This window comes from Argiope bruennichi, chromosome 7, assembly GCF_947563725.1.
Source record: "Argiope bruennichi chromosome 7, qqArgBrue1.1, whole genome shotgun sequence".
In the NCBI taxonomy this organism is placed as follows: Eukaryota; Metazoa; Arthropoda; class Arachnida; order Araneae; family Araneidae; genus Argiope; species Argiope bruennichi.
In genome coordinates, this window is record NC_079157.1 from 48,220,105 (window position 1) to 48,364,283 (window position 144,179).

Consider the following 144,179-nt stretch of genomic DNA (forward strand, 5'->3'; position numbering starts at 1 on the left):
TATACTCGGATGCTGACTCTCACTCACCATTCAAGACGGTGCATCATTCTGACGTTCTATTTGTTTATTTTTTCAATTTTGATTGTTAAAAACGCCTACAGGTTAATGTAAAAAGATGTAGATTAATTTTCAAAGAAATTTGAATTAAAACAATTATGTATATTTATTTTTCAAAACAATAAACACATTTTTGTATTAGATGAATAATTATGCATCGAATTACTTCGCCGAGTACAAAAAATATCTGAATTTATCTCAAACAAAATTTCAGCCAAACATCATAAAAAGCCTCGGTAGCATAAAAAGAGCAACTAAGAAAATTGAAATTTATTGTTTAAAAATATATTTACAAATATCTTTAAAAATTATTGAAATTAGAGAAAAACAGCATTTAAATAAATTGATATACTAAAAAGCTAATTTATACAATTTTGAAATAATGATAGCTTATGAGATAATAAGTGGTAAAAATAATTTTGTGCAACAATACTATCATAAGTTATTGAAAAAAGTTAAAATTTAATTAATTTTTGTAGATTATTAATCTTTAATTAATAATCTACTATTCTGAAATACCTTCCGATAGTGAACATCTACTATTCTAAAAGTAATGATGTGCATATTTGGTATGTCTACGTCCAAAAATTTATCTCACAATATGTTTTGAAATTGTTTTTGAAACATATATTGCATAATTCATAGAAAGTGTGTCGGCCTATCGACATTATCATTTCATAATGGATGAAAAAGTATTTATGTAACGTTTAATATTTTATTTAAGAATGAAACAGAATAATAAGAATTTACCTAGAACGATGTATAATGTAGGCCATCAATATGCTTGCCAAAAGAAGATCAAATATTCTGTTAAAGAAATACATATATATATATATATATATATATATATATATATATATATATATATATATATATATATATATATATATATATATATATATATATATATATATATATATATATATATATATGAAAAGGAAGTCTATGAAGCAATTTCAAGAATAATTCGAACTATTTTTGGCGTACAACAGGAAATTGAGAATTCTCTTGTAAATAATTGCGGTTTCACGGAAAGGTAGTAGGTTATCGCAACAAAATTGCGAATATAGGATGCTATTGACAAACGTTTCTTGATTTTACTTGCATAAAAATATTGAAATTTTATCATTAATGACCTATACATTAATGACCTATTTATTAAAGTGACAATTCAATGAAAAAAAAAATTAGCAAACGGTAAAAACCGTCAGAATTGATTTTTCTGAATTTTTTGGCTTATTCTCTAATGAGGAATTACCTTGTCCTTCGTTCCCCTTCCCCCCCCCCCTACAAGTGGATCTTACGCAACTCTTTGAGGCCGCGGTTGCCTGGTGGTAAGGTCTCGGCTTCGGAACCGGAGAGCTTCAGGTTCGAGACCGGACTCCACCGAAGAACCGTCGTGTAAGGGGGTCTGTTGCACGTTAAATCCGTCCTGACCAAACGTCCTCCCGATGGTGTGGTGTGGAGAGGGGGGTGCCAGCTCAGGTGTCGTCCCCGTCATCTGACAGCGGTTCAAAATGACGAGGTCCGTCCCTAAATAGCCCAAGTGTTGCTTTAAACGGGACGTTAATATAACTAAACTAAACTAAACTAGGCAACTCTTTGAAGGGTAATAGTGCTCAGATTTTTATTTTCAGAGTCTACTATATGAAAGTTTCATGCTTAGTAGTATAGTGAACAAAATGAATTATGCATTTTATATGCCTTTTTTTGCAATGGATAGAAACAAAAATTTAACACAGAATTACAATTTTAGTAACAAGATGATATACTGAATTTCATTTATTAAAGTCGTTGAATTATTGCGTTTACATGAATGAAAAAGTCCAGACTGACAGACAGTCACCCTTTGATTGATGTCATTCGAAATTTGATAACTATTTGCAATTTAGATATTTAAACTGTGTACTACATTTCATTTACCAGTTTTATTTCAGTTATTGAATTATTGCGTTTACTTGCATACCAAAATACAGAGTGACAGAAAATCAATTCTTTAACAGATTTAAAATTAACATAATGATCTACAATAAATGCTTAATTTGTGCACCACACTTTATCCTTATAGCTCTTAATGTTTCACGGTTATGTATTTACTTGCACTCGGACAGCCAGGCTAACTTGCTGTGATTGGGTATCGTTCAGCAGTTGATAGAAATCTGCAGATTTATTATAATGATTATTCAGCAAATAGCATACGTCTAGCTCAAAGTGTCATTGACACTCAGAATACTTGATTTATTTACTTGTATTGATTTGTTCACAGACAAAGCAGTAGACAAACAAATAATATTTTTTAAAATGTGTTTTTTGAATTCTAGAAGCTTTAAAACATGGAGCGTCGTCAAAATTTCGATATCAGATTTTTTTTGACGATTATATTACTTTTTCTTTATACAGTAGACTCCCGATTATCTGCGGGCCGGTTATCCACGCCTGCCGCATTAAGTTTTTTTTTTTTTTTTTTTTTTTTTTTTTGCTTCTAAGCAAAGAGAAAATGCTTCCAAAGCAAGAAGCAAACACAAATGACTGATTTCTTCAAAAAAATGACTGTAAAACTGTAGTTTTACAGTTATGCTTTTGTTATTACATAATACATTACAGTATTAAAACAGCACATATGTATTCATTTTTCTGTGTATCCTTGACGCCTCTCGTAAGTACAAAGCATTTTTCTGTTTTCATTAACAAAATGCATTTTAGGTTAGTTTTGAGTGATATACTAAAATATTAAGCGTTAGTTAAACATTTCCTGCTGTTTATTTTACGTTTTATTGTACATAAAACGATTTTTCAAAGTTGGAATGACTGTTTTCTCTTTTGCTATACCCGTTTTTAGCTTTTTTCGGATTATCCGCGATTTTTGTTATCCGGGCGGCCGCGCCACCCAATTCCGCGGATAATCGGGAGTGTACTATATATGCTTCGTACACAAGAAAGTTATAAAAAAAATTATTGTTGCAAGTCAAGGTCGGATTAAGCGCCGCACAAGTTTCATCCTTTCTCTATATTTCTCTTTGCAAAATCAGAATTGTTTTATTGATTTTAATTTAATTGTTATATAAAATGTCTAACTTGCAAATTTTGACAAAGTGAAGGAATAAAATACACATTTGCGCATCACTGTAAAAAGAGCAGGTTTCATACTCATTAATAAAGAAGTAAAAATTTGAAGTATTTAAAAAAATGGTATAAACAAAAACAAAAGCTTACAAATTTTTTAAGCACATTCTAAATACTTAATATAAAACTTGCCAGAGATATTACCAGAAAAACAACTGTGAAAGTGAAATTAGACTACAATGTTTTTCAAGCGAATTCGAAACTGGAGAAAGAAATTTGTTAAAACTAATACGATGATTTTAATTTAAATACTTGATTTACGATACTTGACCAATTTGGATGTGTTCAAGTGCGTGACTTTATAAGTCAAATAAGACAGAAGAATAAATTATAAATAAAATGCTGCAAAAATATCTTAGAAATATTTCGATACTTGATTTTAATTTTGAATACCTGATTTATATTTGGTTTTAATTCCTACGTATTCAAGTGCATGAACTTTCTGAGAGAGTAAGAATATATTAGTTTAAAAATACTGGGAAAAAAATTTGATGCTTCATATCATCTTGGCAATTCTATTTTTTTTTTTTTTTTTTTTTGATGATTAGCAGTTACAATTAATTTTTTGCTTTGAACGTTCCATTCATATTGTTTCTGATAAATATTGTTTATATTGTTTGAATTTTTATTTTTTATTTTTTGCTTAAATACGAGTTATACAAAAGGGAAAAATCTGGTAAAATTTTCAGATCGATACCTATATTAGTTTTTGAAAAATTAATCTTCATCTAAAAAACAATATCTAGTTCTGAAAGTGTTGCTTAACGATTTCAAATAATTTTATAATGATTGATTTTTAGGAAAGAGTGGTGAGAATGAAATATGAAAAAGAAACAAAATTTTACCCTAAGGCAACTGATTCTCAAAAAATATTAATCGTAGAATTAGGTGCGTAACGGTGCGTGACACAAGTCATTGGAAAATGCGTCCATGCATAATGACTGGCATAAACTTAAAATTCTACAAAACATTCAGTGTATTTATTATAAGAAGAAAGGAATTTTCATGCTATAAGAACAATAAAATATTTTTATGCATATATCACAATAGGAAAAAGCAAAATAAAAAAAAATGGATGCATTTGAAATAAAAAATTCACCATTGCTTATTTGCAAAGTTAAAATTGTAAGCACAACAAAATTTCCAAAATACTTATTAAAAACACTCTTTAAACAAAAATATATTCAGTATGAGAAAAGTAAGCCATGTCTTTATCCCTTCATTATCAATAAGGAGAAAAAGGAATCCAGATTAAAATAATTATAACAATAAGAAGAGGATTTGAGTTTTATTACAACAAAAAATGTAGTAAAATAAAAAGAGGTGAAAATTTATTAAAAACATACAAATAAGTTTCGCAGCTACAATATCATTCAAAAGATAATTTTTTTTTTTTTAAATTTTAAGATGGTGTAAAATGTTTTGCGTTGTAATATTTTCAGCAATTATGATGAAAAAAATCAGTTAGTTTTTAATTAACTAAATTTCTAATTAAAATAAATCGCTTCGAGAAGCATATTTTCATTCTCCAAATTGCATCTGTTCCAAATTTAGTAGCTTTTTGTCTAATCATCTGTCCTATAAAGCGACAACAATACTCACAGATACATACGCATTCTCCTTAATTAACAAATAAACTGAAATTGAAAAATTGAATGATTTTGCATCAGTTCTTTTACTTAATTTATAATTTTACTTATTTTATTTCAAAATGAAAAATTTGATCTCAAAAATATTCTCAGAAGTTCGCTTTCTTTTAGATACTTTTTAAAGAACTTTTTTCAGAATATTGCAATGCTTTTTCTTTTATTATTTATGCACTATATATATTTTGCTTTCGATATAATCTTTTGAACAAAACAATAAGCATATTTCTGTGTACCTTGGATAACCTTCTATTCAGTGACAGCTTTTCCATTAGGGTTGCAAACTTACTAATCTTACTAATGGATCTCTTCGGGTACTTACTTTTGAACTTACTTTTAAAACTTAAATTTCCTTTTCTTATTGAATTTCCTTACTTTCCCATTTTGAGAATTCGAGACTTTTTGCTTAGTTTTAGATTCCGATGATCAAGGGAAATGGAGAAGAAAGGCATTAAAAATATAAACAAAGGATATAAACCAACATTTAAGATAAATGCAAGTCAGAGCTATTCGTTGTACAACCAGTGAGAGACTACTGCCAACAGAACTTACTGATTGATTGGAAGAGTAAAGTAACCTAATCCTCTCTTTGAGGCACTGGAGCTGCTAGTAGAGCAGACCCAACTAGGAGAGCTAATCATTTTTTAATTTCCATCCAAAGATGGCCTTCAGTCTCCCGTTTTTTTTCTTTCTGTTTCTTCCTATGTGAATTTTTATTTCGATTTTTTTTTTTTGGCGGAAATACATCTACTTTATTATATATTAAATTTCTTTCGTTAAAGCGAGAGTTAGAGTTGTCCTGCGAAAGCAAAATTATTTCAGTAATTTTCTAAAACCTTATTCAGCTGAAACATTTATGAGTGGTCAATTTTTATTAATTATTGCGTGTAAAAAACGATGAACATTGCGCAACAGTTACTGCACATCTTATTTGATTTTCGTTTCTAAACGAATGCTATCAAGCTGAGTGGGCGAAAATGGAAACGTGTGTGCTGAATCACTCGCTTAATTTCCTACTGTCAAAGCTACAAAGGATTTACTGGTAATTTAACCCTTTAATGGGCCATTTTTTTGTAGTCATATTATGTTAAAATATTTTTAGGCTTGAAATTAGAATAAGAAAAGGGATTCATTTAGCTTATTAGATTAATTAATTAATCAAATTAAATTTATTTGGTTAATTAATAATAAATAACAAATCAAGACACATCATTTTGTCTGAGATAAAGAACTGAAGCATCCAAGTTTCTGACTTACTAAAAAAATTTGGCAGAACCGATGCCAACCTGCATAATTTCATACAAAGATTGATAAATTTGGTGGGAAGCATACTTCCTACGGCCCTAGAAAGGGTTAATATGTATGGTAGGCACTAAACTCCATATGTAGATTTGAAGTTAAAAATGTTAGGTTGCTTATAGGTAAAGCACATATTTTTTTAAAAAGTTAATATATCTTTATAATGTGGATGATTCGTTGCTGCTTCAAACCACTGTTTGTTTAGAAACACCATTTTGCAATTCCAGAGAATTTTGTAATATCAAAATGCATCTTAAAATTTGAAAAAATATGTTAGATTTCCTACGGCGTAGTTAAAAAAAAAGCTACTCAGTGCATGAAATGATCTTGTAACATTCCCCGTTTTCCAGTACTGATAAAACATTTATAGCCAGCTGTGTCGTCGCTGTTACTTACTAAACTCCACGAGATAGCCAGATGGTGAATCTTTTCACCTGGGTGGTCTTCATTAGTGACTACAGTGAAAGACCACATGTGGAATTCCTCGTCCAAGAGGTATTGATAGTACCTTCAAAAAGAAAGGGGTGTCCAAACATCTGGAGGCTAGATGTTTCTCTTTGTGAAAGGACCTTCCCACAACCCACTGGCGCCGCTGAGAGAGCATATTGCTGAACCCCGGTTGGCCGAAAGAGGGCTCAAATGACCAATGTAAATTAAGATGCGGCGATTGTAGCCGAAATAAAGTGCGGAGATTTTTTTTAGGAGAAGAGAAAAAACGCATTGCAGGCGAACTGTTGGACTACGCCCAGGAGTTTGAAGTCCGAGAACCAACTGAGTTTCAAGAAAGCCTTCGACTTTGACTGTTGTATCTCCAACTACAGGTGTAAATAACTATTTATTTAACCAAGATTAGAACAAGTTATTCTTTGTATATATAGGGATGTAAAATAAAGAATTATCTGGAAATTCTGCTTCGTGATTTGATCAGTCTAGATCACGACATTACAATCTATAGGAAATGGCGCAATGCCCAACATTTATTCATATTATTCCACCTTTAGTGACCAGCTTGTTTCAACAGAATTTTGAATGATGATATTAATATGGAATAGATTTGTTTAAAAAAATTCTTCTTATTAATAATTATTTGATAATATTAAAAAATGTGGATTTAATGGGAATACCCTACTGCAAATTACTACGCTCGAAAATTAAGAAAGTATATATACTACAAAATAAAAAACGAAATTGAAAATCCTTCTTCAAAATTAACATCCAAAAAAGACAGTATTTCATTGTAGTTTTAACTTCTCAATGGCACATGATTGAATGGTACGATGAAGCAATAAAATTACTTACAATAAAAAAATATCACTACTTATTGTACATCAAATCGAGTATAAAATTATTAAAATTAGAGCAAAATAGTGTACGGATGTAAAAATGGTATCATTAATAAAAATAATTTTTAAGTTTTAAAATACTATAAAAAATTTTTTTTGAGTTAATATTTTCGGAAGATATGATGGAAAACACAGAAGACCATTAATTTTTAATTACATTTTAATTATTTTTAGGACAGCGAAAAGTTGACAGTGACCTGGCTCTTATCTTGACGAAAACAAGTGCCTATTTTCATCAAAATTAGATAAAAATTGCAGGTTTTAATATAAAGAAACAAAAATATCCATTTTTCTTATATATAGACACAGTAGATAAATTTCTAGTTCTGCAAGATTTCCAATATCACCCATTCAAACAGCGCACAACATTTTAGCATCGAATTAGTACAATACGGGAATCTAATTGCAAGCATTGAAAAAAAATGAAAACTTTTAAATCCAAGAAATTCTTTGTATATTCTTTTTAAAATGTTCAAAAATTATTCAAGAGGACTCTGTAATTACATAAAAAAGAAAAATTTTGTAAACGCAGCATCATCAATGATTACATCAATAAAGTAAACCATTTTAAATGCAATAGCTTGCTTTAAATGCAATAGTTTTTGGGCACAAGTATCCGTGTGTGGTTCTTACGAAGACCTTCAAGAATTTCCGCGCCAAAAAGCCCCAAACCTGTTCAGTTCAATAACCACATGCATTCTAAAACGCTCTTGAAAAGAGAGATGACCCACACGGAAGGAATGACCGACCTTCAATGCCACATAAAAACTTGTTCGTATAATTTAGTCTTTTATCCGTGCTTTTAGTATTTTATCTTTGGAATTCGTGCTTCTTTTATTGATGCAGTGGTTTTATAATGAACCACGGTAATTAGTGATTTACAATATTTTATAACTTAATTATTATTTAAAAGTTACATTACAAATGAAATTAAATTTTAGCAATTTGTGGCAAATAAATTCAGAAGTAGAATATAAAGTAAAATAAAAAGTAGAAACGTAGTATTTGAAAGAAAAATTACTTACAGTATGTGCAAGTCCAGAGGAAGTTCACTAGGGGCCCTTACGTAATGTTAGACAAAGGCTCCCATTCTTCCTCTGATATTCATTATCAAACATTTTCAATTGATTTCTATTTAATTTCTACGTAAGCAGTTTTAAGTAGTTAATCAGTTCAATTGTTGATAATCTGAAATAACAAAATATTAAATAATGGGTAAAACAGTTAATTAAAAATTTTGGGGGCATAAAAGTCGAAATTCAGATTTTTAAGTAGCCTTAAACAAGTTAATATATTGTTAAACAAGTAAATATTGTTTAAAAACAAGATCAGAAATTCTTTAAATTATAAAGCATATTTTCATAGAGTTGCAAAACCACATAATATAACACTTGAGAGAATATATTGTTTAGGAATGTTTTTAAATAATGCTCAAAAATTTAAACAATACCTGTTTTGATTTTAAATAATCTCGCTTTCATGTTTCTAATTAATTAAATGAAAGCATAAAATTAAATTATCCTGAACATATAATAAAAGCCAAGAAAACTCTAAAGTTGCAAATCCTTAGGAAGTTGCCTATTTTTCACATTTTAATAATCACATCTGTACATATGTTGTTGTTTATAATGGCACTTGCCATGGACAAGCTTGCTGACGAAGTCAGGGATTTTAAACCAAGGGAGCGTCTCTTGTTTTACTAAGGTCAAGAGTACGTTTTAGCTACTCACGCATCACATTCGATTGCATAACCCCTTTTTACAGGGGTGTACATTTACACATCTCACAAATAGAACAGATGAAGAACAACCCTGCCCAAACCGGGACTCAAATCCAGGACGCCCATATCACGGGGAAGACGCGTTACTCCTATGCCAGGTCGCCGGCCCGTACATATGTAAATTACAAAAGCCAAAAGTCGATAAAAAAAACTATACACACTGTTATAGATATATACGACTTTATATATATATATATATATATATATATATATATATATATATATATATATATATATATATATATATATATATATATATATATATATATATATATATATATATATATATAGTGAATTCAGAATTTTTTCATAATTTTTGTCACAGATCGAAGAAAAAAAAATGTAGGGGGATTTGAATCTCTGGTCGGAAACATTGTTGTATTAATTTTTTAAGCATGCCTCGTCTATTTTTATATTATTAAAAAAAAATTATTCTTATTTATGAGCCAGCGATAATGCGCGCGCACACACACACACACACACAAAAAAAAAATGCTGCTATGAATTCGTAATATTACTTCTCTGAAAAGCATCCTGTTAAGAAGATAATTTTACAGATAAGATAATGGCTGCTGAATGAATGCCAAGTCAATGACCTTGGTGGCAAGAATGTTGTATCCAAATTATTCCAGAATCTCGGGGATAGTTTCATTGGGGCTTAACTTCTGACGTTTGTTCTCGAACATTCGATATAAGAATTCAAGAGTCAGTTAGGAATGAGTAGGAGCAACAATTCGTTCAAGCGAAATCTCTCCATATTGAGCGAAATCTCTCTTAGAAATACTAATTTCCAACGAATTACCTTTCTCCGCGCTTAGCTATTGTTTAATTGCTATTGTTTAATAGCGATTTGCTGACTGTTTACTTCTGTTTACGGCAATTTTTGTTCTTGTGTAAACTTCGGCAGTATACTGCTACTGTAAATATTTATTTTCGCATGAAATAAAGTGTCGTTATTCTTATTGAGTCTGATGAACTTTTCCAACGTACACTCAACGGATTTTCCCGTAATATTATACAGTGAATAATTCTTTATGTGTCTTCCATGAGGCTGAAATGAAATGACATATATAAAGGAAAAACATACAATTAAAACTTTAATAAATATCTTTAATTATTACAAATTTAATATTGTTAATGAAAATAAAATGACATATATAAAGGAAAAACATACAATTAAAACTTTAATAAATATCTTTAATTATTACAAATTTAATATTGTTAATGAAAATACGTGCCAAAGTAATAATTTTAAAGTTATATTGATCTACTACTGCATGGCTTTGAAAACAAGTATTAATTATGACAATAAAAAAATGAAGAATCGTAATTTTATAACATTGACTAGACACTCGTTTCTCACAGACAGTACATTTTTTGCTTTCTATGATTTGTGCGCAAGCAGTTAAGCATTTAATAAATAAAAATTTTTAGCCCCCATCTGATATTCTGCTGAATTAAACACAAAATTGTATGGATTAAATATAACATTATTAATCGAATTAACTTCACTGAACGTTTAATATTTTGACAAATAACAATCAAATAGAAATTTTGCAAATGAGTACATTATATTTAAACCTTTAGACTATATATAAAAAACACATAGTCTTCCTATAGAAATTTACCTAAAATCACGTTTAGGAATTTATTTTACTCCGAAAATAAAGGGATTGATTTCCAAATGACACAAATTTATTGTCTTGGGTTTCTTCTCCTGTTGTTTTAAATTAGAGCTTGGGACCCATAACCAAAATATATTGTTACAACTTGTAATTTTGCTTCCCAGCATGAATAGTCTCATCATAAGAAAGGTCATTTTACAGTCATCTGTATTGGATGCTGTCGGATACCGAGCCAGTGATCCCAGAGCTTGGCGACCATTTGACAACTTCGCGATGAATTTGGCGACAAAATGGACAATGCTCGAAATTTCGAGAATTTTGTCGATCCGTTCATTAGGAGCCGAGATAAACCTGCTTGATCTAGAAGATTCTAGGCCTGCCTCCCGGGAACTATAAAAGGCCGGCAATCTCAAGCTTGGTGTGTCGTTGTGAATTGTAGTCGGAGTCGCCGACAAGTAACAAGTCTTCGAGAGGATAGCGAAGAAACAGCGGTGTGCCAGCGTTGTGTGGAGAGAGTACTGAACTGCTGTGGGCCGAATCCTGTTGTCTACTGTGGAAGCAGCGTCGTACCTTTTGTGTAGTAGCCAGTGGTGAGAAGTAGTAAGTCAGCAGCTAAAGCGAGGAGACAGTGGGAAGTTCAGCCGTCGGAGAGACAGTAGAGTGAAGCTCCGACGATCCCCTCTCCTGCTGGATTATGTCTAGCCACTTCGTATGCTGTGGACGATTATTACTTGTGGGTTACTGTCTGCTATAGTGTGGTACTGTGTGCTGTCGAGTGTTCATCTCTGCTGTAAATATTTGACGTCCGTGTACTTGTCGTCTTTGTATTAGCATCCTTGTGTAAATAAATGTGGATGTTTTCTACTGAGGCCTGCTGATGGTGTTCTCACACCATACACCCACTATCAAAAGAACTCGGTGGTGGAAGTAACAATATTTTTGGTTTTGATTCATTATTTGTTATAACACATAAAAGTACAAAAAAAATTTTAATGCAAAAAACTTGATTGTAATTAGTTATTATTAGTGTAATTAGTAATAATATATTTATTATATCTAATCAAAATTTATTGCAAAAAATGTGCAGTGTTAATTAATAGACCAAAATTAGCTAATCTATAGAACAGTAGGTACTAATTAAGATCTACATACGTAAAGCTCAAAACTGGATCACTTATAACTGGATGGCTTTTGATGAGAACATAAAATGTGAATAAATGTAAAAATATGTATATTTCACATGCATTACGCTGAGCTTTAATAAAAAATTTATCCCAGTAGTAATTTTAAAATATGTGTATGAAATATATATATATATATATCCCGTTAGCAGCTAAAGAGTCACACGAAGTTGAAATAATTTCTTGGTATTCTCCTGCGTCATCAATTAAATAAGCAGTAGACAATTTCTTCGCTATTAATTCGTTAACATAGTTGCAATTAAATCTTAAGTCGTGATATTGGTATTAATAGTTCACATTCACCCCGGAAGTAAATATCTTTGCTCCCAGGAAATTCAGTCTTCCCAATGCCGTATATGACGTATAACCGAAGCTTTGTATAATTTGCGATGCATAAATGTAGTAATTTACCATAAAAATGTTTATTTACGAATCGATTAATGACGTGAAAATGAAAAGAATATATATATATATATATATACAATGGTATTGTTACGAATCTGTAATGCTGCTTCCCAGCATAGTTGGTTCCATCATCAGAAAGACCGTTTTACAGTCATCTGTATTGGACAGAGTCCGGGTGTCGCGTCGGAGGCCCAGAGCTTGGCGACCATTTGGCGACTTTGGCGCCAAAATAGATTATACCCGAAACATCGAGAATTTTCCCGATCCGTCCATTAGGAACCGAGATACGCCTCGAACGTTCCTGATTAGTTGAGAGGCTTCTAGCCCCGCCTCCTGAGCCCTATAAAAGGAGGCAGCCTGCAGTTTCCAGAGTAGTAGGAGAGTAGTCGGAATCGACGGTCAAGAACTAGCCTTCCAGAGATTAGTAGAGCAGTGACGGAGTCCAGCTAATGCTGAACTAAGCTGTGCGCTACTGTCTGCAGTAGAGTCTTGTTGTATGCTGCCGTGTGCACGTCTCGGCTTGAAGATAATTGCCTTCTCTATGCTGTAAATAGTTGTCGTCTTTGTGCTGTCTTGTGTGTCTTAGTGTAAATAAACGTCGTTGTTTTATTTTCTACTGCCGCCTGCTGATTGAGCGTTCTCCACACCATATAACTTCCACTATCCAAACGAACCCGGGGAATTTCGTAACAGTTTCGTAAGATTTAATATTTTCACGTTGTTAAAATCCAGTATGTCCATCACATCCAGTATGAAAAGTATTATTGAAAAATTATTAAAAATAGCTTTTAAAATTTTTTTAAACTAAAGGAAAATTGCATGGAAATAAAGTTGGGCTCAATTTATTCTTCCTCGATGTGTACTTTCTCATAACGTCTGTGCAATAATTTAAATAAGTAAAATTTGATTTGTGATCTTGCGATTACAACCGTTGCTCTATGTCGAATTTCGTTTTCAACGGCCAGAAAATAAGGTGTCTAAAGTACATATTCGATTCTTTTGTGCGTGTGTTTTAAACGAATGCCAGTAATTAATCGCCATTAAAATGACCCCAAATTAAATGATAGGTTCAATAAAAATGTTAAATTCACATCAAAGATCTATATTTCGTAACTATTATTCGGCAATGCCGTATAAAGTGTTCGTGGCCTTACCCAAAATCCACAATTTTAATACGAGAGAAGTGAGTTGGCCCCTGTATTAGAGAGTATGCGAAAACGCTTTAAGTATTTTGTTGGCTGGGGGGGGGGAGCACTAAAGGAATGTGATTTTTTTTTTTCAATAACGTTTTTAAAAGTAACTGAAGATAAACTTTACAATTTCGGATTAATTTTAGCTAAAAAATCCGAATAATATTTTGAGAAACTCATAAAATTGTTAGAAAGAATTTTGGCATTATCCATGTCGCACGGTCCTATTTGCAGATGATGTCCAACCCCAATCACTAGTGTTAATTTTAAAGGTAGTTCTGTTGAAAAATTTGTCTTACCTCTGACAAAGTAGAATAGGATTACAATTATTCCAATGGAATTGAACAGGTGTTCATTTCGTCATAAATATATCCCAACCTAATGGCAAGTGTTTTAGTCTGTTGGCAGTTAAAATTAAATAGCAATTTTATAGAGAGGTTGTAAAATGTCGCCCGAAGTTGGGAAATTAATGTCGTATTGTTAGAAAAGAGGAATTGGAAATAAATGCAATTAGAACATCCTTTATTTGGCGTTTTCGTTTTCTTCCTATGGTGGATTTTGTGTTTAATTTCGTTGTACGCTAAAAATAACGGACTTCTTTCCTTTCCTTTCTATCCTTTGAGAGATTGAATCAATTATTTGATACTATTTCAATTATTATCTCAAAATCTCATATTAAATTTCAAATTACTTTGAATTTTGAGTTTTTCCTCTATTATATGTATTCATTAGTATGTTTTCACACACACACACACATACAAAGAGATAAAACAAAATATAGTAAATTTATCGACAAGTTTTGTACAAAAATTAATATATATCTACAATTATAATGATAGGACCATGTACCATATTTCATCCATGTAGTCCATTTTGTTTGTTTGTGTAATCGTGCTCACATTCTCCACGGGCGAACAAACAGTTTCCGATGAAATTTTCTCTTATATTAAATACAGACTTGCAATATACCAAATTCCATCCATGTAACTTCTATAATTTTTGAAATATCAATTTCGCAGGCCGACATATAATTGAAAAATAACTTTTGAAACTCGCAACAGGGAGGGGTCATAAAAATTTACAAGTCGAATCTTTTGTTAATTATAATACTTTCTTTTCTGATATTTCATATACTAAATAATAATTTAAAAAAGAATAAATAAAAAACTGCTTCATGTTATAATGTTCTAAGTTCTTAATCCAGAAATCTCAAAAATTTTCGTCACCTGAGAAATTTCAAATAAAATCAGAAAATGAATATAGCATACATAAATTAGTATCGATAATAACAATTGTTAAATATGCAATTATTTTAGTGCAAAAGACATACACCTCGGCTTGTTACTGAGCCAGTTTCCAAACATCTATATTCGCAAAAGTATTTCGTGAATGTGAAGTTCGAAATTTCAAAATCTAATCGTTATTTGAGGAGCTCCAAATACACTCAGAAAATCAATATAATGTACATAAATTAATATCCATAATTACTGTAAAATATGTAAATTTTTTACCATCGCAAAATCCGGTTTGTCTTAGATAAATTGTACTGAATCCAGGGATAAATATTTCCAATGGCATTCCTTAAAAGAAAAGTATAGAAATTGTTTTAAAAAAATTATTTATTAGATGATAATTCCATATAAAATAAAAACTGAACAGTGCATGTTTATATTAGTAAATATAATAATTAACCACTAAGCGTAGAACATTTTATCATTGTAAAAGACAAATTCCACGGTTTGTCAATGACTTAGTTTCCAGCAATATAACTTTCAAAAGTTTAGTGCAAAAAAAATTTCAAAATCTTTTAGCTAAGTTAGAAACGTTAAATAAAATCAGAAAATGAATAGTGCATGCCTAATTAATGTCTAATAATTATAATAATTAGACTTTGCATATGCAGTTACTATTACGTTTAGCAATTGGCATATTCCATGGCCTGTCCCTGATATATAGTTCCAAAAATATTCGGCAAAAGAAAATCGGAAAAATAGTAATAAAACACTAAAAGCATGTGAAAACCATTGATACCGGCATCCGGTTCCTTGAATACCTGTACAACAAAGCTATTAAGATAGACACAAACACCATCACAATTCGAAATATCGCTCAAGAAACGACCTTAAAAAAGACAGATTTCTGACCAAATAGAGAGTCGCCATAAATTTAATCTGAAAAATATTTATGACAGGTGTTCTGTGAGATGGTGGAAAAGATTAGTGAAATCATGTCCCCGCCGCTGTCAATTCAGCTGCCAAAACAGCATCAGCGATACTCTGGATGTTGTAGAGGACGCTAGTGTAGTAAAAAAGTTTTCGAAACACTTTAGGGCGAAGAGTAAGCACTTTCCCGAATTCACGTGCTATGCGCTTGTGTGAATCGCCTGTCGACACTTACGGCTCATTAATTCGATTGCATGCTTATTCGCAGACCGGAATTTAACACATTCTATAAAGAACAATGGTGAATGTTGTGTAAGTTTTTACTATTTCACTATTTCTATATTCTTATATGTCGCTAAAAAAAGGTATTTTTGGAAAATCTTAGAAAAGTAAAATTTGTTTGAAATTTTTAATATAAAAATTATCATCTACTTAAAAAAGTGAGAAATGATAGTAAATCAATTTTTAAAAATTTGTTTCGCTAAATCTAGAATTATCAGATCTTTTATTTCTTTCCAAAACTGCTGATTTCAGACTATTAATAAATAACAGATTTTGTGTGATAAAAAAAGAAAAGAAAAAAAAAACCTCTTTTTCATTTTAAAATGCGATTGTGCATTTTCTGTAGAATTTCTTCAAAAAAGTGTCTTGAAGAAATTTATTCTCTTTGTTGTTCATTGAATAATCGATTCTAATTCATTTATAGTTTATCCAAATAAAATTATTTCTGGCAAATTGTCATATTATCATACAAATAAAACGATACTCATGTGCTCTGAATTATTTTTAAAATTAATCACAAACTTGATTGTAAAGATGATTTATTGTACGAGTTTTTAAGCATGGCTTTTCACAATGTTTATTTAATTTTAAATTTACTTTTTGATTTATTATTATTAATATAATTTCTTTTACACTTTTTTTTATTAATGTCTTTCTGGATGAAGATATTATTAATTTATCAATGCTTTCTTTGCATTCTTAGCATAATTTTGAAGAATATTGTTTTACGAATAAAATTATAAAAACCGTGAATGCCATTCATAGTTAAATTCTGAAGTTTGCTAAAAATATGTATAATCGTTTGCTTTCTAATTATTTCATTTTTATTTACTTTATTGCAAATATTAACTGTAAATGAATTTACTTATTTAAAAATTATTCTTATGAAATATGAAAAATAAAAAAAAGAATTAGTAAAATATTATTTATGAAAATAATAAAAAAAATATGTGAATTCATTTTAATTCTTATTTCATTTATTCTATTGTTTACATCTGGCAACATCAAAAGAAAATTAAATTTCGTAATTCTTTTTTTTGAATCTTCTCTATTGCTTAAGAAAAGAAGCTAAGGTTCTGGATAATCTTTTTTAAGTAAATTTACTACTGTTTAAAATAACATCACTAAATTTATATTTCATCTGAATTTTCATTGAAGAAATAATATAATAAACCGATGAGTCTGTGATTATAGTAATAAGAAAAACAATTAGTATAGAGAAAGCTGTTTTAATCTTGGATTTATTCATTTTCTAATCATTAATGTTTACTTATTTTCTGTTATAAATATTTCCTTAAGGCAGTTTAAATAAGATTAATGATAGCTTTTGTGTATTTTAATAATTCTTCGTAATCTTATAATTCTTCGTAAGTTTTTATTTCGTTTGTTGAAGCATGTACATTTCGTAAAAAATGAACTTACTGATATGTAGCATTTTTGACTTAAATTTTTGAGAAATGGTTAAAATGCACAATGATAATCGATTTTAAACTTTAAATATGCTATTTGAAATTATTTAACGCCCTGAAATAAAATTGTTTTTAATCAATTTTAATGTCGATACAACTTATTCTTTAAGAATTATATTTTATCAATTTATAAACGAATAAATTTAATTCAGTAAAACCCTCATGTATTGAGCTTCTATTTATTGAGTATTTCTAGATATCAAAATATTCATGGAATTGCTTTATTTTTAAAAGAAAAAAAAATTTCTCTATATAGAATGAAATCTATATATTGAACTAAAAAGTTCGTATAAGAAATAATGAATACATATTGCAAAGAAAAGGCTAAAATGTATTCGTATGTAAGAAAGATTGCAAATTCAATAAGAAAAATACAATTATGAACGGAATGTTACTATGGTTAAAGTAATAGAAATTCTCGGAAAGCTGGAACGGTAAAACAACAAATGTTCAGTTCTTCGAATACTTTTCCTAACTTGTAGCAAGATTGCCGCTTTAATTTCCATTTAAGTATAAATTTTCTTATACTGAACATGGTTTTTAGATAGAAAATTGAACTTAGAAATTTTTTTTTGGCTTAATGAAGACTGAGAAAGAAAAATAAAGACAAAGCAAAATAAGTATAAAATTCTGATAAGTACGGTGTTAAATTCTGAATCATCGTTGTCCATACTTTTTATAAAACTGATTTATTAGATAATTTTAATCATGAAAATTAGATATACATAACTGTTTAGGAAAAATGATTAATATGCATTTATTTATATAGAAATATCTGTAAATCGTAATTTCTATGAATCAATTTTTTTCCAGGAAATTTCAAATTTCTAACATAAACTGGTTCGACTGTATATGCAAATTGGCAAATATTCTTGGTTTTTATGTCGTTAGGTGGTTAAATACGCCTAAATTTAAATAAAAACTCGGACATATATTTTAAAATGATTTCCATTTCCCTCATTTTAAATGAATAATAAAAGAGACGAGTGAATAAAGGATAAATCATTATATGTAAATTTTTACTTTAAATGAAACAAAGAATGAAGCTTGAAAATTATTTTACTGAAAACAAAAGCGCTTAAAATCGTATTAAACGGAATAAATTAATTTATATTTCTTAATAATGAATAATTATATTGATTGCCAAAAAACTTTCTTTTTATTAGAAATGTGCAGAATTCGTTTCTTTTATTGGATTATTAATAATCAGTATTTAATTTTATTTATTATTAAAAACTAAATGTTTGCTTATTTTTTAACTATATTATTTAACTAAACTTATATTTGCTTATTTTTTCTTTGGCTAGGTTATTATTTTCTCCATTTTTTTCCTAATAATTATTATTTAATTAAAAAGCTACAAATATGAAAGAATTTTTTTTATAATCATTAATTCATCGATAATTTTCACAGCAATAAATGGAACATATAGTTTGAAATATACGAAAGAAAAATTAAATAAAATTAGATTAAAATTTAGCCTTTGAAACTTTTTTCCTTACATTAAATTACAGTTGTTTTTAACCTTTAAATATAATATGCTTTCAGCATTGCGATGAAAACTATAAAATATAAACTATATATATAAACTATAATAGGATATTTTTATTGCTATTTCCTGTGGTTATCACACATTTAAGTGCTCTAATACGTGATGCTAATACGCATTAAAGTACTTAAGTGCGTGCGTATTAAATGCTCAAATACGTTAAGTTCCGATGATTAATGTGAAGAATACCAAATATTTTAAATGATGATTCATGATTATTTTGACTAACAGCAACCAAAATGTAACAGTAGAAAGCGTTAAGTCGGTGCCAATTCTAAAATAATTGTGTGTGTGTGTGTTTTTTTGTTCGTATAATGTTGTGAATTCAGAAAAGAACTATCTTTTTTATTCCAAAACTTTTACAGCGTATTTAATGTGGAGAAGTTTTGGTAGTGGAAATTACATAAAAAAAAATCAACAAGAGATTTTTCCTTCAACTCTCTATTATACGAACTTATATGAAAGACATTTTTGTTTAGCTTTATAATACTGAAGTGAAAATCGTATACAGTGGCTCAAAAAATTGAGAGTACACCTTACTTTTATTTGATAAATCCGACGTCCAACATAAATAACACATTAATGGGAAATGCAAACATGTTTTTCTTTTTACACATAACAAATGGTTTAATTTAGAGTAAAAATAAAGAAAAATCAACGAAAAACTTCTAAATTGAAAAGTTTCAGAAGCATTTTAAATAAACATATGTAGAATTTTGCCTCAAAAAATTGAGAATACACCAATAAAATTCTTGTAATATCTCGGATAGAAAGAACGTATTAGCATTTAGTTGCATATCTCGTGGCTTTTATAATGGCCTCTAAACGTTGTGGTACCGATTCGAAGAATTTTTGGTGGTACCTGTAGATATTTTACCCCATTGTTTTTGCCCCACTTGTTTTAACTGGGTTTTGTTTCTAATTTTGTGTTTTGGGACCACTGGTTCGAGTGTGGCCCACAGATATTCAATGGCATTGATGTCGGGATACTGTGGTGGTGTGTGTAACTGCTGTTTACAATGAAAAAGACACCATATTTTGAAGTCACGTGCATTCTGTTTTAGAGTGTTGTCCAACTAAAAAATGAAATTTCCATCTAAACTCAAATTTTTAGCTCATCAATGCCACTGAATATTCATGGACCATACTAAAAAGTGGTTCAAAAACACAAAATTAGTAACAAAACCCATTTAAAACAAATGTTGCAAGAAGAATGGGGTAAAATATCTTTAGATACCATCAAAAGTTGGTCGAATCGGTACCATGACATTTAGAGGCCATTATTAGAGCCAAAAGACATGCAACTAAATACTGACACGTTCTTTTTATGCGTGGTATTACAAAAATTTCATTGGTGTACTCTAATTTTTTGAGGCAAATTTCTGCTTGTGTTTATTTAAAATGCTTCTGAAACTTTTCAATTTAGAAGTTTTTCTTTGATTTTTCTGTATTTTTACTCTAAATTAAACCATTTGTTATGTGTAAAAATAAAAACATGTTTTGCACTTCCCTGTAATGTGTTATTTATATTAAAAGTTGGATTTATCACGTAAAAGTAAGGTGTACTCTTAATTTTTTGAGCCACTGTATATATTTGATGTGATGATTCAGATATGGATTTCAAGACCATGTACCTAATGTTATTCTTGAAACTTAATGTGTTTTTGAGTTATGGCGTGTATGTGTCCATATTTACACAGACAAATACCACATCTGAAACATGTCTATAATTCTACGTTAAAATTGTTTGCCATTGTTCATTTTTAATTCTCATATTCTTCTGAACAAGGTCGAATAGCCAGACTTCTGTTTAATAAACTTCTTTCACAATTTGATATATTATATTTTGGCGTAAAGGTGGAATTCTAAAATTTCCTATTCTTGCTCGTTGTGTTTATGAATTATCCTGCTCATGGGAAAACAAAAACAATTCCTAAAACGGTTTTTAGGGGGTTCAAGAAGATTTAAAACGTGACGATTTGTCAAAATGTCGAAGTCAAATTCCTTGATTGGAATACTTTCTATTAGAAAAGTATTTCTTTTGCTTACTTAGTAAGAAGATGTAAAGCAGGTGGGTAAATTTATTTTACATTAGAGAAAGATGCAGATCGCACTCATTTATTAAGATCACTAGTAACTTGTCGAATCTTGGGGGGGGGGGGAGATAATGCGTACACAATTGTAGTCTACTTCCGGTATTAGTACTAAAAACTGGCACAATTTGCTCAAGCTCAGGTGTATGTATCAGTTAACAAGTTATTGAGCAGCTGAACCTATCTGCGGTTTGTCGACGATTTCTTAAAATAACCTTTTATAGTACTACATTATTGGAAAAAAAGGAGCGCAAGATAAATCATTTAGATCTGAATTATAGTTACAGCATAAAATTAGGTAAACATTTTAAATTGATTTTTGGGATAAATATATGATATTTTATAGGGCAAAACATAAAATGAATGATTCATTTATCAAAACTAAGCTTATTCTGACCTGCATTCTTTTAAAAGAAATATTTAATACCAATGCAATTAGTGCATATATTCTCTTCTAATAACCAGCCACCTTTGGCGACCAGTTGGTGAGTCGAGATTAATGGTTTGTTAAAATGTTCAATTAAATATTTTGTGCGACTTGGTTTTAATGGTTTTCTTAGCAAAATGTTTTTAAACTTCAAAATTTGATAGACATATAAAAGAGAAAAATTTTATTTTACTTGGATCTCTACAGGTCCCACTGTTTTTCCCATAGCTACCAAATTTGGTAGCTATGGGCCAAATAGTGTATTTTTTTAAAAAATTTTATTAGAATTTTAATAAATAAAAAATAAAATTAGATATTTGCATTTTTTATATAATTCTCGAAAATCTTACAGCATAAACATATTATATAATATTTAAGTTCAAGAAATTTCAATGATGTCAATTGAAATATCTCATCATTTTTTTAATTGATCGTTTACAGTTATCTAAAAAATTACATAATATTCAACAACAATATTCATTACAGCATAAAATTAAAACCATTTCTAATGCAAGGCGATCAAATTGTCTATAAGATAGTTAATTAAAACTGAACTATAATTAATATTCCTGGTCAACCAGATGGTTGTCAACAGCGGCTAATGTAGAATATTAGCAGTTTCTATCCAATTTCATCGTACAGTTAAGAGAATCGAGAATGCACTTTGAAATTCTGCTCTTTGATATATTGATTCCAAAATTTGATACAAGTCTCCAATTATTCCGTTAAGACCACATACCAAATGTCTTTTGTCTGTGCTTTTTTTTGTGCATTTTTGTTTGTGCTTTTAATCATCTTATGTGTTTACTTTCTGTCGTGTTAGGATTCATTGAATTTTTGACCCGGATATACAGTTCTGATGTAAAAATTGTTTATTAAAATGAATCTCTCTAGCATGTTATGAGTTTGAATTATTGTGCTCACATTCAAGTAAATGAGCAGACGCACACTTCCCGCCGACAAATTTCACATAAAGATTGTCAAAAATCTATAGTGTTGGTATAAGACCAAATTTCAGTCCTCTAATTTGTTCTATTTTCAAGTTATCATTTTCACAGCAAGAGAAAAAAAAATTAAAAAAATGTTATTCTTTGTGGAGGAAGTAAACTAAAGAAATCATAGAAATTTCTCAAATCAAATTTTTTTTCGACAATTAGAGTGATTTCTCTTATTATACTTCATAAACAAAAAAAGCAAAAGGAAATCTGTACTTTTCTATTTAAATTGTTAAATTCTCTCAAATAGAGTTGTGCACATACACGTTACAAAAATCATCTGTTTAAATGGTTTTTAACACTTTTTTTTTGTAACATATCCCTTTCTTTTTCTGCCAATGAGATATTGAATAAATACCGAAATTAAATTAAAACTACGCATTTAAATTCTGTAATATTAAACATTGATTGATTTCCTTCAACAGCTATTGTAGTTCAAAGATTGACGCATCATGGACATATTTTCCTTGCACCATGAAACCTAAATCCAAACACCTATTTTCCCAATCAAAAGTTAATATACTTACTCAACATTTAATTTTCGTAATGAAGCAATAAAAAAAAACGCTGCGCATTAAAAATATAATTGTTTTTAATCGTCATAACATTGTTACAGAAAAACCAAACTCCATCCGATGGTTGTAAAGTGAAAAGCAGTTCAACGGGCTCAATATCAAATAAGACGCTCTATGTTCTTCAAGAAAATATAGGTAACAGAACACAAATAAGGCGTACACTCGACAGCACTTGCAGTGAACAGTAGCATACATGCAACAAATAGGTAATAAGAAACAAAGCGCTCAGAAATACCTTGCTATCTAATAAGTATTTCAATTAGTGACTTCGCTCAACTACTCATATCTCTCAACTCTTACTAACTGTCTCTATTTCTCGGGTTTTTATCATCTCCGTGACAAGTCATCGAGTGTTATAAAACAGACGTCAAAAATTAAATTCTAATAGAACTATACTATTGAATTTTATGGGTTCTTAATTTTTTTCGTCGAATGACCTCCAAATTTTTCGCCAAGGTCGAAGGCTATTAACTCAGTATTTATTCGGGAGCCATCACTATATCTGTAAAGTTATCTTCTTTAACAAAGTAATATTAGAAATTCGTAACAATACTGTATTTAATCGGTATCATAAACTGAATTTAATCAATAGCATAAATATTTAATACGTATTAATTGTAATAAGTATTTTATAAATGTTCTCAAAATAAATTATACCATATAAATATTATAAAATTATCATTGAGCAGTTTATAAATGTTATCAAATTTGCATTTCTACATACATAAAGCGATATATTCCGAAATACTTTCATTTGCAATAAATTATGAGTTATCGCTTACACAGAATAATATATTGAAGCAGAAAATATTACTATGTATCTCCATTGCTTTAAAGTATACCGAGTAAAATAGCGGATCTCAATATAACTGATGATCAACTACATCTGTTCACTGTTAAATCAAGTGATATAGCCGTATTTCTTAGATCATGAAAGTTTTGTTAATCACATACAAGTTGTTTAAGAAAAACTTTATCAGTAGAAGCATCCATAAAGGATATTTATTTTTCAAAATGACGTTGCTAATTTCTTTGATACTGCTTCTTTAATGCAAAATGACATGCACGTGTTTGACATCTCTATGAATTATTGTGATATAAAATGCCACTCGAATGGAACAAAAAAAAAAAAAAAATCACAGTATCATCAGATAGGCAGAGAGGATGATTTTAAATAGGATATTATTTATAGCATGCTTCCAAAAGTGATTGTGGCTGCTTTTTATGCATCAAAATGTATCAGAATGACATTTAATATTTGCCTTTATATTTTTATAGTTATTATTCTTTGATTTTTCATTTTTTTTTATCATTACAATATTTTCTTTTTCAAATTTTGTACTCAAAAAAGTAAGTCAGCTGATGCTTATTTATCTTTCATACAAGGCATTAATTAAATATCCTGCTTAATTCCATGAAATGTACAGTATCTATTGATTGGTATTGAAATACATAAGAACCACAAATATCTTTAACTACTTAAATGTCAATTAATTGAATTCTAAATGTTTAGCGTTCAGAAAAATACGAGAGAAAAATAAACAAGTTGAAATTACTTTCTGAGAATTTTGACTTCTCGTGATTTTGATATCAATATAAGAATACAATTCTGTTTTTGTTAAAAAAAACAATGAAAAAGAAACTTTCGGGAACAAATATTTCAAATATTTGAATAAAATAAATATTAAGAAAATTTTTTTCTATTAAAAGTTTTTTCCCCTTAAAGAATAAAGAATTTCTTAAGGAATAAAAAGTAAACGAGTTTTATTCGTAATTATCTTTTATAGAAAACGATTTCAAATTATGCATATTTCATTACGAATGTAAAAAAAAAAAAAAAAAAAGAAAACAAAAAAAATCTTTTGCTTCTCGAAAAAGCTGATTAAAAATAGTAAAAATAATGCTGATTAATTTATTGAAATTTAGAAGTATTTATAACGGTGCAATTTTAACATTGCGGTGTCATAGAATTGGTAGCAGATCGTAAAGAATTGATTACATCCAATGTTTAATCTATAAAAAAATGTCTCGCTTCAGTTACTTGAATAATAATACAATTTTGAGTACTTCTTCATTCTTAAACCGCAGTTGTTGAATAACAGTCATCCTTATTTCTTAACTAATATTGGATATTGAAATATTAATAAGCAGACGTGCTTGTGTAAACAGAAAAAAATAAACAATATTATTTTTTAAATGTATCTTACGAATTAATTTTTAAAAAATATATTACTCGAGAAAATACAAAAGGATGAAAAATGTCCTTTAATTGTTGAGAATCTTGCGTAAATATAAAAATAGTTATCTTTTATTTGTGAAATATATATTGTGTAACCACGCTTTAAATTAAAATATAATTACTTTTTTACATTTGTTAATGGTAGGTAGGTTTGTCAAAAACTCATATTTCTTTCATCAAGTCCGAATTCTAAGTAATTCTAATAAATAATTCATAAAGCAATTACAAACGTAGCGAAAAGAAAAATTACATATCAGAAATTTAGATAAGAAAGAATTTAATAAAAATCATTTTTAAAAGCACACTTTTATTGGTATACTAAAAGATTTTTTTTAACTATTTTCCACTTTTAAGACATTAATATGTAATTTATTTTTATAAATATTATGGAATTTTGTAATTAATTTTTTCTTCGAATTCTTTACTACTTGGCATTATACTCATTTGTAAAAATTTAATTAATTTATTTAGTTTATAGATCAATACATTCTGGAAATATTAAAAGATTCTGTTGTCGCCTTGAACATATTATTGACAAAATTTTACTAGTGACTGTAGACTCCACAAAACTTTCTCGCATACTTCTTAAAGCTATTCCCCATAAACACTTTCTAGCATCCCCCACCCTCCTCCCTCTGTATAAACTCGTTGACCTTGGAAGCTGCGAAATCCAAAAGTGTTCAGATCTATATCTTCCGCGACATTAGTGTTTTCCGCAAGAGAGTTTTTTTACGTTTCGTAGAGTAATAAACTACGCATTTTAAACACCTTTTATTCACAGATTAAAATTTATTTAGCAGAGAATTACAATTCCGGTTATAATGTTAAATTTCATTTTTTGAAGTCATTGGGTTCCACGTGCATGCGGAAGTGCAAATCAGCTAAACTAATGGTCAACCCCTTGATGTTTTTGTTTCAAAATTTGATAAGGATCAATCCCCTTGGGATCAAAAATAATGTACTAAATTTCATTTACCTAATTCGTTGCATCTTTAGGATTATCGCGTTTGCATGAATACGAAATTACAAAACTATTATCCGTCAACCCTTTAACTTTGTAATATCTTGATCTAGACTGATCAAATAACGAAGCAGAATTTCCAGACAATTCTTTCAGATGTTTGGACACCCCTTTCTCTTTGAAGGTACGATCAATACTTCTTGGACGAGGAATTCCACATTTGGTCTTTCACTGTAGTCGCTAATGAACAGATACGAGACCACCTAGGTGAAAAGATCCACCATCTGGCTATCTTGAGGAGTTTAGTATTTAACAGCGTCGACACAGCAAGTTGTAAATGTCTTATTAGTACTGGGAAACGGGGAATGTTACAACTTATTTAGCTCAAAATTTAATATAAATTACATCATACATGTTTATTAAATCTAGTTACCTTTTTTACTTTCTCGTATACGAAGTATTGTAATCGCCAAAAAACTCGATTAAAAAATTCGATGAATCCCCATGTTCCAGAACTTTCTGAGTTCGAAAAGCTCATTTTTGACATGATGCTTTGCTGTCTATCTGTTTGTGAATGTGATAGCTCAAAAACGCTTTGAGCTAGAATATTCAGTACGTGGAATTATGACCAAATGTGTAAATTTCTGTGAAATTTTGACCTAAATACATCCACAGGAATTCTGTCTATCTTGCAGTTCGAGTACAAGTGAACTCGATGGCTACAAACAGCAAAGAATGAAGAGCATAAAATTTGGTGCACAAGTTCAGCATCTAAATTAGTAGGTACTTACCAAATTTTGAACACTAAATCGATCAAATGGTTGACCGTTTGTTGGTCTGCACTTTCACATGTATGTAAATGCTTTGACTAAAATCAATGAAATTTAGTATGTCATCTTTTGACTACAATTGTAATTCTGTGTTAAATTGTAATAACAATTGACCGGCAAAAATGTGTCCAAACGACATGTTCTCGCAATAGATTCAGTGAAACTGTGGTGAAAGCTTATAAGCCAGTTAACAGTTATGCTACCTGAGCAATTGCTTTTTTATTGTGGTCATGTAACTGGGCTGCGAACCACAGGGTCCCAGGTTCAATCTTCGCCCAATTCAATCTGCTACAAAACTGTTGGATTCACTCTAAAGGTTTACATTTGTAAGTATCGTTTACCAGTGCCATGCAGATATTTGTGGCCTTATCCAAGATACACAATATTATGCGAAGGAAGAGGAATAAGACATTTTTTGGAAAAATTGCGAGAAAGCTTCAGGAAAACCACTCCTAATGGTTACGTTTTGTAGTCATCATTCTCCCTTGCATTGTAACAGACAGACAGACAAATTTTCTTTGAATGGATTTCATTCAAAATTTAAGAGAAATTTATGAATTTATCTTTAAAAATAATCAATACCAAACTTTATTTTTCTAGTTCAAAGTATTTTTGAGCTATCATGTTTACAGACAGAGTGACGGACAGACATAATTCCAAAAATCTGCTTATCGATTTGAGACAATATGATTCGTCTAAAACTTGAGTTCGAAGTTTTGTTGATTATAAAAATTTCTTTTCTTTTCCTTCTTTTCTTTTCTTTTTTTTTGCTTCATATACAAGAAAGGTAAAAATTAATACTTTAGAAAGTGAGTTAAAAAGCGATTATAAAATTCCATCTACAAGTGAAGTAAAAAAATATGAAAATGGCAAAAATTTGCAGACTTTTTGATTTTCTTTTCTAATTCATTTATAGCAACAGATGTATTTATCGGCCAGATTAGCTAGAAAAATATGAACTTCAAAAAATACCATAATAAATAGTACAGTATTGAACTTTTATTGGGTTCGAAGCAAAAACAGCTGAAAAAAATTATATAGGAAATAAAAATAAATTTTCTTTGAAAAATAAACTTAATTTTTTTTCCTTTATTACTTAATAATCCGTTCACAAATATCTTTTTAAGAAAAGCTGTTATAAAAAAATGGCCGACGTTTATTAGAAATAAAGCAATTGGAAGTCATATTGCACATCTCTGCATAATATTTGCATATTTTATTACTTATTTTATGCCATTATATATTTAATGGCATAAAATTTATATTTTTTGTTTTAAATTTTAAAATTACCTACCTGCAAACCTAACAGAAGTTGATATCTTCTGAAATTTGACATATGTGCACTTAAAGTATCAGCTTGTTATCGAAATGTTTGGCGAGGAAATTTATCTGGATGAATGATTAAAACATTTAAGAATTTTTATTATTTTGTTGTGGCTTAGGAATCGCCAAACGATATGAAAAAAAAATCCAGAGAATAAAATATGGATTCTGTAAAATAAGGCAGATTGTTGTATCTTTGATCGATTTCCAATATTATTATTTTTTCACTATAGCGAATGCTGAGCTTAATTCTGCTTAGTTCACCATTTATTATATATTTTTAAAAGCCAAAATTTTCAATTTTTAACATTTTTATTTCTTTATAAACTTTATACGACGATCAAAGTTACAATGTAATGTTATATGTTTGATCGGGAAGTGTTGCACTTTTGACTTGAGAGTGCTTTACTTTTTAAAAAAAAACATAAATGTGAAAACTAATTTTATTAACAAAATTAAACCACAGTTGGTTTTGATTGAATTTCAAATGTTTATGCATAAAAACAAATTCACAAAAGTTCGTAGTTTTAAAAAAGTTCGTTCTTTTTAAAATATATCCATTATGTTACTATTTATTGAATGAGAAAATCTTTACTGAACTTTATACTTTGAAAGACATATTTGTCACTATTTTCAGAATTCATTTTTTTTCTACATGACTACCCCTCTTTTTTTTTTTTTGTCTTCTTAAAACAACAGAGATTTTTTTGAGTCTTTTTTTGTTGTTGTTGTTTGTTTGTTTTTAGTTTTGGTGACCATCATTTGGTTTCAGTGCATAAGAAAGGCTTGTTTTTTTCATGATAATCTTTAAGTCTTAGGAAAAGGCCTCACATTTTGGCAATATCCTTGAGAAGGTCAATAGCATATTTAGTTTGACAAGTGGTTGAATCAGACTTTATATTGATGAATCTATGATATCTGAATTATGCATGAGATATGGATGAATTATCGACCTATCAGTTATAGATGAAGGCAGAAACTCTTAATAAACTCATAACTCGTATGCGATTCAAATAGAAATATTCATATTATTATTCGTAATAGAAATATTCACATAAAGAAATATTCATATTATTATTCGTAATAGAAATATTCACATAAAGGAATATTCATATTATTATTCGTAATAGAAATATTCACATAAAGAAATATTCATATTATTATTCGTAATAGAAATATTCACATAAAGAAATATTCATTTTATTATTCGTAATAGAAATATTCACATAAAGAAATATTCATATTATTATTCGTAATAGAAATATTCACATAAAGAAATATTCATATTAATCTTCGTAACAGAAATTTTCACATTAAGAAATATTCATATTATTATTCGTAATAGAAATATTCACATAAAGAAATATTCATATTATTATTCGTAATAGAAATATTCACATAAAGAAATATTCATATTATTATTCGCAATAGAAATATTCACATAAAGAAATATTCATATTATTATTCATAATAAAAATATTCACATAAAGAAATATTCATATTATTATTCATAAAAGAAATATTCATATAAAGAAATATTTATATTATCGTTATTATTCATTCACCCACCAAACGCTATGAAATTGGACTTTTCCATGATATTATTTGGAAGGAGATTTAGTTATCCAATTTAGCCACATCATATATGATGTAGGTTTATGCCCTATTAGCATCCTTTTTTTTTTTTCATTGCTTGGTTGTAATAATCGTTTAAGTGGCCCAAATACATCCTTGTCTAACGAATCTAAACGATATTCGCATGCTCATTAAGTCAAATGACGAAAATGACACCTGATCTGGCACCCCCCTCTACAAACTTCCACACCACATCAACAGGAGGATATTTGGTTCACGACGTCAGATTCAACCAGGCCCACATACGCGTAGAATCTTCAATGGAATCGGGTCTCGAACTTGAAATTTGTAAAAAAATAAACATTTAATGAAAACATTGGAATAGCTTCATAATAATAATAGAATAAAATATAGACTCTTGTAATTAGAGACTCTTCCAAAAGACTATTTTTTTCTTTTTCTTTCTATAGAGACTCAAAATTAGACTCTTGCAATTAAATTGAGATGCCTTGACAAATTGCAATATATTCATGACTTATAATTAGTCACGTTACTATTTTATCACGTTTATTCAATTATTAAATTTATAAATACCGAGAGCCTAACTGAGTACTATTGCGCACTAACGTGGGTGCTTCACGGTTCATGAATCAATTTCTATTAATAATATAGATGAAGGTGTGTATGAGTATATTTGTACTCTAATGGCCAAACCGTTTGATGTACAGCTACCAAACTCGGCAAATTTTTAGACCGTTTGAATTACAGCTACTTTAAAATGTCTACCTTGGAGCGACTGTTTTTGAAATTTTAATTAATTAAAAGTGAAGTTGAATTTAGATGTTTTTCCCCGATGATTTCCAAAAGTATTATTGTAGAAAAATTAAATTTTGCACTCTTTTAAAATTTAAATAAATATCATTCCAATGATTTCAGTTTAATAGCCCTGGATCTTTTTCTTGAATTTTGGCAATTTTTAAATTCTTTTAAATGTGAGTTCCAATAATCGATTACATTGTTGCCCTGAAATTGAAACATCTTTCGTGTTTTTGTAATATATTTAACCACGTGATTAGTTATTCTATTGTATAAAGCTAAAGAGGAAGGATCCTGTTTTTTCACATTTGTGGTTTACGAAACGTAAAACAGTAAAATTACAATTTTGCGAAATTTGCAAAATAAATCAACCGCACATTTACATTATTATGTCATGGATATGGTCATCATAAGTAAGGTTCATATACAAAATTGGAGAGAATTGTAATTAAGATAACATGACTGACACTTTGGTGGAATCGCAGACATGAAGTTATATCTGAACGAAGATATGAAGTTGTATTAAAATAAATATCCCCGGAGAGGTAACTGGTCGCTATAGATAACTAATAATAAGTAAATAAACACATATATTAAAACTAAGTGATTAAAATAGAAAAATAATTTAAAATAATTAACATATTGTTAAGTTAAAAATGTGCTAAAATGTGAACTGGCAATTAGTTGACCAAAATATATACATATAAAAAGTTAACGCACGCGGCACAGAAATTAAAAAAACTTACTCTTATTACATATTGTTGAATGGCAATAGTTAAATAACAAACTAGTCGCTATAGGAATGTTTCAGACTCTTCATTGAACGTTTTTATATCTGCATGTAATTATTGCCTAGTTAATTATTGAAGATGTCAAATATTATAAGAAATGTTCTGGATAGGACTATTCAAAAATTCTATTAACTCTGAGAAAAGCAGATGTAAAAGAAATTAAGAAAAAGGCGTCAGATATAGGTTAATATAGAGCGAAAATAGCTTTAACAATAGACAAGTAAGTCCAGATAAATTATCGTTAATTTACGAGTACCTATGAAAATTGATGACCATATCTTTCAAAATAATAATTTCATAAAAATAATTTTTGTATTACTTTAAAATTCAAAAAATTTCCTTTTTAATGGTATCAGTTTTAATTCTTACAATGTTTTCTTTATTTTTAATAATGGTTTTTTTTATTTGATAGAAAATTTGCAACAATCAATTTTCAAAATTATGTAATTTACACTCATCCATCAAGATATTTCAATTCGTGTTTTTGCTAATTTTAAAATTAAGATTAAAAATTGCTTTATTTGGAAATTATTTCTCCAGTAGGACTTTTACCTACACCTTTATTTCGTTGTATATACACATTTTTTTAAATCTGTGTGTGTTTATAATTCGTTTATAATACGTTAAATTCATATTTTTTGGTCTAAATAACAAGATGTAATTAAAAAGAATGCATTCCACACTAATATTGAAAAGTCTAGAAAGTCATTATATTAGGCGAGAAAGCTACTCGCTAAAAGTAACTAGTTATTAAAAATATACACTTTGAAACAATTCATGAATGAGAAAATTGTATAAATCTGCTATGCAGAACCCTCACTGAGCTGACAGATGATACCTTCTTACATTATTCTGAGTGCATTCGTGGTTTGTTGCGCTTCTTAACATTCATTCTTTTTTTCCATAATTCTTCCCAAAATGACAAAATACGTTTCCGACGCATATGACGCATTGCCCATTGAAGTGTCATTCATCAAACTGATGGCCAAGGTCGCCAGTGCGTCTCTGGACGCAGACCGGATAACTCAATTCCCAGGAGTGATTGTTTGAGAGAGTTTTGGTATGGAACAGTATGGAACAGAAAGAAAGAAGTGTGACTAAAGCAACCACCGCTTGGTCGCAAATTGCTAGGATTTTTTTCGTACTTGAAGTGGGTGTAGTGATGAGTGGAAAAAGCATGACGTGAATTTTCGTAATTTCCGCTTCATAGTAAGTGTGGAATATTTTTACTCATTTTTTTTTAAATATGGAATAACTGTGTAGAATTAGATTAATTTTAAACCAGCGGGAGTTGTTTTCTCGGAAATTTTTTTCATACTCTCTAATAAAGTTGTTATCCCCTTCGTATAAAATTATGGATTTTAGGTAAGGCCGTGACGAACAACAGTTTTGAAATATAGATCATTAGTGTGAATCTAGCATTTTTGTTGTTGTTGTTGTTTCTTATGGCACTTGCCATGGACAAGCCCGCTGTTACGAAGACAGCGATTTTAAGCCGGTGGGGGAGCGTCTCTTGTTTTTATAGTAGCGCCAACTAGGGCCAAGAGTACGACTTTGCTACTCACGCATCACTCATTCGCTTGCACAACCCCTTTTTACAGGAGGGCACATTCACATATCTCACAGATAGAACAACGGAAGAACAACTATGCCCAAACCGGGACTCGAACAGAGAACGCCCAGATTACGGGGAGGATGCGCTACTCCTATGCCAGGAGGCCGGCAGCATTTTTTTATAAATCTATTATTTTGGGCCCCTATTCATCAACCGATTGAAAACCAATATTTCACACGGAACTACAGTTGTAATCACATGACTGAATTTCCTTGATTTAAGTCATTACATTAATGAGTTATTGTATTTACATGCATATACGAAAGTAGATACCGACAGACGTTCAACTATTTTATTGATTTGGCTCAAAATTTTACAAGACTCTGTATTTTAGATGGTATATTTGTGCATCAAATTTTATCACTCAAGCTCTTTACATTTTGAAATGATCGAGCTCTTTTTTACTGGAATAAACAGATTTCTTGTAATTGGATTTCGTTCAACATTTGAAAAAATCTCCCGATGTAAACTTAGTCGTACTTCCATGTGCCATATTTCATCTATCTAACTCAAAATAGTTATAAGTTATCACTATAACATTAATATCACATTAACAAACAGACATAACGCAAAAATGTATTTTTTGGATGCCGAGAAGTCTGAAACTTGGAGATTCGTCCGAATCTCGAACTCAAATTTTTAGACGATTAGCATTTTTATTTTTTCTATATTTCGTATAAGAGAAAATTAAAAACATCTTAGCTTCCTATCTAAAATAAAGAACACAAATGAATAAAACAGTCCTTTTATTTTGAACACCAAACAATCCAAATTTCCGAATAAGTAAGTAGTGGCTTAAGACCGTTGCGCTAAGAGGACTCTACAGGTAAGTCCATTAAAAAATGTTATTTGACAGGTGCAAATTAATTTATAACAGTTACAAATGAATTTTGTAAAAAAAATTCTATGAATTATAAAATACTGGATAATATTAACTCTTTGCAGTCAAAAAAGTAATTCAATTACATAATTAATCATCTGATACAAGGACTTGTTTATTGTCCTGAAAAATAAATAAATATATAATTTTTTTAAATTGAATTTCCTCGAACAATCAATCTGTATCTTCTTACTACTATTAGTATTTTTAACAATCCAAATCAAAAAAAATAATAATAATCCAACGTAAAAATGATGCACTTCCAAATGATCCAAGTACAAAGCTTTAAGACTGTCATTCATAATCAATATATTAGATTCCTATTTTTTCATTCACTTATTACCATAACATTCATAGTATAACTCTTATAATCTTAAATCTAAATAGTTGTTTGTCATAGTAAAGAAATAGAAATATATATACTTTTACAAAGATATTTAAATCAAAAATTAACGTACAATAAATCATCAATCTGTTGATTATGTTAAAAATGTGTTTAAAAGAGAAAGTAAATTGGTCAGTTTTAAAAGATGATCCTCACAATACGCCATGACAAGGATCATTAAGTACGTAAATTAGCCCCTGACGCCAAACAATAAATGTTATGAAAGCGGCCTTCAAATTGTGCAGTTTTGCATAGCAAAGAAAAAAAATTGGAGGAGCCAGGGAGAAACGAAGAATAAATTATTTTTCTCTTCAGCTTTCGGAATCAACGATCGTCCGGAAGAACACATAAGGGAATATATTCATGCCCTCGTGATTCATTTCAATTGCGCCACACCTATTTAAATTTGGAATCAGTGGCTCAGTTTGAAAACAGAAAAAGAAAATAACGCTAAAGCACGGCGGAACCCAAAGTACAGTTCAATGAAGGATTTTCGAATAGGCAGATGCCTAGACTCAGTGGAATGAAGAGGGAAGGGGAGGGGGGGGGCAAGTTTCTTAAAAATGTTATTAATTTATTTGTCAAACAAATAAATTAATAAGTGCTGTTTTAATTATAAAATGTTAGGACAAAAGTGTGTGTACATATTAAATTATTAAAATCTCTAATAAAAATGTAAAGATCATTTATAATATATTGGAATATTAATAATTCATTAGTTTGTGATTATATTTCATTTTTTAAATCCTGTGATTTTAATGTTATATTTGTTATAAATTTTGTGTTTATTTATAAGCGCTTATAATAATTAGATCTCTATATTTGGTAGTAAAAAAAAGGATTAACTAATAATTAACGTTAAGTTTTCAAGAATTTTACCAAATTAATTACTTTTTCTATCGTGCAGATATTAAAAAAAATTAAATAAAGATTTATATGAATTTAAAGTTATTGAAAATAATTAAAATAAAATAATAACATGTTAAAAGTGTTCTGAAAAGTGAAACTGTATTGACCAACTATTAAAAGAAAGTTCTCATGGAATGGATTGTCCAAAGCCACAAAACATCTACATTCGTCACTGGTGTGGTTAGGTTTTAAATGAAATCTCAAAAGTTTGTGATGTAATTTTAACCGAATTTATTACATCATTTTTGCAAAAAATCTATTAATTTCATTATAATTGTACTTGTTTTGGCAAGTAATAAAACACCGTAAAATTTTCTCATTAATTTGTTATTTGAACTATAGCCCCGATTCATTTGTAACCACTGTACCGCTTCTTTTATACGATGCAAAGCTTGATTATACACTGTTTTTAAGAAATATTATAAATCATATACTCGGGTAATATTTTCACATCCTTTTTAAGAGGAAAGCTTTCATAACTTCAAAGTTATTCACAATTGATGGATTAATAGAAGTCTAATTATCTACAGCTAGTTTAAGAAATTCGAAAAAGCTATCCCACCTTTCTTGAATTGCACTAATAAGTTATTTTATTTATTAAAACTCTTGTGAGAAAACATTCGAAATTTGATATTCAAAATTCAGCACATGAAAATATGAATTTAATTCAAGTCATAATTCTGTTTTTTAACCCGTAAATCGGCTAGAACGTAGAAAATCGTCCCAATTAGTCTTTTTTATAAGGACTCGAATGTATGAAATCGTTCTTTGATTGTTATTCTAAAACTGGCTGAAATGTAGAAAATTGTCTTTTGAAAATTATCGTAAGTCTAGCTCTGACGTAGAAAAGCTTCAGTGCTTTTCCTCTTTACAATAATGACCGTAGTATGAAGATCTAAATGCCGGATACTCGACGGTCAGTGGGTCAATATAAAGTACACGCTAGAAAACAATTAAAGATTTTTTAAAAATTAAATCCATATATATATAATTCGTTTTACTACTCTTTTAATTTGCTACTCTTATCGTGGTCCAATAACTAATTTCTAAACTGTTAAATATACACACACAGATCTAAATGGAAAATTGATTTAAATGATTAGAAGAAATATATTTTAGTTTCTTGAGTCGATAAAATTATTTTTTAAAAAGTTACGAAATCTAACTCCTTTTGCAGTCCCTTGGTCCTATCAATCATAGTAAAATATTCTTGACATTGCACATTTTTAAACTAAAATAATTACTTTCTTGTGACCAGAACTGATTAGCTTTGAAAATCTCTATTTTAAAACGAATTTTAATTCAATAAGGAACTTCGAAAACAATCTTAGGTGATTGTTTGCAAATCGAAATTAGCTAATGTTCTGATTTAGTTTAAACAGTTATAACTGGATCAATTTTAATTATAAAACACTGGATTTTTTTATTGTATATTTTTGAATATCGATATTTTTTTTTACCGAATTTGACCGAGAGACCGTTTAAAAAGTTGCATAAAAAAAGTGCATAACTTCTTAGAAATACATTTATTGACTCAAACAACATAAAATATAATTCTTCTCATAATTTAAAGCATTTTTCTAATTAGAACTCTATTTCTATCTTAGAAAATTAGCTATTAGACAAAATTAAGTGCTGACACCTTGTGTAATGTTTATTTAATTATTGCAACATCTCATTTTCCTGTTTATGAGGGGTATAACGACATAAGAAACTAACACAGTTTGAAAATAATTTTATTTTTTCCTAATTCTGTTAATGCATTTCAGTTTCATGCATTTTTCTGGAATTTTCCCTACATGTTCCAGCATAAGTTTTTTCCCATCTATATTTTTCCCAGCTATTGTTTCTGTGCTGTTACTTAACCGTATCTAAAAAGTTGTCATCTTTTCTTTTCTTTGAGGATTTTCACTGATGTAAATTCAGTGTTGCGTCATATCTGTCATGTAATTGAATATTTATATTTTGTGTGAGACGTGCATTGCATTAGATAAATATCTACTTTCATGGACAAATGTTTCTTTTATTTTTTTATTTTTTTTTGGCAAGATGGATATGGAGATTTCCCAAGGTGATTTATACTATACTATAACGGCATTTGAAACGGAAAGAACAGTTCTGAATATTCTTTTAGAATATATTTCATATATGCGTGAACTAACTGTAAATGAAATGCAAAACGCTCGGAATATTAATAAGATACGTAATGATGGTCATAAAAAAGCTTTAGTGCTTAATAGTTTGTTGTAAATCAGTGAGGTTTTCATTTAAAATGCGTAAAAAATTTTACCTTGTGGTAACTAATGTCAGAAAAATATCTCATAAAATTAATCATATTTCGAAAGCAAAAAAGTCTTAAATGTTCCTAATCAAGAACTTTAATCTTATATTTAAAATGTGTTCTATATTTCCTTTAAAAATTTTAAGGCAAGATGAAATGTTGTAGATAATTAATATATTTAAATTCAGAAGAGCAAAAATATATTTCAGCAATGAAATATTAATAAAGGCGCCAAAAAATATAGTTGTGAGCATTGTATTGCAAAAGTAAAACAATTTTACTAATTTATTTTATTATAGCCTAAAAAAAAGGTCTAGGCCATCAAAATAAAAATAATATAATAAGGCGAAAACCGATATTTATAATGTCTCATTATCCATACTAATAATAAAAGAATATGCGTGCATCTATCTATAGGTGTATGGATCTCTACAGCATCGACCATTCGACATACAGAACTACCAAACTCAGGATAGATAAAATTTAGAGTATGGAATAGCGATTAATTATAATAATTAAAAATAATAGTGAAAAACTAAATTTTACACTATTTTAAAATATTTAAAAATATTCTTTTTAATAATTATTTATTTAATTGTCATGTATTTTTATTCTTAAATTTTAAATAAAAAAATCGTTTGTTACATAATTTTCGACAAAAATTTTCACAGTTTTTATGAAATTCAAATCGCTTTCATTGTTTCATTAATTGTTTTCGTCCATTGTTTAAAACTAGGATGAAGATTATGTTAGTTATTTGCGCAATTTATATAAAGAGCCAAAAGAGAATATACATTATCGTAAAAGACAACAATCGATTTGAAATGGATTTTCAAACACCTAAGAATTTCAATGTATCTTATTATATAGCGTATAACTTATTCCATTAAGAAGGTTCATATATGCAATTAGCATAAAAGATGTAAAATTATTAAAATTACAGGCTTTAATATTTGCCGCAATTTCATGCTTAAAGAATAATTTGCTGAAGGGAACATGTTCATCAAGGAGGAAATTTAAAGAAGAGCTATGATGAATTCTGCAGATGAGATTTAATTGAAATTAAATATAGGCATTATTCTTTGCTAATCAGTTAGTCACTAAAGGCGGCCAATGCTATTATAAAGTAAGATGTCAATAAAAAGTTAATAAATTACATTTATTTGTGCTTTATTGTTAATATAAAACACCTATACAAAAATATTTTATTGCAGCCTTAGTTAAAATATTAATGTTCTCAATAAAAATTATATAATAGTGCAGAAATTAATATGTGGAACTAAATCCGTCAACGATTTGACCGTCTACTGGTCTATACTTTTAAATACATGTGAAACGTGATAACTAAAAAACGTAAACACTTAGTAAATGAAATTTTATTCACAATTTTAGCATCTGAAATGAAAAATATCAAAGAGTTAACTGCCTATCTGTCTGCCTATACTTTCCAATGCATTCAAATGTAATAACTTAAATAAATGAAATTTGGTACAGGATCTTGGGACAATTGTAGTTCTATGTCAAATATTGGTTTCAATCGATCGAAAAAAAAAGGGATCCAAAATTTTATTTTTGTAGTATCCACATGTCACGGTTAATACACAATTTAATTAAAATCACGTTTATTAATTAAAATTATTAAAATCACAGTTAATAAATGGCTAACATCACAAAAATATCTTCTATGTACACATAATAGATTCAGTAAAAATACTAGATTCAAGTCAATAATATTTTTTAACTCTATTTGCCAGTATTATGCAAGACCTACGATTTTCTCCAGGAGAAGAGGAATAACGCTTTATTAGAGAGTAAGCTAGAAAGTTTTGGCGGGATTCTATGTCATTTAGGTGAACGGAGCCATTAATTGTGAGTACACCCAATTTCACTGTTCAAAAAATCTCAACCATTAAAATATGGATATTAATAACGCTTCTGAATTTATTTGTGTTGGGATAAATCCGAAAGATCCTTCTCTTCTGAACTAAAACAATCTAATACCATTACAAATGAACCACTATTTCGCTACTTAAGTGACACTTCGAGAAAATGTTCTTTTATATCTCACACCATGAAATTTGTACTTAAGCCATCAGGGCTATCCAGATTGATAAAATATTTGATACGGAAGAATCTGAGGAAGAACATCTTCCTCAGATCTTGGATCAGCAATCTTGAAATCCATCCAAGGAAGTGGCAGACCCTCAGCTTTCAAACCAAACGACTAAGAATGGGTGACATTGAAATATTCACCGATGCATATAAGAATGATAAAAGGACAGATGCGGCAATGATAGTATACTTCCACGGTAGGGCAATAGATAAGAAACAGGGTCCTAATCTTGCTACCAATTAAGCGGCTCCCAAGACCGGAGAAATCTTCAGACGGGCCACGCGTTCCCCTTTCGACCCCTCTTGCGGTTTTCTGGGGTGCTTTGATGCCTGTCTAGCTTAAAATTGGACAAACATCAAAGCACCCAGAAAACCGCATTTAGTTTTTAATTTAGTTTAGTTATATTAACGTCCCGTTTGAAGCAACACTAGGGCTATTTTGGGACAGACCTCGTCATTTTGAACCACGGTCAGATGACGAGGACGAAACCTGAGCCGGCACCCTCCCTCTCCACACCACACCACACCAGCGGGAGGACGTTTGGTCAGGACGGATTTAACATGCAACAGACCCCCTTACACGAATCGTTCTTCGGTGGAATCGGGTCTAGAACCTGAAACCCTCCGGTTCCGAAGCCGAGACTTTACCACCAGGCCACCGCGGTCCCCCAGAAAACCGCAAGAGGGGTCGAAAGGGGAACGCGTGGGCCGGCTGAAGATTTCTCCGGTCGCAGGACCGCCGCTTTATTCAGCCGAAGTTTCAGCAATAAAAGGGGCAGTTGATTATTGTGAGGGGCTGGAGGATTGGCATAGATGCTCTTTATTCTCAGATTTTATGTCAGCCGTAATACAATCCACGAACGCCAAAAATAGAGAAATCTGGAAAATTGAAGAAAACTTGGGAAAGAATAAAGAGACTAAATAGATTAGATTCAATTGAATTAAGCCTCAAATCGGAATATACGGAAACGAGAGAGCAGATCAATATGCAATAAAGGCTGCACAAAAAGACCAAATAGATACAGCAGTCCCAAAATCATTCCAAATGTTAAAGAAGGAAATTAGAAGAGAGATGATGAGAGAAAATGAAAAAAAAATATATTATTCAGTAATTTTAACGACCGTATTCAATATAATAATTTTAAATATCACTATTTTTCATTTATGCAAGTGGTTTTAAGTTTTAAAAGGAGTTTAAATATTCTATTTTCGATAGTTGTTTTATATTAATATTAAAATGTTGGGGTAGATTTTGTTCCATTTTTATTAGAATTTTAACTAAACTATTATATTAAAACACAGTTTCTATGTTTGGATTTAAAAATTTTTAGGAATCTCAAAATGTTTACTGCCTTTAAAGAGTTCTACGGATGCATGTCTGTTGTGTTACGAATAAGAATCAGACCTATTGTTATTTTTTTACATTTTTTTAATTGCACTTAGATGTCTTCGATTAGCCTATATCAAAACTAGACGTAAATTTGATGCCGCATTTATTTTAATCTTTTGATCTATGTATAGTGTGGGCTGGATGTTTGAAAAAGCGCTTACTCAAGATCGCCTTCATCATCTGATCATTACTGACAATTTCCTGATATATCGCAAAATAAATATTTATTACTTCAAACCGGGATGTTGATATATTTAAATAATGATTTCTGGCTTTGATAAATTTAATCTATGTATCTACAAGTTGAGGCTTTTCTTTTTTGATATTAGAATACCGATAGAACTGCACCTGGCATAGAATCGTTCTGATTTTTATTATCTGAAGTATTCGATATCAAAATACAGGATTCAGAGCAAAGCTCAATTTCAAAAGCGTAGAATTTGATGTATATTGCCTACATACTTAAAATTTTAATTAAGGTTAAATATCAGGGAACTAGACTTTATTAAAAAGTTCATGTTCTCAACAAGCAGAGCAAAAGTAACTGTCTGCCATTATTTAATCTTTAAAAATATTTTGCTAAGAGTTATATGAACTTCAAGTTATACATAAAAAATTTAATTGAAATTAAACATAACCAATCTCTCCAGCAAATTAAGGCATTCTCTTAAGTAGTAAATAAATAATAACATTTATCACCACAAACAGCTAATAACAGTACTCTTCTCTTGAAACTCCCTCTTATACTTTATGATAAATGTACCTTGTGCATTTTTAATTTGGAGAACAATATTTATAAAGAAAGACTATTAGCGTATTATAATTCGCAAGATGCAGTTTATACAAAAATACATAAAACTGAATGTACAATTTGGATGCCGTTTTCCAATAGTTTAAAATCAAAATTCGACACAGATCTAGAATTGTAGTCACAAGATCCTATATCAAATTCCTTTTATTTTTTCTTACACGTCTGCAAAAGCACTGACTGACAGACGGTCAACCCTGTAACAAACCTGGCTAAAATTTTGGTAAGAAACTATATTTTAAATGCTCAACATGTGTAACTAATTTTATATTTCTAGCTCTTTAAGTTTGCTGTTATTGAGTTCGTTTGTACTCGGACAGTCAGGCAGACAAACTTTCTATGAAAGGATTTCGATCGAAATTTGATAGAAAATTAAAAATACGGTCTAAAGTCTAAATCCCATATTTCATCCCCTAACTCAAAACACAGACAGGCAAACAGACATAATGTCAGAAATGCATTAACTTTGAACTTGAGAAAGTCTGAAAAATGGATATCTGTCAAAATCTCGAACTCGATTTTTTTTTTTTTTTTTTTTGCAATTATAAATAATATTTTTCTTTTGAAGTAAAGAAGTAAAGAGTGAAAAGTAGTCTCAGTAGAAAAATGCAAGCTAATATTATGTCTTCATCGCTTCATTCGCAACTTTTTAATAATTTAATTTTCATCGATTTAAGCTTTAAAAAATTTTCCAGTTCTATTATCTATATCTCTGCCTCTTTTTGCCCAGTTAGAGTCTCAGATTAACTTTCAAAAATTATAGTCAATTTAATCTAAAATTACTAAAATAGAGATCATAAGCTATAAACATAAAAAAGACATCTCGATTCGGATGAATGAAAATGATGCACAATGTGGGATAAATGGGTGAGAACTTTTGCGTAAAATGCCCTGTATTGAAACAATATATTTTTCAATTGACAATGTAAGAGAATGGATTTATAATCAGCAAACAAATAATCTAAACTTATCTTGTTACAAAACGTAGCTCAACATTAAAATAATCTAAAAGCACAAAACAAGATCGTAACCATATTTTTCTATCCGGAATAGGTAAAAAATGTTTTAGCAATAACACGGAAAATTTTAGCGATCATTATGTTACGAAATTTCCGGGGTTCGTTTGGACAGTGGGAGTTATATGGTGTAGAGAACACTCAATCAGCAGGCGGCAGTAAAAAAGGAAACAACGACATTTATTTACACGAAGACACACAGGACAGCACAAAGACGACATCTATATACAGCACAGAAGACGATTATCTTCAGCCGAGACGTGCAGCATACAACAAGACTCTACTGAAGACAGTAGCGCACAGCTTAGTTCAGCAATAGCTTGGCTCCGCTTATTAAATATCATTAAATATCAGTTCTTCACTGTCGATTCCGACTACTCTTCTCTGTTGCTTCCGACTACGACTACGATCTGGTTCACGACGACCCCGGCAGCTGCAGTCTGCTCCTTTTATAGGTCTCAGGAGGCGGGACTAGAAGCCTCTCAACCAATCAGGAACGTTCGAGGCGTAACTCGGTTCCTACTGGACGGATGGGAAAATTCTCGATGTTTCGGGTATATATTTTGGCGCCAAAGTCGCCAAGTTTGTCGCCAAGCTCCGGGACCTCCGATGGAACCAATTATGCTGGGAAGCAGCATCACAGATTAGTAATAATTAATACTTCCGAACCGGCTGGTCGCCAAAGGCGCCTAGTATTTAATAAATAATTTTTCTTAATCTTCAATTCACTACCGTTTTTTTATGTCAAAATGTATTTCAATGACACCATAATTTTTATAACTTCGGAATTGAAATTACTAATTTATAATAAGTAATATTCTATTAAAAATGATATTTAATGAAGACAAATCGAGAGTTTGGGTTTGGTATCAATTTCATAGATTTTTGGCCCCAGGATTTTAAACTTACCAAAATTATGATCCTTTGAAATTCCACTGCGTTGATATTAAAACTCATATTCATATTTCGTCAAAAATATTTGTTTTATTCGAGATAGTTATAGATTTAAATATTTTGAGACTTATAAACTACACAAAAGCTATTTATTTTTATTATATTTAACGAAGCTTTAATTATTTTTCATCAGTTAATTAATAAAATAACGGATTTGTCGTAATATCTTATTGTTTATTTTTCATTTTAATAGTTTTGTCATTAGTTAATTTACTGAATAACTGGGTAAAGTGTAAAATTATTTATCTATTAATCTATTAGACATCTTTATTTATTCTAGGAAGAAAATGAATTATAGGCTGTAACGGTAGCGTATATATTTGCATGGATGGACGATTGTATATTGATTCGAATTACTGTTTATTATTTATTTTCAACATTAATTGATTTTAAAATTCCAATCTTACTTTAAAAATATTTAATGAAGTTTTTTACATACGTTTTTGAAATTAATTTTTAAATAAGTTGAAATTTTTGCATATTTTTTTCTTTATCATTAATAATTATATGGCGTTTAAAGATATATTGATTCCTTTAGAAAATTAATTCATTATATTGGTCCTTTCAATAAAAGAACAAGAATATTTTTCTTCCGAAAAAAAATGATTGTCTGTTCATTGCTTATTTACAAATGCTATTTTACAAGTAAATTATGCTTCTTAACATTTAGGTATTAATTTTACGTCCATACAAATAATTCCTAAAAAATAAAACTGAAATGTTCTAAAATTAATCACTGTTTACATATTCCTTAAAATATTTTCAAAACTTTGTGTACTGGTGTGCGGAATGGAATGTTAAGCCTATTTCCTTTGCGCACTAAAAAGCATTACGTTTGTTGATATATTTTTATCATGTTTTCTACAGATATTTTATCGTTTTAAAATATCTCCTTTTTATCATACTAATAAAAATGATAAAAACTTGGGAATGAATCTTCATTTTTATAAGCCTTTATTTTATCGAGTTTTATTATATTTCCTTTTTAACTCATTTTGGAGGAAGATGGCCAACAAAATGATTAAAAAAAATTTCCAAACATTCTAGAAGTAACGTTGTTTATTAACTGTAATGTATGCCTTGCTGTTTACGAGATTTTGTGTGAATCAAAAGCATCTGTTTTTGACTAGAAGTAAATACACGTAAGAAAAACACTCTGAATTGTTCGGAGTGTTTTCAAACGGAGATTATGTTTCTTTGACTAATTAAACATGCATCAGTTTTGAACATTTCTAATGCTATATGAAATTTACTTATATTAAAAAAAAATTGTCCAATTTAATGGGGATAATTAAGTTATTCGTTTTAGAGATCCAAACAGTTAAGAAAATACATTAAAAGCTTCTCTTTCTCTGTTTATGTAAGAATTTGCTTAATCTAAAGACAGAAACACCTTTGAAATCACCTATGAGAATGGATTCATCAAAATGGGAATAAAAGCTTAGAAAGGAAAAGAATATACCTTTTGGAGATGTATATTTAATAAGTTAATGTATTTGATTAATTAATTATTTAATTTAAATTAAGCACACTATAGAGATGACTCCATTTACAGAGTGCATGATTCAAAAAACACACAGAGAACACACACAATGAAGTAAATTAAAACACAAATAAAAAGAGAATACAGAATTACAGAGTCTGAAATCAAATATAAATAAATGGCAAACATCTATCAAAGGTCAAAGAGTAAAACACACACGCATAATACCAACAAAGAAGCATGAACATGCATAAACATCTCAGTATGTTTAGTCAAAACTGATGTGTAGTGAAAACAATGTAGTTTTGTCAGTAAAAAAGAAGTAAGGTCATGTACATAAAAGCTGCGAACAATTTTCTTTAAAAACATTAGGAGATATATGCTGAATGTCAATTTCTTCGGATATTCTATTAAAAGACCTATAAAATTTATACAACAAGAACTTATTAAATATAATTAAATTTAGAATAAACATTTGGAAATGTGCTATGGTTCCTTAAAGCTCTTATGGACACAGCGAAATCTATAGAGGTCAGTATTTAGTGCAATTGATGGAACCATTCATAACTTTATTTTTTTTAAAAAAAGCACAAGAAACATCTTCTCGAGAGCATAAACTAGGAAAATTGTACATGTTGCTTATGCAGAAAGATGATTAATTGTTGAGAATTAAATATTTTTAATCATATTTAAAATTTATTCAAAATGCTAAGCCTTTAAAGGGCCATTTTTTCTAGTCATATTATGTTAAAATATTTTTAGGTTTGAAATTAGAATAAGAAAAGGGATTCATTTAGCTTTTTAGATAAATTTAATTTGATTCATTAATTAATTTGGTTAATTAATAATTAAGTAACAAATCAAGACACATCATTTTGTCCGAGATAAAGATCTGAAGCATCTAAGTTTCTGACTTACTAAAAAAATGTATCAGAACTTATGCCAACCTACATAATTTCATACAAAGATTGATAAATTTGGCGGGAAGCATACTTCCCACGGACCTAGAAAGGGTAAAACAATTTTAATAAAAATTAAATTTATAACATTTTAGTTTTAAAGGTTAAAATGTTATCTAGGCGCAGGTAATTTACAGTTACCCTGAAATTGAAAATAGAGAAGAGTTTAAATAATTGACTCACAGAAAACTACAACTTTTGTTTAACTTTTTAAATAATTCTGTCATTATAAAAAAAAAATATCTTCTTTAAAATTATTAATCCGCAGCCTGCTCTCATTCATAATTTTCTTTGTGACACAAAAAGAGAACGAGAAATTTATCTCTGATGATTAATAAACGACAACAACGGCCCTTTTAATGTTCCTGAAACTACAAACAAGTCTATATTTGCTTTACTGTGCAATGTGATTTATTATTTGCAAAATTCATGAAATTGTCGTTCCAATATAATGCTTTTAAACCCTTCACATACAATGACGCGTTTGACATGCGCATCGAATTATTGAATTATTAATTTTAAATCTGCAATTAAGTGAAAGTATTAAGTAATTTTAAAATCAAAAATTACATAGCAAAGCTTCAATATCTCAGAGCTCCTTATATTATTATGGGAATTAAAATAACAATAAATGTTCCAGATAGGATTTGCCATCTAATTAGGAAGTTACAAGGGATTAAAGTAACTATATTTTGCATTGGCATATATGAATTCCAATATCACACCGAAATGGTGGCATCTGCCATTCGGTGTGACGTCTTGTTTTCGAAATATAAGTATTCGACTGTCTAGCTTCCCACATGAATCAATTATGGTCAATTGATGAATTCCTAGCAGCTACCTCATCCCGGTCGTTCTCTTTCATTCAGTCCTGTTTTGGAAAGCATTCCGTTGAATGACCGTTGGATTTGATGACTCAGCATGAACTAGAATCCTTCTTGCAGCGGATATTGCAAGGAATTTCGACAATTTTATTCTGCAAATAGAATTAAGTTATCATGTTTCTAATAAAACCCAGATGATTTTTTTCCTTTTCCGCATAGACATCCAAATTTATTTTATACTCTATAAATTTCATTCGTGATTTGATTAAAACAAGTGTTTTCCTGCGTTAATTTTAAGCTATATTGTGTCACTTAGTAAGCAGCCCCCCCCCCCTCAGCCAGTTTCAATTTTTTAATTTTTAATTTTTCGTTTACGAAATGCACAAAAAGAAAGTACTGTAATTGTCAAAAAACCGAACTCGAGATTCTGACGAATCTTCATGTTCCGTACTGTTTCGAATCCAAATAAACATATATTTGAAATTCTGATCATCTGGGAAAAATTATTGATAACTCAAAAAAAGTTTTGAGATAGAACAATAAAATTTAGTTTTTAAATGATCGATTATCTTGATTGATTTTTGTCATTCGAACGACATCCATTTACAAGTTCACCGAATACAACTCAATACGATAGCTCTAAAATGCTAAGAGATTGTCAAACAAAATTCTGTACGCAATTTTAGCATGTAAAGTAGAATTACGTATTAAATCTTGAAATATATTCGTCTACGAATAGACCGTCTATGGGTTTGTACATTCATATGGTTTTAAATACTATAATACAGAAGCGAAACAACTTAGATAAATGAAACTTGATATTTTATTGGTTGTTTCTAAAATTCTAAATCGACGTAGAGTTCTGATATTAGTCAAGCGCCAGAAATGAGTTCAATTGCTTAATCAGTATTGTCACTATTCTAATAAAGCTTTAGATTCTGAAAATAAAGCTATGAGCATTTGTTGTTGAAGTTCTTGCCCATAGTTCATAAATTTTATACGGAGAAAACGGGATAAGTATGCGAGAGAGTTTCGGGGAGTCTATACTTTCTGGGTTTCAGAGGAAAAGAAGAATGGAATATTTTAAAAATAATAACGGATGTAACGGATTTTTTTTTTTTAAATCTTTCATCATACAAGTCAGAAATAAATTCATATCAGAAGTGCGAAACAATTCGCCATGTTCGATACTGGTAGCGAATTTCTGATTTTCTTTCTTATAAAAAATTGAGATTGGCGAATTTGCTTGCTAGATGACATGGTTTTTAATTAATCAAACAAGTTACTTCCATTTTTAATTATTTATCAAGGAATAGTAAGATAATATTGGAAATATTATTAATATACCAACGCATTAGAATCTAATGATTGAATCTTGGCATGGTTTAGGAACATGAATTTGAAGAAAAAGGTTATGAGTTACTCTCCAGCTATATTCTTAAACAAAATTATTTTCTAAAAGATTTAAATCCAAGTTATGTTAAGGCAACTGAATTTTCATTATAGTCGCTCTTTTAGCCAGAAGGAACACTAAAACAAATGCAGACCAGTTTCCTTTGAAACTCCTGCATGAATGTAACTTATCCATATATTTTTGAGTTAAAACAGATTTCTACTTTATATGCTATAAAATCGTTGTGATATCTTAATAACCTTTTATCATCAGATATTGGCACGGATTTGATTATGTACGCTAGGCAAGTGAGATTATCATTTTTAATGTACAAAGACCAAACCTTGAAATAAAGTATTCCATGCCTATTGATTAAATTTTGAAGAATTTCTCTACAAACAGAGAGGAAGTCATAAATCAAGAGTCAATACCACGTTAATAAACAGAAACCACAACGAAGCTTTACAAACATGGATACAAGACACTAGTATTTAATGCAATTTCTTATAAAACGTAATAATGAGATTAAACAGCGCACTACGAAAAGTTTTGCCACCATTTAAATTGTCAATTTCACCATCAGCTATTATTTGCTGAGTGCTGAGCAGTTCGTTTGTAGCCGAGGATTATGTAAAATTTGAAACTTCTCACGCGCTTAAACTCAGCTGTCCTACTTTAACTATGAAGAATTTGTTTGTGCAATGATGATTTGATATTTGTAAAGCATTCAGCAATTTTATGCCATTTAGCGTTTCTCCAAATAGGCATATCGTTTTTTCCACTCAATCTGATCGCTGTTTGTTGAGATTAAATTCCCTGTAACCTCGTTTAAGGAGCATAATTCGTTCCGAATCTTACTTGAAATGGGAAGCATTTTCCATAGAAATCATGTAAAATAGAACAACGCGTTCCAATAGGGAAAAAAAATTCTTAAATTTATAATTTTATAATATATGCGTTTTTTATAAGAAAATTAAAGTGTTTGTTTTTGCTAAAAACGCTACAAAATTAAGTGAAAATGAGACACAGCATTATCATTAAATGAGTTTATAGCTTTTGCCTTAGTAGTGCCTGTAGCTACTGGATGTCTCAGCTTCGGAACCGGAAGGTTTCAGGTTTGAGACCCGATTCCATCGAAGAACCGTCGTGTAAGCGGGTATGGTGAACGTTAAATCTGCAGTTGTTAAAGTCCTCCTGCTGGTGTGGTGCGGGAGTTTTGAGAGGGGGTACCAGTACAAGTGTCGTCCTCGTCATCTGACCGCGTTATCATCTAAATTAGGTCTAGTCCCAAAATAGCCCTAGTATTACTTTAAAATGGGACGTTAATATAATTAAACTAAATTAAAAATAGCTATTGGATAGTTACTGCCTTATAAGGATGATGCTTCTGAACAAATTATGCAATAATTTCTCATGCTTTCAGCGTTTTCCTTATTTAATCATTTCTTGTCATCACCAAATCTCCTCCACAGCATTTTGCTGTGACATGGAATGTAGCCCCATAAGTTCATCAGTAGCTCTGGCTATCTTCTTCCACCAGTACTTTTTCATTAAAATATAAATTACGAAGATAATCTTGTGACGATTTCGTATGCCCTTGTTGTGTTCCATTTCGGTTTTGTTATGCTTTCGGCCTCTCTATAAAGACTATATTTTACTAAAGAAATATTTTGTACTGTGAAGATAAAATCTTTTTTGTTTTCCCTTCCTGGTACTATTTTTCTCCTCAAATCTAACTTTCTGTTATTTTTGCAATGCAATCTTTTCAAAAAGAACTAGCTGAAAATTAATAACGAACGTTGTAACTGCCCTTGTCAGACCAATTACAAACCATGTACATAATCTTCCTGTATTAGTCTAATTCTTAGAAATGTTAGCTCGTTCGTTGTTTAAACGAAATAAATTACGACTTCTGCTTAATTCCTTATTATATTTAATAGAAATAAAGCAGGATGCCGTAATTTATCTCAGCTTTTTACTAGTTTCTCTAAAGTAAATGTGGCATGAAGAAAAATCCCACGCTACTGCTTTTGAATGCTATCTTTGCAATACAAATGATATTACTTTAATAAAACTAATAGTTTTTGACGTCCATCTGATTCAGAAGAATATTGGTTTCGAAAAATTATAATTAAATCTTTTATACGTAGCTTAACAATTAATAGCAACCTCAGCAAAATATTTTTAATCTTAAAATCTTAATAAAACTTTAACACTTACGTTTTAGAAGATTTATGCTGTATAAATCTAGAAGTAATAATAATAATAATTTTTTAAGTATTCTTCCAATGTATTTTTTTACTACAACTTTCATTAGTTAATCTGTGACATTCATATCCAAAATGTTATTAACAGACCCGTCTAGATCAACATGTCTTCTGGTATTGTTAATAAAAATAGAAAACAAGGTCTTTTTATAATTAATTCGATTGTTCATTGGTTGAAATAAAGTTTTTCGAGAAAAGATTTTAATGTATATGTAATGATATTTTAAAATCTAATTTAAATCTCATTTAATTTCCAAATTTTTATCTTAATTTGGCTCATATTAACTTCATTCTAAAATGTTCTCTTATTTCCTGATTCAATTCCACCTTTTTTTATTTAATTAATGCTACACGCGTTCTATAAAATTGCTTACTTCTAAAAATTCTCAAGTTCCAAGTAATGGGACAAAACTCCTTAATGTTTGTAGCATTCTTTTAAAGATACCTATATTTATCTTTCCTAAGTCTACACGTGTCAAAGAATTCTCTATCGAAATTTCATTATAAAATCACCGAGGGAAAATTTTCTGTCTTTTTCGCTTTTTTTGCTCTTGTATCGCAATTTGAACGGATGTCAGTTTCATCATCGCTTCTTGTACGTAAATCATGCCTCCAGTGGGGAATTAAAATGAAAGTTTAAAATTTCAGAAGTTTTATCTCTCTTCGGCCACGCAACTGCTCAAAAATATGTTTACATTATATTAATTCAATTTAATCCATCCAGGGAAAGCAATTTATTTACAAGAAGGCGCGAACAGAACATGTTCACAACAGCGCGGAGGAAAAGCAGAAGTAAGGAGGGGGCGAATCAAATGATCACTTGTCTTATATAACATGGGATTTCCGGCCACGTGTCGATTGAATACTCGTGTTGAGCTTGGATAAGGGCACCGAAGGGATCATTTTCACTTGACACGTGGAACTGATGGCGCATCATTTTTACAAAGCTTCAATAGTGGAATGGGATCAGGAAACAAGAGAACACTTTAGAATGACCCCGACATGGGCCGAACATCGTTTCTTTTTCCTGCAGAAAAGCAGTTGAGCGATTATACCATTTGTACCTGCAAAATATTTTCTACCCACAACATAATAATCAAGAAGAAAACAATAAATGTATTTGAACATTTGAGATGAGTAATTTCTATTTTCAAGATAATCTACATTTAATTTACAGGATATCCTAAAAGTTCATTTAAAAGTACCTCAATTTTAGAAAAACATTTCATTTTTTCAATAAAATATAATATCGTAAATACAGGGCAGGGGTCTCTTTGTCAATGAATTGAGCAAAGAGAAAGGTACACCAAATAAACTGTGCAACACAGATTTCATGAAATACAAAAATAATAACACAGCAATTGAGTTGCTGTGTTATAGCTATAGAAACGTGTATAGCTTCAGAGCTTTAAGCCACATCCCTTCGTCATCTAACCAATATTTCCAATTGTGTGTTTGAGAATTCCAGTTGAAATTCAAAACAATATGACAATTTCTGTACTACCGAAAAGATCAGTATATTCAGCAAGTTCTGTGCATTTAAAATCAAAATAAATCATTTATTTTGGAAGGAGAACTCCAGAAACTTGATTTAAAGGCAAATAATGCAATCGGATTTCTAAATCGTTAGAAACTTCCACTGAGTCAGTTCACTTCATCAAAACAATGGTATATAATATTCCAAGGTGTGGCTTCTTTTTTTTTTCCGCCGTCAAATAATATAATACATCGGAAATCAGTTTTTAAATTTGTTTCCGATTCCATTCGCTGAGTCATGATATTAAGTGCAATCCCAAAGAATGCAAACAAATACGCATCGGCATGTTCCGTCTGTCAGTTGTTTGAACAATGATGAATTGCGCTCGATACCCGTACACAGTTGCTCGACTGAAATTAATCGCGATATGTTTCGCAAACGATTCCTGCTGTTAAAAATCATCAGATATGCTTATGGGAGAACATAACTGAAAGATGACTTTAATTTAAAAATAATTTGCTTTTCTTATACTGCTTATCTACATGTTTCTTGCTATTTAAAATATGGGATTTTCTATTGAGTGATATATCTTTTTAGATAAATTAATTAATTTCGAATCATGAGAAAACGAAATTTGTCCTTTTAAATTTCATCAAATTTCTAATACTGATTTTATACTTTTTAAAATTTTGAACTGGTTAATAAATTTAAAAAATTAATGGATAAGAAGGAATTACGTATGTTTAAAAACGGGAAAGGATTCAACATCAGAAATATTAAAAAAATTAATTATTATTCTTAAACAAACGATAATTACTATTTTCAATTACAGTACTAAGAATACTTTCAATAATACAATTATTTCTGCACAAGAAATCGTTCTATCTAATTCACTAAGAATGCTGTAAAAAAAATCGTTCTTCATATCTGTTTTGTGAAACACTCTTCTTATATCATTGCATGTAATTTTTTAAAAAATTTACAATTGATTTCCAGGTGTGTTTTTTTAAACTTTTTGAATAGTTTATTTTATGTGAATCTAAAACCGTTCTTGAGAAGCTATCTGCCATCTTTGATTTGAGTTTTCACCTCTTAAGTAACTTCAGAAACCAGAAACTACATCATGAAGAATCTGATTTGAATTGATTATACACAGAGAGTTTCCTATAATTTTAGATATATCCTATAATTTTAGATATATCCTATAATTTAGATATATCCTATAATTTTAATAATAGACTTTAAAAAAATTAAAATTCATGTTCAAGAAATCATTTTTTCGTGTCCCTGCTTCTCTTTATATTTTCGATTGCATTTATATTAATGCATTTTACTGAATTATAAATATAAAAACTAAATTATTACTACTCATAATACAATTTTAAATTATATTTGAGATTCTTTTTAATATTTCTCCTCAATTGGCAAATTAGATTTACTTGAATTCAAATAAATATTTGGCTTACTTGCAGCAGAAATGTATAGAAAAGGCAAGGCTTATGCAGAGGAAGAAACTGTTTAATTGTTTTTTGAACAATCGGACAGAAATCGAGATGATGAAACTGAGGAAGAGTTTTCGGTTGATGAGTAAGATAGAAATTTTACTAATCTCTGCATGCTCCTGTACCTAGAATCAAATTTCGTACATCAAGTTAAAAACTTAACACTCAAAGGAATGTGCAGTGAATTACTATATACAGTACGAAGTATACTTCCTATGTTTAAGAAATACCACACAAAATGGACTGTCTAGTCGTTTCATTAACCTCCTGAGAGATTTGAATAATATCCTCAACCAAATATAAAATTGCTTACAAATCACAATTTTACTTAACATACTTAATTGTACACTTTTTTTCATACTGCAACTGCTGCTGTATAAATAAATAAAAATAAATGTGTATAAAAAAAGTTTAAAATTTTGAATTCGAGCATTAACTAAGCAAAATTAATAAAAAATAGTTTTGTCAAATATATTTTATCAAATGAAAATGTATAATAAGACATTCATTTTATTGAGTTATTTTTAAATACTTTGAAAAGATAAAAATAGAAATGAAGAATGTATATAATCAATATAAACATAACTGAAATGCCTAACATTTTGTTTTCTATAGAAATCTAAACAGTTGAACAGATATTCTTCAAATTTTGTTCAGAATTACTGTGAATTACATTATGGTTTCAGTGAATGTTTTGTGACAATTAATTTTTTATTTGTTATTCATTAAAAACTATACTGCCACTACACAACCAATCAACGCGGACGTTCCCAAAATTTGATTAATTAATTGACTAAGTGACGATAATAATTAAAACATGGCGAAAAGTGATAACTACATAAGATTTAATCTAACCTATTGATATTTAAAAATGTTTTTTTTTAAATTGAAAATTTTATGAAATTCCCACGTTACTTAAAAATTCATTCAAAATTTGTCTACTTGCCATGATGTTTAATGGAGTACGAAACTCGTTTTAAAAAATAACTGCCTTTACATTTCAAATTGTAAGTATATATATAATTTGCTATTTACTATGTTTATTAAATTTTGAGGTGTTTAAAAATTATATATACTCTATGAAAAATTTTACTTTCTACGATAATGATAATATTATGTACTAAAATTTTTTGATCTAACAATATTTGTTTTTATTTCAGTAAAAAATAAAATTGCAGACGATTTGCAACGATAAAATTGCAGATAATAAAATTGCAAGCGATTTTTTAATGTAAAATATTTTTAAATAAAAATATTTTACATTAGAAATATAATAAGTAATTATAAAAATGTTTTTTTATAAACGTGTTGGGTTTCGACGAGTGTTAATTTTTTTTTTTTTTTTTTACTTTCCCTTATGCAGCGTTTATATTCCTATAGCTGTCAGCAACTAATTTGACATGTGATAACTTCCACTTTTATTATGAATTTTTGTTACGTTACAACTACTTCAATTTTTTCTCACCAATGCTAAAGTATAAGCAATGTTTCAATAAAAGTTTTGTGACAGTTAATTAACTAGCTAATACCTTATTAATAAAAGAAAATGAATATAATTTTATCTCTAATAATAATGTCGTAATAATGTTGTTAATAGTAATGTTGGATAGATCAGCTAGCTAGTCTTTAGTAAATCTGACGTACAAAAAAGAGTTAAATATGCATTTACTGTGTAAAGAATTTGTTCTTTTGAATAAAGTACTATTTTTCATATTCCCATTCATTGTATTATGTAATATTGGTATAATATAAAAGTAAAACACTTTTGTCATTGCCAAAAGTAAATCATAAAATTCAATTCACTTACAGAATTAAAATAAAAACAAGATTTTTTCTCTCAAAACACTTCTCCAATTTTACAGTTTTTTGAAATTTCCTCATTAGTTTTCAGTTTTTAATTTCAGACTATTCTTATTCGAGCAAGAATCCGTATACCTGAATCATTAAAATAGAAAGTCCTGATAAAATGTCTTATTTGTAGAGAACATTGCCAAGTAGCTTAATCTCTCTCACTGTATCTGCGTCGATTTGTTATTTAAAAGTTTTGCTTGAAGATAGTTTGTTTAATTTCTTCCATGTGTTCATTAAAAAGTTTTTCCCAGAGATCGTTTTTCCTCGTTTTCAGTACGATAAAATGGCAATCCCACTTTACTTTGGCAGTGAGCTGATCATTTTGTCACACACACACACACGCACGCACGCACGCAAGCACACGAAAAAAAAGTGTTTTTTTAACCAGTGGTTTTATCACACTCGAGATCAACTTTTATGAACAAAAGAAGATCATTTATGTGTCTTCAGTTAACTGAATGTAGAAATATTCCTGATTAAAATGAATTAGGGAAATGACTAAATGGACAAGGCGAGGTTGGCAATCTATATATTAGATTAGTCTTGTTTATCCTAAATAAAATTTCTCGTGCTGTTCTAATACGGAGAAAACCAGTAATCCCTTGCCACCAATTTAACAAAAGCTTGAAATATCTTATTTTTCTTGAAAGCATAGCAATGGGAGATGGAATTATGAAATAATATTATAGACTTGAATCTCTTAATAAGGTCTCATTAACATATATTTTAAATACGAGAGAAGATTCATTGTATAGTTTTTTATTTAATCATTTTGGCTCAAAAATGCAGAAATGAAATTCTTACTCAATATCTGAATTATTATGCTTTCCTATAAAAAAATGGAAAAATTTATCAGTCACATTAAATTAGGTATGCCAATTAATAGCTTCTGGACCAAAACAGTGAATCACTTTTGTGGCCGTCTCGTGACTTGAATCTTATAGATGAACTTCGCATTATCTTATTAGAAAAATTATAGCATTTCGATAAGTACTCTTTCAATAATAGCTGTAACAAGGGTCTAATATTTTACCAGTATACCCACACTAGTAAATATATGTTGCATCGAATATCGACTTTTTCAAATATTCCAGATGCATTTCAGATGCACTTGTTGTTACATCTAAGAATCTTCCTGTTGCGTTCGCCACATGTAAAGTGCATAGCAATCAATTCAGAGAACTTGAGACATTGTACATCATTCATGAGACATCTACAGTTCGATTAAGTTCGCTTGGTTTACTTCTTCAACTTTTAACACTCTAATGAATTTAAATAGTGTCTGAAACCTTAATTTCCTATGTGTTTAATTGCGTACACCTTATTTGCCTTTTCATTTTCACAATTATGTTTTTGATCACCATTTTTATATGCTTCGTTTCACAATAAACGTTATATTTTATACGATAATATTTGGTGCTTTATTGCCTGTATCTTTACATTGTTCTTATTTATTCAGTTTGTCATAGAAATAATAATCCCAAATATTTACGGATTTTATGATAATATTTATACATCCGCCTTCCTTCTTGTGTAACAAGTTTTCATACCAAGTTCTGCCAAACTTTATATTTCCATGTCTGCTCTATTTTCATTTGTTGTACATAAAGTGGGCTATCTTTTTTAAAATTTCGGTATCTTAAACATTTTAATTTTAGTCTCGCGTCACAGTTTTTCAATCATCATTTTGAAAAGCGAATTTGCAGTGCCAAATTGATAAGTAAATTAAATTGCTATTAAATATTTTTATGCAATCTTTAACGGTTAAATAACGATGTTTTAATCATTAATAATCATGAAAAATATCCTTACGTTATCATTAATGAGTAATGATCACAATATTACAGATGTTATTAAGATTTCAGATGGCTGATAATTTTTATCAGTTTTACTGTTTTCTAATATTTATTTTAATCGCCAAATCATATACTTTGAAAGAATTTATATATTTTTGTAACTCTATTTAATTATTTTTAATAAGCAATGAAATATTTTAAATAAACAATGAAACTTAAAGTCTGTACTCACCAAATGCTTAATTTTGAAAATATCTGACGCATTTAAGCCATAATAGTTAAGCTTCATATGAGTTCCAGGTTGCAGAAAATATTTTTTTTCATTAAGTATTGTTTTTTTAGTCTTATTTAAATTTGAATTTCTAATATAGAATTGATATTTATTTTAAGTTGGAAAGATATTAGTAAATGTATAAATAAAAAAAAATGATAAATTTGTGTTTTTCTAGCTTTGAAATACTACATAGTTCATTTCATTCAAAATCAGAATTCAGTGAAAAATGCTTTATTAACTTTATTATATAACTAAAAATGAAAGCAACTCTTGTAATGCTATTGTACTATGAAGTTCTCATTTATATATTTTTATATGTTGTTCACCCGATTCCTTCAATACTAATTCAGTGATGAAGTACTTCATTTATTCTACTCAATGCTTCAGTTGTACATCGTTTTTAGTGTTGATAATGATTTATATCTTCTAGAGAAGGTCTCACTTTCGAGAAATATGTAAACTGTGATACCATAATATGATTTAGAATTAATCATAATTGATGAAATAATAGAAAATATATTATCCTGTATATTTAAGCTATCCAAGAATAAAAATATCAAGAAGTTATTCCATTTTTTTTCCTTCGTAGATGCAATTAATACCGTTAAAAATCTTATTTTGTTTATCTGTACTTATGTAAAAATAATTTCAATGAGCATAATTCAATTCATTTCTGTATTTAATTCAATTCATTTCTGTACTTAATTCAATTCATTTCTGTATTTAATTCATTCAATTCATTGCTGTATTTAATATTCACAGACATTTAGACATCAAACCGTTACATAAGATTTTTAAAGCAAACGCTTGCCTACATGCACATATAAAATAAGAAATATTTATTTATTTTTCAAGAAATGAAATAAAATTATATATTGAAAGCATTTATCATTGTTATGATAAATGTTTAATTTTAAGATTCCATTATTATTTTCGATATTTTAAAGTTATGTACTAGTACTAATTTAAAAATCTCTAAAATAATGATTTTTAAATAAATTTGTATTGTTGAAATTGGTCCAAATTGTTTATCAAACATAAAGAAAATATAATTTTTCAATTATATATCATTTTACAGGGATTAGATTAAAAATATAAGCAGTGCATAATTCCATTTTTACCCAGTATTATTAATATATTATGTGCATACAGAATAAATAATCATGTTAATATGATACATCATTTGCACTATAAATCATCATTGTAATGGATATTCAGAAATTGCAAACATTATTTTTTTCTCTTTATTTAACTTAATATAAAAGTATGTTCATAAATTTTTGGAAGTCAAACAATATTTCAATAAATGTTGTTCTTAGCATATTATACATGTGTATTATCGGCATTTTATCATCTCACATCTTATGTCGAGGTTTGATTCTAGGTCTGTATTTTGTGTATTAGTACATAGGAAAACATTAATTTAACTAAATACATAGGAAAAAAATGGTAGTATTGCTTGGATTTTGCTGTCCTAACAGCTAATGGCTTATAACGTGAAAAAATAAAGACCGCACAAAAACATTTTTCAAGTCTCCATTTAACAATTCCGATTGATTAACATAATGGAATAAGAGAATACTTTGTCCAGGAAATTGATATATGTGTAGACACATAATTTTTGAGCAGTTTCATGGCTGAAGAGAGAGAAGACACTTAGAATTTTTAAACTTCGCTTTTATTGCATCCCGGGAGACCTAATTTATGTACTAGAAGCTCGAACAAAACCGACGTCCGTTCACAAGCAGAAGAAGAGTAAAAAGCGAAATAAATATTTATTTCCATGTTTATATATTGTGAGATTCTGATAGGAATTTCGTTACACGTGTCGAAATAGGTAAGGGAATTATAGGGATCTTTTAAAAGAATTTGTTTGATCGTCAAATTTTCATCCCTTCATTCAGATTGTGGGAACTTGAATATGTCAGCAATTTTAAGAGATTGTGTAGCATTAATTCAATAAAAAAGAGGATCAGGAAATAAGAGAACATTTTAGAATGAAGTTAATATGGGTTAAATTAAGATAAAAATTTAGGAAATAAATTAAATTTAATTTGAAGTTAAAAAATATCCTTACAATATTATATATAATTTATTTATTAAATTATTTGAGAGAAATTTATTAAATATATACTTATAAAAATGTTTGTGTGTCGTTACTCTACAATACATAACATTAGACCTACAGCTACCAAATTCGACACAAATATGCTTTAACAGATGAGAAAGTATATCTCGAAATGGCTTTTAAAATTTTAATCAGAATATCAATAAATGAAGAATTATTCCGGGAAATATTACAAATTTGATTTTTACGGCATTTAAAGTATGAAAAATTATCTTAAAGATATCAGTTTTACTGTTATGCAACTTTCTTCCTTGAAAATTAATAATTTTGTAAATATATTTTTGCAAGATTTTCCACAATAGATTTCATTGCTTCAATGAAATTCAAACTCTTTCCATTATTTGACCAAATGTTTTATCACACAATTTTCTTTCACGGCTGAAATTTAATGAAAAAAGATTTTACTATTTATCTTAACAGTTGGCTGGCGGAATATCAGAAAATGAAGATACATTACAGCAAAGGACAAAACGCTATTTGAAATACGCTAATTTTTAATACTTTCGACATGGGTTTCAAATAACGCCATAGAGCACTAGTGCAAATGTCTTCCTTTATTTTATTTTTTTACTAGCTGCCTTTGACGACCAGCTGGTACGCCAATATTAATGATAGCTAAATTTTCAATTCAGTATTTTATCTAACGTTCTCTTAATAACTTTTTCTGAAAAATATTTTTAAGATTCAGATTTTAATAGTTATATCATTCAGTCATACTATTACGTTGGCCTTAAAAAGTTCTGTTTCTTGTACTACTTATCTCTCTATCTCTCTCTCTAATTTTCTGTCAGCGCCCATAAAATCTCATCTTTAAATTAGAGTGGAAATGTTAATTTGTCATTAATATAAAAACATTTTTAACTGAAACCAACCATGTCTTTTTTTAAATAAGAAAATTGAAGTAAAGTCGTTCGGCTTTATTTTATTTCAGTCAATAAATAAACTTATTAAAAAAAACCATGCACCTTAAATTTTACGCAGTCTTTTTGTCCTAAAAAATCATATTCTGAGAAATATTCTTGATACTACGACTTTTAAACAAATGAAAAAATGTTTCTATCTTCTGCGTTCAAATCTGACCGATTTATGAAGTTTTTATATATCAATTTTAAAACAACTAACATTTTCATAAACATAGGCCAATCATTACTGAGAAATCCTGGCAGAAGATCGGTGTATCTTCTTTGAGACGGTCAATGAAGTGGTCTAAAGTCACCAGTTTTTATAGAATAGTGATATTCAAATTTCATAAATTAGACAGTTTTAGTGATTGAATTAGTTGACTGGAGTTCAACAATTTTTAGTTAAAATGTTGGTGTCTCAAGAATATTTTATTAAATATGATTCGAAGGGAAGAGAACCTATGTAAAAATTTAAAATTCGTAATTCATCGGAGAATTTATTAAATATTATTATTAATATCTAAAATATTATTATTTAGTTTATTAAGACCATTTTGTTGGCAGATGTATGCCCCAAATTAGCTGATTAGGGCGATTATATATATATATATATATATATATATATATATATATATATATATATAACCATGTTTGCCTTAAATTAAACTGTTTTATGTTATTAACTGTTATTGAATTATAAAATTAGATATTGTAAAAGATCATAGAAAACTTTTCTTCCATTTATTTTTTAGAAAATATATTTCAAATTTTTTTCACTTCATATGGATCAGTGCTGAAAATTATACTAGTATATATTTAATTTGCAATAATAATTGATTTATTTTTTAATTTGAACTTCTGTCAATATGATGGCAACATGTTGATAAAAGCTAATTTTTTTCCCACTAACATGCTTGTTCAGATTAAATTTTATTTTTATTTTGCGTGAAATATTTCGTTGAAAAATATGGTTAAAAAATTCGTTAAAAATCGGAAAAAAATTAATTTTTAAGTTAAAGCATTGGTATCATTAAAGACATAATTTTTGAGCTTTAACTTGATGCAAAAAAATCAATTTTGTGCTATAATATTTTCGGAAGTTATAAGGAAAAAACCACTGGAATTTTTAATTAATTGAAATTCTAATTCAAATTCACTTTTATGTGCACATTCCCGGAATTTGGAAGCTGTAGGTTGAACGGTTTGGCCTATAGGACACCAAAAAACACACACATATCGAGCTTTATTATAAGTAAAGACTCTTATTTTTTACGTCCCATTTTAAATGAACACTAGGGCTATTTTGGGACGGACCTCGTCATTTTGAACCGCGGTCAGATGACGAGGACGACACCTAAATTGGAAAATCCTGTATAAACGTCCACACTAAACTGGCAGGAGGACGTTTGGCCCCGACGGATTTAACGTGCACCCGACCCGCTTAAACGATGATTCTTCGGCGGAATCGAGTCTCGAACCAAAAACCCTCCGGTCCTCAAGCCGAGACCTTATCACGGTCCCCTACAAATGTGTCCATTAAGTTCGAACGGATAACTTTATAATGGCATTATGATGTTATGAGATTCTACATTGTTAGGCAATCGTATGCATTACTGAGAGAATTACAACCATTTGAATTATTTTAAATAAGAATTAAGGCCATACTGTAGATACAACGCTAAAAAAAAAAAAAAAAAATAGTTTTGCGCCAGCAAAATCTTTAAATCAAACCAAATTACTCTTCATTTATGTTTGAAGTCATGTTATCCATTAATTACTACAGATGTTGCCAAATCCTATGGTTAAATATTATGTTTTTTTGGAGAATTACGCTAATATTTTATTTCATTAAAATAAAACCAGATTATTGGTGTAATTAGCTGGTCACCAAAGGTATTTAATTATAAAATGAAATAAAAATTTTAAATTAATGATTCTAACAAATCTAAATAATATTAATGTAAAATAAATATTGGTAAAGCTTAGGTACTATTTAAGAATCAAAATAACGTAATAAAATTTTGTAATATAAAAATCGTTATTATTTCACGAGAAAAGTATAAACCATAAAAACATTATTATTTCAAACAGAAAAAGAATTGCTCTAAATGTCACAGGCTGCTATTGCAACATATGAAGTAAACTGTCTATCACTTACCTGAAATCATATATCGACTTTGTTTATTTTAGTTATCTGTGTGATGTTTACAGATCGGTTGATTCATCTGACTAAATATTTAAATTGTGATGCTTATTCCTCTCACAAATGTGAAAATTTAATTACGCAAAAGCAAGAAAGAAGACATCATTTAGGAATATAAAAAATCTTTTTCTCATAAATAATAGATGAAAGCTATCATAAAAATTTCCGAGATAAACAGAAATAAAGCGAGAAATGTAGTGCAATATGAAAGAATCGTATAAATCCGAGTAATATCTTAGATTCAGTTTATTATTACCCTTGAACTTTAACCATCTTATCACGACACTGTAAATTTTATCCCTCCTCCCCCCCCTTTTTTTTACTGACGTGACTGAGTCATTCCTCTTTGAGATAATTCTTCAATTTTTTTAAAGAATTTAATTTTTTTTAAGAATTTAAAGAATTTTCTCTTATGTTTCGGTATAAAATTGCATGAAAAATTATTTTCAGTGCTTTATAACTACAATAAATAATCCATTTCTATATTAAGGTGTACGTACACACTTGAAGATTTTTAAAAAAATTTAACTTTAAAAATCCAGTTTATTCACAGTAGGTTATTAATATATGTTTAAACTCATTTCAGTGAGAAAAAACCATATTACACTAATTATTAATTAAATAATATTTAATGAGCTAATTAACCTATTTTTTGAAACATGATATTTTAAATTCTAATTTGTACAGACACACAATTCTAGTTGGAAATGATGCCTAATATTAGTCTTCATGTTGTCTGCCTCAAACAAGTTATAAAAATGTATAGTTTTTCCATCAATGATGCAGAGAAAAAGCGAGATTTTTTCTGTAAGTTTAACTTTTAAACAGCTATTAAAAATTTATTTCTATAAATATAACTTTGATTGAGGTACAAAACATCCGCTATTTCATACAGATTATTTTGATATATAAGTAACTGTGTTTGGTTCATTTCTTGTTGAGTTATGAGTGTTGGAATGAAACAACATAGTGGAAAAAATATCATTCTTCATAAAATGAGTTTTAAAAACACCGTAAATAGAGATTTTAATGAAAGCACCTGAAGAAAAATAATTATAACTCGAGAAATATTTCGAATATTAACAACATCTTGGTATCGTTTGAAAGCTAAAGGATCGGAGAACATTATTAAGCAATAAAAAATATTCGATATTTTGAACGATTTTCGAAGTTTTAAGTGTGTACATACATCTTAAACAAATATGTTTCGCTGATATCTGAGAGAATGACTTAAAAAAAATTATATATTTTCTTCTTCAAATGTGTTCTGGTTAAAATCTAAATAACTTGCCCCCCCCCGTAGCATGTATCATATTTTTAGCATTTGTGTTGAAAAATTAGTTTAATAATTTATATAACAGTATAAAATAGATGAACGAGTTAGATTAATGGAATTTGTGTGAAGTCATTATACTAAGATTTGTACCAAATTCTGGAACAAAACCTGCAAAAACGATCATTTAAAACGACAACAAGTTAGATGGATGCCAGCCAAAGCCACGTCTCTCCAAGATTACGTGGCCTCGTTAGGAACCTTGCCAAAAAGGGGTTGCCGACGAGTGAATCACAGGGTTGAGTTAATTCAATTTTTAATGCATGTTCTTATTTGTAATCACAAAAGGTCGTGTTAACCCTTATCGTGGCAAGATTGCTTTTTTGAAAAAAAGCAAAAAAAAAAAATGTATATAGGTAGCTTCTTTAGGTTATTAAAAACATCAAAAAATAAATTAAAAAAATCGTGATATGAAAATTTTGGAAAAACAAGATGTATACTAGTCTATACATTGCTACACGTACAGTGATTATCGCATTTTTAGGAATGTATATTATGTATGTATGGTATACTATACAAAATGAACATAAGGGGTAACTAGAAAAAAGCTTGAACATCTAGCCCCAAAAAGTACACAATAATAATGTTTTCGGATTGATTGCATCGGTCATTGCATTCCATGCCAAACGGTTTTTGTATCAAGCAATGTAACAAAAAAAAAATCGCAGCCAAAAACATTATTATGTTAAAAAGCTTTAGTTATTTGATTTTCGCCGTTTTGAAATACTATTTCGCCATCATTTAAATATCAAATTTAGAATTTTTTGAAATTTTATCCAAATATTAAAAACTATAAAATAACCATTAAATTTCGAAAAAGAAATATATAAACTGGGCTTGTAAATAACGTAATTTTTAATTAATTGTTATACTATGAAAATCGAAAACCGAAATAACTGTTGAGCACCTCCTTCAATAGCAAATTAATGTTAAAAACGTATTTTGTCGATCACTGCCGCATAACTAATTTCAAAAAATTTAATAAAATTTAAGAAATAATTTTAAAGGAAATGAAACTGGCATCAATAAAGAACTAATTCTTTAGATCTTAAATTTACACAAGAATGGTTTTATATTTTATAAAGTTATTGAAGAAAATCGTCTACATCTCGACAAATTTTTAAATATCAGATATCTAATTAAAATTATGAAAATTCCTTTTTAATTGAGTACTTTCTACTCAAGAAATAAATACACATCAAATTCGGTCTTCCTAACGGTCTGCCCTGTTATAGCTCTTTAAATGACGCATCATATAAACTTCATATATTATATGCATCTAAAAGCATTTTGTGTTAATAAAGTAATTCGAAACAAAGCATTGTTATAAATTGTTAACAATGCATTATACATTGTTAAAATCATTGTTATTCGAGCATTTTTATAAAGACAGACATTTATAACAGAATTAAATACGATAGAATTCCCATATATCGAATTTGCATATCTCAAAAAATCTGTATATCGAATATCTTCATAAATATTAGATTTTTGCTAGAAAATTAATTATAAAAATAATAATTTTTTTATAAACTGAACAAAGATTTTCACATAAAGAAATTATAAATATTCATTATGGAAAAAGAGAATTCGCTTATAAGAAGGAATATAGGTTATATAAAGAAGTCTATCTTAATTAATCTTTCTACAATATAAATGCTCGAAAGATTGAAATTACTTGGAGAAAAAGCAATACCCACTTGCCAATGAGTCATAGACTTTGTTTTATTCTATAGATAAATCTTTTTCTATTAACCGTGGTTTTTACTGTGAGTTTAGCTTAAATTTTCTTATAAAGACTAAGGCTCAAATCAAAAGATATATTTAGGTCCAAATGAGAATATTGAGGGTTAAAGCCATAACACTCTAGTTTCTTATGCGATTTTTTTGGTGAAAACCAGTTTCGATCTTTGAAATATGTATTTCTTTGTTTAGTCTGTTTTTCAAAGCGGTGAATATAGCTTTGAAATCTTTACAAAAAAACAAAAAAACAAACAAAAAAAAAAAGGTTGGAAACGAAAATTATGGAAACAAGAATATGATTTTAGAATTTTTTTTTTTTTTTTTTTTGTAATATGAATGCAATACATTGTATTACGCCCAAATAAAATGCGCAATATAATATTAAGAATCAAATAATATCTTTGTAAATCATAATCAAGTTTCAATCATAAATTGTAAGAATAAATGATTAATTAATTTATTTTTATGTTAAAATAAATTGTGAACAACAACAAGAAAATACACTTACTGAGTGCATTACAGAATGAACAATAAATATACAAAAAAAGAAAAAGAAAGAAAAGCTAAGAGCAATGCTAAAAACACTACAAAGTGCAATTGGGATTTAATACAAGTTTGTATTCGGATAATCTAAAGTAATTTAAAAATATATTAAAATCCAAAAATGTGAACTCTTAATTTTAAAAACATTTAGAAATGTATAAGAGATATTAAAGATGAATATATTTAAGTTCAAAAATAGTAAAAGCTCAACATGAATTGAATTCTCTTTATTCCAATTGTACTTTATAATACCGTTTAAACGATGTTGTGCCTTAATAATATGACGCTTTCTCTGACGGTATTCAAAAGAATACAAAGTGTGTAGCTTCAGTAATAAGCAATAGAAAGATGCTTAAGACAGAAATGAAAAATCTTTAATTATATAATAATTGCTTTAATTAAATTTTTTAAAAATTATTTTTAATAGTTTTACCCTCTTTCCTGGGGCTAATCTGCATTGAATGGTTGGTTGGTTGCGAGTTTTAGTGGCGCAAGAACCAACCTTTACTAAACTACGCCAGTCGTATGGTTAGAATATTGACGATCGTGGAATAGAAATAACGTTAAAATAATTGTATCAAAATATTTTTAAAAGAATTACTTTAAAAGATTGAATTCTATACGATAAAAAGTTAAAAAATGGTAAGAACTAGATATACCCGTAAAAACCAATGACCCTTAAAAACTGAAAAAGATTTCCATGGGGCTTTACTCCCACTAAGCCTGACATTGTTAGTGATGAAGTTTTTAAAAAAAATGAATAAGCTGAGTATTAAAATTTGGACACTCTATCAAAATCTGCATTGAAACTTATCTAAAGTAATATATTGCGGGAAATAAAGGGTTGAACATAGTCAATCTTAAACATATTAAAAATAACACAAAATGATTTCAAAAGACGAATATTATCAATCTTAATAACGTTATAAAACACATTAGGAATTTAAAAGTTAAATGCATTCTATATTTTGCACACCCATTCTCAAATAATATGTTGACGCTAAACGTTCTAGTTGATACAGCTAAATGTACACGACTTATATTGTCATCAAAAGCAAAGATAAGATCGATGACTTAAAAAAAACAGAACACAAGACAGATCACGTCGGGATTTCAAACCAGGGAATGTCAAACATATTATGTAGATAAGTTAAAGATATATCATGTGAGTAAAACGGATTACTTTTGTAAAACAAATAGAGTAAAATTTAGTATGCACTTGTTTTTGAACTTTTAACTTGTAGTAAGGTCTCACATGTCCAGTTGTATATGTATCTAGAATAGCTAATTAATATTGTGACAGATAATTGCGAATTCAAAAAGTTCTTTTTTTGGTTGACTAATTAGCCATAATCGAATACTTGAACTGTATTACTGAATGTTCCTTTACATTCAGTGGCATAGCATGGGTCTCAGCCGCCGTGAGCTTAGATTAAATTCACTGCCATCTTATTTAGGCATTAAATATAAAAGGCTCCAAAACTTGCAGAAATTCTCAAGAACTTTTCGGCATGGATAAGTTGTTTATTGTACAGGATACAATTAAAGAATCATTGTGCACTTTTTATTTGCATTATTATAAACATTTGTTACAAAATTATGCCACTTCTTGATATATATACACAACATTTATTGTATATACAGGGTGTCCCAAAAAAATGTATACACATTTTAGCAGCTGATAACTAAGTTATTTCTTCTTTCTTTACGGACTGAACCCATTGAACCGAGTGATGGCAGACAGACTTGAATTTGAAGAAAGGAAATTTATTCTAAAATGCTACTTGAAGTATGAAAATGCAGTAGAAGTGCAAAGACAATTTAAGAGGGAGTTTAACAAAGAACCACCTACACGAGTTACCATCACTCGAATTAGAGATAAGTTTGAAGCTGATGGAACTGTTCAGGACGTCCATAAACCTGCAACAGTTGTTCAATTGAGGGCAACCATTGAACATGAATGTACGAATATCCCAAGGGAATTGTTCCATCATGTGTGCTATTCCATCGCTTCGCGTTGTCACTAGTGTCTGGAGCAGAACGGACATCAGTTTGAGAACATGCGATAACAAGACAATAGAATGATATTTGTAGAATCTTTTACATGTTGAAAATTATTCGAATTATAATAAACCCCAAATTTACAATTATTTAAAGTGTGTATACATTTTTTTGGGACACCCTGCATATCAAGTGTTACAATGTATTATTACATAAAATTAAGAAAATATAACAAATAACAGCGAATAGAGTATAAAACACGAATCATTCAATTAAAACTAGAATAATACTATAACGATATGTATTTTTATTAAAAAAAATCAATAGAATTAATTTTTTTTTCTTTGTCTTTAACTAAAACTTTAATCGTCTGCTTAAAGCAAAGTGTTTTATTGCACGATCAATATTTATAGAATCACATACTTCTCGCTCAATAGACAAGATAGTCAGATTGGTCAGCCTTAAAGTGTTTATTGTTGTTCTTAAGTAATTTTTGATCGACTTCAATTATGAAATGCAACAGTTCCTATAGTAATGGTGAGAAACATTCGAAGCATTATTATAATATTGGGTTGATTAACTCTTAGCTTAAATTACATAATAATACTTATTATAATCTAAGTAGTTCCATATTTATCAATTGATTTTTTTTTGGCTATGGCAATTATGAAATTCCGTAATCAAACACGTTCGAATTTGAAGTCCTGTTCGCATATTCTAGATTTTATTCAGTGTCGTTCAAATCTAGTAGTATGGCCGATGTTAGGTAAACAAACTTTTCCCCCAAATTCCGCTGCTAAAACCTATTACTAATTTCTACAATTATTCTGTCAGATGAAGCAAACAGCTTCCAACTGAACTCATTTTCATGAGACAAGTTACCATCTCTATTTCCATTGTCGAAATTGTATCTTTCCGTTTTGATAATATGAGATTCCTTTATAATACCAAGGTCTTCATTCTATTACATAACTTATAGCACTGTCATAATTTATAAAAAAGATTTAAATGGAAGTAACTTCCATTGCAGTTTTAACACAATCACACTTATAAAAAACACTTTTAGCTTTAATTATTTGAAAATTCAACTCAGTAGTTTATAGAATGTAATGCCGGGTTTACACTCGGAAAGTTATAAGATGGCCAGTAGGCAGCGTATGCGTAGAAAGGCAGAAAAATGCTGTTCGCTCGCTGGCAAGTAATTGTCCCAATGGGACAACAACATGCCCCTGTCCTGTATTGTATTTTTGTTTTCTTACTGTGCATGCATTTGTAGAATTTGGCGGGTTTTTTGGCGTGAAAAAATTGATCACTTATCATAGATTTATTCCGACACTTTTTAATCTTTGTTTTTTTCTAAGATGTTTTTTTTTCATTTGTTTTAAAACTTTTTGTTTCTATAGTCTTCCGAATTTAAGTGTGTTGACATTTTTTTTAATTTCATTATGTTTGTTTTTGTAAATATCCATCATTTTAATACGATGCGCAGTGAAAAGGAAAAATTCAGGAACTCTAAAATGGCAATTTATGGCCGCACATGAAATGCCTAAATCTATCTGATGAAATTGCGGTAAATATAAATCAGTTCCCTTTCTTCACGTGCGCTGTCTACTGGCCGTCTTATAACTGGCCGAATGTGGGCCGCGGTGGCCTGGTGGTAAGATCTCGGCTTGTGAGCGGTAGGGTTTCAGGTTCGAGACCCGATTCCACCGAGGAACCGTCGTGTAAGGGGGTCTGTTGCACGTTAAATCCGTCATACCAAACATCCTCCCGCTGGTGTGGTGTGGTGTGGAGAGGGGGTGCCAGTTCAGGTGTCGTCCTCGTCATCTGACCGCGGTTCAAAATTACAAGGTCCGTCCCAAAATACCCCTAGTGTTGCTTTAGAACGGGACGCTAATATAACTAAATTAAACTAAACTAAGTAAACCCAGCATTAGGCACAAGATCAATAAATCCTATTACATTTTAAACACTAAGATTTTATCATAAAATAACGCGTTCAAATAGCAGTAGTTTCCATCTCATTTTTTTTTTTTTTTTCAAATTCATCCATTTATAAAGTACATTCACTAATTAAAATCAGGTTTGAAAAAAACTACCCCCCCCCCCAATACCTTCTAAGGTAATGCAGAAACCAGAAATTCAATGACCATTAAGATTCGATCCACAAGATAAATAAATCTATTACATTTCCTTCAGAAAATAAACGCATCAATTTCAAGTGAAACAATATTATTTTCGACCCACACATCGATGTGTCATGCGAAAAAAATCTCTCAAGTCGGAAGCCATACTCGATCTGTTATGACATCACCCAATACCTCATCTACCTTGTTACCTGAATAGGTTTTACTCTTTCAGTTTTTATCGCTTTCGCACAAACTGATAACCGAATTTATATCCTTATCTTTGAAAACAACAAATTCCCCTTCGCGATGGTAGACACAGTCGAGATTGTTTCAGACTATTTCAAGAATCGTTTGAAATAATCAGATTTGCTGTCAGGTTTATGGCAGAAAATTTTGAGCCGGTGATTTGTCATATTTAAAGTTCATGACATATAGCCACTGTTTTTTAGCTCTCATCACTTTTGGGATATTAATATACGACTAGATGACTTCAAAAGCTTATCAGTATGATTTAGTGTTTGGGTAAGTTGCAAAGTGATTATTTTTAAATTTTATCTGTTTATTTGTTGCTTTAGTAATTATCTATTTTCTGTAAAGGAAAAAAAATAAGGCAAATAAGAATCTCGAGAGCTGAATATTTTTGTTCCATTCAGTAAACCAGTATCAGTTTTATCAACAAAAAAAAGTGGATCCGTGATAATAATTACATAATTATGTAGTTAATGATTTGTTTGTCTTAATATTAATAAAAATAATCCTGGTTATGTTTATATGTATGTTTCCACATGTCTTCTTAAACAATTGGGACAACAAATTTTGGACACTTACTACTAAAGTCATAAGAAAGAATGCTGTCAATTTTTTACAGTACAAAAATTATTTAATATTTAGTTATTTACAAATTAACCAAAATTTTGCAATCTTTATATTTTGAACTACTGCATCACTGTTTTTTTTTAAACTTTTTCTTTCTTTTTAATAATCCTTTTGATTATGCTTTTATAGGTCGCAAATCATTGATTTAGTCATACTTAAAGTCTAGCTTAAATCGATCTCTAAAATTCAAACAAAGACAACCTTTTTGTTTAATACTTCAGCGCTTGTTAACAAAATTTGGTATATCAATATAATAAATAACACTTATGAAATAAAAGAGCTGTTTTTTAAAAAATCGTTTGGTTGAATTGATATTGAAACTTGTTTCAAAATGTTTCAAAAGATAAAAAGATTTTGTGTATTATAATATTTTATATAAATGTACTTTTTACGTTAAAAATATACATGAAAGGATTTTAATGCCGAACAACACAACGTACGTCAGCTGATGTTGATATAAAATTGATCAGAGGATTTTAGGAATTTTTATTTTATTTGATTATTCAAATTCGAAGATGTTGTCAAAATCATTATTCAAAGATGGAAAAGTTCTTCATTTTATTTAAATTTGATTTTTAGTTGCATCATTACATGTTAAAAAAGAGAGAACGTTCTTTCTTGATTTTTTTGTCATATAATCCTCTTTAAGAATATCACTTATAACATATAATTATAAATAATTTTGCATAAGTGTTCTACAACTTATTTTGCAACTTGTCATTATGAATTTGAATCAATAGGCCTTTACAAATACATTATTAAGATAAAAGATTCTTAATCCCAAACAGAATTAGAAAGACAAATACATTATCAGATAATCAAAATTTAAAAAATGAAATTACCCCATCTGTAATAAATTCTTTGTTTATAAAAAGTATGAAAAAATTGCGCAAGCAAATTTTATCATGACTCCTGTGATATTACTGTTTTTATTTACAAATGTATATAAATAAATTTACGAAAATAATTATGGTTTTAATTAAAAAATGAATTGGAAAAAATTTGGAAATCAAAGATAAAGGAACAGAGTTGTTATGAATTTTAGCTTAGTTATATTAGTACCACATTTTTATCTGATCTTTGCCATAGAATTATTTCCAGAATGATCACTTTGTTTTCAACCTGATCAGCTATGAGAAACATACCTGAACCGGCGACTTCTTCTCCAAACTTCCACGCCACACTAGAAGAACACTTGAACTTTGATGTCAGAATTTACATGCACATGAATTCAGAATTTACATTACCTGCCTACACGACAGGCGGTCGGTTTAATCAAACTTGTAATCCTCTTGCCTCAAATCCAAGACGCTTTCACCAATGTACGCGTAACCTATAGGACAGTATTAAAACAATCATTAATGAATAAATAATTTTGTATACATATATATATTTATTTGCATACATATATATGTTTATAAGATTAATACTAAAATTTCAAATGAATCGTTTATATGTAATTTAGACTTAAAGGCTGCCTCAACAAAATAATTTTAAACTTAAAATTTTGATAGTCACGTGACAAGTATTGATTTATGAGACCTAAATTGTTCTGCTCATTATCTTCTTTACGCCTTTTTAATTTTCTGTCATCTCGGATAAATTTTGAAATTTAATTTGTAACAGGAAGTGATTTAATTCCGTAGCATTCTTACTGTTTCTAAAAACATAAGAATAAAATGAAGAATCATTTATTTCTGAAGTTTTGTGTGCTCAGCTGAATATAGTTCATAATTTATGTAATATACCAGAAGATTATTCGATAATAATCTTTTTTAATGAAAAAAAATTACGTGCACTTCAAAGCCATACTAAAGGAGCGACTCTGTTAAAATATTTAAAAATGCGCAAATATTGCTTACTTCTGCCGATAAATTTTAGTTGTCATCATTACTAAATTCGAATATTTTCTTAAAAAGCATGCCTCATATTCAAATTCCTCAACCTAAAAAAAATTAACATGATTTTTCATATTTTGATCATCAAAATTGGAAGAAATCTGCTTTAAATAAATACTTGTAGCAACCATGTAAACAATTAAGTTCAATATGTTGTTGCAAAGTACGTTTAATTTTTAATTTTTTTAAAATTTAATTTAATTATAAAATTTTAATTAAAAAAATTCATTAAAAATGCAAAACAATTAAAAGCAAAAAAAATGGTATAATAGAAAAAATATCTTTTTTTAATCTTTGTGTTATAATATTTTTGGAAGTTATCATGAAAAACGGCAAAATTTAGCATAATTTTTAATTAATTAAAATTCTAATTAAAAATTCAAATACATCTGTCCAAGGCGCATATTCTCACCGTCCAAAGAATATATGTGGCAAATTTAGTAACTCTAAATCAAACGGTCTTCCCTGAAAAGAAGTAATGCGCATGTACGCACACACACATTTTCCATTATTATTAATAGACTTATCGTCTTTGGCGACCAGTTGGTTCTCCGAGGATATTGGTTGTATTTGATTCTAGTTAAATCTCTTAGGCATAACATGCCCATGATTCCGATAAACCATTAGGCATTAATATCGTTTTATTATTACTATTTTAATAGCTTCTTATTATTACTATTTTAATAGCTTCTTCATTAAAATATTTTAAAGCTACATAGTCATATAATCCATTCATATTATAAAGGCCTTCAGCCATGACGTAATATATATCTATAATTTTCTGTTAGTCCCGTAGAATTTATGCTTTAAATTAAAGTGGAAAAATGGTTAAATTGCAATTAATATAAAAAAATTTTTACTGAAACGAAGCATTTTTTTTTTTTTTTTAATATGAGTACTGAAAACAGAGTCGCTGAGTATTTAAATCTTATGGGCACTAAAGAATATCTTTCTTAATTTATGTAATATCTCAAGAAGTTTTCTACAAAATTCTCAGATTCATCATGAACAGATCATATTAATTAACAATGTTTAGTTTTGAATGCATGAGACTAAGAAAATAAACAGAATCGTTTGAAATAATCGGTCGGAAACATATTAAGCCTTCAAAATCAAGTCAGTATCCGTTGAAAATAGAGTTGTCAACAATCAGAACACAATACGGATGCGTGAATTTTCTACACCAGTTGGGGCCAGTTTTCTACGCATATTAGAAATTTTTAATTTCCTTTATTCTGTTTTATTTTAATTCAAAAGTACTTCAGAATGAATTTGAAAGATAGATTCATTAACAAAGTTTAATTATAAATGCATCAAACACTAAGAAAATAAACAGAATCGTTTGAAATAATCAACTGAAAATATGTTAAGCCTATCCTCATTAGCGTAGGGGGAAAAACTGAAGTCTTACTCATTTGGCGGTGGGGAAATGAAAAGATTTCTTGGCGGGAAAGTTAGTTTTCAATTAATAATTAAAATTCTAATTAAAAATTAAAAAAGGGATCCCAGGTGCACATTCCCGACCTCCAAGGTATGCATGTGCCAAATTTGATAGCTGTAGGTCGAACGATCTGGCCTGTAGAGCGCCAACACACACGCACACACACACATTGAGCTTTATATAAGTATAGATAATATATTTTGAATGTAATTAATATCGCAAAAGACTTAAAGTACTTAGTTAGATTTTGACAATTTCGCTATGTTTGCTTTAATCTAACGAATTTAACTCAAGGGGGAAAAGTTATATTCTCGGCTTTTTAGTATATTAATAAAGGTATATTTTGGGAATACGTATTGTTTCCATTGTTTTAAAATATCGGTCACGGAAATTCCACAAAGAAACCTTCAAGAGAGGATCATTTTTTCCTATATTTTGCGAGACGCTTTTCTTTTAGTTTGCATTTGATGAGAGGTATTTCATATATCGATTGCAAAATGTCATCGATGTATTGAAAAGAACAAACGACACCTGCAACTGTTCTCAAACGCATGACAGATATATCAGCCTTTTTGTAAAATAGACAGTTTATCGAAAGATGAAAAAAAGTACAAACGATAAAATATAGTTGTTAGCGACAGTCTAGTTTGATGTCTTCTATGAAATTTTAATGAGACAGCTTCTACTGCTGCAATTTAGACAAAAATATTTTAGATTTTTTTTTATGAGCGAAGCAGTATAAACAAGAAATATTAAAGTTTATATATCATTTATATCATTTTTACTTCCTTATATAGGAAGTATAAAGTATTATAACCGTCAACAAATTCAAACTCGAGAGTTTGACAATTGTCCACGTTTTAGATTCCCCACAATTTTTCAAAATGTCTGTCTGACTATCTGTCCATTTGCCTGTTTATGAAAAAGATAACTCAAAAAATGCTTTGAGTTGACGGATGAAATTTGGTATATTGTCTTTATAACAAATTTGTTGATTTCTATCAAATGTAGAGTAAAATCACTCAGAGAAAATCTGTCTGTCCCTGTGTTCGAATACATGCTTACACGTAACCAAAAATTGAAGAGAGCTAGAGATAAAATTCGTTTCACAGATCAAACATCTATAGCGAAGACACGTATAAAATTTCGATTCAAATCCAACGAGAGGTTGAACGTCTGTCGGTCTGTTCTTTCAGAAACATATAAACACGATAACTCAAAAATACAGTGATTTAATTATATGAAATTTGGTATATGATGATGATGATGTCGTGTCCGCGTTACCACCTAAACGGGGTGCAGTAGCTTCTGAGGGTAAAGACCCCTGAGCACCTGAGGGCAGAAGTCTGACTTCTAGCTCATATGAAGATGAAATTCACACATTCGCTTGCACAACCCCTTTTTACAGGGGGGCACATTCACACACCTCACAGATAGAACACAGATGAAGAACAACTATGCCCGAACCGGGACGCCCAGATCTCGTGGAAGACGCGCTACCCCTATGCCAGGACGCCGGCAAATTTGGTATACGAGTTTGTGATTACAAGTGTAGTTTTGTGTCGAATTTTTGTTCTAATCGTTTTGGAAAAACACGTCTAAAACGCAAATTGGAATTTCGGATACTATTGACTGCGTGCCAGGGATTAATCGCCAAATATCACAAATTCATCGCCAAATATTCAGTAATTTATTAACGTCAAATGTTAATATTTCGTAACTATTGTGCGAATCGGGGAGATCTCCCCCATTGATTATAACTGTAATACAGAGCACATTATAATATCATTGCAATTAAATCTTATTAATAAAAGTGAAAGATTTTTTTAAAATAAAAAATCATAACTTATCTATGAAATGAATCTATCTTATTTTATTTTATTCACGAGAGTTTCTTTTTAATTCATTTTATTTAAACTAATAACTTATTGGTAGGAAAAAAGGAAAGTTTTTTGTTGTTGCTACTTTTATTTAATGTAATTTATGTGTTGTAAAGATGTAATTTTGCTGTTTTTTTTTCCTTTATTTCCTGGTGTGTTGAAATATTGTTGAGTTGGGTGTTGTTTATAACAATACAAAACCTTAATACTCTCAGCAGATAATTATCAAATTAATATCGATTTTATATGAGTGGCGCCATCTGATTGTGGTTTTAAGGAAAAATTTATTACAGGATTACTTTTTAACTGTAAAGAGGAATTATTATTAAGGTATCCGAACACGTTCGGAGCACTTTTTTAGAAAAACATGCTGTAGACATACTTTAACCATATTTATGGGTTTAAGACTATTCAAAATTAGTAATAGGATGTCAATATTTGAAATAAACATTAAAACTTTCATAAAATTGGCATTTAATAGCATAAATTTAAGCAAATTCTTTAAAAACTTCAAATGGGCTACACCAAAAACAATTATTCTCATCCGAACAAAACTTATACTAAAATAAACTACATAGTTTTCTCTAGGGGTTGAACCACAATCGTATGGTTATAATAATTAATAAAAATTTAGAACCAGTCAAAGAATTTATCATGAAATTTTTAGTCAATTTATGACGTTATTGTTCAAACAATAGGCTGTAAATTAAAAAGTATTTCCGCAATCTAAATTCTTTTAGTTCATTCCCTATAAAATAATACAAAGACAATGTTCACCAATTTCATAGTAATATGATCATTATATTTTGAGTTATTTGATTTAAAGTGAGCAAAAAGTAAGAAAAAATCAATTTTGAGAAAAATGCATTTAAAGTATACACTAACATGTTTTAATAATAAATTATGTGTGTACATACTTAAAATTCACCACATCTATAGGTTATACTTTATTCCTCCTCAAGATTTAATCATTTCCCTTTTTTAATCATTTAATTTTTTTTTCTGTAAATTTTTATGTTTGGCAATGAACGCCGCCTAGATTCGTATATTATATATATATATACAAAAGTATTAGAATCAAGTTAATAGGAAAAACAAAAAAATCAAATAAAAATTAAACCAAAAAAATTATAAAAAATATAAAAAAAGAATCCAGCCTGAAGACTTTTTCAAGGGTCACCCTCAGGCAGGGATTCAAAGAAAGGGATTTTTTCTGTGAGGAAATACAGACATTGTCTAATAATGATTCCTCGTGACCCGAAAATCCCCTGAAATTATGCTCAAGAGATATACCATTTTAACAGAAAGGAAATACAAAACAACAAATTAGAAGAAATTAACCACAACAAAGTAAAAATACAATAACAAAAATAACAATAAAAACAAAAAATAGCACTAAAATTAAAAATTAAAAACGAAAAGGCCAGTACATACCATCAACAGTCAAGGAAACTTTAAACTATCGATTGTGATTGCCTGTTTTTAAAACCAACGGTAAATTATGTAAACAGATGTAGGCTCCCAGCACCATCTATTGAGTGATCCTAGCAAATGCTCTAACCGCATTTGCACTATTATACACTCCAATAATCTTAGGAACATTCAGTAATCCTATAAAACCTTCGTTAAAATGTATTACAGACATAAATGCCCCTAATCTGAAGGTTCGGAGCTCAATAAAGACATCTTTAGGAACAAATTTCCACAAAACACAGTTAAAACTCTCATTGGCATTTTTTATTTTGCAGTGCAAAAAATATTCCATATTTAAAACTAAATTTGTGTTTATATAAATTTTTAACATGTTTTTGGCCTTTTAAATTGGTACTTCCGGTTATTTAAATGTCCACTTCCGGTTTACCGATCATTACGAAAATATTAATATCTTGACTTCTAATTAACGTAGAGATAAAAGTAAACCTGTTTTGGATAGCTCAAAGACTGGTCTATCCAATTAAAGAATTTTTTTAAATGTCATTTTTGTTTAAAATCGACCTTTTTAACGTGTTCAGATACCTTAAACACTAATAATGAAAATATTTTTAATTTAAAACATGCTTTTATTTATATATATTGAAATTTTGTACATATTTTGCATTGAATTTTATCAAAAATTAGGTGATCAAAACAAAATTGATAAAAAGGCATGAGTCATTAATAATATAAAAAATAAATTGCACCACGATAAATTGTATATTGAAATGAATTACTGAAATTTGTTTCAAAACACTTAGGTATTTTGGTTCAGTTAAAAAAGATATTTCAGTTCATTGTTTCATATTTTAATAATTTTAATTAATTATCTAAGCATATTTTTAGCTTTCTTGTTGTATATTTTCTTACAGCAGTTAAAGGTTACACTGATATTCCAGATTTTCTGTACTTCACTTCAGTTCACATATTTTCATTATTACATATACATTCCATAATCATTACGAATTAATGATATCTTATGTACGTTGTAACTACTATAAAGCAATGCTTTCCCGCTAAATTAATTGTTTTTCGAAAATTATCAGAGAATGCAGATAAGCGAAATGATAAGAGCAGCGTTCTTGCAACGAATAAAAATAGCATGGATGATAATTGATTTACAGGAATTCTGATTTTCTAAAGCTTAATTAACAACATTTCTTTATTTAATAATACTTCAGCTTTCAGAAATTTTGTATACAATCAAATTCTTAAACTATCAGGAGGAAATTGATAATGAATTTAGCCCAAAATCTGGCACAATATATAGCTATGATAATAAAAACATACACAAGAAAACAATAAGTTTGAAATGTTTAATTTGTAACTTAATTTTTGACAATTACTGTTAATAAATAAATAAATAAAAATAATTAGTAATTAATGAAGAATAAAGGTATTTTGATATCGCCAATATATAATATCAGCATACCACCATGGATATTCGTTGTATTAATTATCAATGAAATTACTTAGATATAATTTCATGCCCATAATTTCTTAAAATTGTCTGACATTAAACCCGTATTATATATATATATATATATATATATATATATATATATATATATATATATATATATATATATAATAAAGCTCAATGTGTGTGTGTGTGTGTGTTGCCGCTCTACAGGCCAGGTCATTTGACATACAGCTATCAAATTTGGTACATGTATACCTTAGAGGTCAGAAATGTGCACCTGGGGTCCCTTTTTTTGAAATTTTAATTATTAATTAAAAACTAACTTTCCCGCCAAAAAAATCTTCCATTTTCCCCACCGCCAACTTTTCCGCCAAAAAAATCTTCCATTTTCCCCACCGCCAAATGACAAAGGCTTCAGTATTTTTTTTCTCCCAACAGTAATGAGGCTAGGGTTAACGTTTTTATTTCAAACGATTCTGTTTGTTTTCTTAATGTTTTATGCATTTAAAATGAAACATTGTTAATTAATCCATGTTTCAGATTCATTCTGAAGTACTTTTGAATTAAAATAACACAGAATAAAGGAAATTAAAAATGTATAATCTGCATAGCGTTACCCCAACTGGCGTAGAAAAATTCACGCATTTGTGTTACCGTAATTGGCGAAGAAAATTCACGCATGCTCATTGTGTTCCGATTGTTGCCATGACAACCATTATCAACGGACGATTTAAATTATTTTTAGGTTAGTTGCATGCTTTTGTAAGTAAATTGTATTTATGTTAGTTATATATTTTTTGTATTTGCTTATAGTTTTAAGTACATCGTTTTTTAAGTATTTTTTTTTAACCTGTTTTCAATGATTTAAATTATTTTTAGGTTAGTTGCATGCTTTTGTAAGTAAATTGTATTTATGTTAGTTATATATTTTTTTGTATATGGTTATAGTTTTAAGTACATCGTTTTTTAAGTAGTTTTTTTAAACCTGTTTTCGACCGATTATTTTAAACGATTCATTTTATTTTCTTAGTGTTTGATGCATTTAAAATGAAACATTGTTAATGAATCGATCTGTTCATGATGAATCTGAGAAAATTTTGTTGACAAATTCTTGAGATATTACATAAATTAAGAAAGATATTCTTTAGTGCCCATAAAATTTAAACGCTCAGTGACTCTATTATCAGTAATCATATTATTAAAAAAAATGCTTTGTTTCAGTAAAAAATATTATTATATTAATTGCAGATTAATCATTTACACTTTAATTTAAAGCATAGATTCTACGAGGGGTAACAGAAAATTAGAGAGATACATATCACGTTATGACTGAAGGCCTTTATAATATTATGAGTGAATTATACGACTATCAAAATTTGAAGTTTATAAATATTTTGCTGAAGAATCTATTAAAGTTGGAATTGCGTAAAATATTTAATGGTACGACCGGAGTTTAACCCCCTGCTTGGCGGAATTTTAAAAAATCGCCAACAACGGCCTAGCGAAATGTTCAAAAGCAAAGGAGCAGATGTTCAATTATAGTGCATAATAAAGATTGCCAGCTTCTGCGCGTTATCGCAACTTGGAGAAGAAGGGGGTTAAACTCCGGTTCAGCCTATTTAATTATTAAAATTTAAACGAACATTAAGATTAGCGGACCGGCTGGTCGCCAAAGGCGGCTAGTATATATATAAAGACATAAATATATGATTCATCTATTTCCTAAACTTTTAGTAATTCAACTTCACTTTTTTATTCGCTTTGTACTACACAGATATTAAATTGAATCCTTCTTTAGTTTTCAACTACAGAAGAAATCAAGCGATTAAATATTTAATAAAACGATGGAAGCAGGTTGAATTTCTAGACAATGTTTTTGTCCAGAACTATTGTTAAAAATTAGGTGTTTTTTGTTGTTGTTGTTTTTAAATTTCTGAAATTCAGGAAAACTTTGGACGTTTATTAAATTATTATCAATACAGAGACATTTTTTAAAATTAGAAACGTTGTGAAGTTCATTTGTGAGCGTGCAATATTATTTTCGGGAATTATCGTCGAAAAACGGCAGATTTCGCTTAGTTTTCAATTAATTAAAATTCTAATTAACGTTTCAAAAAAATCGTTCCGAAATATATGCACGCCAAATTTGGCAGCTCTGTTTCAAACAATTTGGACAGAAGAAAATAATGAACGCTCACAATTATCCTTATTATTAGTAGAGTAATTGGTAAAATCTGGTTTCTATGATAATTTAAATGAAAAGAAATTAATTTAAAACAATTTATATAGAAATGAAATATCGATGTTCATTTTTCTAAAAATCATATCATGCGAATAGTAATAAATTATATCTATACTCATGCATAGCTAAATTTTGTCAGTATTTTATTTTCCATTTATGTTTATTTTTTTTTCTATTCATAATCATATTTGTAATAAAAATATATGTAATAAACTAATAAAAATCTGCAGCATATCCAATAGGAAGTCATCACTTTTTTTTCAGACTGCGATTCAATTTCGTTCTTTTTGATTAAAAAAGAAATTAACTAATAAAAATCTGCAGCATATCCAATAGGAAGTCATCACTTTTTTTTCAGACTGCGATTCAATTTCGTTCTTTTTGATTAAAAAAGAAATTAACTAATAAAAATCTGCAGCATATCAATATGAAGTCATCACTTTTTTTTTTCAGACTGCGATTCAATTTCGTTCTTTTTGATTAAAAAAGATAGGAATAAATTAAATATTTTCGGCGTTTGAAAATGCTAATGCAAAAGATTTCAAACTGTTTTCAGCATCAAAATCGATAATATATATAACAGTAAGAAATCGATAATTTCGCGAGAATTGTTTCATCATCAGGTTTTCACAAATTAATTTGCAGATCGAAACGAGCAAATATCTCAAAAATTAAATCCGAAATACTTCGTGCAGTCAGAATAACTTTCTATAAAGGAACGAACATTCGGTTCACTTTCAAATTATTTTCACATTTCCTTTAGAAGTTATGAGACCGCGTTTATCCAAACCAACGCAATTATTTCTGGTTTTGTTGCACAAAATTAACTTCCATATCTTTTATTAATAACAAAATGTCTGTAACTCTTAATATGCTGACGAAATGGGAATATACGATGAATGAGTAAGTTATTTTTAAATTAATTTTTAAAATTTGCCTAAAAAAATAATTCTTAAATTGTGTCCGTTTTAAATGCCTTGCAGTGGAAAATTATATTCATGATCATTCAGTAAAATCCTGCTATATGTATTGTCTGTAAATAGAAATTATTTTTTTTATTTAATACTTAATTAAATGTTTCAAAAAATGTATTGTTATTTGTAAAAATATACAGTTATGAAATGCAGTATTCTTGTATTCACCGAACTTTATTGAGAAATATTTGCCATCAAATAAAAAAATTAGCTTATATCTAAAATTTACACCACAGTCGATTGTGTGTGTGTGTGCGTGCGCGTGTATGTCGTCGGTCTACAAGTTGGATCGTTTTTCCTAAACTTTCCAAAATTGACCCGTATATACTTTCCAAGGAAGGCAAAGTTTGTCCCCTGGCGTTTTTTTTTTTTTTTGAAAATTTTATTAGAATTTTAAATAATTAAAAATTAATAAAAGTTTGTTGTTTGCCCAGGATCATATTACAGTAAAAAAAAATCATTTTTAAATCATATTAAAATTTAAAAAAAAAATTCACTGATACCAATTTTTTAATATATAAATACAATTTTTCTTTTAAATCAATTTTTTAAAAAAAATATTATCATCTGTAAATAAGTTTCTTCGTTCTTATATATGAGAGTAGTAATTTCCATTCGTAAAAACTTTCGAGAAAAACAGACCCTCCCGTCTCTGGGGGTATCACAGGTATTGAGAAGAGGAAATTCCGGCGTGGTAGTTGCTTCTCACTACTTTGGTTTTAGTTTTAGTTATATTAACGTCCCGTTTGAAACAACACTAGGGCTATTTTGGGACGGACCTCGTCATTTTGAACCACGGTCAGATGACGAGGACGACACCTGAGATGGCACCCCCTCTCCACACCACACCACACCACACCACGGATTTAACGTGCAACAGACACCCTTACACGACGGTTCTTCGGTGGAAACGGGTCTCGAACCTGAAACTCTCCGGTTCCGAAGCCGAGACTTTACTAGCAGGCCACCGTGGCCCCTCTCACTACTTTGGATGATATAAAAACAGTGTGGGATCAGCTAATCGTTAACGATGACGGGACCTGGCTCTTCAATCCTCTTGTCCATAATTCCGTCAAAATGGCTGACATTTAGGCCATGTTATTTTCATTGTCTTATTTAAACTTTATCTATTACGTCCGTGAACCTTACTATTCAAGACAATCCCATAACATTATAGCACTATTAAAAACACAAATATCCGGTTCATTCTAAATTTCAAGATACTGTAATTTCATTTTTTATTTGTCTTATAAACTAATCATATATTAGACATAATCTTTCTATTTTAGGGTTTAAAAATGGAAGGAAATCACGCGATTAAATATTCGATGAAATAATAAAAACGGTTTGAATTTCAGAGTAATAATTAATCTATTTAACCCAATCAACAATTAATCAAATTTGACAAAAAAAAATGTTTCTAAAAATTGCGAAAATTGTGGAAAAGTTCATACGATTATTAAATTGGCGTCATTAAAAAGCAATTTTTTACATTTTGATTCTGTGTAAATATTTTCGTAAGTTATAGCAGAGAAGAATCAAAATTCCACTTAATTTTTAATTAGTTAAAATTCTAATTAAAAGTTTAAAAAACTCGCTCTGAGGCGCACATTCTCACCCTCGAAAGTATCTACATTCAAGATTTAGTAACTCTGTGTCAAATAGTGTAGATTGTATAACGCCAACCCGCACACACCCACTACTCATCTTTATTATTAATATATATAAACTATAATCTAAACTTAAAAAAATCGCTTGCCATCGATGAACGCACGTCGTTTGTTTATTGTCATTAAAAAAATACATGAAAACGAAATTCAGTTTCCAGCTTATAACCAATGCAAAATAGCAGTTAAGTCTTCAGAAGATCCTATCAAAGACAGATAAACCTTTACCGTTAGATATATTCTTCATTTAAAAAGAAAATGAAGAAAACGGTGAAAGAAAATATCGATTTCAGTGTCAGTCGGCTTCTTTGATGACGAACTAATTATTTCTAAACAGTCTTCGGTCAGTTTTCCGCAAAGAATGTTGGTGTATCCACAAAATGCGGATGAGACACCTGAAGTATCTGAACATTTATCGAAGGAAACGCACAATCAAAAATCTGAGTGAGTTTATTCGTTTTCTTAAAATTATTTTGCATTTCATTATTTCTAATCACCTTTGGCGATCAGCTGATTCGCTAATGATATTAGTTATGTTTAATTTTATTTAAATCATATAATAAATAACTTATATCATGATGTAAATATAACTTTGTATCAGGACGCAATCAAATTATCAGATATTAAAGTCTTGTTATTTTAAGAGCGTTATGTTCTGTTTATTGTGTGTTTGAACCTTTCTGATGGAGATCTGTTCCCATAATAACTTAGTGCTATGAAAAACGTCAATGTCCAGTTTATCCATCTTCCAATTTTTACGGTTTTGTAATTTCATTTTTTAAACGCTTTGTAAACTACACAGTCCATCTTTAGTTTTCAACAACGAAAGAAAATCGTGCGATTAAATATTTAAAGAAAGAATTAAAGTTATTTTAATTTGAGTCCATTTATATAAATTAGACAAAAAAAATTTATTGTCAAAAAAATAGTGAAAATATACGCGATTATTAAATTGACATCATTAAAAAATAATTTTTTAAATTTTGAAACCATGTAAAAAGCATTTTTCTGCAATAATATTTTCGTTAATTATCGCAGCAAAGACTAAAAATTCAGCTTAATATTTAATTAGTTAAATTTCTAATTAAAATTTCAAAAAAAACTCGTATCAAAGAGCACATTTCCATTCTTTTGTGGGATTTTTGTGCCAAATTTGGTAAATGTACGTCAATCGAGCTGACTTGTAGAGAGCCAGTACACAGACTTACACTCATTTTCCCTTATTATTAGGGATAGAGACTGCAAAGATGTTTGACAATTTAAAACTGAATAGTAATATTCCTAGCTCGCTTATATTTATACTATATGAAGCAACAGACTGGGAATCATGTAAGATTCTTTTTCTTTCACGTATATAAAGCATACAAGGGGAAAAAAAGTAATTGTCAAAAAATTCAACTTAATGATTTTAATGAACATCAAGGTTTGACACTTTCCTGATGCACGCAGAAACCACTACTGGAATTATGGATATCTCTCGATCACTCTGTCTATGAAGTTTATAACTCAAAGATGCAACAAATTAGATAATTGAAATTTGTTATGAGGTCGTAGATAACTATAAATTTGGGCAAATTCCATCGATGAAAAGTCTATCTATCCATCGATTTTCGCTCGAACGCAATGTCAAAAATACAACCTGCTATATAAGTCAGCCATCTAACTCTCCGACCCGCCACGAAGGCACACAGATTTAAACCATAAAAACTGAATGACCGGACCGCCGCAACAGCAACATTGGTGGGAACTGTGATTGAGTCCTAAGGGCCTTCACCGGCCACAATACAACCCTCCCCGAAGCAAGTACGTCCCGTCATCGATGGGAGGAGTCAGATCCTCCACCTATTAGTGTACCCTCCAGGGTGGCGAGATCCAACCACCATGCCGGAAGCATCTCATCCTCATTTCGAGGTGTCCCCCGGGGAGTCAACCTGCTAGATAAGCTTAACATATCTTTATCAGAATTTCGACCATATACGCCCATGGGTTGAAGGCCTATCTTTCTTTTGCATCTATATATATTCTTAACAATGTAACTAAAATCCGATATGCCATCTTGAACCTACTTTCTTTAAGCATATCTGCACTCAGGCGATCAAAAGGGAAATCTCCAAGATTCACGATCAGTTTCTTTTTATTGTACAACGGCATACTGCCTAAAATACGAGAAAATCGAAGGGAAAACTCTCAATCTAGCTCATGTATTCTTATGCTTATATCTATGTTACGTTACATTACGTTTATGCTTTACATACTTATGAAAGTACAGACCGACAAATGGTTAACTCTTTGACATATTTATTTCAAAATTTTATTAGGATATATATTTTAAAGCCAACCTGTACCCAACATCCCAAAACTGTGTGTCAAACTTAAACTTTATTTACATTTTGTATTTATTGAGTTTATTTGTACTTTAACAGCCAGGCATACATATTTACTCTGAATGAATTTAATGCAAACTTAAAAATCGTTATATAATGTCAGAAGCTCTGTTTCAGTTATATACTATCATAAGAGACTCCAACATCCAACATTTGGCACTACGCCCTCCATTTATTTCAAGCCAAGTAGAATGTGAACACGACCGCAACTTCAAGTTAAAATAGAAGGCTCTGTACAGGTAGTTTATATGTGTTAAAATACTGCATTGCACATTTCAAGATTAGTTAAAATGAAAGTTAAGGGAAATAAACTGTTCATATTTTAACATAAATTCTGTAATGCCTAACTTGAAACTCTATGCAGGAAACAAACAAAACATTAATGTAAATTGTAGGCCTAATGCTTAAGAAAATTGCTTCAAACTGATATTATTTTTCACTGATAAATGACTACACTGATATGAAAAGAACAACGAGCAAAACGCTCTCTTTTCTTGTCACAACTTGTATTTCGCACATGACACGTAGCAGGACCATAGCAGACGCCCCTCCCAATACCTTCGCAATGCTGCCAATGCAACACCTTGCCTCCCTCATTTAATTACGATAAAAGGAAATTAGGCCGGATAGTCTTAAACCGGATACTCGGGTGTGTACTGTATTTTCATTAAAGTATCGCTATCTTTGTCTCATTCATGCTCTGCAAAACATGATTGATATTTCAAATTAATAAAAGTCATAAGCCACTGACAAGTGATATTGGAAAGAGATTTAAAAGAAAAAGATTACAAATGATTGCAACTATTTTATACTTTGAGCCCCTCAATACTTTACTCATTACTCATATATATCGTACTTTTTTATTGTAATTTCTTTGTTTAAGTATAACTTGAAATTAGCAATGTAGAAATTAGGATTGTAATGTAGTACTAGTAATTTAAAATTAGTAACTAGTTTAAAAAATATACTTTATGTTTGTTACTTTAACATACTCTTGTCATGAACTGCAGTAACATGATGCACATAAATGTAAAGATAAAATAAAAAAATAATAACTACAAAGTATGTGTTGTTTCATTATTGTCATTTTACTTTCATGAGTTTTGTCGCTAGGTAAAATAATGATCCAATTTTTTTTATTATATCCTCTTACCGAATAATCTAAACATATAAACTTTTTCCAGCATTTTTTATTTACGAGTATGAGTTTAGTTTAGTTTAGTTATATTAACGTCCCATTTTAAAGCAACACTAGGGCTATTAAGAGACCAACCTCATAATTTTGAACCGCGGTCAGATGACGAGGACGACACCTGAGCTGGCACCCCCTGTCCATACCACACCACACCAGTGGGAGACATTTGCCTGAACGGATTTAACGTGCACCAGACCCGTATACACGACGGTTCTTAGGTGGAAGCGGGTCAAACACTCCAGTTCTGCAGCCGAGACCTTACCCTTTATGGGCTTGAGAATTTAATAAAAATATACAAAAATAATTGTCTTTCTTTGCCTGGAATTCATTGAACGGTTACATAGAATTCTAGTTTTTTTTTTTTTTTTTTTATTGGAACAAATTTATTTAATTCTAATTGACAGAGTTCGAATTGGTACCTTGTGAACAAGAATGGACAGATCCAAATTTTATCTGTCATATACAGAAGCGCCTAGAGATGTTTAAAAAAGCTTTCTCAAATGGCTTTTTTTCTAAAAAAAAAGTTCATAAAATAGGATGCCTAGCACATTTGAGCAAATTGTGTTATTTGATTCACTCTGACTCTGAACGAATCAACGGTAGAATTTGCGATTCCATAATGAAAATCAGAAATGGTAAAGAAGCTCGAAAATTTTAATGACTGAAATTCATTTGAAACTACAAATAATGTAAAATATGAAGTTCTCGACTGTATAGTTGTGAAATAAATGTTCCTAAAGTAGTTCTTATTGCTAAATAGATTGCGATTACTTAAAAAAAAATCAAGCAACTATTATTACAGCAATTTTGAGAGGATAACTTTAACTTGGTACCTAATTCAAGAATGTAAATTGTTAGAGAAGATAAGCATAAAAAAAAGCAAAAATCGCAATTGAAAGTAAGAACTGAAAGTGTCAAAAGGATGAGACAGATGAGGTTGCTTTCCAGCTCTGTATTTTGATTGATATTGCCCAATTTATTTCACTTATATTTCTACTTTTGTGTTATTATCAATATCATAGCGTAAAAGTCACCTGTTGACTCTGTTACAAAATTCGGTGCATGAGTCTTGCCACACGGTGAAGATCCATTATAAATTGAGAAATCTTTTCGAAACTACTCTACGTTTAGTTTGAAAAATTCGAAACGATTTCCCAATCATGCACCGGTAATACGAAATGAGCATAACTGACCGTAAATGGTAAGAACTTTGAACAGTTGTGAAATTGACGTGTGATCATAATCTCAAAGTATAAAATTTCGCCAAATGAAGAAATTCATGCCTTATTGATATATGTTTTATATATTTTCTTCTGCACCCTACTAACCCAGTTATACCATGTATAATTCAGACATGCCATTGCATTTTCTATTTGTTTTCTATTCCATTCTATTTGTAAAAATTGAAACACACTGCTGATATTGCATGTTGCTTTAATGCCACATTAAAAATTATGAGCCTTTTTGTTATGCTGAAGGCGTGCTCAAAATGGTCGTTAAAAAGTATGATGCTTTGAAATAGTTAAAAATTTATTGAGAATAACTTTTATTTAATAATTTATTGACAAGGAATGTTCATGACAAATTCATGAATCATCCAAACGGAAGATTTAAAAAAAAAAACACTGCTTCTTTATACTTAAGTCAGCGAGGATAAAACATTAAAAAATGCAAAAATTGCTAACTTAGCAATTTACAACTCGGTTTTGGATATTTTTCTTAATTTAAAAATCTCCAATTAAACTGGGGAATACAAACACCTGTGTGAAATATTGGCATGTTCTAACATGACTCATATTTCGCAATCACTAACATTTAGAAAAGTAATGGTTTTTAACCATCCCAAAATCGAGTTCTAAAATTATTATTTTTTTCTCTCGACGCAGAGTTTTTTTTTTTTTTTTTTTTTTTTTGAAAAACCAATTTGAACTGGTTTATAACAATCATGTGACTATCTGATATTATATTTATGCGTCAATATTTAAAAAACGACGTTTTTTTTTTCTTCCCCATCTCAAAATCGTCCGAGCTTCAAAACGTTATCTCGGGGGCCAGATTTTTTTTCTTTTGTTTTTTGAAAATACGGTTTAAACAGGTTTGAAATGATCACATGACTATTGTATTGCGCAATCGTCAACTGTTAAAAAATCGGGTTTTCGTTTTCCCTCATGTTAATATCGCTCCAAAAAAATTTTTTTGCCAGTTAGATGAAAATTTATATATAATTTTCAATACCTCTCTTCTCTGCTTCGCATTCATGCCCATTTTCTTCTTTGTGCTTCGTCGGGAGATAACTTCTTACTACCTGCCCTTTATTAGCCAGACAGGAGAATCGGGTACATGGCGGACATTCGCGCTGAATTCTAACTTATTGTTGGCGATTAATCTCCTAATGTGACAACCTTCTTTATCCTTTTCTAATAACCTTAAAAGCCAAAAATTGATACCTCAAAAGCAATAAATTGCCAATTTTCTTCCTGTTCCTTTTTTAAGATCCAAAACCCCCAAACCAAACAACATCATGTTCTCACATGATAATAATCTGGGGTTGTAAAAATAAATGTGCAAAAAAGGCCCTTTTTTGCAAATATATTTGATCTTGATTCGTTTTATTTTCTTGCAGTGCTCCATTCGGAGTCCAAAAATGGGAAATAGGAACGAAAGAAGACGCCAAATTAAGGTAAGTCAATAAAAACTATATAGTATCTCCATTCTTTTCAAGTATAACTTCATAGATTTTTTAAAATTATAATAATTTCTCTTTGCATATCATTAATTGTTTTTATTTATGTTTGAACATTTTTTTTTTCATCTTGCATTTCGCAACATGCATTTTACAAACAATATACCTGTTAACAAAACCAGGCCTGTTAACAAAAACGAATAAACTAAACAAATACGTTACATCAAATCTATTATTCTAATTCGGCTTGGATTATTATTTTTTTATAAGAACTCCTTCTTATGAACTTCAATGCGATTATAAATTATTTTGCAGGCGGTCATTGACTACCAAAGCCAAAGCTGCCGTCATCGTTGCGTTTATCCTCGTCGTCCTGATCATTGCTGTGTTCGTAGTCTGCTTCTTCTTACCAAAACAAGCAAAAACCTATTGGTTCCCTCAGTATGAATCTGCCTCCAAACTTGGAAAATACCACTCTGCAGCTGTTTCGACAGATGCTGCTCCTTGCGCTGTCATTGGAAAGTAAGAAAAGTTTCATTTTTTTTTCTTTCATTTTTTTCTTTTTATTAAAGACCAGTCGCCTTTGGTGACCAGATGGTTCGCCGGAGATATTGGTTATACTTAATTTCAGTTAAATCGTTTTAATAAATTTTCATGTCTATAATTCCGTCAAATTTCCGGGCATTAAAGCGCAATATTTTAATAGTTTAACATGCATTCTGTTCATTGTACATACTGTTACGAAATTTCCGGGGTTCGTTTGGATAGTGGATGTTATATGGTGTGAAGAACGCTCAATCACCAGGCGGCAGTAGGAAATAAAACAACGACGTTTATTTACACGAAGACACACAGGACAGCACAAAGACGACAACTATATACAGCACAGAAGACGATTATCTTCAGCCGAGACGTGCAGCAACAACAGCATACACAGCAGCATATTACAAGACAGACAGACAGTAGCGCACAGCTTAGTTCAGCACTAGCTTCATTCCGTCGCTGCTCCGCTTATCTCTGGAAGGCCAGTTCTTTATCCTCGATTCCGACTACTCTTCGACTCCACTGGTCCACGACCCAATTCACCGTCACTCTCCGGCAGCTGCAGCTTCTTTTACAGGCCTTAGGAGGCGGGGCTAGAAGCCTCTCAACCAATCAGGAACGTTCGAGGCGTATCTCCGTTCCTACTGGACGGATCGGGAAAATTCTCGATGTTTCGGGTATAATCTATTTTGGCATCAAAGTCACCAAATTTGTCGCCAAGTCGCCAAATGGTATCCAAGTTTGTCGCCAAGCTCTGGGAACTCCTATGGAACCAACTATGCTGGGAAGCCGCATCACAGATTCGTAACAATACTGTAACGTCTTATAGATGTTTAAAGCTATCCTTATCAATAACTAAATGGGATTTATGCACATCCTTTATTTATATTATTGATTAAAACACTATTTTTATACACTTTAAGACATATACTGCAAGGATATCAATTAGCATTCTAGTTCTTCACACTCTTTTTCATCGTCAGACTCTGGGGCTTCAGTTCTCTTCCTATACGAAATTTAATTTTATCAACTCTCCACATTCCTCATTCTTAATTAAAAAGTATAACACTAGGAGTGGGTGGAAGCTCGTTAAACCCATGGATTATCGGGGTCTGTCACAATATGAACTGTCATAATGGTGACTAGTTCCATGACATGAAAGTACTATTATACCTGGTTCATCTCTAAATTTAATGGTATCGTAATATCACATTTTTATTCGTCGTCAAAACTACGTAGATATTGAAAAAGACCTTTTTAGACTTTCAACAATGAAAGAAAAAACATGCGATCAAATATTTGATAAAACGATGAAAAAGATTTCAATTTCATTCACAACGATTGAATATATTTTTGTGTAATACATTTAAAAATATGTTTAAAAGTTAATTAAATTTAGACTGAAAAGTTTTGCAGCAGTTTTAATGACGACGGGACGATAATTTTTTGGATTTTAAAACGACAGAAAAATGATTTTTGTGCGAAAATATTTTCGGAAGTTATCGCCAGAGAATTTTAAAATCCAAGCACATTTTTTAATTAATAAAAATTCTAATTAAAATTTCAAAAAAATTGCTCCGAAATGCACATTCTTATCTCCAAAGTGTATCTGGACCAAATTTGGTAGCTCTAAGTCAAATGATTTGGCTTGTAGGGCGCCAAAACATATATTCGTCTTTATTACCAATAGGGATAAGTAGAAACTAGCTGTGTATTCGGGTTTGCCTTTTCTTTTTCATTTGAAGAGTAGTGAGATGTAAGAAACGGACAATGTTACGAAATAATATAGCTCTATTGACATAATTTTTTAGATAAAATACTGTTGCTATTGGTCCGGGGAACACGTCCGGGTCACCAATTGTTAAGAGACGTTACTGCCATGTTGAATTAGTTACTATTGCGATTCAATAACTTATTTGAAAGAATCAATATAAATTAGAATAAAAATAATTTCCACCACTATTTCTTAGTTAAATTCCAAGTAGTAAATTTGGTAAATTGCCAACTCCGATGTCTTACTGGTTACCATAGCAACGCCAGAATCAATCCGCGCGCTAGCACGTTTTTCATAAGAAATCAGGTTATATTTATAGTCAACAGCCAAAAATATTATTGCAATGAGTTAACAGAAAATATTTAAAAATTACAACAATGCTTTAAAAACTTATATTATATGCTGTAAAAATTAATAATTATTATTTGCCGTTACAATACTAAATTCTAATAAAATAATTCATAAAATAAAATTAAGTTACCTAAAGGTAATCCAACCACTCTTATTTCGAATTAAAATGTCGTTGTAATAATGTCGGAAAAAAAGAAACTATGCAATTAAAAGAAAGCTTTGACGTGTGTGAAATGCAACATTTTGGTAATAGTGATTAACGGCTTTTGATACTAAAAATCCCATTTTAATCACGTTTCAATCAATCAAAGCATTTAAAGTTTAAAACCCACCGGTACCTTATTGGATCAAAAATAGGCATGACGTCACAGAGGGGTATTTGAATATTGAACAACATGCGTACCAATAAGTTTTAGGTTACTATAAAATCGCATTAACTGTTTCTGTTCAAAACTTGTGGTTTACAAACTTTCAAGAGAAGGGTCATAAATGTAAAGAGAAGCCATGTTTATTTTTATGCAAAGAGTATATAAAAAAATTGTGCATAAATGCAATTTTGCGCATTAATTTATTTATTTGATTCCGAAAAGGCAAAGTATCTACCAAAAATTTTCTCTCGCGGACATTGTCAGGTTTTGAACTATAAAGAAATTCATTTTCAAATTTTACATACAAGGAAATTCGGAAAGATTCCTTCAGATTTTACAGATAGGTGAGACATATCCAAACAAATCTAATTTGCATTAGAGCATTTAGGAGTAATCTTGATATGTTCCATCTAGCATATGCAAGAAGAAACTATTGGAGTAATCTTCCCCAAACCTTTTCGCTTACTCTTTAATAAATGTCGGTGATAGTAGTTGTAAATGGTATATATATGGCAAATACGCATTTTTGAAGCTTTTTTCGACCGATAGAAAATCATACTTTGATACGGAACTATAGTTGTAATCACAAGATCATATACTGAACTTCATTGATTTCAATTCTTTGAAAGATTTCGTTCAAAATTTTATAAAATTGTGTAATTTAAATGCTTAACTTGCGTGCCAAATTTTATTTCTCTAGCGCTTTATGCTTTGTAGCTAAAGAGTTCACTCCCTCTCAAATAGCCAAATGCGAATACTCGAACACATTTCAGAAACCATTAAACTGATTTCGTTCAATATTTGACATAATTTATCATTCATTTTCAATACAGACAAACGTACAGATTGCCATAGTGTATGTGTGTGTGTGTGTGTGTGTGTGTGTGTGTGTGTGTGTGTGTGTGTGTAAGAGAATTAAGTTAATGTGGGTTGAATTAAGTTAAAAATTAGGATTTAATTTAGATTTAGAGGTATCATTTCATATATGTATGGAATAATTTATTTTCAGGGACATTTTAGAGAAAAATGGAACGGCTGTGGATGCAGCGATAGCTGTCCTCTTATGTATGGGCGTGGTGAATCCACAAAGTGCAGGAATAGGAGGAGGTTTCATCATGTTATATTACAACAGGTATAAAGCTTCATACATTCAAATTTTTTCTATAAAAAAAAATTCATCAACTTACTTTTTGTCACAATGTCATGCAATATTTAATCAAAAAAATAAATTAGTGTTAGAAATTAGGTTATGAATGTGAAGCATGCATTTAATCGAAAAATAATTGGTTTATTAATATGATAATTTGCTCTCTCATCTCCCATATTATTAGAAAGTTAAAAACAAAATTACTTGATACAAATGAGTAAACATTTTGATATATTCAAAAAGAATAAAAATATTCAAATTATGTATAATGATTATATTATTGAAAAATAGGAAACTATTGATCGAATTAATTGAGTCCTTTTGCAATGAATCTATAGAAAGTTTTTTATACTGCCATAATTAATCCTTCGTACATTATTACTCAGTTGAAACATCATTGATTTTGCTGTAATCAATCATTTATATAATACTCAATTTCAGTATTGTTGATAATGCTGAATATGAGAATTATCCACCACAAATCACACGAAAGATTTCAAAGAAGTAGATTAATAAAATTCACATTTTCTTAACAAAAAAGGGATTATATAACTTTTTAAATGTTTACAAAGTTCCAAATTTAGCATACATTAAATACTTTTAATACACTAAATTTTATATTTATAGTAAGTTATTACGAATATTTGAAAAAATTATTGTAATTTATTTTTTGGATACTACAATGAATCATTATAAACATTCGCGAAATTGAAATATTATAAGCATTCACTTAATTGATTTGATGGTGGGCCAAAAATGGTACAATTTTAAATGCCGTAAAATGACCAAAATGGGATGTGCATACACTAATAAGTTTTCGCAAATTAGAGAGCACTTTTCCGAATATCTATGATTTCATCCTCAATACGTGTTTGGAGTTCATTGATAGAGTATTGATTAATTACATAAGTATGTTCCTTTAGGAGACACCCGTTGAATGAAAAAATAACATTCCTTCATCGTATGTTATTAAAAATACAGTTGTTCAAAGCTGACAAAACCAACTAAAGAACTCGTCATTTCAAATGATAAACAATAAATTCTCAATACTCCTGCTGATATCAAACAGAGGAGGGTGGATAAACAGAGGTACTTACGAATTAACCATATACCAGTGATTGATCTGAAAAATCAAATATTTCGCAGTTAATGGCAATTTATGTTTGACAATGGCATGTAATTAATAAAGGCAGAACTTAAAATGGAAAAAAGGGACTTAAAAAAAGGGACTTAAATGGGTTCACTGCCAGATTACTAAGAATCTACGTCGCTAAATTTCTTGACCACACATAGATGACGGTAATAATAGCATCAAAAAATTAAACGCTATTGGGTGATGTAAACTATGATGAGTCAGTTTGAGTAGACAGACGAGCCAGTGAATCTTTATTAATATTAAATGACAATCTAAATGTTGGCGTCTTTTACGAGTTTTTTTTGTTTGAATTACCCGAATACTTAATATAATTAGTTTATTTATTTCTAAACTTCCAATTAGTTTAACAGTTTTTAACATCAAATTAGTATTTTTAATTTAACACTAATTTTATTTTCCTGCGTTATAAAAAATTAACTTTTTTTTGTAGAACAAAACAGTCCACTGTGTACATAGATGCTCGTGAAACAGCTCCCTCAGAGGCCACTGAAGACATGTTCCATGGCAATGCGACATTAGCACAGTTCGGTATGTTTATTCTCTGACATTTAATATTGTCTAAAAGTTCTTGAACAAAATCACTCAGCGTTTCTTTTCTATATGGACTAGTGAGCAATATAATTTCCCTATGCTAATTTTTGCTAACCGTTTCATTCCTTTTTTCGAAATGAAACCAGAAAAACACTGCTTTTTTTATCCTTTCCTCTCATGGCCATAATAGGATAAGAGAGGAAACACTGTTAGATAACTTTTGCAATACATATAGATATAGTCCAAGCAATCTCTTTTCTGAACAACCTGTCCTAACATGATCACGGAAGGAGAGAACGTTGTTAAAAAATTTTAAATTACAGAGGAATTTTCTAAACTATCTCCCCTATAGGCAACCTCTTCTAACGTGAAATCAAAGTATGTCAGAAAAGCAACTTTTCTCCCTAAATACAGAAGCTTAGTTGAATTTCTCTGTCAGACGATAATTATTAACGAAATTTTATAAATGTTTTTTATCTATCTAAATGTGCGGGTAAAAAAGTTATATTTTAAAAATTTGTTCTCAGATTTCATAAAATAATAAATGAATGATTTTTAGAAGAAAGTGGAAGTAATTAAATTGAAAAAAAACAACTCTGTAGCAAATTATTTTTACTGTATAAAACAGTATTCACAAGCATAACGATTAAATGGCAAAATTTGTGATGGAAAAATGTGTCCAAACGTAATAAGTGAGACAGACATGTTTAAGATTTCAAATTTAATTTTCTCCACTTAATTTCTCCACTTTTAAATAATAATAATAATGCAAATTCTAATATGAAATTCTTAGTAGGTATTTCTTTCTATATAACAATTATTTTAGAGGAATTCCAAACTTTTCGCTTAAATAAAATAAATCATTAATAATATTTTTTCCAAATTTATTCCTTTTTTCTTTCTTGTATACGAAGAAGTGAGAAATAAAGCGAAAGTATTGTAATAGTCAAAATACACCACTTCAAAATTCCGCTTGTTTCGGATTGCTTTCAGACTTTCAAAATGATATATCTAAGTCTGTCTGTGAGCACGACGACTCAAAACCGCCTTAAGCTAGACAGATGAATTTTGGTATATAGTCTTTACATTAAATTTGTAGTTTTCAGTGAAATTTTGTACATAACCCTCTCTGTCTAATCAGCTGCCTCAATACAAGTAAACATAATAACTGCAAAACATAAAGAATTATATGACAAAAAATGTTGTACACAATTTTAACATATATATAACACGCCATTATTAAATCTTGAATGAGATCTGTCAAAGAGATAGTTATCTGCTGATCTGTACTTTTGCAAGGACTTAAACATGATAATTCAGCAGCGCAAAGAATTAAATGAAATTTGAAATGTGATATTTTTTAAATTGTTCTTCTGTGTCTAATTCTGGTTTCATTCGCTTTTCATATTCGGTTTTCTTTGCTACACTACGAAACATAATACTCTCATATTGCGAACAATGAAAAATAAAATTCAGAGCACTAGTGGTATTCATGGCTTTGCATAAATTTCACAATTTTATGCAAGAAGACTTAAGACATAATGCCACTATTAGAAAGAGTGAGAGAAAGATTCAAAGCAATCACTGCTGCTGATTAAAGTTCCATTCCTGATATAATTAAACTATTTTAACCTTCAAAAGCTCATGCTATAGATATTTTTTAATACCTGTAATACTAGTTAGTATACTGATGGTGCCTTCTAGTGGCAAGTGTAACAAAAAAATAACTAAATATCAAAATCCCGCTATGTTTATGATAATGAATTGTAAATTAAAGATTATAATATATAAATAATTCAAATTAAAAAGTCCTCTTTTTATTAGATTAATAAAAGGCTGTTTATTTCAGAAGACTATTTTTGTCAAATTTATTTTAAATTTGTCCCCAACTTTGTTGAAGTTCTTTCCTCTGCAAATTGTAGGGCAATTAAATTAAAAGACTCTAGCAATCTTTTGTAATTACAGGTGGTCTTGCGATTGCTGTTCCCGGGGAGATCAAGGGCTACGAGGATGCCCATGATAAATTCGGTTCTTTGCCTTGGGCAGACTTGTTCCAGCCCACCATCAAAATGTGTAGAGAAGGCATCCGGGTAAACGCCCATCTTGCCAGGGCTTTGAGCAAAAAAGCACAATACATAAATCAATACGAGCACATTAAGTAAGAGTTCTTGATGTTCAATCCTTGTAAATCCTGTTATTCATCTCTTATGAAATAAAATTCTCTACCAATAATATGTGTGTGTGTGTGTGTGTGTGTGTGTGTGTGTGTGTGTGTGTGTGTGTGTGTGTGTGTGTGTGTGTGTGTGTGTGTGTGTGTGTGTGTGTGTGTGTGTGTGTGTGTGTGTGTACGAAATTATTTATATATGATGTAATAGGATTGTCTGCGTTAGTAAAAGTTCATGTTAATAAACATAAATAAAACTATTAAACTAAAACTGCTTTAATGAATGTCATAACGAATTATCTGAAATCAAATACTTAATATACAAAATACTATACTAAATATACTTAATAATTATCCTTAAAACTAGCAATTAATGCTTATATTTAATACTAGTAAATAATAAACTTATGTTTTATCGAGTAATAATAAACGAGAATACATGAGTCTATCTGTCTGTCTGTCGAGAATACATGAGTCGGTACTCGACAAGTATTTTTGGAGAGTTGCAGTGTGATCTTCTTAGCTAAATTTGAGATTTTAATTAAAATTATAATTAAATTAAAATCGAGCATTCTTGAAAATTTGGCTTTTACTCACACAGGGTTGGTCTTAGGAAGTGTAAAGCCCGCCCGGATGCAATATCAGTCGTCCTAGTAGTTCTCAGGGCGACTGACTTGCACCGCATTTCATTTACACAACAGCTATTTTTTTTCTGTCACCTTTCTTCTCATATTTATAAATTTGAAGTGAATAAAAAAGAAACTCGAATTTGAAAAAGAAAAATAGGGCGTTCTAAAAATTTTTTAACTCATTTTTTTTATTAGCTTTTATAATTTTAAAAAATGGTAACAGAATTTTATTGATTTATTTTTAGTGTAATTTGTCTATACAGAGTTTTAACTGATTCTATAAACGATACGAAAATACATTTGAATAGGGAAATTCACTATGTAGAAGGTAAATCTAATACTCAAAGTAAGCTGTATAAAATGCTTCTATTCATTTCTCCTAAATTTTATTGAAACTATTTTTTAAAGATTCTAAGGACTTCGAAGTAAAGACGAGAAACAATAACAATTACTTATTTAAATTCTTAACAGTTTAAATTGTTTGGTTCTTAACAGTTTCAAGCAGTAACAAATTCTTAACAGTTTAAACAATTACAATTTTTTAACAATTTAAATTTGACCTGTACAAAAGGTCTGGGCACTAATATAATACCAAAGAGTGGGATAAATACAACCAATAGACTAATAGGAATAGATAATAATGGTATGGATTTTCCAACCAACCTTCAACGACCTTTTCTTAGAATAATATGGATATCATTAGAATTCAAATGCATCGATTTATATTCAAAATCGCAGAATGGTATTCATAATATTAGTTTATTTTTAATACAACTTTAAAAAATTAAGAAAACTAAGATTGTATTCATTTACACCACTCCATTATTAATGTGGCAGCATATGCAATACTTCTTTGACTTTCCTTGCAGGAAGATTTTCACAAATAACGCAACCGGCGAACTGTACAAACTTGACGATGTCTACACCAGACCGGATTTGGCGGATACCTTGGAAGCCATCGCTGCAAATAAATCCACCGCCATCTATGGAAATGTGGATGAAAAAGTCCCATTGGCTACTGCATTTCTTAAGGATCTTAGAGATGCAGGTATGCTGTTTGCTTAAAAAGTTACTTAGAAAAATATGATAACAAAACTATAATCTTGACAGGGTAAGCCAAACGGCAGAGATAAGTTCTGTTTGTCAGGAAATATAAGGAAGCATCTCATTGCCCATTCTTTCCTCTAATTTTGTAAGATTTGGAGCTATGAGGGTGGGAACGAATGCAAGTAATGAAAACTTTCCAACAAGTGTAAATCTCTTTTCAATTTCTAAATTTTAAACCCTCGTTATCGTGAGATGGCAATTCTCTTGATTTGAATTACCATTCGACCTCCAATCGAAGGAGAGGTATGAGGAAATAAAACTTCAACTTAATATCATTCAACCCCCATCTGTGCTGTTTGGCCGATCGGAATTTTCTCGCTTCATAAAACGCATTACTTATATAAAATTGTTCAAAAATTTTAACGTTTAAAATATAAAAATATTAATTCCAATTAATACACGTTGAAAATTAATTGCTTAATCACTGGAATCCCAATTTCATTGTAAATTTAATTTCTTAATTGCAGTAAATTTAATTTCTGAGTAGACTATTATTTTCCCACAGTGATCCAAAAGCTGTGTCGGTAAATTTCTCTCTGAAAAACTACTTAAGCTCCACTCTCCCACGGTCTCTTTTTCCTACTTTCTACCTTCCTGATAGAGTCGATGCGCTATGATGGTAATATCTTTAGCAAAGAAATCTCCATAAAAAAAATATAAGTTTGACTAGTTCTTTAAAATCACAAAGAATAAAAATTATCAAAGAGCTCCACGCCTATTTATCCAAATAATATTTTACACACATGTTTTTGAGAGTAGGAGTTTTCAGATATCTAAGGACCATTATATATAATGATATATAGATATTTTCCCAAAGTCGTAGGATGAGAACCACTTCAGTGGTTATTATTCCTATAAGAAACTACTTAATAATAAACATCATAGAAAATCTAAATTCTTAAATTTTATGCATGTATGCGTTCACAAAGCGCTGTCATTTATAACATGTATTGCTGAAGCGATCTTTCATTTGTTATATACTTTTTGTTTTCATGTTTATATTCGCTAACAATTGTTTCATGCTCTTTTAATAGCCTTCATAGACTTTCTAGGAAAGGATATGAACAAAATTTTGACTTCAAGGTCATCTTCAATGCCATCACAAGACAGATTCAATTCTTTTGACAATTAACCTCTTGTATTTATTAATTGGTATCCGAATTTTGGATTTGAGTTTTAGACGAATTGTTTGTCATCGATTTATATCAAAATTTGACATAGAACTGCAGTGCACATTACAAAGTTATATAGAAAATTTCACATATTTAAGACATTACGTTTTTGAGTTATCGCGTTAACATGCTTGTGAAAGTACAGACTGACAGAAAGACAACCCCTTGATGGGTTAGGAAGAAAATTTGATGAGGATCTACTTTATAAATACTAAACCCATGTACCAAATTTCATTCATCTGACTCTTTACATTTTATTGTTATTGTTAACTTATATACACTTGGACTGACATACTTCTTGTGAATGACTTTCATTTAAAATTTGATTGAAATCTAAGAATTTAATATAATGACAATATACCAAATTTGGTTCTGAGCGTTTTTGAATTACCGTATTCACAGGTAGTATAACACTAAAATTGTGTTTTTCGATTCTGGGTTTTTTAGTTTAGTTATATTAACGTGCCGTTGTAAAGCTACACTAGGGCTATTTTGGGACGGACCTCGTAATTTTGAACCGCGGTCAGATGACGAGGACGGCACCTGAGCTGGCACCCCCCTCTCCACGCCACACCACACCAGCGGGAGGACGTTTGGCATGACGGATTTAACCTGCAACAGGCCCCCTTACACGACGGTTCTTCGGTGGAATCGGGTCCCGAACCTGAAACCCTACGGCGCACAAGCCGTGACCTTACCACCGGCGGCCTGTTCGATTCTGGGAGATCTGCAATTGGACAATCCGTCTAAATCTCGAGTTCGGGCTCTTTTTTTAAACGATTTTTTCTCTTTGTATATTTTGAAAGGCAGAAAATAAAAATAATTAAAATATGAAGCTTTTTTTCGCCTTTTTAATAAAAGTATATTTTAGAAATAATTTTCATTAAATTTATATTTTTTCCATGCCTATAGGTAGCATCATCAACGAATACGACATGATCAGTTACGCACCCATACATCGAATTCCGATAACGAAGACTCTGAGAAACAACATGACCTTGCACAGCGTATCCACGCCAGGAAGCGGTGCTTTGCTGGCTTTCATGCTGGGCGTGCTGAGTGGCTACGAGGACCTCAATGCCGAGGTGGTCAAGAGTCGGGAAGCAACGGTCAAGACCTTGCACCGGATGATCGAGACTTTTAAATATGCCTATGCTCAAAGGATGTATTTTGAAGATAGCACATCCGAACACATGAGAGAGGTTCAATATTTTTTATGTCCTTGTGAATGTTTACATTTTAATTTCTCATTTACAACTTGTGTGTACCTAAACTTTCTCGCATACTCTGTAATTTTACTAATTATAAGGATGTCTCTGTGCGTGCGTGCGTGCGTGCGTACGTGCGTGTGCGCTTTCACAAAATATATATTTTACATGAATTCCAGCGGTTATTTGGTACTTGTTTATTTTTACGCTTTCACGATAAATCGCCAAATGATACAAATTGTCACCAATCAAAATCGACTATGATCTTGACGCAATATTGGGATTTTATATATAGCGGAGCTTGGCGATATTGGTGAAATATCAAAAGCGCCAATTAAACTCAATATCTTGGTGTTTTTGGTGTAACCTGAAAATCGCCAAATGAACCTGAGAATGCAACTATCGTTGCCAAGTTTTGGCTTCTTATAATAGAGCTTGATGATTTGCACGCAACCTGAAAAATCGCCAAATGATACAAATTTTCACCAATCGAAATCAACTATGATCTTGTTGCCATTATTTTGGCCATTCTTGGTAATGTAATTATCTTGGTAAAAAAAACGCCTAATAAAACCGTGAGTCATAAAAATAAACAAGTATCGTCTGCTTACAATACAGCTTATAGTAATACAACTTGTACTCTTTTCTTTCAGTTAGAGTCGAAACTTGTATCGGAGGAATACGCTGACAAGATCCGTTCACAAATCGACGACACAAGAACTTTCAATGATATGGCGCACTACGGAGTAAACGTCACCGTTCAAGAGGATCATGGGACGGCACATCTTTCCATAATTGCACCCAATGGAGATGCCGTATCTGTCACGTCCACCGTCAACGCTTAGTAAGAATTATTTAAGTTCCAGTAATAAACATTGTACGTTCTTTATAGATAGGCTTCTGAGTTAATTCTTCCTTCTACTTTCATTTGTATTCCCTTCATATGGCCACTTTTGTGTTTAACTTTGCAATTTAGAGTATGCAATTATGAACTGCGCATAATCCCGTCGATCAATTTTGTCCAACCTGTTACGATGACCTGCAGTTATGGTGCAAACATCACATAGTAAAATTCACTCATCTAACTTTCCGCTTTTTTAGCTGTCTCGTTTGCTTACATACGATTAAATATACAATCAGATAATCAACCCATTATAGTACATCTAATCCAAACTCTGATACACATCTATAATTCTAGTGTAAAGACAACATATTGAATTTCATTTTTCTACTATCTGTTTTAGAGGCGCAAAATCTCCGCGCTATTCCACACAGGCGCCGATATTTTTGTATTTTACCGAAAAATGGGTATTTATTTTGCGAGTTCGCAAATTGTACAGACTAAGTCTATGGCAAAGGATACCGACGAGCTCTGATTGGTTTAAGCCTTGGCATCTTTTTGGCAATGTTTTGCACTCATAATAGTGTAGTTTTCGCTTATTTGGCTCAAACCTTGTACCTTTCATTAGTTTTATGGAAGATACGAGTGAATATCCACACGATCTAATTTTTATTAATATGATTGTTTTCACTAAATATTACTAGTAATACTACTAATACTAATTAATAATAATAATAATAATAATAAATATTACTAATAATATTAGTAATACAAGTAACTGATGTTGTTTATAAACAGAAGTATAAAAACTAAATGAAAGTAATTACTCAACATATGACGCAGCAATTTATTAATTCTTATTTTTCTATGATTTTCGTGCATTTATTAAATAAATTATGCAGCCATTGAAACTAGTTGCTGAACGTTTTGTTACTTTCCCATCAGCTACGTATGGGGAGATGATTACTTAATGCCCAAAACGGATAAATATGTAAGCTTTAACGGAATATGTGATTTCGTAGCCAATTTTTTTAGTTATATCAAAATAATATTAAGAAGAAACACACACAAAAAATATTTTTAATAAATTGTAATTTTTATATTTCCTGAATTTAGGTTTCAGGATTTGATCTTTTCTGCTGTATATGTGTTCCATATTAATATTACATGTAAACCGTAAAAAATAGGGGGGCGGATAAAAACCCAAATTTTATTTATTTTTATAAAAATATATTTCTGTATGGAATCTTTTTGGCAATGTTTGCCAAGGCTTAAACCAATCAGAGCACGTCGGTATCCTTTGCCATAGACTTAGTATGTACAATTTTGCGAACTCGCATTTATTTTTTACACATAAAGGAATATTATTTTTTATCATGCAATGTATGGCAGCATTACACATTTTCGAATTAAAACAAAAATAGTACAATTCATAAACAAAATGAAAATCAACATCACAAAAAAGGAGCAATTACCAATTATCCAAGAGTTCTGGAAGAGTGCATTTTTATTCACCGTATATCATTTGTCCAAAAATGAAATCGAAAAGTTATAGAAATGAAACTCTGAGACGAACAATGACTTGTTTTGAAAATTTTAAATGAATCAAAATACACGGGAGTGGTCTCTCCGAAATTTCTCTTAATTTCTATTAAATATATTTTTGTATTCTTAATCACAGACCATTAAGTTTAGTTTTAGTTTAGTTTAGTTATATTAACGTCCCGTTGTAAAGCAATACTAGGGTTATTTTGGGACAGACCTCGTCATTTTGAACCGCGGTCAGATGACGAGGACGACACCTGAGCTGGCACCCCCTCTCCACACCACACCAGCGGGAGGACGTTTGGCATGACGGATTTAACGTGCAACAGACCCCCTTACACGACGGTTCTTCGGTTGAATCGGGTCTCGAACTAGAAACCCTACGGCTCACAAGCCGAGACCTTACCACCAGGCCACCGCGGCCCTCCACAGACCATTAAAGAGCAATATTTACGAAGGAATCTGTTAGTGTGCGAACCGTGGCGATTAATTGTTGAAATGCGATTAATACAGATAGATCAGATAGTGTGTATTTTGGATACCTTTCTTCAGATCGAGTAAAACCAAAATTTGACGCAGAATTAACATGTAGTTACAAAATCATATGCCAAATTTGATTGTTTTCCCCCAGGTATCGTTAAAAACTATTAGATTATAGCAATTAAAAATTTTAATTAGCACTATATATTGATAAACTTGGAATTTTAAAAACTTTATTAACTGCCTTCGATACCAACTGTTCTCCTACCATATTTAAAGCATTGAGTTCGTAATATTAACCAACCTTGATAAAATGTATCTTATCACACCAAGTGAAAAGATTTTTTATTAGTACTTGTATAGTAAATATAGGCATGCTGATTGATTAGCAATTCACATTAAAGTGCTGAAATTCATATAGATGTTGATTCTGGGATTGTATAAAAGTTTTGGTTTGTGACATTTTTTGAAAATGAAGGACGGAGAAAGATAGGCGATGATTAATGATGTATCTAAATGTCATGACCTTTCATAAGAAAAACTAATAAAATCGGTACAGTGTTTGTTTATGGGGATCCTGGTGTTTGTTGTTTGTTTTCATAGATAATATCCAATGAAATAATAATTTTGGGATTTTTTTAGAAAGTGGATGATGGTGGGGAGGGTATATGACCATTGATGACTTATTTAGAAGTCATGAAATTTCAACAAAACACTTTGGATTTCCTAATTATCTGAAATATATTAATTTTATTCTTCCGCAGTTATTAATAATTGTTTCTCTTTAGTTTCGGAAGCATGGTCCTCTCTCCATCCACCGGCATCCTGATGAACAATGAAATGGACGACTTCTCATCCCCTAACATCACCAATTCTTTCGATGTCCCACCCACAAAGATGAACCACGTCGTGCCTGGTAGAAGACCCTTTTCTTCCATGAGTCCAGCCATCATCACAGATGCCAACGGAGATGTGGTGTTGACAATAGGAGGAAACGGGGGAACTCAAATCACTACAAGCGTAGCTCAGGTGAGCTTCTGTGATGTTCTTGATGTTTCTCATATCGTCATTCAAAATACAAAAGGTCGTATATCCAGTATTACTAACGTATGACGTTTGCATTTTGAATGCAGATATCTGAGGGCATTTTACTGCATTTGTGGTTAGCTCTGTAGTATATCAAAGGGAATCCGGATATGAATTTTGATTCTGTTCGTTTGACCAATAGTATCCGAAATTCGATACAAACTTACAGTTTAGGTTTCTATTCTGAATATCAAATTTCATTTTTCTTACTCGCCCTGCCTTTTAGTTATAGCTTTCATGTACGCACATGCAGACATACAGTCAATCCACTGAAGAATTTTATACAAACTTTGATGAAAATCTATAATTTTTGATGTTAAACTTTATCAAAAATTTATTCAATCTATCTTGTAATGCTTTTGAGTTGTCATGTTCCCGTTCACATAGACGAGCTGACACAAATATGGATTTTCGATCAAAATTTTATCCTACAATTTTGGAGCTAAAGTGCCAAATAAATACCAAATTTTATACTTTCAATGTGGTTTTTTTTTTCGAATTATAGTTTTAACAGATTAATAAGTCGGTCTCATTACTTTACACTAGAGACATAATTCCAAAAATGTTTCTCCGCTCTCGGTGCTATATTATTTCAAAAACGGAAGTTCATTAAAATCTTGAGATCAATCATCACGATATCTGTATATTTGTTAATGAGATGTTAAAAAAAATAGTTTTTCAGATGAAAAACGGGATACTCTAGATTTCAAATCAGATTTGAAATTTGGATTTTACAGCTTGATGCTTCAAAATAATTTATTAAAGGAACCATGAATACCAAATTATGCATAAGAGATTTAATTGAAATTTAACACAAAAAATATTTCGTATGAATCAGTTGGTCATTAAAGCCAGCTAGTTACTAATATATCTGTCCATTATTCATATGGGGATTTTAGATTTACTTAGTCTAGTATATTAGCCAATACCATGAGTCAAACATTCGCGTTATTGATGAAATGTAGTATCATCCGTAGAATAAAGCTTAGTGAATCTAGAATAAATCTTAATGAATCTTGATGAATAAAGCTTCTTTAACTCCAACTTATGATGACAGAAAAAAATGCTGCCTTTTTGAAGTTTTACAAACACGAGAATGATAAACGAGATATAATAGTTCAATAAAATAATAAAAACATATAAGGTTAGAAGCGTAAAGAAAAATGCCTTAAGATATTAAAAAAATAAATTTAAAAATAATTATTCCTAATAAATATTATTTTAATAAAATAATAGAGAGTGAAATCCTAATTGCTCTATGGAACAGCATCTGCATCAAACAGTTCCCAAAAGTACATACCTATTTTTGGGGCTGTTCAATTAGCAGAGGCCTTAATTCCAAAGTTTTTCATGGCAAGTCTCTGTCAATCATAGTCCAGCTTCTCGCCAAATGTGATAAAATCGTATCCACCATCCACAAACTGACAAAAGGCTCGCGATCATAGCTAAATATAAGAAATGTTAACAGACGCATTTTAAAGTTGCAAAAAATAATTCTGGATTGCATTTGGCGAAAACTTTTCCAACTAAATATTCAATTTTGGCGAAAGAATGTTGTTCTTAAGTCGAGGCAGGAAGACCTTAACTTTGTTGTTACAAACCTTTTCGTTTGCTGTCATCATTATCAGTAGACAGCATGGCAATACACAATTTTTCCGCTATTTTTCGATAATTTAAGTGGCAATTATAAATAAATAAAACTTTAGCCTTATTGATTAATGTCAATTATTTACGGGAAAAAAATCTAACTGTGGAGAAACTTAATATAAAAACATTCGGTGTAGGAGAAAAACCATATTCAAACATACAAAAGTTGCTTAAAAAATATAAATATTCTTTGATTATTAATCGCCAAAATAATAAATTTGAATTCTATTGATATTTTTGGAAGAAAAAAAATAGTAAAATAATGCAACAATTGCCAAAAGTACAATGTCTATCAAAGCAATATGTGAGAAATATTTAAAACATATTCGCAGCAACCATGTCTTCTTGATTTTATAGCAATGTTTTTATAATTACAGTACCATTGGCTTTCTTATAAGTATCTAATGAAAAGAATCAGACAGACTTAAAACACTTTAAACCCTATCTGTAATTTTTTTGTACTTCCTAGTGTACGTAGTATAGGAAAATTATCATAACTGTCAAAAAATTTGAACTCATCTTGATGAATCTTCACATTTCAGACCATTTTGAGTTCGAAAAATCACAATTTTTTTGGAAAATGTTCATCTATTTATTTGTCTGCGACAAATACAGGGTGTTCATTAATTATTGTCGGGGTTTCCGTACCTCATAACTTTCGAATAAAAAATATTACGCAAAAACCGATTACGTATTCGTAAATTACAACTCAAAGACTTTTATTAATGATATTAAAGTGTAAAGCTTGCACAGTTTGCACTTTGTAGGCATTCAGTTGAAGGCGATTCTTTGAGTTGTACTTTACGAATACATAATTCTTTGAGTTGTAATTTATGAATACATAATCGCCTTCAGCTGAATCCCTACAAAGTGCAAATTGTACAAGCTTTACACTTTAATATCATTAATAAAAGTCTTTGAGTTGTAATTTACGAATACGTAATCGGTTTTTGCGTAATATTTTTTATTCGAAAGTTATGAGGTACGGAAACCCCGACAATAATTAATGAACACCCTGTAGAACTCAAAAACGCATTGAACTAGAGGGTTGAAAATTGGAATAAGGTCTTTATATCAAATTTGCAGATTTCTTTCGTTTGTTGGACAAAATCCTTTTAGAGGAAATCTGTCCTGTCAGATCGTCCGAATATAATTTTACTCGATAACTAGGAGAAAATGAAGGCAGCTAGATAGATAACAAAAAATTCAGTACACAGATTTAACGTCTATAGTGTAGACACTTATCAAAGTTTCAGCCGATTCCGACAAGTGGTTGACCTTCTGTCTGGCTGTGCTTTCAGAAACATGTAACCGCGATAACGCAAAAACGCAATGACTTAAATATATCAAATTTGATATGGCATATTGCGACTATCCATATTTTGTTTCAAATTTTTGCATCAACCGGTTGGAAAACACGCTTCTAAAACACAAATTCGACTTTTTGGATACTATTAGCCGCATTACAGGAATTAATCGTCGAAACATTCGTCAATTATGACACGGTAGATTCAGTAAAAATGCTAAATTTTCGCCGTGGGCTAATATTGCGTAATTATTGGGGTTAACATCTCTGGGGGTAACATCTTTTTTTAGAAAGTATGCGAGAAAGCTTTGGGGTGAACACTCTTATTTTTAATATTTGTTTCAATATCTAATGAAAATAAAAAACTTTTTGTTAATAAACAAAAAGCAAACGATAATATCCTAACATATTTGGATAATCCTAACATAAGAAAGCTTGTGAAAAACTTTCAGTAGTTCTTAATAGTACCTAACGTAAGTAAATCGCACATAATTTTAATCATAACTCTTATTAATTGGTTATTTTAAATTTTTAACGTTAGTTGTTTTAATGAGGAAAAAAAATTTACACATGTTTTAATTAATATTTTTTCTTTCAGACTATCATTAAGACTCTGTGGTTAGGAGAAAACATTAAACAAGCCATCGATGCGCCAAGGTTTCATCACCAGCTTGCACCTAACTACATAGAACACGAAGAACGTTTTCCAAAAGTAAGATATAATAATCGACTTTTTTTTTATTTATTAAGCACATGTTAATACTTGAAAATTAAATAAAATATTAATGAAAATGTAAAATTTAAATTTGAATAAAACTCTGAATAAAAATTTTTAATTGATTTCAAGAAAAGTAGTTTTGTAAGTTCGAATTATGAAAATTTCCACTCATTGAAATATTTAAAAAAATGTACTGATTACAATATCCTCATTACTGCGATAGTATTTAAGGTGTCGATGATCAGACTGAGTCAATGCATGATTTACTCAAGAAAAACTGGGCTCATAAAGAAATGGTTTGTTTTTAAAACAAGATTGTCATGATGGTCTTTGTAAAAGTAATTGGAAATTTAATTTGACCTTATATCTATTTTTGATTTTTTTTTTTTTTTTTTTTGCTTTATTGTCGTTTAGAATCAATTATAAAAAAATAATTGTAATTATTTTTATTTAATTAACTTTTTTCTTATGACTGATAGTCTTCTTATGAAATAATTTCTCAATAGAAAGATGTTTCTGTCCCCTTTCCACAGACTGCAATTGTTAGAATGTCTTTGACATGAGCTGTGTATGCACAAATATGAGAATCTACTTCTCTATTATTTTTTCTTTCTTTTCATGACCGTTATTCTTTATGCGCATGCGCATTTGTTAAATTCTAATAATAATAGAAGAGTTATTATAAAAACTGGAATATAAATATAAAATTATGATCTTTTTATCATGAAAGTTTTCATATGCAATAATTTCATGAGGAGTTCTGATTTCTTATTCTGCTTAGGTCTTCTCTACTAATAATAAAGATGAATGTGTGCATGTGTGTTGGCGCTGTACAAGGTAGACCTTTTGACCTAAAACTACTAAATTTGACATATATATACCTCCGAGGGTGGAAATTTACACGTCAGAGCAATTTTCAGAAATTTTAATTAGTACTTTAATTAATTAAAATTTAAGCTATATTTTGATGTTTTTCCGCTATAACTTCCAAAAATAGGATTGCAGAAAAATGTATTTTACCCCGTTTCAGACTTTAAAAAATTGTTTTTTCAATGATATCAATTTAATAATCTTGCAAATTTTTCCTGAGTTTTTTTTCGATTTATTAAAAAAAAAAAAAATGCCTAGATTTTTGCAACAACAGATTTCATATTAGACCTGAAACTCAAACCGTTTTCATTGTTCCATTAAATATTTAATAGTGCGTTTTTCTTCCATTGGTGAAAGTTAACCCTTTCTAAGGCCGTGGGAAGTATGCTTCCCACCAAATTTATCAATCTTTGTATGAAATTATGTAGGTTGACATAAGTTCTGACAAACTTTTTTAGTAAATCAGAAAGTTAAATGCTTCAGTTCTTTAACTCAGACAAAATGATGTGTCTTGATTTGTTACTTAATTATTAATTAATTAATTAATCAAATTAAATTTATCTAATAATCTAAATGAATCCCTTTTCTTATTTTAATTTCAAGCCTAAAAATATTTTAACATAATATGACTAGAAAAAAATGGCCCTTTAAAGGGTTAAAGAAAAATTATCTGTTTAGAAGATGAATTAAAAAGTAAAGTTACAATACCGCGAAATTTAAAAGATAAGCATTTTTAATAGCACTATGATGTCAAAAGACGGATTTCCAATTGGAAGATTCATGTACACAATAAATAGAGCATTGTAAGACAATTAAAATAAAACCGAACCGCTTTAATGCCTAAATTGAAATCGAAATCATGGACATGAACATTTTTTAATCAATTTAACTGGAATCAAATATAGTTAATATTCCTTGCAAACCCTCTGACTACCGAAATCGTGTAAGATATAAGAATCATCACTTCCTTTTATCCATTTCAAGTGTGTGTTTTTTTAATCTAGGATCTTCTAGAAGATTTGGGGAAGATGGGACACAAATTGCATCTTCTGGGAAGTGGCATGCTGGGAATCATCATGGGTGTGATCAGAGGAGAAGATGGATATGTATATGCAAACTCGGACTACAGGAAAGGGGGTGATGTGGACGGATTTTAATCCTTCTCGCCGAAATTTGTTTATTTCTCATCAAATGGAGCATGTCCCGTCCTCCACCATCGCATATTTTTCACCGCTTTGTATATATTTATTTATACATTCCCGTGTGCCAGTATTATTTGTGATAATAGATATCAATTTAGTTCCTAAAATAAAGTATTATACATTCCGTTTGTGTTTAATAAAGGAAAAAAACACGAAGTAGTGCATTTTTATTTTTCATTCAAGTTGGTTGGTTTGGATTTTTTTTTTCATGGCATAAGAGTCAGAGTTGGCTATGCTGCGCTAAGACACATGGTATGTATATATTACCACGTGATTAAATGTTAAATAAAATTATGTTTCTTTCAGGCTAAAAGATTGATAAAAACATTTTGTTAAAAGAAGCATTTATAAAAAGGAACGATGCTTTAAATAAGATAAAAGTCTCTGGCTAAAACAAAACGTTTTATAATTAAAAAAAGCAATGATATTTATATAAAATGGCTAAAGTTAATAGCTCTTAAAAATTCGATAATATTTCCGAGCACAAAGGTACCTTCTCGCCAAACAAAAGATGTTTGTGAGTTAGGCGAGTGTGACCAATTCGTAGTCTAGTTAATTTTACATCAGTCCATCGAACCGAAGCAATAGGTCAATGAGGCGTAATAAAATGCATTAAATAAAAAAATGTCGGCTTAGTAAAATGCACTTTGTTTTGGATTTCTTGATTCCAAGATTCTTGCCAAATCGAAAGTATATAACAATTATACATGTCAGTTAAATCAATATATGGGCAAGGGCCCTGTAAAATATGCGTAGTCGTCTTGGCATCAATGTCAACCGCTTCATTGCCGGTTTTTCCAACATGACTAGGAATCCATCTGAATAAGATGTTATATCCTTTAATCCAAAGATCTTTTAAACAGAAAAGTATCAATTGCAATAGGATGCTTGCAGTTTGCAAAGTTACACAGAATCTCTAAAGCACTCATACTATCTGAATTAATACAGTAATGAATTTACTGTAAATAATACAGTAATGAATTTTTCAGTAATAATACAGTAATGAATTTCATTACTGTAAATAATACAGTAATGAATTTTTTAGAAAGAGAAATTCTGTCGAGAGCTAACAAAATTGCAGATAGTTCCGTAGGCAAAACAGAGCACGAATCATGCAGGCGATAACAGTTTGTAACCTCTGGAAAGACAATAGCACATGCATTATGGCTAAACAAATTGAGAGAGATTTTTCATTCAGCATTTTTTGTTAGTTGTATTACTTTAACCTATAGGCACTGTGTAGTCATTTGGCTAAAAGTTTTTATTTCCATGTATATATTTCATATGATTTTTCCAAAAAGCAACAATGATTATTTGAAAATCCTTTTATAAATGTTTTTTTTAAAATATTTGTAGAAAGGATTGATATATGGCAATAGCGGTATTATGGGATTTGTGCCATTTGGATATTGTTTAATTCATATTGCAGCCATTTGGAGCATTTTAATTTTAAAATTTCACAAAAAAAAATTTGCAAAATCTTTAATAAATTTCCTAAATTATGTGCAGTTATTCAAGACACACACGTACGTGTGTGTGTGTGTGTGTGTGTGTGTGTGTGTGTGTGTGTGTGTGTGTGTGTGTGTGTGTGTGTGTGTGTGCCCAGTAACAAAAGCATGCCATTCTGGCTGACTAGTATACCACAATTATGACTTGGGAGGGTGAATGTTTAGATATTCCTTCTCCATAAATTTTCTCTAAAAGAAACTTCGAAAAACTAAGCTTCAAAAGAACGTTAAGGTCCTTCTCACATCATTCATGGCAACATTTTCTGAAATGAAAACGAAAATCTGGTCTGACGATGGGGGGAAATGCCTGAACCTGCTGTTTGTACGTAACTCTTGATAATAAATTCAATTTGTTCTTTACTCTCGATTTTTTTTATGATCCATCATCCATTTTTTATGATCCATGATTACCAGCCCTCTTATAAAAAATTTTAACATGCGGAGTGATTCAAAAGTTTAACAGACAAGAGTGCGTTTCTCGTCTATTTCAACAATAAAGCAACATCTCTTCTATTCTTCTTATAATAGATGTATACCCTATGACCCTATTATGACAGGCAAGAAAAGATGTAAAAAAGCCTAGATAATCGAAGAAGGTTGTAGATAATAATCAAATTTGGATAAATTCCAACGATGAGATAGATGCCTGTCCGTTCATTCATTTTCGTTTGCAATAATTCAAAAAAAAAAAAAAACTGTTAGATGAATAACAGCATATGCTTCGCAGATCTGTATCAGAGTTTTGACTTTGTGCAGGTTGAGGTTCGAACTTGCTACGTTAGGGCTCATAGCCGAGTAACATAACCACTAGACAAAAGAGTACTCTCTTCTCCGGAAGTTATCTGGCTTATAATGTTACCACCACAACAGTCCCCCACCAGTGAGTCGGTAGAGTTAATCGCGCCAGTTATGGCGAGCGACGAACGTGATTATCACGCCAGGCGTTATGGCGAGCGACGAACGTTGTTATCGCGCCAAGTGTTATGGCGGGCGACGGCGAGCGTGTGTGAGTGGTTGCTGCCGGTAGATGGAGCCACGACAGCAGAATGAAGGATGCGGTTGTTCAGAACCAGGGTCACCAATGTGCAGGTTGAGGTTCGAACTCGCAACGTTAGGGTTCATAGCCGAGTAACATAACCACTAGACAAAAGAGTACCCTCTTCTCCGGAAGTTGTTATCTGGCTTATAATGTTACCACCACAACTTCATCGACCTGTTGGTTGAATATCTGCATACTTGTGTATACAGAATGGCAGATATTCCATTTCTGTGCATTCACAACGGCAACATAAATAAAATCCGATACGTCATCTTGACATCAAAACTGTATATCTGCACTCAAGCCATCAAAAGGGAAGGATCATATTCAGTTCGTTTTTTTTTTTTCATTGTATAACACCATATTAGCATACGAGTAAGTCGAAAAGGGAATACTCATGCTGGTTCCTCTGTCCTTATATCTATGTTTATTATACTATTTAGAATGAAAAAAGATTATAAGTACTGCATATATTGTTTTTACTTTCTCTTATACAAAGAACACATATCTTTAGTGTAATACATAATTAAAAAGTGTATAACATGCGAGAGTCAGTCAAAGAGTAAGGTGCACTGCTTAAGAAAAGAAAACAGGAAATTTTAAGATACAATAACTTTATTTGTATCCTAATATTTAATGCCAAATCTATATTTGAGCACAATTACCTGCTTTATTTAAACATTTGTCGAAATGTTTCACATTTGTTTTCTGTTTTCTGCAAAGAAATTTCCTCCACTGTCATGCACGCGTGATGTGATATTGAGGTTAATATACAAATATCAGAATACTGAATCTGTATTTATGCTGGAAATCATTAAAAAGTGTCATGCTATGAAAAGTTTAATAATTAATTGAGAACTAGTTGCCTTTGGCGACATGCTAGCTAGTTCGCCAGTTCCAAAATTTTCAATTAAATACTTATGTACATTGGTTTCTTAACAGCTTCTTCAGCAAAATATTTTTAAGGTTCACATTTTGACTATCATATTACTCATACTACAACCTGAGTAAAAACTTTAAGGCCAGTAAAAAATTTTGAGAAAATGTAAAATGAAATAAAAGGGATTCAAATAATATTAATTATTAAAGTTCATTGATAAGAAATAAATGCCATAAACATAATTTGTTAATACATAATTATGATAAGCATGTGGTTATTTACAAAGTTAGTATTTCTGCCTGAGTAAGAACTTTAAGGCCACCAGTCATTTTTTAAAAATAAATATAATATAATCGTGTAATTACCATTGCAACTACTAGCTTGTGACAACGCTGCGATTTTCATATTTGTCATACGTTTCTTCAAAGTATTGGTGATCTTTGTGAAGATGGCGAAGGGTAAAAAGTTAACTGATAGTGAAAGATGACAGATCGAAGCTTTGTCTTCAACAGGAATGAGTAGTCATGCTATTGCGATAAAGAGAGGAAGATCAAAGACTGTAGTCAACAATTTTTTTTAAAATTAAAAGACAATTATGGTAAAAAGAATACTGGGGGAAGACCTAAAGCTTTGTCCTCGTGTGATGAAAGAAGAGTTTACCAACTTGCATCTACTGGAAAGTACTCAACCAGGAAACTGATTCCGACGACAGGTTTAAAAGTTCGTCAAAAACGATTTATAACACAATTAGAAGATCTGGAAGGTTCACATATACAGTAAAATTGACTAAGCCTCGGTTACTGCAGAGACACAAAATAAAGCGTTTGAACTTTGGCCAGAAAGTCATGCCCTGGAACAATCAATGGATAGAAATTATTTTTTTCTGACGAAAAAAAATGGAATTTGGATGGACCAGATGGCTGGAATTTCTACTGCCATGATATAAGAAATGAAAAAGAAATATTCTCCAAGCGCCAATTAGGTGGAGTGTTTGTCATGACTTGGGGCTGTTTTGCTTACAATGGTGTGGGCTCAATTGCATTCGTTTCAGGTAGAATGAATTCACAAGGATACCAAAATGTCCTAACAAATCATCTTTTGCCAAATGCTGAATGTCTTGCTGGCGAAAATTGGAAATATCAGCAAGATAATGCATCGATACATTCGAGTAACAGCACAAAAAATTGGTTCCAAGTCAACAATGTTGAAACTGTGAAATGGCCAGCTAGATCACCTGACCTTAACCCAATCGAGAACCTTTGTGGTGACTCAGCAAGAAGAGTTTATGCAAATGGGAGACATTTTACATCAACAACAGAGCTGAAATCTACTATCGAAGATGAATGGTATAAAACCGACCCCACCCTTTGTCAAAAACTCGTTTCATCCATGAAAACAAGAATATTTGAAGTAATTCGAAGAAATGGCTCCTACACAACCTTCTAAGAATTTGTAATTTTTTTCTTATATGTTATTTTCTATATTGGCCTTAAAGTTATTACTCAAGCTCAAATATTCATCTGTGTGTTCTGTAATATTTTCTAATAATAAAATATTTGAAAATTAATTTTTCTACTTTTTTTACTTTTATTTAAGCTCAATAATTATCAATCAAATGGTATTTTAATTCCTCAGTTTATATGTTTCCATTTTCTCAAAAATTTTTACTGGCCTTAAAGTTTTTACTCAGGCTGTATTAGAAGCCTTACGATATTTTATTCATTGTACTAGATATCGCTCTAATTTTTTGCCAGCACCCGTCAGATTTAAATTTGAAATGGAAGATATAATTCCTGAATTTAAAAAACATTTTTCTGGAACCAAATACATTTTTTTAAAATATGACTACATAAAGAATCATTTAGCCTTCTAATCTTATATATATATATATATACGACATAATATTTTTTTTATAATTTATCCTATATTTGCAAGAATTATCCAATAAAAAAATTTCTGATTCCTCATAAAATTCAGTTTTACCTTCAAAAGTGGTAAATAACATTTTATTTTATTTCATTCATTAAATTCACTTCTAAAAATAATTATGGAAGTTTTAATTTTAGACAGCCCATCGATCTTATAACTCATATTTAGTACAATTATCTTGACTATCTGAAGTTTCAATTGTCTGTGATCAAGCCTGACCAAGTTAGAAAGCTTTGAATATAATTACTTTAGGGCAATCAACAATTACATTATTTTAGACAATCAGTCTTGAGGAAAGTCCAAGCTCTGAATGATACATTTTCTTCAAGACGGTCGATAGAGAACTCAATAAATTTTAATAAAAAAGAATGGAACTTTTTCTTTAAAATGTTGGTACCTCAAAAAAATTTACTAAATATGATTCATAAAACAGAGAATCTGTATAAAAATTTAAAATTTTTAATTCATCAGGACATTTATTGATTCAAATTATATAAAATATAATTATTTTTTTCTTTAGATTATTTGTATACTAGATATATTTGGGAGTTATAAAGTTTTAGAAATTAACTCTAGGTCCCTGATTAGTGTGGATATCCAGTATATATATATATATATATATATATATATTGTTACGAATTCTGTAAATTGGTGTAATTTGTCTTATGATAATGAATGTTATATGTATCCCATTGTATTTCAATAGCAAGTCGCCAAATTGGCGAGATATTGGCTCATTGGCGATGTTTTAGGCAACTAATTTTTGTCGCCAAATTTGGCGACATTTCGCCAAGTTTGGCGACGGAAGTTGGAAACCTTGGCGACAGAGAGAATTTTCTAGAGGGATCCTGATTTCTTGAATTCTCTCCAAGGTTCTGGATTTTTCTAATATGACATAACTTCCTGTTAGTGACGTCACTTCCGGCAGAGAGCATATAAAAACAAGCACGAAAGATTAGGAGTTGTATTTCCCCAGTTAAAATTAAAAATCAAACTGTCCCGTGGTCTAAGGAATGCAAATATTTAGGCGTTATTCTAGATAGTAAATTAACTTGGAAACCCCACTTTATTTACACAGCTAAAAAGTTTCGAGACCTAACTCGTAAATTTTATCCCTTAATTTCTCGAAACTCCAAAATGAGTAGACAAAATAAAATGCTTATTTACTCTGCCTACTTGCGTCCAGTATTAACTTATGCCTGCCCTGTGTGGGGATATGCTGCCAAGACTAATCTTAGACTTATTGAACGCCAGCAAAATAACTTAATTAGAAATTTCTGCAATATGAAATACTACATGCCCAATACAAATATGTACTTATGCCTAGACTATCCCCCTCTTAAAAAATTCATTAAAAATCTAGCCACTAACTTCTTTAAAAACATGGATAAGAATGAAAATGAAGCAATAGCTAAAATCCCTAAATATAAACCATCTACAAACTCTAGAAGACCCCGTAATATACTACTTTAATTTATCTCAGCCCCTTAGTTTTTCTTCCTAACTTTTATTTTTTCAAACTCAAATTATACTGTTTCTCAATAGCCAATTCTAGCTCACAAGCAGTAAAAACTTACTAAGCCCAACGGCAGCGTACCCCCCCCACACCCTCACCCTAATATCAGCCAATCACAATGAGTCCTGACACTCGTCATCTCCAAATTTCGTCGAAGACGGCCACGGCAAAGTATAGACAGCAAAGCACTGTGAAGTCTCTCCTTACAGTGGATAAGCCCCTGCCGGGGCTAGGCGCCCCGTCAACCCAACCATCAAGCTGCAAAAAATTGTGTGGATCGTCAGCAGTTGTGTGTGAGAGGAGTCGCCGACAAGTAAAGATTTTGGGGAGGATTAGACAGCATGCAAGCAAGCTGCCGAACTAGCGATTGATTATAGGTATTTGTAGAAGAAAAATTTTGTAACAATATTTTTATAAACTAGTGAGCTCCGACACCTGCTCACATTCGGTAACCCACCTCTATATTGTTCTATAGTATACCCGATGTTTTTAAGTTCCAGTTAGCAAGTTTTTAAACTTCACTGATCATTCATTCAATGCTGGAATCTTAATCTCTTTATGATGGCAACATACGTTTGCCAATTAGCCTACTTCCAATTCAAAACTCAAAGTAGATAAAGTGAAGAATAGTGTTCCCCCGAGTTTGTCGCCAATATTGCAACCAATTCGAAAGCTCTTCTAGCAACCCTAATGCTGTTTTGTTTACTACTTTTTGCAATGGTTGAGTTGTACATAAACTACAACTATATTATGAAAAATGTTAAGTTAAAAATATTTAAAAAATATCGATTAACGATTTTAATTTTGTTCTTTATTATAATTAAAAGTTTATTAAATAAAGAAAGTTAAGATTATAATTAAAAGTTTTCTTCTTTCTTTTTTTTAATGTGAATACGAACAGAAAATATTTATTCTTTTGCAATTTTTAATTGTCAGTATGCGCTTTAAAAAAATTGTCTGCTTTCTCACTTTAAAAGACGGCTGCAATGGAATTCTTCGCAGTTCTCGTAATTCTTTTGGTATTCTAACGGTTGGTTCCCTTCATAATTTATGTCGTGAGTATTTCGAACCTATAGAATGCATGAAGGGTGAGTGGAATATATTTTTTTAAGATTTGATGAAGTTGGAAAAAGGACGTTTGTTTGAAATTTTGTATGGAGAATGTTCCGATTGCTTCTTTCTCTGTTCTTTCTTTTTTTTTTGGTTATGTACTGTTTCTGTTATCCACACAGTCCTTATGTTCAATGTGCTAGCGAATTTACTAGGTTCCCGCTCTCGCTACTAGAGAAGCCGTAGGATGTTTTTTTTTTAAGTTAAAAAATTCTGCCCGGTGCTGTAGAAGGCACCGGGCAGTATGGAAAAAAAATATATACTTATCAGTAAAAAGTCCTAATTATATGGCGGGAAATGGTAACCGTAACTGTTCCGCGGAAGTATTTGCTTATTTTGTCCGCCATCTTTATTGGCGTCTTGGCATTGTTGGCGCAGCAGGGGGCACACTATAATTCACTTTTACCCTCAAAGCCTTATAATGAGAAAATTATTTGCTTATATCTCGAATATCTAAATAGCGATTCAATTTTTCTTATTTTGCCACCAATATAACAGCTTCAATATCAGCTTTTCTTTTCAAATTGCCGGATTTTTACGACTTTTCTTCGCATTTTTTCTTTATCTGATATCGTTGGACGTCCCATTATTATTTAAAAAACAATGAAGGGTTGATATGTGTATTGCTTAAGAATTCAGACGATTACTAGCGAGCAGACGAAAAATGTTCATCACTCGAAAAAATAAACAAATCGGAAGGCTATTCATTCGTGTTGCCACAAATGGCGTGTCTAAAAGTAAAATTAACAAATAATATTGTTTTAAACTCACTTGGTGTTAATTAAAGCTTTCCTTTTTTGTCACCATTTCATCGTCAAGTGAAATACGAATATTTATTACAACGTAATGAGAATTTTTACTAAATATTTCAAACAATACTGGCAAAACAAACCAAAAATGTCATGGATCAGGTGTTTTACTACCTACCAATCACAAAGCGAATAAAACTCAATGTTTGTATAATAGAGAGAAATTCCTCCATATAATCTTCAATTTGATTATATTAAATGGCCAAGTGTTTATGTTGCTTATTTTGTCGGTCATTGACGGCCATAGCCAAGGCTGCCATATCCGCTGCGTTTATCATTGTGATACTAATCATTGTTGCCGTCTTAGTCTACTTCTTTGTAATAAAACCTCAAAATACAAAATAATTTCTCAATACATATCCGTCTTCAGACTTGGAAAAAAATTATCTGCAGCTGTTTCGACAGATGCTGCTCCTTGCGTTGCCATTGGAAAGTAAGTAAGATTTAAATTTCTTATTTTTATTTTTATTAAAGACTAGTCGCAATTTGGCTTTTGGTTCACCGGAGATAATATTTATATTTAATTTCAGTTAAATCGTTTAAATAAAACTTCATGCCCATGATTCCAGCAAATTTCTAGGCAATTAAACCGTTTTATTTTAATAGTTTTGCATGTATTATGTTCCTTGTACAGTAGCGTAAAAAAAAGGAGCTACCCAACTTTATTCTGCATCGTTCTTCATACAATCATTAAAAAGGTGTCATTTGAAAAGGCTTAAGGTACTCTTAAAACTGTTTTAATTAAAAATTACGTAAGGGGCCATCTGTATATTTAAATAAGAGAAACTTCAAAATTTCCAATTGCAACCCCACTTTTTCTCATCATTTTAAAATGACATCAAAAGTTATTGCCGGAAATCAAGTTTCAATAATTTAGGTCTATCCGCTTCGAAATTATAGGATAACAAAATTTTGACTCTCTAATGTTTAAATTTTGAACTTTTATACATATTTAAAAATTTATAAGTTATTGACCTAAACTCCTTTTCTTATGAAAATATAAGATACATTTGCATATTTGCTACACATTTTGCATTTATATCTAACGTGAAAAAGTAACTTTTAATTTTGAAAAAAATTGCAAATATAGAGTTAAAAAGTTTTTTAATTGCAGCATACTTAAATTTTTGCTTAAATCGAAAGATACCATTTTTCAGCGACATGTAAAATTTAAGCTCATTAGTATGTGTAGTTTTACCTTTACATTAAGTTCTCTGTACTACACATAAATCGATGCATTTAGGGCACATTCAAAAAGTTCAAAATATGAACAGCTTTTAAATTGGCATTGAAATGCTGCTGTTCATGCATTCCTTGAAACAAATATCGTTTTCTGCAGTGTTGTGATAAAAAAATATATTTTTAAAAATTCGAAAAATTTCGTTGGTAAAAGATATGAATTCAAAATAAAAAAAGTCCATTGACATAATATTTTATAAACAGTCACTACTTTTAAATGTGAAGGATAGTCTGTGTCCTTGTAATAAGTTAGAATTTTTATTCGCCACTTCATGTAATGTTACTTTCAAAATATAATAAATTCTAGAAAAATGGGAATTTTATTTCGTAAAAAATACGTTGTAAGCTTTCATTATTTAACTTTGCAAACAATATGATAAATTATTTCTCTCAATAATTTTTGCGGAACAAACTCCATGTTTGAAACAAGAAAAGCGTCATTTATGTTTGTTAAAATATAGATCATTCAGTACTCAATATTTTTCACACAATTCGAAAATTTCACAAGATTAATCTGCCGTAATTCTGATTATTATAATATTGTATATTATCATAAATGGAATAAAAAAAATTCAGGTATCAAAACGTTATTAGATAAAGCATTTAGTATTAAAATTTCGGATGCAAAATACATATTACATTTATTCCCTACATATATGGAAACCAAGATTATCAAATAACTTCAACCGCGAGTTCGCAAATTGTACAGACTAAGTCTATGGCAAAGGATACCGACGTGCTCTGATTGGTTTAAGCCTTGGCATCTTTTTGGCAATGTTTTGCACTCGTAATAGTCTAGTTTTCGCTTATTTGGCTCAAACTTTGTACCTTTCATTAGTTTTATGGAAGATACGAGTGAATATCAACACGATCTAATTTTTATTAATATAATTGTTTTCTCTAAATATTACTAGTAATACTACTAATGCTAATTATTATTAATAATAATAAATATTACTAATAATACTAGTAATACAAGTAACTAATGTTGTTTATGTACATAAGTATAAAAACTATATGAAAGTAATTCTAAACATATGATGCAGCAATTAAATAGTTCTTATTTTTCTATGATTTTCGTGCCTTTATTAGATAATTTATGCAGTCATTGAAACTTATTGCTGGACGTTTGTTACTTTCCCATCAACTACATATGGAGAGATGATTCCTTAATGCCCAAAACGAATAAATATGTAAGCTTTAACGGAATATGTGATTTCGTAGCCAATTTTTTTAGTTATATCAAAATAATATTAAGAAGAAACACATATAAAAAATATTTTTAATAAATTGTAATTTTTATATTTCCTGAATTTAGGTTTCAGGATTTGATCTTTTCCCTGTTTATGTGTTCCCGATTAATATTACATGTAAACCGTAAGAAATAGGGGGGGGGGGGGCTAAAAATATAAAAATATTTTTCGGTATGGCATTTTTTTGGTAAAACATTGCCAAAAAGATGCCAAGGTTTAAACCAATCAGAGCACGTCGGTATCCTTTGCCATAGACTTAGTTTGTACAATTTGCGAACTCGCACTTCAATCTTTCTCAAAGTATCGAATAATATTTTAGTTCACCACTGTTTTTGTCCGTATAAAATTACGCTTATTTTTTTAATGAAGAGCAAAAGCGGATCAAATGCTACTGAGAAAAAATAAATTTGATTTACTAATTAAAGAGTTTTTTTAAAGATCTTTCGGAAAACTTTCAAACTTTTGTGAAGGAATGCAAAAATTACACCTTTATCTATTCTCAAACTTTTAAGAATAATTCTCATTTTTAATAAGTTATATTTAGATGCATTATTAGGAATTGCAATTCTTTTTTATTGATTTTATATCTCCATTTAATGCAGTTGGCTGATAAATGTTACATTTTTTTTATATGCCGATTTCGTTAAAATCGTTTTTTAAGCAAAAAGTTTTCTAATATAAAATTCCCAGTCTGACATTGGTTACTTCTGAAAGACAACCTATGAAATAATTATTCTTATAATTATATAAACAGCAATTATTTGTATTATTTATTTAATTTTGATATTAATTATTCTTATTATTGTATCTCCTTTCGAACTTCTATTGATATAAGAAGCAGCAAAATATGTGATGTTTGCTAGTTAACCAGTGGGGTGGTCTTCCCAAAACTTTCTCGCATACTCTCTAATAAACTTGCCAAGCCAGAAAACGCCTTGTATGTACAACAGTTACAAAATATTAACTTTTGGTGGGAGTTTAGCTTGGTTTAGTTTAGTTATATTAACGTCCCGTTTTAAAGCAACACTAGGGCTATTTTGGGCTGGACCTCGTAATTTTGAACCGCGGTCAGATGAGGACGACACCTGAGCTGGCACCTCCCTCTCCACACCACACCAGCGGATGGACGTTTGGTCATGACGGATTTAACGTGCAACAGACCCCCTTACACGACGGTTCTTCGATGGAATCGGGTCACGAACCTGAAACCCTCCGGTTCCGAAGCCGAGACCTTACCACCAGGCCACCGTGGCCCTCAACTTTTGGCGTGAATTTAGCATCTTAACTAAGTCTATGGTGTCGTCCTCGGCACGTTATTTGGCAATTAATCCCTGATATACGTTAATAGTATCTAAAAATCGAATACGTGTTTTAGACACTTTTTTTTTCAACCGCGTGAAACAAAAATTTGACACAAAACTCTGCTTTTAGTCATAAAATGTACCAAATTTGATTTATTTGAGTCATTTGTTTTTAAATTATCGGGTTTACTTATTTCTGAATGTACAGACCGACAGACAGTCAACCCGTTGTTGAACTTCGCTTAAAATTTGACAAGTTTCTATATTATAGATGTAAAATCTGTACAACGAAATTTATCTATCTCTCTTTCCTCGTTATGCAGTTATCGTGTTAACTTATATTCGGACAGCCGGACAGATTGATTTCCTCTGAACAGAATTTGATTATAGAATTTGAACACAAATTTAATATAAAGATCATATGCCAAATTTCAGCCGTCTAGCCCAGAGCGTTTTTGAGTTATGTTTGTCATAGATTGAAATACAGACACGTTCCAAAAATCTGTTTTTAAAACTCAGAGGGGTCTAAAAATGTAGAGATTCGTCAAAATCCCAAGTTCGAATTTTTTTTACGATTACTGTACTTTCTCTATACTACATATACGAGAAAGTATAAAAGCACTATAATAATGGTAACGAATATATGAATGAGCATTAATAGTGATGTTCTGGAGTTTGCTGTAGCAGTATCTTCACGTTTACTGTGCCATTGGCTTTATCCGTGTGCCAAGTTGGCACACTTGGTACAAAATGTCTGTACAGACCTTGAGGAAAACATTAAAAGTTAAGTTATACAAGTAATCTAAAAGACATTAGTGATTTCAAAATTTCTGAGTTATTTTTTAAATGCTATGTAAAACTTGCATTATAATTTATTACTTTTTAAATTTCGAATTGGTTAAATAATTTTAATCCTCATTTCATTGCAAAAGATATTAAGTATCCTAAAAGACAAATTACTTTCTTTCCAACAGCAAATTATAACGTAATACATATCAAAATTCTTTGAAAGCATACTCAACTCAAAACTATAAAGAAACGTGAAGGAACTCATACAGAAAAATCTTCATTAAGTTCTAACTTCAATTATTTATTGATCGAGATGGAATAAAAATGGGATTTTCAACAACAAAAGTCGTTATCCTCTAACTTGAATTAAAAATTAACATGCATTCTGATAACTGACAAAAAGTTGGTACCAACTTATAGTAAATAAAAAAAGCAAACGATAATATCCTAACGTATTTGGATAATCCTAATATAAGAAAGCTTATGAAAAACTTTCAATAGTTCTTAAAGTACCTAACGTAAGTAAATCGCACATAATTTTAATTTAATTCTTATTAATAGGTTATTTTAAATTTTTAACGTTTGTTGTTTTAATGTGTGTTGAGAAAAAAAAAAGAGAAAAAAATTTACACAAGTTAATTAATATTTGCTCTTTCAGGTTATCTTTAAAACTCTGTGGTTAGGAAAAAACATCAAACAAGCTATCGATTCTCCAAGGTTTCATATCAGCTTGCACCGAATTACATAGAACATGAAGAACGTTTTCCAAAAGTTAGATATAATAATCGAATTAATAATTTTTGTTTGTGTTGGATCGTCACCGAGAGATGGCGCCCTTTAATCATCACAAACATCATAAGAACTATCACCATTCTACCAATATTGTTTATATTAGTAAAAGCAAACGTTTAGCAGATATTTAAATGTAATTTTATTAATAATAAAATTATCAGCTGTAATTGCAATTGTACCCGACTGTTTTTTTAACTATGTTTCTTAATAGTTATTCTTTTTAAATAAATCGTTTGTTACTTTTATTCGCTTATTTCAGTTTCATTCAATCAAATCGTACAATCTGTTAAATACATAATAATGCTTGATAATTAAACTATTAACGAAAATTTAAAAATGGATTTGAATAGAAGTAAACAAAAAAAATTGAATGATTTGAAAGAATGATAATTTTGTAAGTTTGAATTGTCTAATAAATTACAACTTACTAAAATGCACATAAAATTACATTGACTACAAATTCCTCATTTCTACGATTGCATTTAAGATGTTGAAAACCAGACTCAACCAATACAAAATTTTCATTGGGAAAAATAGGCATCACCATGAAATGGAAACATTTCTGTTCGAAACGGTTTTACAAGAATGACCTTTGTAAAACCAAATTTTAGATGGCTTTAATGTCCCCTTGTTTACTAGAAAGTAAAAATCAAATCCAGCGAATGAATATAAAGAGACACTGTGGGAAACGAAAATTTGATTTTTTCAATGTTCAAAAATTATATGATTTAATTAAAAAGTGTAGTGGAGTTATGCGTTATGTGGAACGAGATCTTAAGAGAAGTAGCGGCTTACAAATTTTAAATGTATCATCCTCCATTCACAAACACAGCATTTAAAAGCAGATTTATAACTATTCAAACTGCTGAGCACATTGGAGGATATAGGCATTTTGTGACGACATTTCACATAATGAGACTTCTTTCAATAGTTGGTCAAACACTGTTTGAAACTTTAAGACATTTCTAACTTAATTAACAAATCAATAGTTTCTTTTAATTTTTTTAAAAATTAATCATAATTATGCTTGTTAGTATTATTATAAGCAATTGTTATGCATCATAGCATGATTATTTAAATTTATTAGATGAAACAAACTTAAATATATTACATATTGTTTTACAGGGCCTATTAAATAGAAAATATTACTAATTAAGTGAATAATTAATATTTATAATATATTATAAATATTAATTAAGTGAATAATTAACATTTATAATATATTATAAATACGTACTTAATTATACTTTATTCAGTAATTCAACGTAAATACAGATTAGGGACCTAATATTTTATAATTCTATATTTTTTGCAAATTTATTTACTTGTCAAGTAAAATTTTCCAATCACCCTTTCTGTGGTCCTAGTGACCTCAGGCAGCTAATTTGAAATCCGCCACTAGTTAAGAGTCACTTATAATGATATGACAAGATTTGAACAGAAAAAATGGCTGAAAAATTTCCTTAGTACTGTGGAAAAAGTAATTCTGCTTCTGATAACTGCATTTCTATCCTTTCTGAACAAATGGGAGTTGACTGTTTATAATTTCGCACGCATATAACACAATAACCCAGAAACGAAATTACCTAAATCAATGAAATTCGGTATGTAATCTTAGGATGAAAACTGCAGTTCCTTGTCAAATTTTAACTTCAATCGGTATATGATTGAGAATGGTAGAAAAAAAAAAGCGTCCAAAATACATTTTCATGTGTTAGATTCAGGGAAAATTATAAACTTATTCTAAATATCAGTATTTCGTATTGTTCGCCTATGCAATGCAAAGTTCACAATTTTATATGAGGAAAAGAGGAAAGTACGCGAGAAAGTTTCGAGGAAATAATTCGCACAGATTTATTCTACATAATTTCTACAGAGGCTATTTTAAGAAATTTCTTGTTATTTCGAATCGTAATTGTGTGGCGAAGCTTGTTCTAAATCTCAATACATTAGCAAAGGTCTATAAGTGTGTTGATGAAATTAATAATATGATATCATCTTAAACCATATAACTGGTGCGCTGGGCTCTCGTATGGCCATCAAATTACCGTGTTTATCATAATCTAAATATAAAGTAGACGTAAGTAGATACAAAAATTAATTGAATACAAAAAAGTCTCAAGTAAACAAGGTAGTCTTGCTGGAAAATAATAATTCATTCTTAAAATAAGAATTCATTTTAATAATTAATAGAGAAAAGAAAAACATTTAAGAAGTTGATTCTAATGATTAAAAAAAATCAATACAAGAAACATCAAAAATCTAAGCAAGCTAAATATGCCATCTTACACGATATAATTCTTATTTCTTTGATATAATCTAACCACAAATTCATAAAAAAATACATTTCTCAAATAATATTTATATTTTAATCCTTTAAACTCGGAAAAGTAATTAGATGCATAATTATTCATTTAATACATACTTTTTTATTACACCAAAAAAGAAATACATACTATTGCCAAAAGTTGAGTTTTCCTGAAAAATGAATCTACATCTTTTTACCATTCTGTAGGAGATTTTAATTATTAAAATTTAAAAAATAAAATGTCAAAATGATGCACTGTTTTGAATAGTACTTGAGAGAAGTCATTCGAGTGCAAAGGGTTATTATTCTACTGGTCTTATTTCATCTTAGCATACAACAGACACCAATTAACACTGCAATATAGGGTAAAAGTGAATTATAGTGTGCCCTGCCCCCTGCTGCGCCAACAATGCCAAGTCGCCAATAAAGATGTCGGACAAAATAAATACTTCCGCGGAAGAGTTATGGTTACCATTTCCTGCCATATAATTAGGACTTTTTACTGATAAGTATTGTTTCTATTTCCATACTGCCCGGTGCCTTCTACAGATGCCAAATTAATTAAGAAGGCGCCGGGCAGAATTTTTAAATTAAAAAAACATCCTACGGCTTCGCTAGCAGCGGGAGCAGGTACCTAGTAGCTTCGCCAGCACATTGAACATAAGGACTGTGTGGATAACAGGAACTGTACATAACCAAAAGAAAAGAGAACGGTGAAAGAAGCAAACGGAAGATTCTCCATACAAAATTTCAAACAAACATCCTTTTCCCAACTTCATCAACTCGTAAAAAAATATATTCCACTCACCCTTCATTCCATTCTGCCGGTTCGATATCAAACCACTCTCAATACAAAATTTCAAACAAGCATCCTTTCCTAACTTCATCAACTAGTAAAAATAATTATAATTATAATTATATATATATATATATATATTTAACTCACCCTTCATCCATTCTACAGGTTCGAAATACTCCCGACATAAATTATGAAGGAAACCAACCGTTAGAACACCAAAAGAATTACGAGAACTGCGAAGAATTCCATTGCAGCTGTCTTTTAAAGTGAGAATGCAGACGATTTTTTTTTAAAGCGCATACTGACAATTAAAAATTGCAAAAGAATAAATATTTTCTGTTCGTATTCGCATTAAAAAAAGAAAGAAGAAAATAATTTGTAATTACAAGCTTAATTTTGTTCATTTAATAAACTTTTAATTATAATAAAGAACAAAATTAAAATCTGTAATCGATATTTTTTTAATATTTTTAATTTAACATTTTTCATAATATAGTTGTAGTTTATGTACAACTCAACCATTGCAGAAAGTAGTAAACAAAACAGCATTAGGGTTGCTAGAAGAGCGTTCCGATGGGTTGCAATATTGGCGACAAACTCGGGGGCACACTATTCTTCACTTTATCCCAATATAGTATAATGTTTGTGCATTTTAAAGGTTTCAGAACAAAATATAAAGTATGAAGAGCGACGCCAGAAAATTTTATCACTTGGAGCATTTAATGTTTAGAATATTCTTCCATACAAAATAAATTTCCGATTAATGAAAATTTCGTGTATAAATAATAATAAAAATAATCGTATGTAAATAATATAAATAAAATATAACTTAATATAAATAATATGCTACCAGAAAAATAAAATTCAAAAATAATTAAAATGACTTAAGGCATTGATTCTTCACATTGATTCCTCCGTCGATTTGCCTATGATACAAACAAGTTATCAAATTCGGTAAAACATTAATTAATGCCGGGTTTACACTCGGCGAGTTATAAGATGGCTAGTAGGCAGTGCATGCATAAAATGGGACCGATTTATGTTTGCCATAATTTCATAAGACAGTTTCAGGCATTTCATTCTTGACTTTAAACTGAAATTTTGGCATCCTTGAAATATTTTTTTTCACTGCGTATCGTATTAAAGTGATGGATATTTACACAAAGAAATAGGGTAAAATAAAATAAAAAAGATCAACATACCTAAATTTGGAAAACTATAGAAAAAATGGCAAATAAAATGAACACACACACTTAACCTCGCATCAGAAAAAACAAAGAGCAAAAAATGTCGGAATTAATCTATGATAAGTGATTAATTTTTTTTCACGCCAGAAACACCACCAAATTCTACACACGCATGCGCGGCAAGAAAAAAAAATACAATACAGTTGTTATCCCGTCTGGATAATATCTTGCCATGTGTGCATTTTTCAGCCTTTCTACGCATGCTCTGACTAGTGTAAACCCTGCATTAGTATGGTTCTTATTTCGCCAAGGATGACAACAGTTTGAAGTCGTCAATCAAGATGGCTGAACGGATAAACAATATTGTGAAACAATTACAGTTACCTAACTTTTTTTTTTTTTTTTTTTAGAAAATCATAAGCTTTATTGGTCACGATTATTTTATCTAAGAAGAATTCTTTTCGAAACTTTAACAATTTCTGAATTCTGAAATAACGCACTTTTGCAAACCGGCTGGCCCCAGTCTGTACTTTAGACAAAGTTCGAACACACGATGCTTCCTGCACATAAAGACCGCACCAGTATTTTTTAACTTACAAAAACACTCTACGTCCTCGCTAACAGCAGGAGCAGAAACTAGTAACTTCGCTAGCACATTAAACATAAGAAATTTTTTTTACCTTTAAAAAAATCGTCCTACGGCTTCGCTAGCAATGGGAGAGAGAACCTAGTAGCTTCGTTAATTCTTTAAACTTAAGGATTCTGAGAATAACATAAACAGCACAAGGAAAAATAAAAGTATCCGTTCCTAATAGCTTCTCTATCAGATACTGATGCTCTTCTTAAGAAGAAATTTGAAGGAATAAATATATTTACTCGGTTCAATTAATTCTTCATTTGAGCAGGAGACAATTTCCATTTTTAAAAAAATAGCAGAACTTTTCAGTGATGCTAATACCGTTCTGTCAGCGTCATATATATTTCAAAATACAGATATCTAATTCTCAAATACAGTATCCTTCATAATATTTCCGATTATTTCAATTATCAGACATCGGATTAAGGAACACTCATAGACTTATCGAATAATCATGGAAAATCCACGAAAAGAACAACTCACAAAAAATACCGTTAGAATGGTCAGATAATAAATATTAAAATGAAAAAGTGTAAAATAAAGACAAATGATTCAAAAAGTCCGAGCAGATGTTTTTTGTTTATTTTTTATCCTGACAAAATTCTTAAACAGAAGATTTCAATTAGAATAGCATAATTCAGTAAGAATTGCAAAAGGATATATGTTATCTGTTCATAGTTCATTTGAAAAGGAACACAGAAATTATTATTAACAGTAATAATACTTTCAATAATAAAATGTAGTTTAATTAAATTCTTTAATGGATGTTTATTTATCGATTATTTTTAATTTTCATTTCTTATAAAACTGTCGTAGTAGATGCACAGCTCAACAAGCGAAAAAAAAAAAATGTAAGCAAATCAGTATAGGGTTACTAGGAAAATTATTCCGCTTCCTTTTCTGGGTTACCATATTGGCGACAAACTTGGAGCACGCTAAACTAGCAACCACATTTCAAAAATTTCACTTGTATAAAACTGTACTGTTATTTCATCCATTTCGATCCCTTAATGAAATTATTCAGAATGAATATGAATATAAATAACTACCAAGAAGGAAGCAATGTTGTTTTATTAGATGCGTATGTTAATCATAATTTCGATTAAATATTTTATGTCTAATATTTTAAGAGCCTTTGCATCAAAGTATTTTTGGCATCACTATGACACATTAAAATCTTATTTTAACAATTTTACACCTCTTATTTTATTGCTAATGGAGTCGAGATCCAAGGCATTAAAGTGCCATTAACAACTTAAGTGACTGGTTATTCTATTTTTAATTGCATGTTGTCTTTCGCAGTAATTTAACTTTACTCTCTAATTCTTTATGTAAACTACACAATAATAAGCAGGATTTTTCTTCCCTTAGCTTTGAACAACACTAGAAAATTATACAATTAAATATTTAACAAATCAAAAATAATTTGAGTTTATGTGGAATAATTGTATTATCAGAAATTTTTAGATGTAATTTGAAAAAAACAAAAACAAATTTTTAATTCACAAAGAAACAACAATTATATTGCTATCATTAAAAAGACAATTTTTAATATTTTAATATGGATAAATATCCGTTTTATACAATAATATTTTCAGAAGTTATCGAAGAAAGAAACAAAATCTAAATTTTTAATTAATTAAAAAATTTTAAAAAATCTCGTAAGAACACATTTTTTCTAAGAAGTATTTAGATCAAACGATTTGGTCTGTAGGGAGCACACACATTTACATTTTGCTTTATTAATAATAGAAATATTATCGCTATAAAGTAATGTTTTATTTCCTAAATCATTGCTTCAATTAATAGAAAAGAAGAATTCATTTACTGGCATTACTGATTTCCATTTAATATATTGATTTCATAAAATTCATTTTCATTAAAGGTAAATTCAAAAATTCTTATTAAAGGAAATTCAATAAAATCTAAAGCATCGAATAAATTTTTTAAAAGCTTATGAGTAAATTAAAAAATTACTAAAGATACATCAATGCCTCAAAAGTTGCACACAGCATATTAAAAATTTGAATAAACTATTCAAACTTTAGTATAATTAACCGTTTTCACTCGGAAAAATAATTCGATCAATAATCATTCATCTAATACAAGAATTTGTTTATTGTTCCGAAAAATAAATATAATTGTTTTAAACTGAATTTCTTTGAAAAATTAATCTATATCATTTTACCATTCTGTAGGAATTTTTAACAGTCAAAATTGAAAAATAAATAACTAAAAAGTCAAAATGATACAACGTCTTGGATGGTGAGTGAGAGTCACCATCAGAGTGCAAAGGGTTTAAACACTGTATGAACTCGCCGTCTAAATTCTACAGTTATTGTTATGCCTTGTTCATATTTTCTTCCAGCTCGTAGAATGACAAGAATTTATTCGTATGATAAGGATGAATTTTAGATTTAAATATTCGATATTTAAAAATTTTAATTCTCTCAAGAGAAATTCTACGACTTCACCAGCATGCATTCTTTCTCTTTCAAATATTGGGGGATGAAACAAAGATTGACAGGCGGCATTGGCAATATGTAACTAAATCTTTACTTTCACTGGATTATTACCGGAATCGGATCTCTTTAAAATAAAAAGAACGAAAACAATCGCATCGCCTGATGTCTTTCGAAACGAAACTCTCGTGAAATATAGATAACTCTTTGTTAAAGAGATTTCGTTCAGAGAATCTATAGGTAAATTCGTGTTCAAATTTAAGACTGTTATATACTTCTCGCAGAGTTTCCTCTTTTATATCATTACCTGCTGTCATATTAAAAATCTGAAATCTTTAAAGGTAATTTACACAGAGAAATAAACTGGAATTGCATCCTATTGAACATATATAACATATACAAGTTTAAACATATATTTAAACAGCAACATAAAATTCAATATCAAAAGCAGAGAAAGGGACAATTGCGATTTACCTGAGATAGGACGTTTACAATCGCTTCTATAATCGTAACAGATTCGGTTGCCAGCGTCAAATCCTAGTCCACCATAAAAGTTGAAATGAATCCTTGAAACATATTTGACTTCGAAGAACCTGGCAACTTGAATTGAAGCATTTGAATCCTAATAACTAAAACAACAGTAAAATGTGTATGAATTATACAAAATAAAATCTATTATAAATGCTTATAAATCTATAAAATAAAATATATAGAGTGAACTTACATTTTTAATCCATTTTAAAACCGCACTTATTTTAATCATAAATAAAAAATAGATTTTTTATGCCTTTTTATGACATTTAATTTATTGTTTGTTTTAAGACGCAAGGACAATACGTCTTATGCTGGGTTTACACTCGGGCAGTTATGAGACGGCCAATAGGCAGCACATGCGCATAAAGGCTGAAAAATGCTGTTCGGTCGATGGCAGGTAATTGTCCCGATGGGACAACAACATGCCGCTGTTTTGTATTTTTTTCTTATTGCACATGCATTTATAGAATTTGGCTGGGGGGGGCATGAAAAAATTGATCACCTAACATAGATTAATTCCATTCGACATTCTTTTGCTCTTTATGATGCGAGGTTGTGTGTGTGTGTTTTCATTTTATTTGCTTTTTTTTTTCTATACCTTTCCAAAGTTAGGTATAGTGTCCTTTTTTTATTTTACCATGTTTCTTTGTGTAAATATCCATCATTCTAATATTATACGTAATGAAAAAGAAAAATTCAGGGACGCCAAAACGACGATTTCTGGCCAAACATGGAATGCCTAAATCTATCTAATGAAATTGTGGCAAACATAAATCAGTCCCTGTACCTGCGTTGTCTTACTGGCCATCTTATAACTGGCCGTGTGTAAACCCGGCATTACTGCATCAAACATTGAGATTTAGTTGCGTATGGAAAATTATCGCCGAACGATCCTCGACGAAAAATGATGACATTGAAGCAATGTTTAGTTTTGAGACATATAATGGTTAAAAATTACAGCTCGCCTATTGACTTATAGTTTTGATGTTGCTTGGTTTAATATTTCCATTCAGAGGAGAATGAGCAGCTATAAATTTCAAGGAAGGCTGAATTACAGGTAAATGAAAAATAAATTTCAAGACATTATTACGCTTGCCAAGTCAGTGTTACAAAATAACTAATGAAATAGGCTTTGAGGATAATCATGATAAATACTATATTCTTCAAGTCATTCATCGCAATACTTGTCCAATTGTAAGAAATATCAACATATTCTTCAGCCACTTACTACAGCTTTGAGTTGGACACTTGCATCATTACTCAAGTTGAAGATCTTAGTATTTATAATATTTTGATAACTACCGGTGTCCTGGCCTAGGGGTAGCGCGACTTCCCCGTGATCGAGGCATACCGGGCTCAAGTCCCGGTTCGGGCATGGTTGTTCTTTACCCTGTGCTCTATCTGTGAGGTGTGTGAAAGAGCCCCTTGTAAAAAGGGGTTGTGGAAGTGAATGTGTGAGTGTCATCATTCGAGCACCCGAGTTCAGACTTCTGACCTTGGGTGCTTAGGGTTCCTTACGCTCAAAAGCTACTGCAAACCTCTCTCTCCCCAATCTCTTGGACTTGGCTTGAATGGAGTTCAATCCAAGGAGAATAAGCAGCAGCAGCAACAACAATAACATATTTTGACAACCAGTACCAGTGGACTTCACAAAACCGTCTCGCATATTCTCCAGTAAAGATCTTATTCAATTTCCTCCGAATAAAATTGTGGACCTTTGGTAAAAGAATGAATACCTTTCAAGGAATTAGTCAATGATAGTTACAAAATATCGATCTGTGGCATGAATCTAAAATTTTTAATTGAATCCATAACGTGATTATGTATTTTGGGTGCCTTTTTTCCCACCGATTGACACCCCAATGACACTATAATCACAAAATAACATACCGAATTTCATTGATTGAAGTTTTTGCAATTATGGGTTACGCATACGGAATAACAGACCGATGGATAATCAATCCTGTGACAGATTTGGTTCAAACTTTCTTAAGAATCTACATTTTGGATGCTAAAATCTAAAGCTTAATGCTGTGTATTAAATCTTATCTAACTAGTTTTTGCTTTCTTGAGCTATCGAACTCACTCATAATTAAAAAAACCGTAATCAACAACTTATAATCATGTAGAATTCGTTCAAAATTTAATGGAAATCAACAAATTTGGTCTTAAATTCATATAACAAATTTTAGTAGTCTGCCTCAAAGTGTTTTTGTTATCGTGCACACAGACAGGCAGACAAAATGCAAAAAATGGGTTTTGCGGATTCAGGGAGGTTTGAAATATGGAGATAATCTAAACTTCTAATTCTTTTTTTTTTTTTTTTTTTTTTTTTTATGAATACAATATTTCCTTTTTACTTCGTACGCGAGAAAGTGATAAATATTTTGGCATTTATTGCATTTTCCACTTTTAAATTAATTTATCAGCAAGAAAATATCTTCTGTCTTTATTATAGGCATCTAATATATACTTTGTAGTGACAAACATCGACAAATTATTGATGCAGCTGTCTCAGCTTCAAAATTTTCAGATGCAAATCATTGGAGGAGTCTATCAAGGATCGTTTCAACTAGGGTTTATACAAAAACCGACTTTTTGAAAAACCGGTTTTCAAATTCGATATTTCTAAAAAAAAAAAAAAAAAAAAAAAAAAAAAAAAAAACGGTTTTAACCGGTTTTCGAATTTTTGTCAAAAAAATTGAACAGGGAAAAATAAAATATTTTTTCCTATTATATATTTTTTATTTCATTTTAATTTATATAAAATAACAAAAAACGAAATCAATATCAAAGTCAAAATATAAAAAACACAAAATAACGAAAACTCAAAAAAAAAAAATTTCAAATAATATTTATATTATTTTCACTTATTTTAATTTCTCCTAAGAAAATAGGATTTTAAAAAACATAAAATATCCACTGAAAGGTGGCTAAGTTTCGTTCTTATTTTGGACACAATATTGCCTGAAATTGAAAATACTCGTTCACTAGTTACTGAGTTTGGCATCAAATTACAAATCTAAGTTTTTTGTTCTTTTATTCGTTTGTTCAAGTAATGAAAATTCAGCTTTCAGTGCCTTTGTATTTGTAAGTTTTTCTTCAGGGTCTTCAAGAAATTAAACAATTATATTATATCCGACAATTATTTTATGAGCTGCTTTCAAATGATTATGTAGATTGCTCGTAGATGATCCTTTGCAGCTCAACATTTTATTACAATGATTTCAGATTGCTTTGCCTATCCCGAACTTTTTGAAATTATCCCAAACTTCAGACTAACTTCCCAAACTTTATCTAAAAATGGATTTAAAGTTATTAAATAAATGTTTTCGACGTTTATTTTACAATTTTATTATGCTAACTATTAATATTAATGCAATTTAAAATAATCTAATCTATACATTTTCTATGAATTTTGAAAAAAAATAAACACTTCTTAATCTAATTCTGATGCTTGCTAAAGGCATAATTTATGTTAAAACGTTGCGAAAGAAAATATGGAATATTTTAACACCCTGTGCTTTTTTTTTCAAATTCCAATTTTATTTTAATTGAATATTTTGTATTGATATGGCTAGTTCAAGTGGTGTAGTAAAAAAGCTTTCAGAAGTGGTACGAAGAAAATTTTATATGATATCATTAAATACTGTGATCAGGAAGCAGAAAACGGGGAATTATTTATTCCTTTCACACGTTCTTCGAAACGAGCTAGTCAAATTGCTGACGTTTCTATTAGCACCGACTTCATACGAGGCCGTGCGCGAAAAAGATAAACAGAAGTAACTATGCAGGAGGCCGAAAGGTTGAATTCGTGACGTCACAGTCGACAGCCTCTGCTTAGCTCTGTTGGTGATGTAGGAAACGCTATTCCTATGCAGAAACTAACTATTTCGTCTTTCGATAGTAATTTTTCCATCTTTTTTTACGGATTCAAACTAACCTCGGAATGAATAGCCGATAAAAACTAAGAATTCATAAAACCTCTTTAACTAAACATTTATTTTCTTGCTGATTAAGAAGACCTTTGAAATGAATAGGGGATTTGTATCTTTAAATCCATAAGTTTCCTTTCAAATTACAGAAACACAACAGAAGTACAAAGTTTTTGGCAGTTACTTATTACTGAAAGAATTTTTAATATCGACGATCAATTAAAATAAATATTTGAAAGAATAGTACAAGTAAAATAAAACACTTTTAAAAAGGCTTTGACACAAATTTCAATTGCAAGAAAGGAATTTTGATAGTAGATTACCCATTGTTTAGAGGAAAAGTACCAGAAACCAAAAAACATTCTTTTTTTTTTTCATATTCATAGAATAGCATATGCAAAAAACTGATATTTCATTAAAAAATCAATTTTAAAAAGATTAGTTCAAAGCAGGAAATTTTGATGATGGATAATCCAGTGTTTTGAGAAAAAATATACAAAAACGATAAATTATTTAATTTTATTTACATAAATTTCTAATTAAATTGTTAGAAACAGCTTTCCGCATCACCCTGGGGGTACTGTTTCCAGATGCACTACCCCTTTTCAGAAATATTAAGCGAAGGCGGGTTCCCCAGTAGGTCTATTTCCTTCGTTTGCTAAAGTTTATCCTACTAAGAAAAAGTTGACAGTTTTCTTTTCAAACTTTCAGCTCTAAGCTGGTCATTCTTAATATAATGGGGCACAGCTTCCACAAAAAATGTAAGATTAAAGCTAACTAAAATTAAAAAAGCTAAATTAGCATTAAGTTCAAGGATCTCGACAAATTTAAATTATTACCTGTAATAAAAATAATATAAGAAATATTTCATTAAACTATTTCAAATAAAAATTCTTCATTCTGTATGTTTAAAAAATAACTGTGTTTCTGAACAATTTTCTAGCGATTTCCTCCAAAAACCTATAATTTTCTTTAGTCCACAATTGAATTTTAAAAATTATGTATACTTTACATAAAGAGAAAAGTCCGTTAATTTTCAGCCGAACAATTTCGTTTTGCTCAGCCCGCACAAGCGAGTTGATTTTGTCCGTACTTTAGGCTTAGCCGATCTCGGAGAGTAACACTAATTCCTAACCATTATGAAATGCTTACATTTAAAAGAAACTATTGAAATTTTTAAGCTTTAGAAGAACCTAAGAAATGCTTAAATTACATAATGAAATAAACGATAATGTAGAGATAATATAATCAACAATTAAAGCATCAAATTAGACTTGTCACCACGTGATTAAATACAAAAACAACTTTATATCTAAAAATATTGCAATCAAAGTTAACTCTAAAATATAACTAGATTATATTTTTGTATGCAACTAACATAAATTTAAAAAACTTACTTTAGAATGAGTTAATCCAAGAATACACCGGAATTTCGGTATGTATTTCCTTAAATCACGCGCGCATTCCAATCGCAAGCACTCAAATGGAGGCTTTACGCTGTGACGTCACAGCAGCTAAATTTCTCATGTTAATGGCCTCCTCTAGGTAGCGCTCTTGTCTTTTTCGCGCACGGCCTCGCTTCATACCGATAGACAAAACATCCGACGAGAAGCAAGCGATGAACTTTATCAAACCTAGAAAAAAAAAGTGAAAAGGGATGTTCATGAAAAACATAAATTGACGAATTCGAGGCGCAACTGTGCAGTGCACAAGCACTGGCCAACGCAACTTGCAACGTTGAAAAAATGTGTTTGCGGCCGTTGCATAGAATGAATAGCAAATCAAATAAGTTCAAAATTAATTTTTACATAATAATATGAATTCTTAAAACCGGTTTTCGAATGTGATAAATTTACTTTAAAAAACCGTTTTTTTAAAACCGTGTTTGAAAACCGTCAAACCCTAGTTTCAACTATATAAGTTACACAGTTTCTGTGTGAAAGTCCTTGAAGGAATCAACCATTAATGGGAGACTTCTTATGTCAAAAGACAAATTTCATTTCAGCAGGATAATCTTAATCTTAAACAGCTTTAAAGATTTCTTTTTGCTGTATATTGTGAAACCTTAGAGAGTAATCATTTGGAAACTTTCTCTCATGCTCTCTAATAAATGTGTTACTACTCTCTCTCCCCTCCATCTGTATAAAATTATTGAGCTTCTGCAAGATGCTATTAGTGATTAGATTTTTATTTTTAGTGTTCCACATAGGAGAATTTTCTGCTCTGTAATGTAGAAAAAGAAACCGAATATGGATTTGGGATGCTTAATTTTTCGACTAACTGAAACTAAATTTTGACAAAATTGTAGTAACAAGACAACAAATCAAATTTCCTTTATCTTTGTTGCCTTTTAGAATTGTTGTGCTTACATGCTGCTAAGGTGATGTGCAATCAACCTCCTTAGAGAATTTTATTAATTTGTAGGTATCGGAGGGCTATTGGGATGGGGAGGATGGAGGATGTTGGGAGAGCATTAGACTGAAAGGTATTGTTACGAAATTTCCAGGATTCGTTTGGATAGTAGAAGTTATATGGTGTGGAGAAAGCTCAATCACCAGGCGGCAGAAGAAAATAAAACAACTACGTTTATTTACACGAAGACACACAGGACAGCACAAAGACGACAACTATATACAGCACAGAAGACGATTATCTTCAGCCGAGACGTGCAGCATACAACAGCATACACAGCAGCATACAACAGACTCTACTGCAGACAGTAGCACACAGCTTAGTTCAGCACTAGCTTCACTCCGTCGCTGCTCCGCTTATCTCTGGAAGGCCAGTTCTTTACCGTCGGTTCCGACTACGACGACCCTGGCAGCCACGGCCGCCTCCTTTTATAGATCTCAGGAGGCGGGGCTAGAAGCCTCTCAAACAATCAGGAACGTTCGAGGTGTATCTCGGGTCCTACTGGACGGATCGGGAAAATTCTCGATGTTTCGGGTATAATCTATTTTGACGCCAAAGTCGCCAAATTCGTCGCCAAGTCGCCAAATGGTAGCGAAGTTTGTCGCCAAGCTCCGGGACCTCCGACGCGACACCCGTACTCCGTCCAATGCAGATGGCTGTAAAACATTCTTTCTTATGATGGAACCAACTATGCTGGGAAGCCGCATCACAGATTCGTAACAATATCTATTATGAAACCAAGGCTTAACTTCATAATCTGGAAGCTGAGTTCTACAATCGAAGAACAGACATGACAAAAAGTATTCTAAAATACTAATAAGTGTTAAATAGAAGAAAGAAATTATAGCTAACTTCTTAAGAAGGGTAACTAATTTGATTTAAATGTACTTAATAACACCTGGATTTTGTGGTATCTCTTGATAAGTATCCGAAATTTTAATTTAGGAGCCATAATCAGTTGAATTCATTTTAGATCGGGACTGCAAGACTTCTCCCCGAGACAAGGAAGTATTAGAACGTTGTAGAAGAGATCTATTTTGGCGCCAAAGTCGCAACATTTTGTCTCCAAGTCGCCAAATGGTCGCCAAGTTTGTCGCCAACCTCCGGGACCTCCGACGCGACACACGGACTCCGTCCAGTACGGATGACTGTAAAACATTCTTTCCGATGGTGGAACCAACTATGCTGGGAAGCAGCATTACAGATTCGTAACAGTATCAACCCATATCTCTTTATTTTACTCAAAAACTAATTTTAAATCAAAATTTTAATTTAATTTTTAAACTCCCATTTCAATAGCTTCTTCATCAAAATATTTTAAAATTTCAAATTTTAATAGTCATATAATTTACTCATAATATTATAAAGGTCTTCAGCCATAAGTTAATATGTATCTTTCTAATGTTTGGTTAGCTCCCGTAGAATTTATGCTTTCAATTAAAGTGGAAATGATTAAACTGCAATTAATATAATAATATTTTTTACTGAAACAAAGATTTTTTTTTTTTTGTAATATGATTACTGAAAACCGAGTCACTGAGCATTTAAACCTTATGGGCACTAAAGAATATATTTCTTAATTTATGTAATATCCCAAGAATTTTTCAACCAAATTTTCTCAGATTCATCATGAGCAGATCGATTCATTAACAATGTTTCATTTTAAATGCATCAAACACTAAGAAAAGATCGTTTAAAATAATCGGTTGAAAACAGGTTCAAAAAACTACTTAAAAAAACGATGTACTTAAAACTATAAGCATATACAAAAATATATAACATAAATACAATTTAATTACAAAAGCATACAACTAAACTAAAAATAATTTAAATCGTTCGCATCCGTTGATAATACTTGTCAACAATCAGAACACAATGCGCATGCGTGAATTTTCAACGCCAGTTACGATAACGCAAATGCGTGAATTTTTCTACGCCAATTGGGGTAATGCTATGCGGATTAGAAATTTTTAATTTCCTTTATTTTGTTTTATTTTAATTCAAAAGTACTTCAGAATGGATTTGAAAGATCGATTCATTAACAATGTTTAATTTTAAATGCATAAAACATTAAGAAAATAAACAGAATCGTTTGAAATAATCGGCCGAAAAATGTTAGCCCTAACCTCATTTGCTGTTGGGGAAAAAAACTGAAGCCTTACTCATTTGGCGGTGGGGAAAATGAAAGGATTTTTTGGCGGGAAAGTTAGTTTTTAATTAATAATTAAAATTCTAACTGAAAAATTTTAAAAAGGGACCCCAGGTGCACATTCCTGATCTCCAAGGTTTACATGTACCAAATTTGGTAATTGTAGGTCAAACGGTCTGGCCTGTAGAGCGCTAACACACACACACATATTAAACTTTATTATATAGAGAGAGAGAGATTTGATATACGTGCGTAGTGTGAAAACTGAGGAGTTTCAAAGATGTTCAAGAAAAACTAAAATGGGAACCAGAAAACATCGCTGCAACATCAGCAGCAGAAAGCGTTGTCAAATTCGAAAGATAGATTGAGAGCAAGGATAATAGGCATAAAGTACATGAAATATTACCAGAAAACATAGGGTTGCAAGTAACGTTTATTCAGTGAAAATCGCAAAAACAGACGTTGAAAAGACAATGAACCTGGAAATGAGAACAGCCCTTTGAAGCGAGGATTAGGAACAATGCACAAAATGTAATTTAAAAGATTTAGTAATTTAAATAAACTAGATAATTTTATTTATTCGTGATATGTAAATTTTGTGGAAATAATGGATATTGTTTCATTGGCTGAAACATCGATTTTTGTTTTACAGAAATCTTTCATTGAAATTCAATGTTTGTGCAATCCCTTGGATACCAAACAGTGATTTAATTCAA

The 144,179-nt window shown here is 30.2% G+C and overlaps 1 protein-coding gene across 2 annotated transcripts; it reads left to right on the forward strand.

Annotated features, from left to right (window-relative positions):
* The first annotated feature begins 15,933 nt into the window (after positions 1-15,933).
* On the forward strand, positions 15,934-113,031 carry LOC129976247 (scoloptoxin SSD14-like). 2 transcript variants are annotated; one of them, XM_056089727.1, is made up of 12 exons: positions 15,934-16,123; positions 90,971-91,027; positions 91,346-91,552; positions 95,076-95,198; positions 96,800-96,897; positions 98,866-99,058; positions 100,563-100,741; positions 102,885-103,174; positions 103,834-104,024; positions 106,835-107,075; positions 110,684-110,797; positions 112,678-113,031. In XM_056089727.1, the coding sequence occupies exons 1-12, from the start codon at positions 16,110-16,112 to the stop codon at positions 112,828-112,830; spliced, it is 1,860 nt and encodes a 619-aa protein (XP_055945702.1). In that variant the 5' UTR covers positions 15,934-16,109; the 3' UTR covers positions 112,831-113,031. The 2 variants fall into 2 exon arrangements, with proteins under 2 accessions (XP_055945702.1, XP_055945701.1); XM_056089726.1 differs by lacking the exon at positions 15,934-16,123 and adding an exon at positions 71,176-71,416.
* The last annotated feature ends 31,148 nt before the right edge of the window (positions 113,032-144,179 follow it).

Bases quoted from the DNA above. Each gene is read 5' to 3' on its own strand.
- LOC129976247 (XM_056089726.1), top strand. From the start codon at position 71,379: ATGACTTCAAAAGCTTATCAGTATGATTTAGTGTTTGG. The intron at 95,199-96,799 runs GTATAAAGCTTC...TTTTTTTTGTAG, and splicing joins ATCATGTTATATTACAACAG to AACAAAACAGTCCACTGTGT. The intron at 96,898-98,865 runs GTATGTTTATTC...TTGTAATTACAG, and splicing joins TGCGACATTAGCACAGTTCG to GTGGTCTTGCGATTGCTGTT.